Source organism: Mesocricetus auratus, unplaced genomic scaffold, assembly GCF_017639785.1.
Source record: "Mesocricetus auratus isolate SY011 unplaced genomic scaffold, BCM_Maur_2.0 Super-Scaffold_100676, whole genome shotgun sequence".
NCBI classification, from domain to species: domain Eukaryota; kingdom Metazoa; phylum Chordata; class Mammalia; order Rodentia; family Cricetidae; genus Mesocricetus; species Mesocricetus auratus.
This window is the reverse complement of record NW_024429266.1, coordinates 96853003-96997181: the sequence shown is the minus strand read 5'-3', so window position 1 is coordinate 96997181 and position 144179 is coordinate 96853003. Positions and strand designations below refer to the sequence as shown.

General features: G+C 39.6%; 3 protein-coding genes and 1 pseudogene across 4 annotated transcripts; 3 read left to right on the top strand and 1 right to left on the bottom strand.

Annotated features, from left to right (window-relative positions):
* The first annotated feature begins 4841 nt into the window (after nt 1–4841).
* LOC101840753 (vomeronasal type-2 receptor 116-like) lies at nt 4842–29340 on the top strand. The gene is made up of 7 exons (XM_040737046.1): nt 4842–4887; nt 5142–5271; nt 11614–11905; nt 13090–13896; nt 21799–22026; nt 22427–22550; nt 28433–29340. Exons 1-7 carry the CDS (start codon nt 4842–4844, stop codon nt 29338–29340), a joined length of 2535 nt encoding a protein of 844 aa, XP_040592980.1.
* A 3804-nt stretch (nt 29341–33144) lies between these two features.
* On the top strand, nt 33145–34001 carry LOC101840484 (annotated as a pseudogene).
* A 31751-nt stretch (nt 34002–65752) lies between these two features.
* On the top strand, nt 65753–84857 carry LOC121136936 (vomeronasal type-2 receptor 116-like). The gene is made up of 6 exons (XM_040738492.1): nt 65753–65952; nt 73350–73641; nt 74704–75510; nt 76565–76792; nt 77201–77330; nt 83950–84857. The coding sequence occupies exons 1-6, from the start codon at nt 65753–65755 to the stop codon at nt 84855–84857; spliced, it is 2565 nt and encodes an 854-aa protein (XP_040594426.1).
* Nucleotides 84858–89195: 4338 nt separating this feature from the next.
* Nucleotides 89196–140906, bottom strand: Adgre3 (adhesion G protein-coupled receptor E3). 2 transcript variants are annotated; one of them, XM_005081404.4, is made up of 18 exons: nt 140827–140906; nt 127765–127855; nt 124650–124700; nt 123964–124086; nt 120477–120629; nt 114713–114931; nt 113590–113630; nt 112968–113103; nt 111865–111966; nt 110048–110229; nt 106643–106810; nt 104284–104487; nt 101073–101308; nt 100535–100601; nt 99409–99500; nt 97465–97645; nt 94475–94570; nt 89196–90108 (listed from the first exon to the last, which is right to left on the bottom strand). In XM_005081404.4, the coding sequence occupies exons 2-18, from the start codon at nt 127811–127813 to the stop codon at nt 90082–90084; spliced, it is 2127 nt and encodes a 708-aa protein (XP_005081461.2). In that variant the 5' UTR covers nt 127814–127855; nt 140827–140906; the 3' UTR covers nt 89196–90081. The 2 variants fall into 2 exon arrangements, with proteins under 2 accessions (XP_005081461.2, XP_021089385.2); XM_021233726.2 differs by lacking the exon at nt 114713–114931.
* Nucleotides 140907–144179: the final 3273 nt, after the last annotated feature.

The window sequence follows — 144179 nt, the reverse complement described above, 5'->3', positions numbered from 1 at the left end:
ATTAAGTCAAGAACTGATAAGCAATTTAAGCAGACCTATAACACCTAAGAAAATTGAAGAAGTCATCCAAATTCTCCCAACTGAAAAAAAGCCCAGGTTTAGAAGACTTTAGCGCAGAATTCTACCAGAAATTCAAAGAACAGCTAATACCAACACTCCTCAAATTGTTTCACACAATTTAAGCAGAAGGTGCAATGTCAAACTCTTTTTACAAGGATACAATTACCTTGGTAGCCAAGCCACACAAAGACACAACTAAGAAAGAGAACTACAGAGCAATCTCCCTCATGAACATTAATGCAAGAATACTCAATAAAATACTGGCAAATTGATTCCATGAACAGATCAGAAAAAGCATTCATCATGATCAATTAGGTTTCATCCCAGGGATGATTCAACATATGAAAATCTATCAATATAATACACCATATAATCAATTTGCAAAAGAAACCTCACATGATCATCTCAGTAGATGCTGAAAAAGCCTTTGTCAAAATCCAACATGCCCTCATGGTAAAGGTCCTCGAGAGATCAGGGATAACAGGAACATACCTGATCAAAATGGAAGCAATATACAGTAAACCAACAGCTAACATCAAACTAAATGGAGAGAAACTCAAGACAATTCCTCTAAAATCAGGAACAAGATAAGGCTGTTCACTCTCTCACTATCTCTTCATTATTATATTTGAAGCTCTAGCTAGAGCAATATGACAACAAAAGGAGATCAAGGGGATGCAAATTGGAAGGGAATAAGTCAAATTTTCGCTATTTTCAGATGATATGATAGTTTACATAAATAACCCAAAAAACTACACGGGAACTCCTATAACTGCTAAACTCCTTCAGCAAAGAGGCAGGATACAAGATTAACTCAAAAAATCAGTAGTCCTATTATATACAGATGATAAATGGGCTAAGAAAGAAATCAGAGAAACATCACCCTTTACAATAGCCCCAAACAATATAAACTATCTGGGGATAATGCTAACCAAATACGTGAAAGACCTGTATAGCAAGAACTTTGGGTTTTTAAAGAAAGAAATTGAAGAAGATACCAGAAAACAGAAAGACCTCCCATGCTCTTGGATAGGTAGGATCAACATAGTAAAATATGATAATCTTGCCAAAAGCAATCTACAGATTCAACGCAATTCCCTGGCATGTAGAAGTCTGCAGATAGATCCATCTCTATCGCCATGCACAAAACTTAATCCAAATGGATCAAAGACCTCAATATAAATCCAGTCACACTGAACCTCTTAGAAGTGAAAGTGGGAGAAACCCTTGAAAGAAATGGCATAGGAGACCTCTCCCTGAACATAACACCAGTTGCATAAACACTGAGATCGATAATTAATAAATGGGACCTCCTGAAACTGAGAAGCTTCTATAAGGCAAAGGACACAGTCAACCAGACAAAAGGCAGCCCACAGAATGGGAAAAGATAGTCACTATCCCCACATCTGACAGAGGCCTGACCCCCAAAATTGATAAAGAACTCAAGAAGCTAGCGTCAAAAACACCAAATAATCAAATTAAAAAGTGGGACACATGTAATGTTTAGTCTTCCTGCCCACCACCTGGTTCCTGTTGCAGCTTTAAGCCCCCAAATAACACACAAGACATATTAATTATGATGCTCTTTCCCCTTTGTTTGGTTTCTTATCAGCTAGCTAATTTGATTATTAACCCATAATTGCTAATCTATATTTTACAAAAACTTATTTTATGAGGACGTACACCTAAGTGCCTCTTGCACCCGGGAGATCACATGGTGAGAGCTCTCCTCACTACAATTCCCAGAATCCTCCTAGACTCCTAGTCTCACCTATCTTGCTTCCCTATTGGCCAACAGTGATTTATTCAAACCAATCAGACACATATTTACAGAATGACTTCTCCCAGTAGGTATAGAAATAAATAGAAAACCCTCAATAGAGGAGTCTAAAATGGCTGATAGACACTTAAGAAAGTGCTATCAGGGAAATACTAATCAAAACAACTCTGAGATTCATCTCACTCCTGTCAGAATGGCTATAATAAAAACACCAATGACAGTTTATGTTGGAGACGATGTGGAGAGGGGAACACTCCTCCACTGCTGGTGGGAGTGCCACCTAGTACAGCCACTTTGGAAATTAGTTTACAGATTCCTTAGGAAAATGGGAATCAGTCTACCTCTAGGCATATACCCAAAAATGCACATTCATATGACAAGGACATCTGATCTACTATGTTCATAGCAGCATTATTTGTAATAGCCAGAATGTGGAAGCAGCCTAGATAACTGTCAACTGAAGACTGGATAAAGAAAATGTGGTACATTTACACAATGGGGTAAAACTCCATGGAATAAAAAGAATGGAATCCTGAATTTTCAGGCAAATGAATGACACTAGAAGAAACCATCTTGAGTGAGGTAACCTAGTCACAAAAAGAGAAACATGCTATGTACTCATTCATACATGGATTTCAGACATGGAACAGGAGATTGCCAGCCTACAATCACACCACCAGAGAGTCTGGGATACAGGGAGGATCCTAAGAGAAATATGCATGGTTCCCCGGAGAAGGGGAATGAGACAGGATCCCCTGAGTTGATTGGGAGCATGGAGAAGGGAAGAGGAAGTTGAAAGAAAGAGAGGGGAAGAAGAGGAGGGAAGAGCAGGACAAGGGGGAACAGGAAGTTTGAGTCTGGGGAAGAATAGAGGAGAGCAGGATGAGAGATACTGTAATAAAGAGAGCCATTATAGGTCTGAGGAGAGATCTGGCACTAGGGAGATATCCAGAGATCTAAAAGGATGATACTAACTGGCAATATAAATAATAGTGGAATGGCTACCTTAAATGCCCTTGCCTTATAATGAGATTGATAACTACCTTATATGGCACCCTAGAGCCTTCCTTCAGAGGCCAATGGAAGCAGAGACAGACACTCACAGCTAAACAATGAACTGAACTCCTGGAAACCAGTTACAGAGAGTGAGGAGTAAAAACTGTAGGGGTAAAATATGGACTGGCGAAACCCACAGAAACAGATGGCCTGAAAAAGGATGAGCTCATGGTCCCCAGACTGAATACTTAAAGACCAACATGGGATTTATCCAGACCACCTAAATCTGGGTGTCAGTGAGGAGGCTTCTGCCATCTGTGGGACCTGGCATAGGAATGGACTTTGGGAGACTACTCCACTTGGAGGGATGCTCTCTCAGCCTGGACCCATGGGGGTAGTGTTGCTAGGCCCTGCCCTGGATGATATGACAGATTTTGGAGATCCTCCATAGAGGGCCTCACTCTCCCTGGGGAGTTCAGTGGGGATTGGTTGGGGTATTGTGGGGAATTGGTGAGGAGCATGTTAGGCGAGGAGGAAGAGGGAGCAGGGATTGACAGGTGAAGCAAACTTGTTACTAATTTAAATAAAAAAGAGATAAAAGTCCCAATTAGTGAGAAAGCCTATGGTTGAAGCTAAGAATAAATATCTTAGCTATTTCAAATTGACATACTCAAGCAAGGCAGGTCTCTTCTTAATCACTACTAATTTCTAAGTTACAACTGACAAGCATCAATATCCCAGCAAAGCACAGTTTTCATATCAGAAGTTCTGGTTCTTTCTAATCATAGCTGGTTTGTTCAGCTCCAGATAAACAAATCTATAGATTTTTCACACAGAAGCATTTTCTTCCCTCTGCAACTTCACAGGTCAGGCCTACATTGGTTACACTGCTCTTAACATTTCTTATCTTCCATACTTCTGTAGAAGAGCTCACTGAGATCTCAACACTCAATTACTTTTCTGTCACATAGTTCCAAAGGTCTTGGACAATCCTCCCCAAAACAACCTTGCCATGTCTTTCAAGTCCCCACTATACTGATGCCAGTTTGACTTAGGGTTTCAATTGTGATGAAACACTGTGAACAAAAATCAAGTTATAGAGAAACGGTTTTATTTGGCTTACACTTCCATATCACTGTTCATCATTGAAGAAAGTCAGGACAGAAAACCAACCATGGCAGTACCATAGAGGCCAGGGCTGCAGAGGCCTTGGAGGGGTTCTTCTTACTGGCCTTCTCCCCATGTCATCATACTGATTTCTTATGCATTGCAAGACCAACAGTCCAGTGATGGCACCACCATTACTGGGCCTTCCTCAATCAATTGCCAACTAAGAAAATGCCTTGCGTGTCTAGCTACAACCCAATCATATAGAGGCATTTACATGAATGGGCTTGTATGCAGTCAAAAGACTTTAGCTTGTTTCAAGTTGACATAAGAGCATGCAGCCTCATATCTATCAAAACTCAATAATGGAATCCACTACTGGATCTATAACCTTGCTCACCACAAGCATTTGATGTGGAACACAGTTGGAGAATACCCTCCTTACTGTAGGCTGAGACAAATTCAATTGAAAGGAGGTTAATTACCATCACAAGAGTCTTGACACTATTACATACTCTTTTTTTCATAGTACAATGGGAATCTGCACCCATGAGGTACATGCAGATACTGGACATCATAGAGCATGCTGCAAGGCCCCAGATGATTCTGTGTATATAAGCTGACCCTCAGTATCTTGGAAAGTGTCACGTAAGGTTCTCTATCTATGTAGAGGATGCCTTCCAGGGTTCCTTCTTTCTTCACACATTTAACTTGGAATCATCAGGGACAAACTGCTTACATCATATCAGATGACCTTTGTAACAACGGTTATGGATGCAAGTTTCACAGCAAGGCTTCCCCATTTGGGTTGGTCCCTGTGGCTTTGCTATTCTTAGACTTTGATGGCATAATGATACCAGGGACTTGAGAAGATGATCCTCAGACATATTTTTCCAACATGTGTTTGTCACTGGGACAGAAGACCTCAGATGTGAAGCCTGAAGGTAAAAAGTTTGAAGACTTCTCTAGGGAATTGCAGCAAGCTCATCTGGAACAAATAGGTGGTTGAATGGTCTCTTCTGTCTATAAAACTTATAAACTCACAGAGAGGAACACACAGGTTCACCTGTTGCAGGTATGCACATGGCATTGTTGCAGATTCCATCTGTGGTCAGGAAAACACTGACAATGCTCACCTTGATATCTTTATTCTTGACCCTGAAGCGTCCTATGTGCCTGTGCAATTTGATTAACTCAGGATGTCCTGCCTCTTTGAAAGACAATGTATACCAGGATGGAGACATGGTGATCACCGCATTCTTACCCCTTTATACCTATCAAACCGCCCCACACTCTGAAGGGCCAGAAAGCACAGACATTTATCCACGGTAAGTGTCTCTTGCCTTCTCTTCCTGGCTCCAATCTCCAGGAAACACCCTTAATCCATTTAATGCTTGTCTTCTCAACATTGCTTCCATTCCACAGTGGTAAGAGTTTTTCATGTTAACCTATAGTCTTCTATTTTTATACCTGAAAGCTGAGTGCACAATCCTTCTCCAGCTGGTTCAAACACATCTATTTTGCTGACAGCTGTTGTGCAGAGGCCAAGTGATGTAACTGGGAACCTTAAATTAAGGAAGGTGTGCATTTTAGTACTGAAAGTTGACCACACAATGGCACTTCTACAAAACAAGGTTCACTGCAGGTTTTTATGCGAATTTCTTAATGTCTGTACCAAAAGTTTGCTACTGTGTGTTCCATTTTCCTGGGGTAGTTAGGTATTTAAAACTTTTTGAAGATCACTATTTGCTTCCAGATGTGCTCCTGCACCCTGGTGTCAGAAGCCAGGCCAGGACTAAAATCAGGCAGCTGTGATGTTTACATTCCCTCCAGTTAATGACCAACGCTGGTGCAGGAACGTCACTACAATCAAAGAACTGTTTAACTAAAGGCAGAGACAGACTTGTACAGAATTTGAACAGTTGTCTTCTGCTCTTGTGTGCAGAGAAGATGCCAATGATACAAGAGCTTGCCCCTCCTGTCAGAAATTGATGTGACAGGTGTTGCCTGTGGCTGCTGTGCACACTTAGGAAGACAGATGGCAGGAAGGAAAAGCAGCTAACAGTTCCTGCTTAAAAGCAATCTCATTTCTCCCTACATCTAACTGTTGGATGCTGTCTTTGCATTCTCCATCATTTTGTCCTGTTTGTCTCCTTTCACTTTCAGTAACTCTGCCAGTCATGTGTGCTGTTGTCACTGTGGCCCCCCTGTGGCTATGACTCCCACAGATCCTGCTCTTTGTGAGTACTTAGAGAGATGCAACCCATTAGAATTATTAGAGAGATTTTGGAACTTTATGACCTGGATCTGTCTGGTATCTAAATACAGCAATCATCAGCGATATGTGGTAAATTTAGTAATAATATGTTTCCAATATGTAAGGCAAACATCAAGCCTATTAGCTCCCGAGTACTGAAAATTAGATGCAAGAAAACTCAGCGCAAATTTGTCAGCATGTTCTCTAATTTTGTGCATGGCCCAAGTACATTGTATATTTTCTGGAGTGCTGAGTGATGTGTTCCGTGATGATGTCAACCTGCAGGAATCCTCCACCTTTAGTAATAAACCCTTTGCAAAGTCTACACTTGCAAATTACATCAATCATACTCTGTCTAATCTCATAACATATCTTTGGGACACCATTACTAACCATGCAGGGCACTGTGCCTTGAGTTCGTATCTACATTTGAATTGGTTTCACTGGCAAAATATTTGCCTACTAAGCTATCTCCGAGCGAAATTTTTTTTGAATATTGTTCACAAATTTTTTGAGCTTGATAAATACTACATATTTTTCCTTATATTTCATTTCCTTTATCAATTAACTTTAATTTTGACAATATGATTTTTGCTCCAATGTTCTGTGATCACATTCACCCCCATGACACACTCATCTTCCACAACACCCACACCTTCATCTTTCAGATTCATAACCATCCCTTTGTCATCCCACTCCCCTCTCTTTCATCTCCAGAGTCATTTCTCTCTCAACCCAGTTTAAATCGCACTTTTCATCTTCAAGAGTCATTTTCATCCTCCTCTCATGACTCTTATTAGTCTGTATAAATATTCTTCATCTTCAGAAATAAGATATACACAGGCTCACTCAGTTCTGCTTGAAATTTGACCTTTTATTTCTTAAGACCCATGTAAAATCTACACTGCTATATTTTCCATTTTGGGTACTTGTATTTTTACTGTAAAATTTTCTCCCTGAAATCAAAGGAAAAAATAAGTTTACATGTGGAAGAACATTGAATATGGCTTTTAAAAACACAGTAACATCAATTATTGATTTCCTAAAATACATTTCTTAGTTATTTCCCTCTGAATAATGTGTTTTAACCTCTTTCCAAAAAAACCTGAATTTATCGTTCATATTTCAAAAGTACTTCACGTTTTTCTCTCCTTCAATTGCCACAATTATTTTGAAAAACTGTGTGCATGTGTGTTTGTGTAACCATGTGAGCATGTTTGTGAGTGCAGGTAAGAGTGTGTGTGTATACATGTGTGTGCTACAAATATGTTTATTAATATAATTGTGTGGGAATGTGCATGGGAATATGTATATGTAAGAGTACATGTGGCAGTGTGTGTTTCAGAATGCGTATGAGTGTGTGTGTGTATGTGTGTGTTGCCTGTGTGAATACGTGTGCATTTGAGTGTGAGTGTGTGGTTTTGAATATGAATGTGTTTGTTGGCAGTTCAGAGGACAGTCTTGGGTTCTGTTCTTCACTTCCCACCTTGTTTGAGAGAGAGCATCTTTGTTGTTCATTGCTGCACACACCAACACGACAGGCTCATGGCCTTTTGGAATTCTCCTCTACTTCTCATGTGTCATTCTATAAGACCACTGGGATAGGAAACATTTGCTACCATGTCCTGGGGAGGACACGCACTCAGGTCCTCACACATGTGCATGGCCAGTATGTGTCCTTTCATTCACCTCCCAAGCTCCTATCTATAGTTACTAGGTTGACTTGGTTCAGGATTACTTTGTAATCATTTAAATTTTAACTTGGAATGTATAGTTCCAGGATTGTATTCTTCCTGCCATTCATATTCAAGACTTCAGTGTGGGCCACATTCCTCTCTCGTAGGATGATCGTCCCATTACCACTTCCCTCTTACAGTTTCTCTTCTTGTATACTTGAAACTACATTTAACCACTGATATGATTTCCATTTTAATCTATTTAATATTATTTACGTGGATTCTTATGAGTTTATACATAGCTTGATTTATGTAAGTCATTTAACACTTGAGATTGTTTTTTTGCTTGTTACTTCAAACACATTTGCACACCTGATGAGCTAGTTGTTCAGAATGTCTGTGACTGACATCAGAGCTCTTTTCTACATTTGAAGTTTGTGAGCACTGTCTCACCATCTCATTTGCTGACTGCATAACCTCCCCAATTTTGTTTCTCTTCACAACCAGTTTATCTTGGTTTAACTTGTACACAGTGACCAGAAGAAAATGTTAGGTTCTTGGAAAGTAGATTTACAGTCATGTACCATGAGGCTGCTGGAAATTAAACTCAGATCCTCTGCAAGAGCAGCCAGAAATATTCAACATCACATAACCACACAGGAATGGGATTCAGAATCCCATGAAGTTCTCCTATGAAGTAAAAAATAATAAACCTCACCTTAATGTTTCCCAATGAGTAAATATTGCAAGGGGAAACTCTCAAAGATAATCAGACAACAGGGAAACACAGCATTGTTCAATGTAGTTAAGCAAAACACACTGAATATAAAAAGAATTAAACACCTAAGCCCTCAGCTATGCAACGCATCATATTCAGAACACGACCATGTAGTGGATATTCCTAGAAAAGTGAAATAACTGCCAGGACTAACATGGCACAAACATTCTAAAACAATTACAAGCTTTTATATAATATCATTTTCAGGAATGACCATTTGGTATTGGAAAACCAACTTATATCCTCCCTCCTTGGGAATGCTATTCCTCCAACTCTCAGAATTTCTCATTTACTTCTGTTTTGGTGGAGTGTTTTTATATAATGTTGAGGCACCTTGGGCATCTGTCCATATTAACATATCTATTGTTGTCCTTGTCTTGAAAACATGCATGTAAGGAACATGATACAGACTGAACAGCTTGCATTTATGTATTCAAGAATATATATGTATAAGCATACATATTTAAAAATGATTGATAAATATGAGGTCATGAATTGAAAGAGCATTGAGGAGCTTTCAGTAAAGGTTGTTGGAAAAGGAAGGGGGGTAAATAATGTAATTATATTGCAATTCAAAATTAAAATAACAGATAAAAATATTTCTGGGAAGTATAATATCAAAAATGTGAATGTCAATGCCTAATGTTTAACAAAAAAGAAAACAGAGATCTAGGAAGTTAAGATTAGGGCCTCACTAAAGTGAAGCTATATAAAAAGGCAAGAAGAAGAAATATAAAATGATGTATGGGACAAGAAAGCTAAGTAATTCATTCAAGGAGAGATAAAAGATTAAAACAACCACACACTGTGCAGCAGATGGTGCCAGTTATCCAGACTGGCAGTGTGGTCCCATGCTCATGGCGGAATGTGAGTTGAAGCTACCATAGAAGTGATTTGGTTAGCTGTCTGCAGGCAGAAGAATGTGTACCTGAATTCAGATAGCCAAAACCTATGTAAAAGTTTGTTGTGACTGGGTATGTACCTGTAACTCCAGAATTTTGAGGCATGGAGACAGGATAGCTGACACATCCTGGCTGCCAGAGGAGTTCCAGGTTCAGTGAGAGATCAAGATAAATCATATTGAGAGTGAGAAAGCAGGACCCCAGACCTTCCCTAGCATCCTCATCTACATATACAAATGCATATCCAGTATATACATGGTCTTACATTACACCACCTATGTACACATATAATAACAATTAAGTTAAATACATAATAGAAAATACATGCAAAATCTAAACATAAAATATGATTAATGAAAATTAAACAAGGATATTCAAAATCACAATTAATGCAGAAAAAATCAATTGGCTACCTATAGACTGTAGAATCACATAGAAATGTCATATCTGGTATGTTCTAATCATTAGAGATGTTAAATTACATGAAGAATCAAAAAATATATGGTAGATACCAATGAAGCAATTGTGGGTGGAAGCATACAGGAAGTTCACATGCAAATAAAATTCACAATTATGAATCAAATGACCCACCTATTATAAAACAGATATCTAATTATTTTTATCCTAAATTATATGTCATTATGTAACTTAAAGACAAAAACGTGAGGTTAGACAAAAAGCAAAAGAGGCATATAAATGAAGGATGTGTGACCCAGATATCACAAGTAGAGTGACTTGAATTTTAGTTCATCATTAACAAGCATCTTGTCTTCAAGCTGGAGAGACTGATCAGTGGGAAACAGCACCCTGGTGCAAGCATCAGGGTCTCAGTTAGATTCTCTACTGATCATATGGAAGCAAGGTATGGCTGCACGTGCCTCTAATCCCAGCATTTGAAGACAGGGACAGAGGAGCCTCCTGAACAGCGTAGCTGGAAGTACAAGCTTCAAGTTCACTGAGTGATCTTGTCTTAAAGGAAGAAGTCATCTGGTATCCTCCTCTATCCTTTGCTTGTGCACACATCTGGATACATCACACACACACACACACACACACACACACACCCCAAATACATTCACATATGCATTATATACACATATATACAACAGATACATATGTACACAACACATATGTACATGTAAAATGCACACACATATATACACACACAACATGCTTATACCAACACCCATATACACACTATATCTTGTCCTGAACCTGCAGGAATAATGGTGGCAAATGGCAAGGTGTCAAGTGGGAAGAATGAAGATGAGGAATACAGATGACAAAAAAAACTGGGATCAGAAAGTCTCGCATAAAGTGATGCCTTAAGCCAAACAAGTTTGTGAAGCAGTGCAGCGTCCTATATACTCGCTGCAGTGGGAAAATGGCAACAGTCAACTGAGAGCTAAGTCAGACAATATTGTCAAGTAGAACACAGAGTATTTCAGATCCTAGTGCCTTAGGACTGATAACAGCTGCCCAGGGAGAACGGTCATGTCAGAAACGTCAAGTTTGACTCCTCTCTTTATCTGGCTCCATCCCTAGATAGGCTGTGCTAATTACAACCTAAGACAAGAATGTAGAACAACATTTCTCTTTGTCTTTAATCAGGCACTCTTAGAAAGTCTCCATTCAGTCTGGCTCCCCACAACATACATGCTTCCACCACGCAGAAGCACACAATATCTATTTTTCACTTTTATGAAGGATAGGCATTCCAAGATAAAGGTACGTGATGATCATGTAGTGACTTCCTGCTTCATGAATGGCAGATAGTCTTCTTGTTCTATCCTCACACATAAAATAGATGAAGGAAATGGTCTATCATTTTAAAAACCACATAAATAATATTTAACAGCTCCCTGTATGTGCTGTTAAACACAACCTCAAGACCTACTGATCTCTGAATAAGCTCATGTCATAGCTTCATCAAATAACAAGGTATATCTTCAACATGGAAACTCTGAGGGGAAGTTTTTCTTTAGTGCATGGCAGTTACTGTATTGATTTTGAAGACAATGGTGATAGAAGATTGTTCTGTCCTGTCCTCTGCACAGTATCCATCCCACCAACTACCAATTTGCAATGGCTTTGATTTTTGCTGTAGAAGAGATCAACAGAAACCCCCTACTTTTACCTAACACATCTCTGGGTTATGGGTTCTACACTGTTGGGCTAAGTCAAGACGAAACAGTGCTGACTTTTCTCATTTGGCTCACTGGTCAAACCTCATTCATCCCAAACTACACCTGCAGAAGAGAGGAAAACTCTATTGCTGTAATCACAGGAACAACATGGGAAATTTCTTCCTTAATTGGCACATTTCTGGGACTTTATAAATATCCACAGGTAAGATTACATAAATGGGAATATTATCCTTTGATGCCAACAATGGGTACCAAGGAAACAGCACAAATAGGAAAGACTTCATCTGTGCTGGTGGTACATGCCTTTAATGCCAGCACTCAGGAGACAGAGACAGGCAGATCTTTGTGAGTTCCAGGCCAGCCTTGATTACATAGCTAGTTCCAGGGCAGCTAAGGCTAGAAAAAACAAAACCTGTGTTAAAAAGCTAAGAGAGAGACAGAGACAGTGACAGAGACAGAGACATAGAAAACTTCATTTGTGTGATTCAACATACCAAGTCTTAGAATAAATGATATGCCAGGAATCAAGATGTTGTATGTGCAATCGTTTCTCATTTGTTTTTGGTTTTGTTGTTGTTGTTGTTGGTTTGTTTTTTGTTCTTCGAAACAGAGTTTTTCTGTGGCTTTGGAGAATGTCCTGGAACTAGCTCTTGTAGACCAGGCTGATCTCAAACTCACAGAGATCCACCTGCCTCTGCCTCCCAAGTGCTGGGATTAAAGGCAGTGCTGTCTGTGCAATCTGAGGACAGGAATTTACATGTAGGTACCACCAATTTCCTCATGATAGCACAGCAGAGACAGGATAATCCCTGTGGATTCCTGTCTTCTAGTAAGGCAATAAAAACATGAATCTCAGTGTTAAAGAGAGATCATACCTTAAGAACACTATGTGGTGAAAGTATAGGAAACTCAAAGCCCTCTTATAACCTTCACATGCAATGTACTCATACATGCATCTCTCTCTCTCTCTCTCTGTCTCTGTCTCTCTCTGTCTCTGTCTCTCTGTCTCTGTCTCTGTCTCTCTCTCTCTCTCTGTCTCTCTCTCTCTCTCTCTCTCTCTCTCTCTCTCTCTCTCTCTCTCTCTCTCAGATACACACACACACACACACAAAATCCCAACCGACTAACTGATCTTTTGAAATACAAGAAATGCTTTAAGGCTGTATAATTGAGATTTGTTGATATAGCGACATTTCTTTTGTTTGAAATATACCTGCAGGGTATGAGATAAACATAAACACATGTTATAGAATGATCTCCAGATGTTAGAGTTGATTTAAATGTAAATTTAACTTTTTACAACTTTAAGCTACTGTTTCATTCTCACTGAGTTTATAATTTTTAGAGACTCCTACTTCATGCCACTCCTTGTTCTCTTTTCCTTAGCTTTCCTTCGGACCTTTTGAAACAAATTTGAATGACTCCATGAAGTTTCCTTCTTTGTATCAGATGACCACCAAGGACTCTTCTCTGGCCTTAGGCATGGTCTCATTGATGGTCTACTTCAGATGGAACTGGGTGGGACTGGTGATCTCAGATGATGAAAAGGGTGTTCACTTTGTCTCAGAACTGATAGGAGAGATGGAAAAAAACAGTGTCTGTGTTGCCTTCTTAGAAATGATCCCAATCAGCCATGTATTCTCTATGACGTATGATGACGTATACCACAGCCCTGTTGTGGTGAACTCAGTAAAAGTCATCATCATCTATGGTGACACTGACTCTTCTTTAGGTGTGCTTTTTAGAAGATGGGAATATGTATCTCCGTGGAGAATCTGGATCACCACTTCACAATGGGAAGTGACTACTGCTATGAGACATTTCATTCTTGACTCATTCCATGGGACTCTCATCTTTTCACAACACCATGGTGAGATTTCTGCTTTTAAGGACTTTGTAAAGACAGTTACCCCTTCCAAATACCCAGAAGACTTTTTCCTTGCAAAACTGTGGGAGAATTATTTTGATTGTGCACTCTCTGACACTTCCTGTAAAGCATTAGAAAATTGTTCATTTAGAGGTTCCTTGGAATGGTTACCTTGGTACCACTTTGACACTGCCATGAGTGATGGCAGCTATCATGTATACAATGCTGTGTATGCTGTAGCACACACCCTCCACAAGATGCTTATGCAGCAAGTAGACATGCAAACAGTGAAAAATGGAGAAAGAATGAAATTTCCTCCGTGGAAGGTAATGATTTTTCATTTGGATGATGTTGACTGTCACCACAGGAACTTAGTTAAATGGCCCCAGAGGTGCTCCAAATAAGTACCTTGGGATTTTTTCCATAAAGAAATCTTATAGGCTGTTTTTCCTGCTTAACAGGAAAATGTAGATTTGGGTGTAAATCATAATCAAAATTCCAATATCATATAAGGAAATATTGAAGTGCTGAGGACCAAAGTTTATGCTAAAGATGAAGGGCTAAAAGTATTTTGGGCTACTAATGTTTTCAACAGAACATCCGTAATTTCTTCCCATTATATTCTTTAATATGAATAAGAAATTTAGGAACATATCAGGTTCCTAAATAGTGTACAGTGCCAACTAACCAAGTAATCTTTTTTTATTATTTTAATTTTAAATAGCTTGCTTCACATGTCAATTCCAGTTCCATACCCCTCCATCCCTCCCCCAGCCTCCCACCCTATCGTCACTTCCTTCCACATAGGGGATATCTAGAGTCTGTCATTTCACTCAGGGCATGGTCCAGTCACTCCCCTTAAGAATCCAGGCTGAAAGAGCATCCCTCTTTGTGTTATGAAAACAGGAAGTCTGTTTGTATGCCAGGGATAGACACTGATCCACTGCTCAGGGCCCCTTAGGTTGCCCAGGCCTCCTCACTGACTCTCACACTCAGGGGGTCTGTATCAGTCCCATGCTGACCTCCCAGCTGTCGGTCTGGGGTCCAAGAGCTCTCCCCTGTTCAGATCAGCTGTCTCTTCTGGTTTTGCCAGCCCATTCTTTGCCAATTTGCTCATCACTCCTCTCTCTGTCACTGGTTCCATGGGTTCAGTTCAGTGTTTAACTGTGGGTGTTTGCCTTTGCTTACATCAGTCACTGGATGAAGGCTCCAGGATGTTTATAGACATGAAGTTCATTATCAGGAATAGGCATTCAAGGTGGTCTCTCCACTACTGTTTAGCTTGCCAGTTGGTGTCATCTCTTTAGATCACTAGAGGCCTCACTGGTGCCAGATCTCTCTTCTAACCTATGATTCCCTCTTCCCCCTATTCTACCCCCCACTCAACCTTCCTGTTCCCCAATGACCTACTCTCTCTTCCTCTTCTCCCCCTCTTTTCTTTCCAGCTCCCCCCACCCCTTGCCGTGTTGCCAATCTGTCCAGAAGATCTTGCCTCATTCCTCTTCTCTGGGGTACCATGCATCTCTCTTAGGGTCCTTCCTGTTTCCCAGACTCTCTGGCAGTGGGATTGTATGCTGGCACTCCCCTGATCCATATCTAAAGTACATATACCAGTGAATATATACCATGTTTGTATTTTTGTTACTGGGTTACCTCACGCAGGATGGTTTCTTCCAGTGCCATCCATATACTGAGAATTTCAAGATTCCATTGTTTTTTTCTGCTGAGTAATACTCCATTGTGTAAATGTACCACATTTTCACTATCCACTCTTCAGTTGAGGGGCATCTAGGTTGCTTCCATGTTCTGTCTATTACAAATAATGCTGCTATGAACATAGTGGAGCAGATGTCCTTGTTGTATGAATTTGCATCTTTTGGATATATACCAAAGAGTGGAATTGCTGGGTCTTGTGGTAGACTGATTCCCATTCTCCTGAGGAATCTCCATACTGATTTCCAAAGTGGCTGTACGAGTTGGCACTCCCACCAGCAGTGGAGGAGTGTTCCCCTCTCTCCACATCCTCTCCAGCATAAATTGTATTCCGTGTTTTTGATTTTAGCCATTCTGACAGGAATAAGATGGTATCTCAAAGTTGTTTTGATTTGCATTTCCCTGATGGCTAAGGATGTTGAGCACTTTCTTAAGAGTCTCTTGGACATTTTAGCCTCCTCTATTGAGAATTCTCTATTTAGTTCTGTACCCCACCTTTTTTTTTCTTCTTTTCTTTTATTTTAAATAGCTTGTTTTACATGTCAATCCCAGTTCCCTCTCCTTCCCCTCCTCTGGCAGCCCTCCACCATCCCCCCATCCTCCCACCCTATTGCCAATTCCTTCCACATAGGTGATATCTAGAGTCTATCATTTCATTCATCATAGGGTCCAGGCACTTCCCCAAGAGTCCAGGCAGAGTGCGCAACCCTCTTTGTGTTATGGACACACGATGTCTGTTAGTATTTGAGGGATAAACACTGATCCACTGCTCAGGGCCCCATAGGTAGCCCAGGCCTCCTCATTGACTCTCAAATTCAGGGGGTCTGGATCGGTCCCATGCTGGCCTCCCAGCTGTCGGTCTGGGGTCCAAGAGCTCTCCCCTGTTCGGATCAGCTGTCTCTGCTGGTTTTGCCAGCTCATTCTTTGCCAATTTGCTCTTTGCTCCTCTCTCTCTGTCGCTAGGTTCCTTGGGTTCTGTTCAGTATTTAACTGTGGGTGTTTGCCTCTGCTTCCATCAGTCACTGGCTGGGAAATAGAGAGGGGGGAGAAGTGGAAGAGAGAGTAGGACATGGAGGAACAGGAAGTACCCCACCTTTTAATTGGATCTTTTGGTGTTTTGGAGACTTGCTTCTTGAGTTCTTTGTAAATTTTGGAGATTAGGCCTCTGTCAGATGCTGGGCTAGTGAATATCTTTTCTCATTCTGTCGACTGCCTTTTTGTTTTGTTGACTGTGTCCTTTGCCTTACAGAAGCTTCTTAGTTTCAGGAGGTCCCATTTGTTAATTGTCAATCTCAGTGTCTGTGCCACTGGTGTTATGTTCAGGAAGTGGTCTCCTGTACCAACTCGTTGAAAAGTATCTCCCACTTTCTCTTCTAAGAGTTTCAGTGTGATTGGATTTATGATGAGATCTTTGATCCATTTGGACTTAAGTTTTGTACAAGGCGATAGACATGGATCTATCTGCAGTCTTCTTCATGCCAGCCTCCAGTTATGCCAGCACCATTTGTCGAAGATGCTTTCTTTTTTCCATTGTATAGTTTTAGTTTCTTCGTCAAAAACAAGTGTTCATAGGTGTGTTGGTTAAAATTAGGGTTTTCAGTTTGGTTTCATTAGTCTACCTGTCTATTTTTGTGCCAATACTAAGCTGTTTTCAGTATTATAGCTCTATAATAGAGCTTGAAGACAGGTATGGTGATGCTTTCTGAAGTTCTTTTATTGTATAGGATTGTTTTGGCTATCCTGGGCCTTTTGTTTTTCCAAATAAAGTTGATTATTATTCTTTCAAGGTCTGTGAAGAATTGTGCCGGAATTTTGATAGGATTTCATTGAATCTGTAGACTGCTTTTGGCAAAATTGCCATTTTTATTATGTTGATCCTACCAATCCAAGAGCATGGGGGATCTTTCCATTTTCTGGTATCCTTTTGATTTCTTTCTTTAAAGACTCAAAGTTCTTGATATGCAGGTCTTTCACTTCCTTGGTTCACATTATCCCTAGATATTTGATTCTGTTTATGGCTATTGTAAAGGGTGATGTTTCTCTGATTTCTTTCTCAGCCACTTCATCATCTGTATATAATAGGGCCACTGATTTTTTTGAGTTAACCTTGTATCCTGCCACTTTGCTGAAGGTGTTTATCAGCTCTAGGAGTTCCCTTGTGGACTTTTTTGGGTCACTTATGTAAACAATCATATCATCTGCAAGTAGTGAAAGCTTGACTTCTTTTCCTATTTGTATCTGCTTGATCTCCTTTTGTTGTCTTATTGCTCTAGCTAGAACTTCAAGTACAATATTGAAGAGATATGGAGAGAGTGGACAGCCTTGCCTTGTTCCTGATTTTAGAGGAATTGTGTTGAGTTTCTCTCCATTAATTTGATGTTGGCTGTTGGTTTACTGTATATTGTTTTTATTATGTTCAGGTATGTTCCTGTTATCCCTGATCTCTCCAGGACCTTTATCATGAAGGGGTGCTGGATTTTCTCAAAGGCTTTTCAGCATCTAGTGAGATGATCATGTGGCTTTTCTTTCACAGTTTGTCTGTATGGTGGATTACATTGATAGATTTTTCTAATGCTGAACCATCCCTGCATTCCTGGGATAAAATCTACTTGATCATGGTGGATGAGTTTTCTGATGTGTTCTTGAATTCGATTTGCTAGTATTTTATTGAGTATTTTTGCATCGATGTTCATGAGGGAAATTGGTCTATAGTTCTCTTTCTTAGTTGTGTCTTTGTGTGGCTTGGGTATCAAAGTAATTACAGCCTCATAAAAAGAGTTTGGCAGTGAGCATTCTGCGTCTATTGTGTGGAATACTTAGAGGAGTATTGGAATTAGCTCTTCTTTGAATTTCTGGTAGAATTCTCTGCTGAAGTTATCTGGGCCTGGGCTTTTTTTGTTTGGGAGACTCTTGATGACTGCTTCTATTTCATTAAGGTTATAGGTCTGTTTAGATTGTTTATCTGTTCTTGATTTAGTTCTGGCAAGTGGTATCTATCCAGGAAATTGTCCATTTCCTTTAAATTTTTGAATTTTGTGGAGTACAGATTTTCAAAGTATGCCCTGATGATTCTCTAGATTTCCTCAGTGTCCGTTGTTATGTCCCCCTTTTCATTTCTGATTTTGTTAATTAGCATGCTCTCTCTCTGTCTTTTGGTTAGTTTGGACAAAGGTTTTTCTATCTTGTTGATTTTGTCAAAAAACCAACTCTTTTTTTATTGATCCTTCTCAGTGTTTTCCTGGTTTCTACTTGATTGATTTCAGCTCTTAATTTGATTATTTCCTGGTGTCTGCTCCTCCTGGGTGAGTTTACTTCTTTTTGTTCTAGAGCATTCAGCTGTGCTATTAGTTCTCTTGTGTGACTGTTCTCCAGTTTCTTCATGTGGGCACTTAGTGCTATGAACTTTCCTCACAGCACTGCTTTCAGAGTATCCCATAAGTTTGGGTATGTTGTGTCTTCATTCTCATTGAATTGCAGGAAGTCTTTAATTTTTTTTATTTCTTCCTTTACCCATGGATGGTGCAATTGTGCATTGTTCAATTTCCATGATTTTGTAGGGTTTCTGTGATTTCTGTTATTGTTGATTTCTAATTTTAATGCATGGTGGACTGATAAGATACAGGGGGTTATTCCAATTTTTTGTATCTGTGGAGATTTGCTATGTTTCCTATTATGTGTTCAATTTTAGAGAAGGTTCCATGTGGCTCCAAGAAGAAGGTATATCCCTTTGTGTTTGGGTGGAATCTTGTATATATATCTGTTAAACCCAGTTTGGTCATAACTTCTATTAGTTCTTCTGTTTCTTTGTTAAATTTCTGTGTGGAGGTCCTGCCTAGCAGTGAGAGCAGAGTGTTGAAGTCTCTTACTACTAGTGTGTGAGATTTTATGTGCGATTTGAGTTTTAGTAATATTTCTTTCACGAATGTGGGTTCCTTTGTATTTGGGGCATAGATGTTCAAAATTGAGACTTCATCTTGGTGGACTTTTCCTTTGAGGAATATGAAATGTCCTTCATCTCTTTTGATTGATTTTAATTTGAAGTCTAGTTTGTTAGATATTAGGATTGCTATATCTGTTTGTTTCTTGGGTCCGTTTGATTAGAAGATCTTTTCCCAACCCTTAACTCTGAGGTAATGTCTGTCTTTGATGTTGCGATGTGTTTCTTGTATGCACCAGAAGGATGGGTTCTGTCTTCATATCCATTCTGCTAGTCTGTGTCTTTTTTATAGGCTAGTTGACACCGTTGACTTTGAGGGATATTAATGACCATTGATTGATGATTCTTGCTTGTGGTAGTGTAGTTATTGTGTGTAGGTTCTCCCTTTTTCTTGTGGTGTTTGGTAAAGTGGGATTATATATTGCCTGTGTCTTTTTGAGTTTAGTTATCTTTGTTGCGTCTAGGTTTTCCTTCCAGCACTTTCTGTAGAGCTGGATTCATGGATACGTATTATTTAAATCTGGCTTTGTCATGGAATATTTTGTTTTCTCCATCTATGGTAATTGAAAGTTTTGCTGGATATAGTAGTCTGGGCTGGCATCCTTGTTCCCTTATCATTTGTAGGACATCTGTCCAGGATCTTCTGGCTTTCATAGTTTCCATTGAGAATTCAGGTGTAATTCGGATAAGTTACTTGGCCTTTTTCTTTAGCTGCTCTTAATATTTTTTATTTATTCTGTAGGTTTGATATTTTGATTATTATATGGTGAGGTGACTTCTTTTTCTGGTGGAGCCTATTTGGTGTTCTGTAAGATTCTTGTATTTTCATAGGCATATCCTTCTTTAGGTTACACAAGTACTCTTCTATGATTTTGTTATGTATGTTTTCTGTACCTTTGAGCTGTATTTCTTTGCCATCTTCTATACCAATTATTTACAGGTTTGGCTTCTTCATGGTGTCCCATATTTCCTGGATATTTTGTGTTAGGGATTGTTGGTTTTGAGATTTTCTTTGGTTGATGACTGTATATCTTCTAATGAGTCTTCAGCACTTGAGATTCTCTCTTTTATGTCTTGTATTCTATTGGTGATACGTGCATCTGTAGTTCCTGATCGTTTGCCCAGCTTTTCTATTTCCAGCATCCTCTTGTTCTGTGTTCATTATTGTTTCTATTTCAGCTTTCAATCCTTCAACTGATTGAGTCATTTCCTCCATTTGTTTGGTTGTTTTTTCTTGGTACTCTTTAGATTCTTTGAGATATTTGTTTATTTCTTGAAAATTTTCCCCATTTCATGTATTTTTTTGTTTTTTTCTTCTATTTCTTTAAGGGATTTCCTCATTTCCTCTTTGAGGGTCTCTATCATCTTCATAAAATAATTTTTAAGGTCTGTCTCATCTGCCTCATCTACGTAGTGCTTTTCAGCTCTTGCTGGCATTGCTGGCATTGGTTCTCTAGATTCTGGTGGAGTCATGATGGTCTTTCTATTGCTGAGTGAGCTCTTATTCTGTCTTCTTCTGATATCTTCTTCCAGTGGGTGCAGGTGGGGTCTTTTTGTCTCCACTGGTGTCCTTCTTTCTTGAAGCTGAAGATAGGGATGCTGACGCTGAAGCTGAAGCTGGGGTCATCGGAGGTTTTGGCCTGGAAGGGCTGATGCCTTTCCTGAAGCGGTGGTCGCCGGAGGTTGGCGCCCGAAGGGCTGATGCCTTTCCTATCTGGGCGGGTCTTCTGGATGCCAGGAGTGGGCCCCCAGAAGATTGAGGGTATGTGAGTTGGGCGGGGGTTGGAGAGTGGTCCCATGGAGACCCAAGCTCACCTGAAGCTGGGGTCCCTGAAAGGGCTGATGCCCTTCCTGAAGCTGGGGTCACTGGAGGTTGGCGCCTGGAAGGGCTGATGCCTTTCCTGTGTGGGCGGGTCTTAAAACATCTCTTCAAACTGCATCTGGTAGAGAAACTGTCTTAGGTGTGTTTCCTTTGGCTCTGATAAAATGTAGACAAAAGCCATCTAAATGAGAAAGGGCTTGTTTGACTCATAATTCCAATTTATAGTCCATGATCCTAAAGAAGTCAAGGAAGCAAAGATTTAAAGCAGTCTGGCACATCAACATCAACAGTCAAGAGCAGAGGGCAATTACTTACAGCATGAATGCTATTACTCAGTCGCTCACTCCGCAATGATCCTGCTCAAACTCAAGGGAAGTCTTTGTAACCCAAGTTACACAATCCCTCATAGATATACTCAGAGGCCAAATTAACCTAGAAAATTCTTCTCTGAGTCCTAACTCTCAGGTGTTTCTAGATTGTATCAGGTTCATAGTTAGAACTAACCATCACAAACATGAATGATTAGTGTTGAAAACCACAGCATTTCATAAGCAAACCTGAGATGTATCTGAATATTCTGTCCACATAGTTATATGATAGTTTTGTTAAGTCACTGTAATCATTCATTATTTTCTGTTATATACTTGTAATGGTGCTTCATTTTTTAGGACTAATTAATTAAACATGAACATGACATATTTCTGGTTTTTATCTTAACAATGAATATTGCTATTCTAAATCTTGCATGTACCTTAGCTGAACCACGTCCTGAAGAACATTCAATTCAAGAATCCCACTGGAGACTCAGTAACTTTGAATCCTTCAAAAAACATTCATATAGATTATGACATTCTGAACTTCTGGAATTTTCCACAAGGTCTCGGATATAAAGTAAAAATAGGAACATTTTCCCCATATTTTCCACCTGGTCAACAGTTGTCACTCTATGAGGACAGGATAGAGTGGAGCACAGGAGTTACAGAGGTGGGTGGAATCTCACAACATGCTTTACAGAAGATAGAAAAGTATGAAAAAATGGAAAAAGTGCTTTGCTGAGTCTCATACCTCCATACAAAATAAAGATGACTGCACTTGGCTCTGTTTGCAAACTCACTCCTTACATTCAAATGTTTTCTTGCTAAGTTCATTATTGCCAGATATTATCACATTCTTCCCCATGTATATTTCTAGATATTATATATGTTTGTTTACATGCATATTCATATGTGCATTATCCATATATCCTGTTACAGGGTGTATGTACACATTCATTAATTAACTGAATGTAGGTTTATAATATTAAATTTGTCAACAATCAAGTACTCGCATGAAATTCAGTTGCCAGATCAATCCTTATGTGTCCTCATATCTCTGATTTCCTCAGACTCCCATCTCAGTTTGCAGTGAAAGTTGTGGCCCTGGATTCAGAAAATCTCTTCAGGAAGGCAAGGCTGTCTGTTGTTTTGACTGCAGCCTCTGCCCAGAAAATGAAATTTCCAATGGTACAGGCAAGTGCGTGTTTTTAACCAATGGTTGGAATTAGAAATCATGCAAAATATAATCACATAGACTATATTCTAAAAGTTTTTGGTTCATAGTGAATATTCATAATCATCAACAACATACCCCCTTGTAATAGCCCACATTTGGCAGCTTCACAGAATTAACATCCATGTTTTATTCAGTTTCTAATTTTTGATAACAGAAAAAGAGTCTGATATTTGTTTCTCTCTGATAAATTTACATGTAGAATCTACATACATGTATCCATGCCCAATCTTTTTGCCACTGTATTAACCTGACATTAATACCATTACTGTGGTACAGGATAACCCTTCCAATGCCCAAAACTGTTCTTGAAATAGATCAAATATTAATAGACAGTACATTTGTCTTAAGAAATTCAGGGACTGTAGCAGAGGCTAAGAAGTGAAGAACACTGACTGTCCTTTTAGAGTACCTGGAGTTGATTCCCAGCATTAAAATGATGGCTTCCACCTGTCTGTTACTCCAGTCCCAGGAGTTATTGTGGGAAATATAATATACACATGTGGTGTACAGATCAACATTCAGGCAAAATACTGAAGCCAAACATACAGAGTAAGTAATGCATATGTCTCACATAAAAATAAGTGGAACATATTGATTTAAATGAGAAAATTATGTTTTCTGCTCTCTGTAATGCACAGATGAGCAGGAAAGAAAATCTGTGAAGATGTACATTTAGGGTTTAGCCATAAAGCTAAACCATTGTATGTAAAAAGTCTTGCAGAATGATGTAATATATATACATTTTAAGAGTAAATCATACATGTTTAGGTGGAGTTTTACCTGAATATAAGATGATCGAAGGATAGGGCATATGGTTTTTATTACCATATGGAATGGATAAGTATAGGAAATTGCCAGATCATGTAATATTCAGTACATCATTAATTTCTTGAACAAAACTGGATAATCTGACCACCCAAAAATAATAGAACAATCAACATGATTAACATCAATGTAACACTCCCCTATGAAATGCTTTCAAAATAAATTTAACAACAAATAACACATCCAACAAGTTAATGTTGGTTTCATTCTTGTGATGTAATGATGTTTCAACATAAACAAGTTATTATTTGAAATCCACCACATAAATAGATTCAAGAACAGAAAACACATGATGATCATGCAATTACGTAAGGAAGTTTCTTGGAAAAAAAGTCTAAAATTTCATCATGATAAAATTTTTTAGAGAATTTAGGCAAAGAAGGGACATATTGAGTCATAATAAATGCAACGTATAACCCACAGCCAGCATCACATTAAAAAAAGAGATTCAAAGTATTTCTACTATCTCAGGAACAAGAGAAGGTTATATGCTCTGTAGAGTTTAGTGCTTGAAGTCTTAGCTAGAGAAGTAAGGCACCCAGTAGAAAAGGGGAATGCAGATTATAAAGGACGAAGTCAAAGTGTCTTTGTACCAGAAGACAGGATTCTATTTCTAAAAGATAATAAAGATCTCTCAAGAAACAGCTACAGCTGAGAAACACCTTCAGCTAGGCAACAGTACAAAAAGTAACTCAGAAAAAAGTTTTCTTAATAATAAAGTTCTTCCTAAGTTGTTATCTTTATACTCATTGGTTAGTGTAGTTCTCAACCCTCATCAGAGATGCTTCTTTCCATAGATGACAGTTAACAGAGACATCTATCTCAGGTCAGAAAGAGGAGAAGAAAAATATGTGGAGACACCTGTCACAAAGCCCCTAATCTGATAGCTCAGAGATGATCACTGAAGTATGGGGAATAGATCATAGGAGCCATGGGTAGGGGATGGCTGCGGCAAAAATATTTTATAGATGTGCACTATTTTTGTCACTGTTGCATGCATGGACTCAATTGAGCTGTGACTGCATGCACAAGACCCACACTAGGTCAAAATAGGCAAGCTCACAGAATTGTTGGTGTCTGAGATCATAAATACCCATTCCTACATGAGGAACATTTGATGGTGAAGTGGGAATCAGTTTTCTCTGAGCATGAGGCATCTGAGAGGCTACCAAAGCTCCAGTGAATCAAGGTGTAGTAGTCATCGGTAAGTAGACTCAGTGGACTTCAAATAACTGCATATGAGGTAGGGAAAGAAAAGTATTGGGGAGGATAGGAAAAGTATTAGGTGAGGGAAAATGGGTTGTAATGCTGATCTGAACATATTGTTTGGGTTTATGAAGTTCATGGTCAAAATGATCAAAAACTGAATTATTTTGGGCATGAGGAAGTAGCTTGTTGTGGAAAAGCTTTCTCATACAAGTTTTTAGCCTGGGATTGTTTTCACATCACCTTTACTAAAAGTGAGGAATTACTAGAAATGATTTAACAAAAAAGAATTGAAATACACACACACAGATACATGCACATACTTTTGTGCCAGGTTTGTGGAATCCCAGAGACTAAGCCAAGGAGTCCACACTTCTGATGCAAAAGCCAAAGGTTTCTTTAATCAAGTTGCCAGCTTGGATCTCACCCCATGGTGGGGAGATGAGATGAGATGCCCACCAGCCAAAAAGAGAAGCATTTAAAGGGAAAAAAAAAGTGGAGGGGCAGTCCTGAGTTTCAGTTTCCCAGGTTACAGAGATTACTTAGCATACCAAAGTTTATCATGAGACTTGAAAGCCTTGAGAAGAGAAGAGGAGGAGTCCTGAGGCTGTAAGTCTCAGTAGGGTTCCAATAGTTACTGAGATTGCTTATCACAGTAAGTTTGTTATACAAAGTGATCATAAGAAGAAGGGCCTTGAGAAGACAATGACTGCATTTGATTAGGTAGAAATATAATTGGCACATCTGTGGTCTGGGATTCAACAGCTGAAGGCACATCCTACCATTGTGGGCTAATGGAATAGCTGCTGATGCGGTTGCAGCTGCTCTTGGGTCTGAGCTTCTAATCACGTAACCCCCCTTCACTTAGTTAGGTATTTTAATTCTCCTTATTACGTTTCATCTGTACAAAATCTATCCTTTTTTATGAATTTTATTTAAATTCGAAACAATCTCATTTTACATATCAATCCCAGTTCCCTCTCCCTCCTATCCTCCATGGCCCCAACAACTCCCCATCCCATCCCCCATCTAGTCCCAAGGAAGGGTGAGGGCTTCCATGAGGGATCATCAAAATCATTTGGGGTGGGGTCTAAGCACTCCCCTGTGTATCTAGGCTAAGAGAGTATCCCTCCGTGGGATTTTGTATACTAGGGATACATCCTGACAAAACCTATTCTTGATTGAAGTAGCTTGACTTGTTTGATTTCTTGCTTAATTTTCTGAGTTCCTTGTGTATTCCAGGTAATAACATCTGTCAGATATACAGCAAGAAATGGTTTCCATACATTCTTGGGGATGTCTCTTCATTCAATTCATTGTTTCTTTCCTGTTAACGAGCTTTATAATTTCATGATATTATGTATGCTAGCCTTTGGTATTACTTCATAAGTGGTTACAGGACTGTTCAGAAAGTCTTATGCTTACGTCTTAGATTTTTTGTTGTTGTTTCTATGATAGAACACTATGACCAAAATCAATTCCAAAAGGAAGGGTGCATATGGCTTACATATGTAGTCCATCATATGTTGAGAATTCATGAATGAATACAGAAGCAATGAAGGCTCTCCACTTACTGCTTTGCTCCTTATACCATGCTCTGACTGCCTTGATATAGCACTAAGGACCACTACCCAAGAGAGCTAACCATCCCAGGGGGCTGGGCATACCACAAAGGCATTAGTCAAGAAAATGCATTAAAGGTGTATCGATAGGAAAATCTAATGAGGACTTTGTCTCATTTGAGATTCCTTTTCACCAAATGATCCAGGCTTATGTCAAGTTGAACCTAACCAACAAAGGTAATAACCTGAAGTATTTTCAATACTTTCTTCTATGTAACGGACGTAGTTTAATTTAACATGCAGTCATTTATCAAGAGATGGAATAGAAAGACTGATGAACAATAAAAAATATTCAGCTTCACTATATGTCAGATAACTGGAGATAACAGCTTTATTCAGATTCCATCTTTTAACAGTTAAAATAACACTCATTTAATAATAAATAGCAACACATCATGGGGGAATTTGTTCAAAAGGGAATGTTTACTTACTGCTAACAGGAGAGTAAACTAAATCAGGCACTGAAATCAGTGTCAATTTGTGAGCAGCAAACAAAACCATTATTTTCATGAAGAAACAACCCTCAAAATGGTAAAAATAAACCTTATGTTGATACATCAGAAAACCAGTTAGTATCTGGAATACATGAAGACCAGACAAAAGTGAGCATCAATGAATCAAACATCCCCAATAAAAACTCGAGCAAGGACACACACACACAGTTCTCAAAAGTCCAAACACACATACCTGGGGAGCATTAAAATATGTTCAAATTACTTTAGACATCACAAGAATACATATTAAAATTTATTTCCAAATTCATCACATCAAGTCATAACAACCAAGATCAAACAACAATAGCAAAACACTAAAAGTGACAGCAAATTCCCGTGTGAGTGAGGGGAATGGATAACATATTTTCACTGATGGTGGAAATTCATACTGGTACAAACATTATGACACCAAGAGAAATACTGAAGTAGATGAGAGACAGACCGTGAAGCCTCAGCCTTACACAAAGAACTATTGGCAACTCTCGAAACCTGAGACTGGGAAAACTGGAAAGCTGAGCAAGAGTTATCTACTGTTTCTGTGTAGCAAAATGAAATATTTAACATTTTCTGTTGTGGAAATTAAGACTTATGCATAGGGAGGTATTGTTCCCCAAGTAACAGTACTCTATATCATCTGTATTTCCTTGGTAATTTGCACATTACCTAGTTTTGATGACTACCTACTACTTCAGCGAAAAAGCCAGGGTATAATTTTCAGATGACCAACTTAGTACAATATAAATACATTGTAGTCCCCTTAATTTATTGTTACATTTTTAATAAACAAAAGGTGATGCAATTGTTAGCGTTCCATTGCTTTTGTAGAGACCTGACCAAAAGCACTTTCAGAGGGAAAGAGTTAGTTTTACAGTGTATCATGAATAAAAAGCATGGAGGAACTCAGTTCATAAACCTGGATGAAGGAACTGAGGTGGAGAGCATTGAGTTGGTTAATAACTTTCTCCCCATGACCCATCTAGGGTACTTTGTTAGTACAAACTAGGACCAATTTCTCAGGTTAGATCTTGCTACAAAAAATGCCCCATAGATATGTCAACTGGTCAGTAATGGGGACCCTTTCTCATTTGATATTCCATTTTCAAAAATGACCTATAATTTTTTGTTTTAAAAAAACAATGCAAGGCATGATGTTCTTAAAACACAAACTTGGATGATTGTTAATTGATGATGTATTCATACCCATCAGTGGGATTTACATAATTCTCAGCTAGTTTTGAGGGCTTTAATTTTTTCTGCCATGGGAAGAGAGAGTATTAGTATCCAACAGACACCTAGACTTCTAGTTCTCAGAGATCATGATGTCCAATGTCATAGATACAAGGGAAATAAGTGCTTGCTCTTGTGAAAATGCAAGCCTAAATTACCATAACATACCAAATGTATAATGAAAATAGTTATTTTGTCTTAATTTGGAGACAAGAAGAGAAGTTTCATGAATACAATCTACACATTAAAAAGACATTTGTTTACTTGATAGTAAAGAAGATATGTACTATTAGCCAGGAAGATTCTTCAAAGCAATGGTCTATTGTTCCTTCCTATCATTGGCCAGAAGAATAATTGGACTATCTTTCAGAATGCACTACTTTCAAAAGTATGTGTGTGGGGGAGGGGTTCAACTGGGAGAAACTCACTGAAGTTGTATTGATGACACCTTACATTTCTTGCCAGATGTTGATCAGTGTGTGTCATGTCCAGATGATCAGTATGCCAACACAGAGCGAACCCATTGCTTCCAAAAAGCTGTGACATTCCTGACTTATGAAAACCCCTTGGGGATGACACTGGCTGGCATGGCCCTGTGCTTCTCGACACTCTCAGCATCTGTCCTTGGGGTTTTTATAAAGCACCAAAAGTCTCCTGTGGTGAAAGCCAATAACAGGACTCTCAGCTACATCCTTCTTGTTTCTCTCACCTTCTGTTTTCTTTGCTGCTTGCTATTCATTGGTCAGCCCAACACAGCCACCTGCATCCTGCAACAGATCACATTTGGTGTTGTGTTCACAGTGGCGGTGTCTACTGTCTTGGCCAAAACCATTACTGTGGTGCTGGCCTTCAAGATCACTGCTCCCGGAAGAAGGATGAGGGGGTTGCTTAAATCAGGGACACCCAGATTCATCATTCCCATCTGCACAATTATACAAATTATCATCTGTGGAATCTGGCTTGGAACCTCCCCTCCCTTTGTGGAAATAGATACACATTCTGAACATAGTCAAATTATCATTGTGTGCAATAAGGGCTCAGTCACAGCCTTCTACTGTGTCCTGGGATACTTGTGGGCTCTGTCCATAGGGAGTTTCACTGTAGCTTTTCTGGCCAGGAAGCTGCCAGACACCTTCAATGAAGCTAAGTTCCTGACATTCAGCATGCTGGTGTTCTGCAGTGTCTGGGTCACCTTCCTCCCTGTTTACCACAGCACTAAGGGGGAGGTCATGGTGGCTGTGGAGGTCTTCTCCATATTGGCTTCTAGTACAGGGCTCCTAGGCTGTATCTTTTTCCCGAAGTGCTACATAATAATCATGAGACCTGTTAAGCTCTCATTGAAAGCCACAAGAGACAGAGTGCCGTGGAAATAATCAGTCTTTAGAATAACTCATGTTACATTTAAAAATTCTTAAGCGGTGTCAAAAGAATTTCACAGATTAAGTACCTATCTACAGTGTACATCCCTCAAAGATTAATGACTTGCTAAATATTATGTGTTTGTAGAACTTTGGACAGCTGTATGTCAAGAGTTAAATTATTTTGGGTTGTTTAGACTTCTACTTAGCCAGCTATCACTTGTCTCTGCATGTGACTTTTGGATAAATACTTTTTCAATGTACAAAATTATCTTAGCTTCCATCAAACAAAGGGTGAAGGATACTATAGGATTACATCAGACACTTATTACATCATTGAATTTCCAGGTTTGCTGTGACTTTGCTACAAGATTTATTCAGAATTTTAAAATGTCTTGATTTACAGATTAAATTTTTCATTACTATTTTTGCTTGCTTTTTGTTTTGACAATTTTTATTTAAGTTAGAAACAAGCTTGCTTGACATGTCATTCCCAGTTCCCTTTCCCTCCCCTCCTCACCCCGCTCTCACCCACCCCTCCAATCCCTCAATCCATCCCTCCTCTGCTCCCCAGGGAGGATGAGGCCTTCCATGGGGGTTCTTCAAAGTCTGTCATTTCATCCAGTTCATGGCCCAGGCCATTCCCAAAGTGTCCAGGCTGAGAGAGCATCCCTCCATGTGGAATGGGCTCCCAAAGTCTCTTCATTCCTATTAAAAACTACATGAAAGCATCATTACATTGGAACATAGCATTTGAGATAGCCTGTTTTCTCAGTCCATGGGCACTCATATTTGGCCCCAGTATAGACTCTTCTCACAATAAACTTTGAAGTAAAAGGTGTTTGGTTGTAACATCAACTAAGGGAAAACTGATTTGCTTTCCATTCCAATCTTCTGAAGTAACTCATATCACAGGTGACAACTACTTCAGATTGTTAATTTGACAGGAAGGTAGCATCACCATGAATTCACAGCTCTGGCGGGTCTGTGATGGTGATGCCAGACAAGATTAACTAAAACAGGAAGAATTTATCATATCCCGTGGACAGGAGTTATGAGGAGAATATAAAGAGAAATTAACCTAGGCACTAAAATGCAGGAATCTCTGTTTCCTAAATTAGATGCAGTATGAATGACCAGCTGATCACACCTGTGATACAATGACTTCCCCCTGTGATAAACTACTCTCTCTATGATGATATAAAGTAAATCTGTTCTTTAAATAATGCCTTTCATTTTTTGAGATTACAGTATAATACTTCATTTCAAATCCTTGTTATACTTCAAAGCCTTGCCATGTTTTTTATTATACGATGTAGCATACTACACACACACACACATACACACTCAAATACACATATGTGTGTGTGTATATATATGTATGTATATAAATTTATGACTCTGAACACCTAACATCTATATTATGTTACTTTTGTATGTATTATCACTACATAAAATTACAACCAATCATAATGCAGAATTGTGGACCTCTAACAAACAATTAGTTTACATAAAGTGTTGGGGAATATATGGAAGGTGATTTAGAAAAATTGGTAGATCCACAGAACAGGGAATTTTGTGGTAAGGTGATCTCCTCATAAAGTCAAAGTTAGACCAAAAGCTAGTCAAAATTTTACAATATGATATCCTAAACAAGAGCTGTACAAGAACAACAACAGTACACATTTCACTATCTGACTTTTAATTCATCAATAAATTGTGCCTTCCACATTCTACCTGTTTGTTTTGCAATGGGTACATAACTGAACATTTACATTAACATTCCAACTAAGCATGTTAGATAGAATAGGGTTAGATGATGCCCAGTTGTCAAAAAGGATGATCCGGGGTCCATATTTGAGCAAGAATGAAAGTTGTTACGATTTTGATCCTTGAAATTTGCCTATCTGAGATGAGATACCTTATTTGATACATCAACATACTGTTGATAGTGGCAAATTCCTGGATCTGGTCTGCAAATGTATCTCTTATATTTCCTAAAAGAAGAATGTTGGTGGGACTATTATGCCATTCTGTTTTTACAGACATGGAAAATATAATAAAGGGTATTCCAGAACACTTCTTTTTATAATTCATTTTCATTTTTGTCCTATGGATGTGTGTCTATTTGAATGAATGTAAGCATTAATACTGTGTGTTCCTTCTGAAGAATTTTGGATTCTGTCATATTTAGGGATTCAAGAGACACCATGACCACAGACAGGGAGTTTAATAAAGGAAGACATTATTTTTGATGGTAGCTTACAATTTCAGTGGCTTAGTCCATTGTCACCATGGTGAGAACATGGTGGCATGTAGGCAGGCATAGTGATGGAAAAGGATCTGAGAATTCTATGTCTTTTCCCCCAGGAAACAGGAAGTGAACTGAGTCACTCTCATCATAGCTTGAACATAGGAGACCTCAAAGTCCACAGCCCTAGTCACACAGTTGTGGGATAATCCTAATACACACTGTGAATTTGTATTTCACTCATTGGTTAACATAAAAGCTGCTTTGGTCTGTAGCAAGCAGAATAAGGCCAGGTGGGAAAGCAAACTGAATATACAAGAGGAGAAGGGTAGAGTCAGGGAGATAGAGCCACCTGTTGGGGAAGACATGAAGCCACAAAGCTATGTAGCAAAATGTAGATTTAGAGAAATGGGTTGGGTGTCCCCAGCTTCAAGTTAGCTTGGGTCCCCCTGGGATCACTCCCACACACACACATCACCCATTCCCTCAATCTTCCGGGGCCTGCTCTTGGCATCCAGAGTACCCGCCCATACAGGAAAGTCCTCAGTTCTTCCAGACCCCACCCTCTAGCATACCCAGCTTCAGATGAGTTTGGGTCCCCCTGGGGCCACTCCCCTGCCCATCACCCATTCCCTCAATCTTCCAGGGGCCCGCTCCTGGCATCCACAGGATCAACCACACAAGAAAGGCTTCAGTCCTTCCAAATCCCACCATCCAGCCTCCATAGCTTAAGGTGTGCTTGAGTCCCCCTGGGACCCTCCTTGCCCATCAAACACTCCCTCAATCATCCAGGGGCCCTCTCCCTGCATCCAGAGGACTTGCCCAGTCAGTTCTTCCACACCCCACCCTCCTGCGTCCCTAGCTTCAGGTGACCTTCGGCATTCCTGGGACCACCCCCCCCCGCCATTCACCCACTCCCCCAATCTTCAGGCGGGATGCTCCTGGCATCCATAGGACCTGCCCACCCAGGAAATGCACCAATCCTTCAGACACCACCCTCCGGTGTCCCCAGCTTCAGCTTCAGTAAAGAAGGAGGTTAGTGGAGACAGAAAGACCCCACCTGCATCCACTGGAAGAAGAGATCAGAAGAAGACAGAAAAATAGCTCATTCAGTAATAGAAAGACCAATATGACTCCACCAGAATCTAGAGACCCAACGCCACCAAGACCTGAAAAGCACAACATAGATGAAGCAGAAGAGACAGACCTTAAAAATTATTTTATGAATATGATAGAGACCCTCAAATAGGAAACGAGGAAATCCCTTAAAGAAATAGAAGGAAAAACAAACCAAAAAATGCATGAAATGGAGGAAAAGATGAACCAAAAATTTAAGAAACAAATATCATCAAGAATCTAAAGAGTGGAGCCCGAGGCGGGCCCCCACAGGAGGACGCGTGTGGACCGTCTTGGGCGCCATCGCCTGCTGCTGTCGCTGCTGCTGCTGAAGCTGGGAAGACACCTGGGGAAAATGCACCGGAAAAAATCCGGTGCCTTCACGATCAACACCGGTGGTTCAGGTGTTCAAAGAAGACCAGGGAGTCTTCAGCAGAGTTGAAGCACCTGCCATGGCATCCTTGCAAAGGAAGGGACTGCAAGGGAGGAAGCTTAGCTCTGAGGAAGAGGAGAGACTGCACAGAGACCAAGCCTTGGTGTCTGATTTTAAACAGCAAAAACTGGAAAAAGAGGCCCAGAAGAACTGGGAACTTTTTTTTTTTTTTTACAAAAGAAACAGTACCAATTTCTTCAAGGACAGACACTGGACCACCAGAGAGATTGAGGAGCTAAGATCATGTAGGGAGTATGAAGACCAAAAATTGACTTTGTTGGAAGCTGGATGTGGGTTTGGGAACTGTTTATTCCCACTTTTAGAAGAGGATTTGAATATCTTTGCCTATGCTTGTGATTTTTCTCCGAGGGTAGTTGACTATGCTAAGCAAAATCCTTTATATAATACGGAGAGATGCAAAGTATTCCAGTGTGACCTCACTAGAGATGACCTCCTTGACCATATCCCACCAGAGTTTGTGGACGCCGTCACACTGATCTTTGTGCTCTCAGCTGTTCACCCTGAGAAGATGCACCCATCTTACAAAATGTGTACAAGGTATTAAAACCAGGCAGAAGTGTCTTGTTCCGTGACTATGGTCTGCATGATCATGCCATGCTTAGATTTAAAGCTGGGAGCAAACTTGGAGAAAAGTTTTATGTCAGACAAGATGGAACCAGATCCTATTTTTTCACTGATGAATTCCTGGCAAAGCTCTTTGTGGATGTGGGCTATGAAGAAGTGTCGAACGAATATGTGTTTCGAGAAACAGTGAACAAAAAAGAAGTCCTTTGTGTGCCATGAATTTTCCTTCAGGGCAAGTTCCAGAAGCCTCCAAAGGACACAAACCCTACCATTGACTCTGCTTCACTTTGAAGAAAGGAGTGTTAAACTACTTCATATATTTTTATATTCTGAAATTTTTAAATTACATTTGTAAGTTTTGTATTGAGAAGTGAGGAGACTGCTCAGCAGGTAAAGTGTTAGCTGTGCAATCCTGAACACTCAAGTGTGACCCCAGGAGTCTGTGTCTAGGAAAAAAGACAGGGTGCTGGAGAGATGGCTCAGGGGTCCAGAATGTTGGCTACTCCTGTGGAGGACCTGGGTTCCATTGCCAGCACCCATATGGCAGCTCACAGCCATCTGTAACTCTAGTCCCAGGGGATCAGTGGGGATGGAATACCCTTTCTGGCCGTTTCAGGTGGTACATAGACACACATGCAGGCAAAACACCCAAATTAAAAAAGAAAGCATCCAGGTTTGGCAATTTGAATCTGTAATCCCATCACTCCTACCTCAAGAGAAGCAGAGGTAAGAATCATCTGGAAGCTCCAGGACCAGCCAGCCTGGAGTACACAGTGTGGCAGAAAAAAAAAGCAAGAGACCTGGCCTCACAAAGGTGGAGGGTGAGAACCAATGCCTCAGAATTGTTCTCTGACTGCTACCTGTGCATAAATGAGTCAACAGTGAGTGTATTTGCACACATAGAAAAAACAAGATTGTAGGTCAGTCCTGAAAGTCAAGTTTTGTGGTTTAGCTGCATTGTTCAAATCTCAGTCTCCACAAAGGAAAGCAGGGAACCAAGCATGTAGATACAAAAATTAGATGTGCAAATCAAGCATTTGATAATACATAAATCAAGACAATTAAAAAAGAATCTAAAGAGTACCAAGAAAAAACAACCAAAAATATGAAGGAAACAAAAACAGTTGAAGGATAGAAAGCTGCAATAGAAAAAAAATAAAGAAGACACAGAATGAGGGGATGCAGGAAATAGAAAAGCTGGGTAAATGATCAGGAACTACAGATGCAAGTATCACCAATAGAATACAAGACATAAAAGAGAGAATCTCAGGTGTTGAAGACTCATTAGAGGATATACAGTCATCAACCAAAAAAAATCTCAAAACCAACAAAACCCTAACACAAATAAATATCCAGGACACCGTGAAGAAGCCAAACCTGAGAATAATAGGTATAAAAGAAGTTGAAGAAATACAACTCAAAGGTACAGAAAATATATTCAACAAAATCATAGAAGAAAACATCCCTAACCTAAAGAAGGATATGCCTATAAAAATACAAGAATCTTACAGAACACCAAATAGGCTCAACCAGAATAAGAAGTCCACATGCCACATAATAATCAAAATATGAAACCTACAGAATAAAGAGAAAATATTAAGAGCAGCTAAAGAAAAATGCCAAGTAACTTATAAAGGCAGACCTATCCAAATTATACCCGACTTATCAATGGAAACTTTGAAAGACAGAAGATCCTGGACAGATGTCCTACAAATGCTATGGGAACAAGGATGTCAGCCAAGACTACTATATCCAGCAAAACTTTCAATTACCATAGATAGAGTAAACAATATATTCCATGACAAAGCCAAACTTTTTTTTTTGGTTTTACGAGACAGGGTTTCTCTGTATTGTTTTGGGGGCTGTTGGTCCAGCCCGGCCTCGAACTCACAGAGATCCACCTGCCTCTGCCTCCCGAGTGCTGGGATTAAAGGCGTGAGCCACTACCGCCCGGCGACAAAGCCAAACTTAAACTATATGTAACCATGAATCCAGCTCTACAGAAAGTGCTGGAAGGAAAACCTAGACCCAATGAAGATAACTACACTCTCAAAGATGTAGGCAATAGATAATCCCACTTTACCAAACACCAAAAGAAAAAGGGAGGAGAACCTACACACAACAACATCACTACCAATAAATCAAGCACAAACAAGAATCATCAATCAATAGTCATTAATATCCCTCAATGTCAACGGTCTCAATTTGCCTATAAAAAGACACAGGCTAGCAGAATGGATACGAAGGCAGAACATATCCTTCTGCTGCATACAAGAAACACATCTCAACGTCGAAGACAGATGTTACCTCTGAGTAAAAAAAGCCGGGCGGTGGTGGCACGTGCCTTTAATCCCAGCACTAGGGAGGCAGAGGCAGGAGGATCTCTGTGATTTCAAGGCCAGCCTGGTCTAAAGAGCGAGTTCCAGGACAGCCTCCAAAACAATACAGAGAAACCCTGTCTTGAAAAATAAAAAGAAAGAGATGAAGAAGGACATTTCATATTCATTCAATAAAAAGTCCATCTAGATGAAGTCTCATTAATGAACATCTATGCTCCAAATACAAAGGCACCCACATTCATGAAAGAAACATTACTAAAGCTCCACTCACACATAAAATCTCACATATTAGTACTAGGAGACTTCAACACTCTGCTCTCACCGCTAGACAGGAACTCCAGACAGAAACTTAACAAAGAAACAAAAGAACGAATAGAAATTATGACCAAACTGGGTTTAACAGACATCTATATAACATTCAACCCAAACACAAAGGAATATACCTTCTTCTTGGCATCACAGGAACCTTATTTAAAATCTAACACATAATAGTAAACAGCAAACTTCCACAGATACAAAAAAAATTTGAATAAACTCCTGTATCTTATCAGACCAATGGTGGTCTGAATGCTCTAGAACAAAAAGATGCACACTCACCTAGTAGGAGTAGACACCAGGAATTAATCAAATTGAGTGCTGAAATCAATCAAGAATCCACGAAAACATTCCAATGTATCAATGAAACAAAGAGTTGGTTCTTTGAGAAAATCAACAAGATAGACAAACCTTTGTCCAAACTAACCAAAAGACAGAGAGAGAACATGCTAATTATCAAAATAAGCAATAAATAGGGACACTGAGGATATCCATAGAATCATCAGGACATACTCTGAAAAACTGTGTTCCACAAAATTCAAAAATTTAAAGGAAATGCACAATTTCCAGGATAGATATAACTTGCCAAATCTAAGTCAAGAACAGAAAAACAATCTAAACAGACCTATAACCCATAATGTAATAGAAGCAGTCATCAAAAGTCTCACAACCAAAAAAAGCCCAGGCCCAGATGGCTTCAGTGCAGAATTCTACCAGAAATTCAAAGAAGAGCTAAATCCAATATTCCTCAAAGTGTTCCATAAATTGGATTGGGAGGCTCACTGCCAAACTCTTTTTACCAGGCTACAATTTCCTTGTTACCCAAGCCACAGAATGACACAACTAAGAAAGAGAACTATAGACCAATTTCCCTCATGAACATTGATGCAAAAATACTCAATAAAATCCTAGCAAAGGTCCTAGTACAATATTGAGGACATATGGAGAGAGTGGACAGCCTTGTCTTGTTCCTGATTTTAGAGGAACTGCGTTGAGTTTCTCTCCATTTAGTTTGATGTTAGCTGTTGGTTTACTGTGTATGGCTTTTATTATGTTCAGGTATGTTCCTATTATCCCTGATCTCTCTTTTATCATGAAGGGGTACTGGATTTTGTCAAAGGCTTTTTCAGCATCTAGTGAGATGATCATGTGGTTTTTGTTTCACAGTTTATGTGGTGGATTACATTGATAAACTTTCTATTTTTTTCAGTTGCTTTTTTTTTTTGCTTCACAAGTCAGTTCCAGGTCCCTCTCAATTTCCCACCCCGCCTCCCTTGCCCTCCTCCCAACACCCCATATCATCTCATTTCCCCAGGGAGGGTGAGGACCTCCTTGGGGGTGTCCATAGTCTGTCATTTCATCCAGGGCAGGGCCTAGACTATCCCCCAAGAGTTCATCCAGGGTGAGAGTGCACCTCACATTCTTGGATGGGAGTCCAATGTCCATGTGTATACTCGGGATAAATACTGATCTACTGGCCAAGGCTCAATAGATTACTTACGCCTCCTCACTGGCACCCACATTCAGGGGGTCTTGATCAGTCCCATGCTGGACTCCCAGGCATCAGCCTAGGGCTCAATCGTTAACCCTTCTCAGGTAAGCTATTTCTGGGGGTTAAAACAGCCCAGTCTTAGTCCCTTTGGCCATCAGTCCTCCCTCTCTGTTACTGGCTTTCTTGAGTTCAGCTCAGTGCTTAGCCGTGGGAGTCTGCCTCTTCTTCCATCAGCCACTGAATGAAGGTTCTGTTTCCCAGACTCTCTGGCCATGGGATTGTGGGCTGGCACTCCTCAGATCTATGTCTAAAATCCATATATGAGAGAGTACACACCATGTTTCTCTTTTTGTGACTGCTTTACCTCACTCAGGATGGTTTCTTCTAGTGTCATCCATTTGCCTGCAAACCTCAGGATTCCATTGCTTTTTTCTGCTGAATAGTACTCCATTGTGTAAATGTACCACATTTTCTCTATCCACTCTTCAGTTGAGGGGTGCCTAGGTTGCTTCCAAGTTCTGGCTATTACAAATAAAGCTGCTATGAACATAGTGGAACATACATCTTTGTTGTATGAATGGGCATCTTTTGGATATATGCCTAAGAGTTGCAGGGTCTTGTGGTAGGTTTATTCCCATTTTTTGAGGAATCTCCATACTGATTTACAAAGTGGCTGAACAAGTTGGCACTCCCACCAGCAATGGAGGAGTGGTCCCCTTTTTACCACATCCTCTCCAGCATAAATTGTCATTGGTGTTTTTGATTTTAGCCATTCTGACAGGAGTAAGATGGTATCTCAGAGTTGTCTTGATTTGCATTTCCCAGATGGCTAAGGAAGTTGAGAACTTTCTCAAGTGCCTCTCAGCAATTTTAGACTCCTCTATTGAAAATTCTCTATTTAGTTCTGTAGCCCACTTTTTAATTAGATTCTTTGGTGTTTTGCAGACTTGTTTCTTGACTTCTTTGTATATTTTGGAGATCGACCCACTGTCAGATGTGGGGTTAGTGAATATTTTTTCCCATTCTGTGGGCTGCCTTTATGGCTTGCTGACTGTGTCCTTTGCCTTAAAGAAGCTTCTCAGTTTCAGGAGGTCACATTTATTAATTGTTGATCTCACTGTCTGTGCTATTGATATTATGTTCAGGAAGCTCTCGCCTGTAACAATTTGTTCAAGGGTACCCCCAACTTTCTCTTCTAAGAGGTTAAGCGTGGCTGGATTTATAATGAGGTCTTTGATCCATTTGGACTTAAGTTTTGTGCATGGCGATAAACATGGATCGATCCGCATTCTTCTACTTACCAGCCTCCAGTTATGCCAGCACCATTTGTTGAAGATGCTTCTGCTTCTATTGTGTGGAATACTTTGAGAATAATTGGTATAAGCTGTTCTTTGAATTTCTGGAAGAATTCTGCACTGAGGCCTTTTTTGGTTGGGAGACTTTTTATGACTGCTTCTATTTCCATAGGGGTTATAGGTCTATTTAAATTGCTTTTCTGTTCTTGATTTAATTTTGGCAAGTGATAGCTATGCAGGAAGTCATTCATTTCCTTTAAATTTGCGAATTTTGTGGAGTACAAGTTTTCAAAGTATGACCTGATGATTCTCTGAATTCCCTCAGAGTCCGTGTTTATGTCCCCCTTTTCATTTCTGATTTTGTTAATTTGCAAGTTCACACTCTGCTGTTTGGTAAGTTTGGACAAAGGTTTGTCTATCTTGTTGATTTTCTCAAAAAACCAACTCTTCATTGCATTGATTCTTTGTATTGTTTTCCTAGTTTCTACTTTATTTATTTCACCCCTCAATTTGATTATTTCCTGGAGTCTACTCCTCCTGGAGGAGTTTGCTTCTTTGTGTTCTAGAGCTTTCAGCTGTGCTGTTAATTCTCTAGTATAACTATTCTCCAGTTTCTTCATGTGGGCACTTAGTGTTATGAACTTCCCCGGTAGCACTGCTTTCAAAGTGTCCCATAGGTTTGGGTACATTGTGTCTTCATTCTCATAGAATTCTAGGAAGTCTTTAATTTCTTTTTTTATTTCTTTTTTGACCCAGGAATGGTACAGTTGAGCATTATTCAATTTCCATGAGTTTGTAGGTTTTCTGTAATTTGTGTTGTTGTTGAATTCTAATTTTAAACCATATTGGTCTGATAAGATGCATGGAGTTATTCCAAGTTTTTTTTGAAGCTGATGAGGTTTCATATGTTTCCAAGTATGTGGTGGATTTTTGCGAAGGTTACAGGTGGTGGTGAGAAGAAGGTATATTCTTTTTCATGTGGATGAAATGTTCTATAGATGTCTGTTCATCCCAGTTGGGTCATTACTTCTATTAGACCCTTTGCTTCTTTGTTGAGTTTCTGTCTGGTATTCCTGTCTAGTGGTGAGAGTGGTGTGTTGAAATCTCCCACTCTAACTGTGTGGGGCTTATATGTGATTTAAGTTTTAGTAATGTTTCTTTTATGAATGTGGTTGCCTTTGTATTTGGGGCATAGATGTTCAGGATAGACACTTCATCTTGGTGGATTTCACCTGTGATGAGTATGTAATAATCTCCTTCATCTCTTTTGATTGATTTTATTTTAAAGTCTAGTTTGTTAGATATTAGGATTGCTACCCCTGCTTGTTTCTTGGGTCCATTTGATTGGAAAATTTTTCCCAACATTTAACTCTCAGGTACTGTCTGTCTTTGAGGGTGAGGTGTGTTTCTTGTATGCAGCAGAAAGATGGGTTCTGTCTTTGAATCATTCTGCTAGCCTGTGTCATTTTATGGGTGAGTTAAGGCCATTAATGTTGAGGGATATTAATGACCATTGATTGCTCATTCTTCTTTTATTTGGAATGCTTGTTGGTGGTGGAATTATGTGTGGAAATTCACCCCTTTGTTCTGTTGGCTATTGGTAGAGAGGGATTCTCTAATGCCTATGTTTTTCTGGTTGTAGTTAACTTCCTTGAATTGGAGTTTTCCTTCCAAAACTTTCTGTAGGGCTGGGTTAGTGGATACATATTGCTTGAATCTAGTTTTGTCATGGAATATCTTGGTTTTTCCATCTAAAGTGATTGAGAGCTTTGCCGGGTATAGTAGTCTGGGCTGGCATCTATGGTCTCTTAGTGTTTGTAGAATATCTTTCCAGGACCTTCTGGCTTTCAGAAGTAAGTTGTAATTCTGATAGGTTTGCCTTTATATGTTACTTGGCCTTTTTCCATAGCTGCTCTTAAGATACTTTCTTTATTCTGTATATTTGGGGTCTTGATTATTATGTGGCAAGGGGACTTTTTTTGTGATCCACTCTATTTGGTCTTCTATATGCTTCTTGTACCTTCATTGGCATGTCTTTCTTAAAGTTGGGAAAGTTTTCTTCTATGATTTTGTTGAATATGTTTTCTGCCCCTTTGAGGTGGTTTTCTTCTCCTTTTTCTATACCTATTATTCTTAGGTTTGGTCTTTTCATGGTGTCCCATATTTCCTGGATGTTTTGTGTTTAGGATTTGTTGGACTTAAGATTTTCTTTGGTTGATGAATCCATTTCTCCTAGTGTATCTTCAACACCTTAAATTCTCTCTTCCATCTCTTGTATTCTGTTAGTAATGCTTGTATCTGTAGTTCCTGACCATTTGCCCAGCTTTTCTATTTCCAGCCTTTCTTCAGATTGTGTTTTTTTTAATTGTCTCTATTTCAGTTTTCACCCCTTACACTGTTTGCATTGTTTCTTGCAATTTCCAGATTATCTTTTCGTCCATTTGTTGCATTTTATGAATTTTTTGTTTTGTTCTTTCTTCCATTCCTTGCATTTTTTGGTTTGCTTTTTCTTCCATATTTTGCATTTTTTGATTTGCTTTTTCTTCCAGTTCTAGTTTTTTTTTGCTTTGTTTCTTCTTTCATTTCCTGCCTTTGTTGGTTTGTTTTTTCTTCCATTTCTTTCATTTTATGGTTTGTTTTTTCTTTCATTTCCTGAATTTTTTCTTTGTTTCTTCTTCCATTTCCTGCCTGTTTTGGTTTGTTTTTTCTTCCATTTCTTTCATTTTATGGTTTGTTTTTTCTTTCATTTCTTGAATTTTTTCTTTGTTTCTTCTTCCATTTCCTGCCTGTTTTGGTTTGTTTTTTCTTCCATTTCTTGAATTTTTTGGTTTGTTTTTTCTTCCATTTGTTTGAGGGATTTTCCTATATCCGCGTTTAGGGCCTATATCATTTTCATCAAGGTGGTTTTAAAGTCATTCTCTTCTGTTTCATTTGCATTGGAATGTTGGAGTCTTGCTGGTGTGGAGTCTCTACAATCTGGCAGTGTCATATTTGTTTTTCTGTCATTGAGTGTGTTTTTGTATTGTCTATTTCCCATCTCTTCTTCTAGTGGGTGCAGAAAGAGCCCCTTACTAGTCTGGTGGTTAGGGGACCAGAGTTCCCTTTTGGTGGGTGCTAGCAAGTCCAGTAATCTGATAGTTCTTCTATTCCTCATCCTCATTCTGGTTCCATGGGTGGAGAAGAAGACCAGGAATCTGGGGTGCTTAGCCTCCCACCTGGTCCCCTGGTCCTTTTGCTGGATCTGCTGGTTTCTTGGTTTTGCTGGTGGGAGAAAAGACCTGGAATCTGGGGCACCTGGCTCGTGCTGGGATTTGAAGCTCAGTGCAGTTCCCAGGCAATCCCCAACCACTGGACCACAGGCCTGGATGCAGGGCCTGTTTTATCTGGTACCTCCCAAACAGCTGGTCCATTGATAAACTTTCTAATGTTGACCCCATTCCTGCATTCCTGGGATGAAGCCTACTTGATCATGGTGGATGAGTTTTCTGATGTGTCCTTGAATCCAGTTTGCTAGTACTTTATTGATTATTTTTGCATCGATATTCATGAGGGAAATTGGTCTATAGTTCTCTGTCTTACTTGTGTCTTTGTGTGGCTTGGGTAACAAGGTAATTGTAGCCTGGTAAAAAGAGTTTGGAAGTGAGCCTCCTGCTTCTATTGTGTGGAATATTTTGAGGAATATTGGAATCAGCTCTTCTTTGAATTTCTGGTAGAATTCTGCACTGAAGCCATCTGGGCCTGGGCTTTTTTTTGTTTGGGAGACTTTTGATGACTGCTTCTATTTCACTAGGGGTTATAGGTTTTTTTCGATTGGTTTTCTGTTCTTGACTTAGATTTGGCAAGTGATATCTATCCAGGAAATTATGCATTTCCTTTAAATTTTTGAATTGAGTGGAGTAGAGTTTTTCAAAGTATGCCCTGATGATTCTCTGGATTTCCTCAGTGTCCGTTGTTATGTCGCCCTTTTCATTTCTGATTTTGTTAATTAACATGCTCTCTTTCTGTCATCTGTTTAGTTTGGTCAGAGGCTTGTCTATTTTGTTGATTTTCTCAAAGAAGCAACTCTGTGTTTCATTGATTCTTCTCAATGTGTTCCAGGTTTCTACTTGATTGATTTCAACCCTCAATTTGATTATTTCCTGGAGTCTGCTCATCCTGGGTGCATTTGCTCCTTTTTTTCTAGAACATTCAGCTGTGCTATTAATTCTCTAGTGTGACTGTTCTCCAGCTTATTCATGTGGGCACTTAGTGCTATGAACTTTCCTCTCAGCACTGCTTTCAGTGTGTCCCATAAGTTTGGGTATGCTGTATCTTCATTCTCATTGAATTCCAGGAAGTCTTTAATTTCTTTTTTTATTTCATCATTTACCCAGGTATGGTGCAATTGTGCATTGTTCAATTTCCATGAGTTTGTAGGAACAACAGACATTTTTATTCTTTTTCCTTATTTTATATTATTTGTAACTTTCTACATGTCTAAATATACATATTAAGTTGAGAACAAATTATCTGTAAACTCAGTCATGCTGCCCTGCATCTGGACTTATAATTTTTAATGTTTAATTATATGTACAGTTTTGTTTTACCTTAAGTTTGAATGAGTTTGGGATATTATATATGTATATATTCAACACTATCATTTGCAAACAGAAGGTTCAGTTTAAAAAATAGACATGTGGACCAGTGGAACAAAATTAAACAAACATGCAGAGGAGTATATAAATTAAACCCTATACTATTGAGCAAAGATTGCAAAAAAAAAAGAATGCATCATTATGAAACATTACTAGAATAAACCTCTCTATCTTCATGAATGCAATCAGAATAATAATTATCAGCCATCACAAAATTAGGTCCAATTTACACAGGAACTCAATTTGAATTCCCCCAAACTAAAACTGATAAAAGATAGCATTGGTAGCACCCTTTAAGATGCTGATATAAAATCGACCTTCAGAGCAGGACTGCACCTGCCCAGAGAATGAGGACAATAATTGTCAGTCATGAAGTCAAACTCAAAACACTTCTGTATGGGTAAGGAAGCAGTCAATTCATTTATGAACAAATTAAAAGAATGCAAGCAAATATTTCCAGGTATGCATGTGAAAAAAGATTAATATCCTGAATATATAGTAAGGTCAAAAATGAAAAAGTCAAGGAAACAAGTAACTCACTTGAAATAAGGATAAAATGAGTTCTCAATAAAAGAAAAATACTATGAAAATTTAAAAAGTGCTCCTCATCCTTAGTAATTATAGAAATTAAAATTTAAACAACTTGGTGACTTCATCTTCAGTTAAATAAAACCAAGAAGAGAATTGAAATCCAATGCTGATGAAAGGGGGATTCTCATGTTATTCACTGATAGTGAACAAGCAACATGCCGAATGCTCCCTGGAGATTAGTATTGAGAATTATAAAATAAATGTAGCATACTAACCATTTTACACAACTCCCTGATATATTCCCAAGTGAGTCGATGCAATGCTCCATAGATACATAAAGCTATTTCGTGCTAAAGAATATTGGATTAATAAAACATGCAGGTTAACTGAGGGAGGCGCATCATGTCATACTACGTGGGTTACCCAGTTTTGACATTCCAACGTTTTTAGCTCTGACATACACAGCACATACCATTTATTCCTTAGGCTCAGGTTTTCCATTCCACAGTGCTCCTATTCATGGTTGACACAAACTACCATCTTCAAAATGATGAGGCTTCTGTTACAAATGTTATGTTCCTTCATCTACACCATCTCCTGCGTTCTCATCAAGGACTGTGAACCTGCTGCATCATCCAAAGCCTCAAATTCTCCCAACCACTCAGTATTTTCATGTTTACTGCAACCAAGTCTTTACTTTGATTAATGTCCTCCCCACACCTATTATGTTGGCAGGGCTTAACTATAAATAACCCATTATTTTTGTCAAAATCAGCAAGAACTCAGAAACTGACACATTACTTGGCTGTACTTTCACCAATATCCTCTGGACATTCTTCATGGTGTTAAGTCTCAACTTTGTGTATGACCTGTTTCATCCTGGCATATACAAGGCTATTGAGCCTTCAACTTCACCAAGCATCTCTTCTGATCTCTGTCAACACTAAGTCTCAGCTCTTGTCCCTAATCCCCTTTATGCCTTAAAAACCATTACTACATGGGAGACTGTAAAACAAGACCAAACTCAGATGACACCATATGATACAACCTCCGCCAGCTCTGGAACTCACCTGTGTTGACCCTGAGGAATCTCTTCCTAGAAGCTGTCTCTTGAGTGAAGCTGGTCTGTTTTTAATCAGTGTCGATTCACAGCTCCAGCTGACCGGCATCAATTGTTCCAACAAAATGGTGTTGTCATTTCAGTAAATCTTGTTTCTTGTTAGGCATGACTTAACTCTTCAGAAACAGCTGACCAGCACCACAGATTTATAATTTGAAATAGAAAATGATGCCTATACAGTCTTACTATTAAGTCTGAGTTTAATCAGTCAAACGTAAATCTTCTACACAATGGTCAGTTTTGTATTCCAAGCTCTAACAAAATATCACATGGAACATTCAGGAGATTTTCTAGCTCATTGTGGCAAATTATTTACCCAATACACAACAAGAAAGAAAGGAATCGTTAGTCAGGAGCTGATTGCTTAACACATATATGAGTGTTGCTTATTGGCTTTCTCCTACTTTTCTCACCCAGCTCTTATATCATTTAGGACTAGCTTATTTATATGGGAACCATTCATAATGTGATGGGACCTCCTCATCTCATTAACTAAGAAAATGCCCTAAAAGCTTGTGTACCACCATCAGATCTATCTAATGGATTCTTTGTCAATTGAAGTAAAACTTGGTTTACATCTCTGCCTGAAAGGCTTCCCTAAAAGGAATATGATTCTGGATAAAGTAAAATTGCTTTCCTCCTTAAATTACTTTTGATCATGTTGTTCCATTACAACAATTGTAACTCTAAGAGACATCTTACCCTAGTTGAATTGGTGAAGATATTCAAGTTTTGACATAATTTATAAACATCATTGATAAAATTGAATAAAACCACTTTTATTCATCAAACCATAACCCAATTCTTGAGACTCTAGAAACATATGACAGCCTGTTCTCAGGCTATTAGCTTTTGTGGCTACATGGACACTAGAACAAAACAGAATCTTCAAACCAGCCTCGGCATATAGCCACACCCAAGTAGTACATTATTAACTCTTAATGACCCAATAAAAATCCTCAAGCCAAAACTGATGATTCCACATCTCACATTCCATGCACACTATTCCAGTGACATGTGCACTCAGAAATCCATAGAAGACCAATTGCTTATGGGGAAACTGTTACAAGAAGTCTTCAGATCTGGAGCACTGGCTGATTACTGGTTCATCCCTGTTCCAATAGTGAGTGATACAGAAACTTGCGTTTTACATGGAGAAATGGGTTACAAGCAGATCTTAATCTGTGAGGACCAAAGATCAGGAAGCTAGCCCATATTTCTGTAGTTGAAATATGCATCTTATTTCATATATGAAAATGAAGAACTGTCTTGAAAATTTGACTCAGTAGATTTAAATTTCATGCTAGTGCACTCTGTGATCATACTCACGCTATATTATCCTCTTACACCCCTAACAAAATCTCATCTTCTCTAATGCCCCATTTTATGGCATTCTGTGTGTGGGTATGTGTGTCTCTGTATGCCTGTGTTTGTATGTGCTTGTGGTTATCTTGATATTTGCAAGTTAGGTGTGTGTGTGTGTGTGTGTGTGTGTGTGTGTGTGCGTGTGTGTCTGTGTGTGTGTATCTGTATCTGTATCTTTGTTGGTGTTTTCTCTATGTCTGTGTTGCCTTCTTGTGGTGGTTCATGACTGCCACAGCCACATCACATCCAGAAGACAACATTCCATTTAATCCTCCATATCCTACACCCCATCTTCTTAGGGGTCTTAGGCTCTAGGGGCTTTTTAGACATCTTGTTGGGACTGAGTACTTAACATTCAGTCATTATTATCACTTTGTCAAATATACATTTCTGTTTGACTAGTTCCCATGGATGAAAGAGGTTTCTGTGACTTTGGCAGCAATTATACTACTATATAGGTACAAATTTCAATATTTAACTTTTAATGACACATCTGCTTAGTTGGAGTTGCTATTGCTGCAATGAAACACCATGACCAATGAGCAAGTTTGGGAGGAACGGGTTTATTTATGTAACAATTCCATCTCACTTTTCATCATCTAACTAAGTCAGGACAGCAACTCTAACAGGGAAAGGGCTTTGAGGCAGGAGCTGATGTAGAGGTCATGGGGGGAGGGTTACTGCTTTCTATCTTGTTACTGGTGGTTTTCTCATTCTGCTTTCTTATAGAACCCATGACCACAAGCCCAGGGATGGCAGCTGCACAATGTGCTGAGCCATCCCAATGAAATCACTAATTAGGAAAACACCTTACACGCTTACCTATAACCTGCTGGTGGCTGTGTCAGGGGAGTATAAAGTAGCAACTGAGCTTAAGGAGTTGGGCACACCTGGATCATGGATCTGATAGGTGAATCTTGAATAAGCAATGCCCCAAGGGCTTCAGATCCAGAATACCTCTTGCTACTGCTTGACTTTACATGTTTGACACCGCCCATTTTCTCTGGTATCTGGCATGGTGTGAATGGGTGTGGGTGAATTGTCACTGCCTTTATGGTAGTTGATTATCTCATGAAATGTCCCATTCTACTGTGAATTCTTATCTGGGGATTATTACAGAGATGATTTCTACTTAAGCTGTACTGTTAACTGAAGCAATGATTTTATACAATAATAGTGTTAGTTGAATAGGGTTTTTTAAATATCATTTTTTATTCTAATTTTAAATAGCTTGTTTAACATGTCAATCCCAGTTCCCTCTCCCTCCCCTCCTCCCGCACTCCCCTTCCCCCCCAGCCTCCCACCCTGTTGCCAATTCCTTCCACATAGGGGATATCTAGAGTCTGTCATTTCACTCAGGGTAGGGTCCAGGCACTCCCCTTAGAGTCCAGGCTGAGAGAGCATCCCTCTTTGTGCTATGGGCACACAATGACTGTTTGTATTCCAGGGATAGACACTGATCCACTGCTCAAGGCCCCATAGGTTGCCCAGGCCTTCTCACTGACACTCACATTTGGGGGGGTTCAGATCAGTCCCTTGCTGGCCTCCCCGCTGTCAGTCTGGGGTCCAAGAGCTCTCCCCTGTTCAGATCAGCTGTCTCTCCTGGTTTTGCCAGCCCATTCTTTGCCAATTTTCTCATCACTCCTCTCTCTCTGCCACTGGGTTCCTTGGGTTCAGTTCAGTGTTTAACTGTGTGTTTGCCTCTGCTTCCATCAGCCACTGGATGAAGGCTCTCAGATGGTTATAGGCATCAAGTTCACTATCAGGAATGGGCATTCGAGGTGGTCTCTCCACTATTTCTTAGCTTGCCAATTGGTGTTATCCCTTTAGATCACTAGAGGTCACTCTGTTGCCCGATCCGTCTTCTAACCTATGATTCCCTCTTCCCCCTATCCTACCCCCACCCACTCAACTTCCAGAATTTTTAACAAATGTAGTAAGGGATTATGGCAGAAGTTATTTAGGGGGAAATTAATATAGGTAAAATTAGGATAAAATATTGCCCCTGCCCTTGATAAAACAGGTGTTTCAGAGAGTAGGAAATAGGAACAAGGAAATATAAAACAGCTATGTGATGGGGGTTGTCTTTCTGTATATATGTTTCTCTTATTGGTTGATGAATAAAATACTGTTTGGACAATAGAGGTAGGAAGATAGGTGGGTCTAGGAGATGAGGAAAAATCTGAGAAAGGTAGGCAGATAAGCGCCAGAGGGACACCATGCGGAGACCAAGAAGATAGAATGCATCAACTCAGCTGTTCTCCAGCAAGATTCGGCCATATAGAAATACACAGAGTAGTAGTAATGGGTTGATAATTAAGACAGAGCTAGCCAATAAGAAGACCTACCTGTCAGCCAACAACTTAGTAAATAGTATAATATGTGTGTGTTTATCTGGGGCTGAAGCAGCAGCAATACCTCACAGGACAAGAAACCACAACAGCTAGAACTTACAATCTTCACTTTTCGAGTCATATGGACTGTGGCTTAAGTTAATGATGAAGAAATCAATCGAGTCCCTGGAGTCAGGATAGTTCAAATTCTTTTAATCTGAAATTTGGAAAATGTGTTCATAGGTTTTGGCATACCTGAAAGCTAAAACAAATCTTTATATAATGATTTCATGTAACTAGAAAACAAAGAATTGAATTGTTAGTTAAGACAATTGGACAGGTCTCTAAAATATGAAAAGTAAAATAAGTAACCTGTTTCTCTGGAAATTATAAAACCTGTTGCTTCTATAAAAGGTTATGGCTGAAAATTCCTGATCTGCAAAAAATCTATAACAATATTTAACTGAGTGTGGGTTTCTGAGAAATCTTTAAGGATATGATTAAGAAATATAATGGCGTTGACCTGTTCCAAAAATGTTTTTATGGTGATTTTGTGTAACTTTTGGTTATGAGAAAAATCCTTCATCTTTTTTTTAGTGAACTTGATATGGGGAATATAAAAAGGGTGTCTGAAAAATAAAGAAAAAAGAAGAGGCCTATATCCCCTATAATAGAAATCTGTGTGCTTTTCTTCACCGAATCTGCATCCTGTTCCCAGTCTATGAACTGAAGAAGACTGGACTTTCTCTAACAACTCATCTTATGGAGACGTTTTCTTAGCTGAGGCTCTCTCCTCTCAGATGACTTTTGGTGAGTTAGGTAGACAGGAAACTATCCAGCACATGTGATGTCATATCAGATTGACACTCAAACACATCACTGTTAAGCCGCAGCCTTTCCTTCCCATTCTTCCCTTCAATCTCACATTAAAAATACAGGGAACTTTAAAACTCCCAGATTTTACAAATTCATTCACATAAATAATTCAGACTCTTTAAAATAGCCAAGATCTTTTGAAATCAAAAGTCTTTTACAAGTCAAAACCTCTAAAATGTGGCCTCCTGGAAAGTAAAAATTATATTAATTGCTTTCCTACTTCAAGAGAGAAGAACCAGGACACAGTGACAATATGAACAGAGAAAACTCAAGCTCTCACAGTCTAAAAAACACTATGGAGAAGTGTCTGAGACTTTTGAAGAACTTCTGGACTTCTTCAAGGTATTTGGCTCACTTCACCAGCTCTGCCTTTGTCTACTAGGCTCCAGCTGGCTTCTCTCTCTGCTGCTACTATTCTGGTTACTCATCCCTCGGTACTATAATCACCATAACTGCTGGGAACTCCTGTTGCATTTGGGCTACATGTTCACCAATAATTTCTCTTAGGTGTTCTTCAGAGACTCAAGCACTGACACACAGTTCCAAGACTCAGCCACTCTCCATGACCCCTAAAACAAATACCACCTAGGTGACTCTTAAATTGTGAAGTTTGACTGCCACCCCGGGTACAACCTTAGTCATGTCTAAAATAAAAGTCTGTGTACTTACACTCAACAAACATTTTCCAGAATATTTCACCTCTTCCTTTCTTTCTTTCTTTTTCTTTCTTTCTTTCTTTCTGTCACTCATTTTCAACAGTTTACTAAGATTTATTGTCAGATTTGCATTTGAGAGACTAGATTACCGAAATACCAAAGAATCCCAAGCAGAATAGACAGACAGAATTTAATATACACTGTTGTATATATAATGCAGCATCATACCATGACTTGTTTTATACCTTCAGATAATTTGAAACACTTGTTCTGGCTACAAAACAGAACATTGAAAAATAAACAGCAGTATACTCACTTCTTGCAAAAATGGTATGATAAAGAATGTAAAGTACTCTTCTTTTCAACACATCAAAAGATATTTGTTTGTGTATGTGTGTGTACACACACACACATATATATATATATATATATATAGTTTTTACAAGTAACATCACACACGATCACATCTTCACATGTTTGTGACTTTTATTGTATTCAGTGAAAGGTTAGTATCACTTTTTTCATACATAAATTTTTCTAGTTTTGCAATAATGAAATTTTAATTTTTAAATCATTCAGGTAAATTCTACCCCAAAGCTATTGTTTCTCAGTATCAAGACAGGCACCCAGCCCTCTCACAGAGTTTTCTATAGGTTGCAATTTTAGGGAAAGGGGAACCTTTTAAAACGTCCCTATTAGACCCATTCTGGGATCTCTTAGTCTGGGGACTGCAGGCAGATTGACTCCTCCACCCTTGCCCCCATCAGCAAGCCTGATGATATTGCTGGACCATTCCCACCTGCCCCACTCAGGGCAGAGGGGAGCTCCGGCCTCCACCTAAGGCCCAATATCCTTTCTCTTGACCACTCTGAGATCTCCTGGCCTAGAGACTGCAGGCAGTTCACCAACCAACTATGAGTCCTCTGACAGCACTGTCCTAATTCAGCTCCCACCCACCAGGACAGGGAGTGCCTCAGACCCACCCTGAGACGCAATAGAGTATTGGACCTGGTTGCACCCACCGAAAGAGAACCTTGAACCTGTACCCAACCAGGAGAGGAAGAGACCCCACCTGTACCCATTGAAAGAAGGGATGGGAAGATGCCAATATAACAACACATTCAACAACAGAAAAACCAATATGACACCACCAGAGTCTAGGGCCTGTACGCCAGTAAGACCTGAACATCCAAACACAGATGAAGCAGAAGAAAACTACACAAAAACAACTTCATGAAGATAATAGACACCCTGAAAGAGGAAATGTGAAAATCCTTTAAAGAAACAGAAGAAAAGACAATCCAAATATTACAAGAAACAATTCAAACAGTGCAAGGTTTGAAAGCTGAAATGGAGACAATAAAAAAAAACACAGTCTGAAGGAATGCTGGAATTACAAAAGGTAAGTAAATGATCAGGAACTACAGATGCAAGCATGATCAACAAAATATAAGTAATGAAATACAGAGTCTCAGGCATTGAAGATAAACTAGGTGAAATAGATTCATCGACCAAAGAAAATCTTAAGTCCAGCAAATCCCCATGGGATACTCTGAAAATGCCAAACCAAAGAATAATAGGTATAGAAGAATGTGAAGAAACCCATCTCAAAGGGGCAGTAATAGCTCTCTTGGATCCCCTGGCTTGGGGACTGCAGTCAAGTCAACTCACCCCTGGAATGATAACCAAGAGAAGAGGAACCTGCAGAGAGAGCTGTTCTACTTCCAACCATACTCAGGGCAGAGGGCAGAGGTGACCATTGGGTCCCCATATTAGACCCAATTTCCCCTTGATTGCCCTCTCTCAGATCCCCTGGCTTGGGGACTGCAGCCAGGTCAACTGGCCCACGGACTGACAACCAAGCAGAGAGAGCTGGTCCACTTCTGCCCATACTCAGGGCAGAGGTGAGCACTGAGTCCCCATCTTAGACCCAACTTCCTCCTGCTTGCCCTCTTTTAGATCTCCTGGCTTGGGGACTGTAGACAGGTCAACTTGCCTGACAACCAAACAAGCAGGAATCTGCAGAGAGAAGCTGGTCCACTTCTGCCCACACTCAGGGCAGAGGGCAGAAGACAGAGAGCAGAAAGGACAGGGAGTATTGGATTTGCCTGCACACACCAAAAGGGAACCTTGGTCGCCTATCCACCAGGAGAGAAATAGACTCTTTCTACACCCACTGGAAGAAATGATGGGGAAGAGGCAATATAAGAACACACTCAGCAACAACAACAACAACAACAAAAACAAATATGACACCACCAGAGTCAAGGGATTCTACACCAGTAAGACATGAACACCCTAATGCAGATGAAGCAGAAGGGAGTGACCTTAAAAACACCTTCATGAAAATGATAGAGGCCCTCAAAGACGATATGAGAAAATCCTGTGAAGAAATGGAAGAAAAAACAAACCAAAAAATGCAAGAAATTGAAGTGAAAGCAAACCAAAAAATGCAACAAATACAAGAAAGGGAGGAAAACACTAGCAAAAATTACAAGCAACAATTCAAATAGCACAAGGATTGAAAGCTGACATGGAGACAATAAAAAACATAGTCTGAAGGAATGCTGGAAATAGAAAAACTGGGGAAATGGTCAGGAACTACAGATGCAAGCATAGCCAACAGAATACAAGAGATGGGAGAGAGAATCTCAGGTGTTGAAGCCACACTAGGAGAAATAGATTCATCAATCAAAGAAAATCTTAAGTCCAACAAATCCCTAACACAAAATATCCAGGAAATATAGGACACCATGAAAAGACCAAACCCAAGAATAATAGGTATAGAAGAAGGTGAAGAAATCCAACTCAAAGGGACAGAATACATATTCAGCAAAATCATAGAAGAAAACATTCCCAACCTAAAGAAAGACATGGCAATGAAGGTACAAGAAGCTTACAGAACACCAAATAGAGTAAAGTGGACCACAAAAAAGTCTGCTTGCCACATAATAATCAAGACTCCAAGCATACAGAATAAAGAAAGAATACTTAGAGCAGCTAAGGAAAAGGGTCAAATAATATATAAAGGCAAACCTATAAGAATTACACCTGATTTCTCCATGAAAACTCTGAGAGCCAGAAGGTCCTGGATAGATATTCTATCAACACTAAGCGAGCATGGATGCCAGCCCAGAATACTATACCCACCAAAGCTTTCAATCACTATAGATTGAGGAAACAAGATATTCCATGACAAAACCAGATTTAAACAATACATATCAACTAACCTAACCCTACAGTAAATTCTGGAAGGAAAACTCCAACCCAAGGAAGTTAATTGCAACCAGAAAAATATAGGAAATAGATAAGCCCAGTTTACTAACACCCAAAAGAGAAAAGGCGTGGAAATCCACATACAATACCACCAAGAACAACCATTCCAAAGCAAACGAGAACAAGCAATCAAAGGTCATTGATATCCCTCATTATTAATGGTATTATCTCACCCATAAAAAGGCACAGGCTAACAGAATGGATTCAAAGACAGAATCCATCCTTTGCTGCATACAAGAAACAGACCTCAGCTTCAAAGGCAGATGTAACCTCAGAGTTAAGGGTTGGGAAAAGACTTTCTAATCAAATGGTCCAAAGAAACTAGCAGGGGTAGCAATCCTAATATCTAACAAACTAGATTTTAAACTGAAATCCATCAAAAGAGAATAAGGAGGTAAGTTCATATTTATTATAGGAAAAATAAACCAAGATGAAGTCTCTATTCTGAACATCTATGCCCCAAATACAAAGGCATCCACATTCATAAAAGAAACATTATTGAAACTCAAACCACACACACACACAAAAAACTCACACACTTATAGTGAGGACATCAACACCACACTGTCACCACTAGACAGGACTACCAGACAGAAACTTAACAAAGAAACAAAGGAAATAATAGAAGTTATGACCCAATTGGGTTTGACAGACATCTATAGAACATTTCATCCAAACATAAAAGAATATACCTTCTTCTCAGTGCCATATGGAACCTTCTCAAAAACTGACCACATACTTGGCAACATAGCAAACCTCAGCAGGTACAAAAAATTGGAATAACTCCATGTATCTTATCAGACCACCGTGCTTTAAAGTTAGAGTTCACCAACAACACAAATTGCAGAAAGACTGCAAAATCATGGAAATTGAACAATGCGCAATTGCTCCACACCTGGGTCAAAGAAGAAATAAAAAAAGGAATTAAAGACTTTATAGAATTCAGTGAGAATGAAGACGCAACATACCCAAACTTATTGGGACACTTTGAAAGCAGTGCTAAGAGGAAAGATCATACCACTAAGTGCCCACATGAAGAAACTGGAGAATAGTTACATTAGATAATTAACAGCACAGCTGAAAGCTCTAAAACACAAGGAAGCAAACTCACCCAGGAGGAGTAGACACCCGTAATTAATCAAATAGACGGCTGAAATCAATAAAGCAGAAACTAGGAAAACAATACAAAGAATCAATATAACAAAGAGTTGGTTCTTTGAGAAAATCAACAAGATTGACAAACGTTTACCCAAACTCACCAAACAGCAGAATGAGAACATGCAAACTAACAAAATCAGAAATGAAAATGGGGACATAACAATGGACACTGAGGAAATCCAGAGAAACATCAGGTCATAGTTTGAAAACCTGTACTCCGCAAAATTCGAAAATTTAAAGGAAATTGACAACTTTCTGGATAGATATCACCTGCCAAAATTAAATCAAGACCAGATAAGCAATTTAAATAGATCTATAACACCCAAGGAAATAGAAGCAGTCATCAAAAGTCTCCCAACCAAAAAAAGCCCAGGGCCAGATGGCTTAAATGCAGAATTTTACCAGAAATTCAAAGAACAACTTGCAACAATTCTCCTCAAAGTATTCCATGCAATAGAAGCAGAAGGGTATTTGCTTCAATAACATTGATATCCAAGCCACACAAAGACACAATTAAGAAAGAGAACTTCAGTGCAAGTTCCCTCATAAATATTGATGCAAAAATACTCAATAAAATACTGGCAAATCGGATCCAAGAAAACTCATTCACCATGATCAAGTAAGCTTCATTACAGAGATGCAGAGATGGTTCAACATACAAAAATCTGTCGATGTAATCCACCATATAAACTAGCTGAGATACAAAAATCACATGATCATCTCACTAGATGCTGAAAACGTCTATGACAAAATTCAACACCCATTCATGATAAATGTCTTGGAGAGATCTGGGATAACAGAAACATACCTAAATGTAATAAAGGCTATATACAGCAAACCAACAACCAACATCAAACTGAGTGGAGAGAAACTCAAGGCAATTTCTCCTCCTCTCCCTATACTTCTTCAATATTGTACTCCAATTTCTAGCTAGAACAATAAGACAACAAAAGGATATCAAGGGAATTCAAATTCGAAAGGAAGAGGTAAACTTTCACTATTTGCAGATGATATGATAGTTTATATAAGTGACCCAAAGAACTCTACCGGGGAACTCTTACAGCTGATTAAAACCTTCAGCAAAGTGTCAGCTTACAAGATCAACTCAAGTAAATCAGTAGCCTTACTATACACAGACTATAAGATGGCTGAGAAACAAATCAGAGAAACATCACACTTTACAATTGCCACACACAACATAAAACACCTTGGGGTAATGCTAAACAAACAAGTAAAAGACATGTATGGCAAGAACTTTGAGTCATTAAAGAAAGAAATTAAAGAGGACACCAGAACATGGAAAGATCTCCCATCCTCTTGGATAGGCAGGATCAATGCAGTAAAAATGGCAATCCTGCCAAAAGCAGTCTACATACTCAATGCAATTCCCATCAAAATTCCAGCACAATTCTTCATAGACGTTGAAAGAACAATTCTCAACTTTATATGGGAAAAAAACCAAGATAGCCAGGATAACCCTGCTCAATAAAGCAACATCCAGAGGCATCAGGATTCATGACTTTGAGCTCTATTATAGAGCTATAGTCCTGAAAACAGCTTGATAGTGGCACAAAAATAGACAGGTAGATGAATGGAATCGAATTGAAGACTCTGATATTAATTCACAAACCTATGAACAGCTGATTTTCGACAAAGAAGCTAAAACTATACAACGGAAAAAAGATTGCATCTTCAACAAATGGTACTGGCATAACTGGATAGTGGCATGTAGAAGACTGCAGATAGATCCATGTATATCACCATGCACAAAACTTAAGTCCAAATGGATCAAAGACCTCAACATAAATACAGCCACACTGAACCTGTTAGAGGAGAAAGTGGGAGGTACCCTTGAATGAATTGGTACAGGAGACTGCTTCCTGAACATAACAACAGTAACACAAACACTGAGATCAACAATTAATAAATGGGACCTCCTGAAACTGAGTACCTTCTGTAAGGCAAAGGAAACAGTAGCAAGACACAATGGCAACCCACAGATTGAAAAAAGATATTAACTAGCCAACTAACCCCACATCTGACAGAGGACTGCTCTCCAAAATTTACAAAGAACTCAAGAAGCTACTCTCCAAAATACCAAAGGACCCAATTGAGAATTGGGAGACTTAACTAAATAGAGAATTCTCAACAGAGGAGTCTAAAATGTCTGAGAGACACTTAAGAAAGTGCTCAACATCCTTGGCCATTAGCGGAAACACAAATCAAAATAACCCTGAGATATCATCTTACTCCTGTAAGAATGGCTTAAATCAAAAACACCAATGACAGCTTATGCTGAAGAGGATGTGGAGAAAGAGCAACACTCATCCATTTATGTTGGGAGTGCAAACTTGCACAGCCACTTTGGAAATCAGTATGGAGATTCCTCAGGAAAATGGGAATCAGTCTACCACAAGTCCCAGCAATTCCACTCTTAGTTATATATCCAAAAGATGCCCATTCTTACAACAAGGATGTCTATTACACTATGTTCATAGCAGCATTATTTGTAATACTAGATCCTGGAAGCAACTTAGGTGCCCCACAACTGAAGAGTGAATAGAGAAAATGTGGTACATTTACACAATGGAGTACTATTCAGTGGAAAAAAACAATGGAATCTTGAAATTTGCAGGCAAATGGACAGCACTAGAAGAAACCATCCTGAGTGAGGTAACCCAGTCACAAAAAGACAAGCATAGTATGTACTCACTCATATATGGATTTTAGACATGGATCAGGGTAGTGTCAGCCTATAATCCCAGGGCCAGTGATTCTAGGAAACAGGGAGGTTCTGAAGAGAAACGCATTATACCCCAGAGAAGTGGAATGAGGCAAGATCTCCTGAGCAGACTGGGAACATGGGGGGGGAGGGAACCAGGAAAAAGAGAAGGGGATAAGAGGAGGGTAGAAGAAGACATGGGGGAGCAGGAAGGCTGATTCGAGGTAAGAACAGAGGAGACCAGGACGAGAGATACCATAATAGTTGGAGTCATTATAGCTCTGAGGAGAGAGCTGACACTAGTGAGATTTCCAGAGATCTACAAGGATAACACCAACTAGAAATCTAAGTAATAGCAGAGACACTACATGAATAGCTCCTACCTGATGATAAGGTTGATGACTACCTTATATGACATCCTAGAACCTCCATCCAGTGACTGATGAAAGAAGAGACAGATACAGCTAAACACTGAATGGACTCCCTGGAACCCAGTGACAGAGATGGAGGAGAAATGAGCAAAGGAATCAAGACCATGCTGGTTGAAACCCACAAAGACAGATGACTGGACAAGGGGAAGCTCTTGAACCCAGACTAATACCTAAGAATCCAACAGGGGACTGATCCAGACTCCATGAATGTAGTGTCAGTGAGGAGGCCTCAGACATCTCTGGGGCCTTGGGTAGTAGATCAGTGTTCACCATAGCATACAAATGAACTCTGGGAGTTCATTCAACATGGAGGTATGCTCTCTCAGCCTGGATACATGGGGAAGGTCCTAGGTCCTGTCCTGGATGAAATGACAGATTCTGGATATTCCCCCAAGGAGGGCCTCACACTCCCTGGGGAACTATGTGGGGATTGTACTGGGGGCGGGGAGGGGAGTGCTGGTGGAGGGACAAGGAAGGGGGAGCTGGCATTGACACTTGAAGCATGCATGTTTCTAATTTAAATAAAAACATAAAAAGGGGGCAGAAAACATATTCAACAAAATCATAGAAGAAATCTTTCCCAACCTAAAGAAAGGCATGGCAATGAAGGTACAGGAAGCTTACAGAACACCAAATAGAGTGGACTACAAAAAAGTCCCCTTGCTACATAATAATCAAGACCAAAACATACAGAATAAAGAAAGAAAAGAGCATCAAAGGAAAAAGGCCAAGTAACATTCAAAGGCAAACCTATCAGAATCACACTTGACTTCCCCATGGAAACTCTGAAAGCCAAAAGGTCCTGGATAGATATTCTACCAATACTAAGAGACCACGGATGCCAGCCCGGACTACTATAGCCAGCAAAGTTTTTAATCACTGTAGATGGAGAAAACAAGATATTACATGACAAAACCAGATTCAAACAATACATATCCATTAATCCAGCACTAAAGAAAGTTCTGGGAGAAAAACTCCAACCCAGGGACGTTTTTTTAAAATGTTTTTTTGTAAATTAGAAACTTGAATGCTTCATATGTCAATCCCAGCTCCTTCTCCCACCCCTCCACCCTGGTCCCTCCGTCAGCCCACCAGCCACCCACCCAATTCCCACACTGAGGCTGTAAGAGCATCCCTCTATTTGGAATGGGCTCCAAAAGATCATTCATAAACAATGGTAAATCAAGGTCCCAGTGATGTCTGTGGCCACCCAGCATACCACCCTATTGCCACTTCCTTCCACATAGGGGATATCCAGTGTCTGTCATTTCACTCAAGGCATGGTCCAGGCAATCCCCTAAGTGTCCAGGCTGACAGAGTATACCTCTCTGTTATGGACACACGAAGTCCATTTGTATGCCAGGGATGAACACTGATCCACTGCCCAGGGCCCCTTAGGTTGCCCAGGCCTCCTCACTGACTCTCACACTCAGGGGGTCTGGATGAGTACCATGCTGGCCTCCCCGCTGTCGGTCTGGGGTCCAAGAGCTCTCCCTTGTTAAGATCAGCTGTCTCTGCTGGTTTTGCCAGCCCATTCTCTGCTAATTTGCTCATTGCTCCTCTCTCTCTGTCACTGGGTTCCATGGGTTCAGTTCAGTGTTTAAATGTGGGTGTTTGCCTCTGCTTCCATTAGTCACTGGATGAAAGCTCCAGGATGTTTATAGACATGAAGTTCATTATCAGGAATGGGGATTCAAGGTGGTCTCTCCACTATTGCTTAGCTTGCGAGTTGGTGTCATCCCTTTAGATCACTAGAGGTCACACTGGTGCCTGATCTGTCTTCTAACCTATGATTCCCTCTTCCCCCTATTCTACCCTTAACTCAACCTTCCTATTCCCCCATGACCTACTCTCTCTTCCTCTTCTCCCCCTCTCATCTTCCCAGCTCCCACTCCCCCCCCACCCCTCGCTGTGTTCCCAATCTGTTCAGAAGAACTTGCCTCATTCCTCTTCTCTGAGGTACCATGTATATCTCTCTTAGGTTCTTTCCTGTTTCCCAGACTCTCTGTCAGTGGAGGTGCAGACTGGCACTATCCTGATCCATGTATAAAATCCATATATGAGTGAGTGCATACCATATTTGTGACTGGGTTACCTCACTCAGGATGGTTTCTTCTAGTGCCATCCATTTAACTGTGAATTTCAAGATTCCATTGTTTTTTCTGCTGAGTAATACTCCATTGTGTAAATGTACCACATTTTCTCTATCCACTCTTCAGTTGAGGGGCATCTAGGTTGCTTCCTGGTTCTGGCTATTACAAATAATTCTGCTATGAACATAGTGGAGCAGATGTCCTTGTTGTATGAATTTGCCTATTTTGGATATATGCCTAAGAGTGGAATTGCTGGGTCTTGTGGTAGACTGATTCCAATGTTCCTGAGGAATCTCCATACTGATTTCCAAAGTGGCTGTACGAGTTGGCACTCCCACCAGCAGTGGAGGAGTGTTCCCCTCTCTCCACATCCTCTCCAGCATAAATTGTCTTCGGTGTTTTTGATTTTAGCCATTCTGACAGGAGTAAAATGGTATCTCAAAGTTGTTTTGATTTGCATTTCCCTGATGTCTAAGGGTGTTGAGCACTTTCTTAAGTGTCTCTTGGCCATTTTAGGTCCCTCTGTTGAGAATTCTCTATTTAGTTCTGTACCCCCACCTTTTAATTGGATCCTTTGGTGTTTTGGAGACTTGCTTCTTGAGTTCTTTGTAAATTTAGGAGATTATCCCTCTGTCAGATGTGGGGTCAGTGAATATCTTTTCCCATTCTGTGAACTGCTTTTTTGTCTTGTTGACTTGTGTCCTTTGCCTTAAAGAAGCTTCTTAATTTCAGGAGGTCCCATTTGTTAATTGTCGATCTCAGTGTCTGTGCCACTGGTGTTATGTTCAGGGTTTTCTATTCGGTTCCATTGGTCTACCTGTCTATTTTTGTGCCAATACCAAGCTGTTTTCAGGACTAGCTCTATAATCAAGCTTAAAGTCAAGTATGGGATACTTTGAAAGCAATACTAAAAGGAAAAGTCCAAAGCACTAAGTACTCACATGAAGACACTGAAGAACAGTCACACTAGAGAATTAGCAGCAAAATTGAAAGCTCTAGAACAAAAAGAAGCAAACTCAATCAGGAGGAGTAGATGCCAGGAAATAATAAAATTGAGGGCTGAAATCAATAAGTCGAAACAAAGAAAACAATACAAAGAATCAATGTAACAAATAGTTGATTCTTCCAGAAAATCAGTAAGATAGACAAACCTGTATCCAAACTAACGAAAAGGCAGAGAGAACATGCAAATTAAAAAAATCAGGAATGGAAACGGGGACAGAACAGACACTGAGGAAATTCAGAGAATGTTCAGGTCATACTTTGAAAACGTGTACCTCAGAAAATTTGAAACTTTAAAGGAAATGGACAAATTTCTGCATAGATATCACTTACCAAAATTAAATCAAGAACAGGTAAGCAATTTAAGCAGACCTATAACCCCCAAGGAAATAGAAGTCTTCCAACCAAAAAAAAGCCCAGGTTCAGAATGCTTTAGCATAGAATTCTACCAGAAATTCAAAGAACTGCTAATACCAATACTCTTCAAAGTGTTCCACACAATAGAAACAGAAGGTGCAATGTCAAACTCTTTTTACAAGAATACAATTACCTTGGTAGCCAAGCCACACAAAGACACAACTAAGAAAGAGAACTACAGAGCAATCTACCTCATGAACATTGTTGCAAATATACTCAAAAAATACTAGCAAAACCATTCCAAGAACACATCAGAAAAATCATCCACCATGATCAAGTACGTTTCATCCCAGGGATGCAGGGATGGTTCAACATTAGAAAATCTATCAATGTAATCCACCATATAAAATAACTGCAAAAGAAACATCAAATGATCATCTCACTAGATGCTGAAAAAGCCTTCGACAAAATCCAACACCACTTCATGTTAAAGGTCCTGGAGAGATCAAGGATAATAGGAACATACCTGAACATAATAAAAGCAATATACAGTAAACCAACAGCTAACATCAAACTAAATGGAGAGAAACACAAGGCGATTCCTATAAAATCAGGAACAAGATAAGGCTGTCCACTTTCTCAGTATCTCTTCAATATTATATTTGAAGTTCTAGCTAGAGCAAGAAGACAACAAAAGGAGATCAAAGGATACAAATTGGAAAGGAAGAAGTCAAACTTTCACTATTTGTAGATGATATGATAGTTTACAGAAGTGACCCAAAAAACTCACATGGGAACTCCTAAAGCTAATAAACTCCATCAGCAAAGAGGCAGGATACAAGATTAACTAAAAAAAATCAGTAGCCATATTATATACAGATGATAAATGGGCTGAAAAAGAAATCAGAGAAATATCACCCTTTACAATAGCCCCAAACAACATAAAATATCTGGAGATAATGTTAGCCAAACAAGTGAAAGACCTGTATAGGAAGAACTTTGAAACTTTAAAGAAAGAAATTGAGGAAGATATCAGAAAATGGAAAGATCTCCCATGATCTTGGGTTGGTAGGATCAATATAGTAAAAAATAGCAATCTTGCCAAAAGCAATCTACATATTCAATGCAATTTCCATCAAAATACTGGCACAGTTCATCACTAACCTTAAAAGAACAATAATCAACTTTAAATGGAAAAAAAAGACCCAGGATAGCCTGTACCATAAAGGAACTTCTGGAGGCATCACCATCCTCTGACTTCAAGCTCTAGTATAGAGCTATAGTCCTGAAAACTGCTTGGTACTGGCACAAAAATAAACAGGTAGACCAATGGAATTAAATTGAAAATCCTGTTATAAACTCAAATACCTTATTTTTGACAAAGAAGGTAAAATTATGCAATGGAAAAAAGATAGCATCTTCAACAAATGGTGCTCGCATAACTGGATACTGGCATGTAGAAGTCTGCAGATAGATCCATGTCAATCGCTATGCACAAAACTTAAGTGCAAATGGATCAAAGACCTCAACATAAATCCAGCCACATTGATCCTCTTAAAAGAGAAAGTGGGAGGCGCCCTTGAATGAATTGGTACAGGAGACTGCTTCCTGAACATAACACAAGTAGCACAGACACTGCGATCGACACTTAATAAATGGGACCTCAGCCTGAAACTGAGAAGTTTCTGTAAGGCAATTGAAACAGTCAACAAGACAAAAAGTCAGCCAACAGAATGGGAAAAGATAGTCACTAACCCTACATATGACAGAAGGCTGCCCTCCAAAATTTATAAATAACTCAAGAAGCTAGAGTTCAAAACACCAAATAAACCAATTAAAAACTTGTATACATGAAATGTTCAGTCTTTCTGCCTAGTGCCTGGTTCCTGTTTCTGATTTAAGTGTCAGCAAGGAGGCCTCAACAATCTGTGGGGTCTTGGCTAGTAGATCAGCATTTATCCTCGGTGTATGAATTGACTTTGGGAGCCTATTCTACATGGAGGGACATTCTCTGAGCCTGGCCGTATGGGGAGTTGCTGTTAGGCACTGCCCGGGATGATATGACAGACTTTTGTAAATCTCCATGGAGGGCCTCACTCTCCCTGGGCCGTGTAGTGGGGATTGGTTAGAGGGTTGTGGGGAGTTGGTGAGGGGCATGGTAGGCATGGAGGAAGAAGGAGCTGGGATTGACATATGAAGCAAACTTGTTTCTAATTTAAATAAAAAAGAGAGATAGTAAAAAGTCCCAATTAGTGGCCGGGCATTGGTGGCACACGCCTTTAATCCCAGCACTCAGGAGGCAGAGGCAGGCGGATCTCTGTAAGTTCGAGACCAGCCTGGACTACCAAGCGAGTTCCAGGATAGCCTCCAAAGCCACAGAGAAACCCTGTCTAGAAAAACCAAAAAAAGTCCCAATTAGTGAGAAAGCCTATGGTTGAAGCTAAGAATAAAAATCTCAACTATTTCAAATTGACATACTCAAGCAAGGCAGGCCTATTCTTAATCACTACTAATTTCTAAGTTACAACTGGCAAGCATCAATATTCCAACAAAGCACAGCTTTCATATCAGAAGTTTTGGGTCTTGCTAATCATAGCTGTTTTTTCAGCTCCAGATAAACAACTCTATAGATTTTTTACACAGAAGCATTTTCTTCCCTCTGCAACTTCACAGGTCAGGTCTACATTGTTTACACTGCTCTCAACATTTCTTATCTTCCATAATTCTATAGAAGATCCCATTGAGATCTCAACACTCAATTACTTTTCTGTCACATAGTTCCAAAGGTCTTGGACAATCCTCCCCAAAACAACCTTGTCATGTCTTTCAATACCCCACTATACTGATGCCAGTTTGACTTAGGGTTTCAATTGCTGTGATGAAACACCGTGAACAAAAATCGAGTTATGGAGAAAAGGTTTTATTTGGCTTACACTTCCATATCACTGTTCATCATTGAAGAAAGTCAGGACAGAAACCCAACCATGGCAGTACCATAGAGGCCAGGGCTGCAGAGGCCTTGGAGGGGTTTTTCTTACTGGCCTTCTCCCCATGTCATCATACTGATTTCTTGTGCATTGCAAGACCAACAGTCCAGTGATGGCACCACCATTACTGGGCCTTCCTCAATCAATTGCCAACTAAGAAAATGCCTTGCGTGTCTAGCTACAACCCAATCATATAGAGGCATTCACATGAATGGGCTTGTATGCAGTCAAAAGACTTTAGCTTGTTTCAAGTTGACATAAGAGCATGCAGCCTCATATCTATTCAAAACTCAATAATGGAATCCACTACTGGATCTATAACCTTGCTCACCACAAGCATTTGATGTGGAACACAGTTGGAGAATACCCTCCTTACTGTAGGCTGAGACAAATTCAATTGAAAGGAGGTTAATTACCATCACAAGAGTCTTGACACTATTACATGTTCTTTTTTTTCATAGTACAATGGGAATCTGCACCCATGAGGTACATGCAGATACTGGACATCATGGAGCATGCTGCAAGGCCCTAGATGATTCTGTGTATATAAGCTGACCCTCAGTATCTTGGAAAGTGTCACGTAAGGTTCTCTATCTATGTAGAGGATGCCTTCCAGGGTTCCTTCTTTCTTCACACATTTAACTTGGAATCATCAGGGACAAACTGCTTACATCATATCAGATGACCTTTGAAACAACGGTTATGGATGCAAGTTTCACAGCAAGGCTTCCCCATTTGGGTTGGTCCCTGTGGCTTTGATATTCTTAGACTTTGATGGCATAATGTTACCAGGGACTTGAGAAGATGATCCTCAGACATATTTTTCCAACATGTGTTTGTCACTGGGACAGAAGACCTCAGATGTGAAGCCTGAAGGTAAAAAGTTTGAAGATTTCTCTAGGGCATTGTGGAAAGCTGATCTGGAAGAAATAGGTGGTTGAGTGGCCGCTTCTGTCTATAAAACTTATAAACTCACAGAGAGGGACACACAGGTTCACCTGTTGCAGGTATGCACATGGCATTGTTGCAGATTCCATGTGTGGTCAGGAAAACACTGACAATGCTCACTTTGATACCTTTATTCTTGACCCTGAAGCGTCCTATGTGCCTGTGCAAATTGATTAACTCAGGATGTCCTGCCTCTTTGAAAGACAATGTATACCAGGATGGAGACATGGTGATCACCGCATTCTTACCCCTTTATACCTATCAAACCGCCCCACACTCTGAAGGGCCAGAAAGCACAGACATTTATCCACGGTAAGTGTCTCTTGCCTTCTCTTCCTGGCTCCAATCTCCAGGAAACACCCTTAATCCATTTAATGCTTGTCTTCTCAACATTGCTTCCATTCCACAGTGGTAAGAGTTTTTCATGTTAACCTATTGTCTTCTATTTTTATACCTGAAAGCTGAGTGCACAATCCTTCTCCAGCTGGTTCAAACACATCTATTTTGCTGACAGCTCTTGTGCCGAGGCCAAGTGATGTAACTGGGAACCTTAAATTAAGGAAGGCGTGCATTTTAGTACTGAAAGTTGACCACACAATGGCACTTCTACAAAACAAGGTTCACTGCAGGTTTTTATGCGAATTTCTTAATGTCTGTACCAAAAGTTTGCTACTGTGTGTTCCTTTTTCCTGGGGTAGTTAGGTAGTTAAAACGTTTTGAAGATCACTATTTGCTTCCAGATGTGCTCCTGCACCCTGGTGTCAGAAGCCAGGCCAGGACTAAAATCAGGCAGCTGTGATGTTTACATTCCCTCCAGTTAATGACCAACGCTGGTGCAGGAACGTCACTACAATCAAAGAACTCGTTAACTAAAGGCAGAGACAGACTTGTACAGAATTTGAACAGTTGTCTTCTGCTCTTGTGTGCAGAGAAGATGCCAATGATACAAGAGCTTGCCCCTCCTGTCAGAAGCTGATGTGACAGGTGTTGCCTGTGGCACACTTAGGAAGACAGATGGCAGGAAGGAAAAGCAGCTAACTGTTCCTGCTTAAAAGCAATCTCATTTCTCCCTACATCTAACTGTTGGATGCTGTCTTTGCATTCTCCATCATTTTGTCCTGTTTGTCTCCTTTCACTTTCAGTAACTCTGCCAGTCATGTGTGCTGTTGTCACTGTGGCCCCCCTGTGGCTATGACTCCCACAGATCCTGCTCTTTGTGAGTACTTAGAGAGATGCAACCCATTAGAATTATTAGAGAGATTTTTGGAAGTTTATGACCTGGATCTGTCTGGTATCTAAATACAGCAATCATTAGTGATACACGTTAAATTTAGTAATATTGTATGTTTCCCATATGTAAGGCAAACATCAAGCCTAATAGCTTCCGAGTACTGAAAATTAGATGCAAGAAAACTCAGCGCAAATTTGTCAGCATGTTCTCTAATTTTGTGCATGACCCAAGCACAGTGTATATTTTCTGGAGTGGTGACTGATGTGTTCCGTGATGATGTCAAACTGCAGGAATCCTCCACCTTTAGTAATAAACCCTTTGCAAAGTCTACACTTGCAAATTACATCAATCATACTCTGTCTAATCTCATGACATACCTTTGGGACACCATTACTAACCATGCAGGGCCCCGTGCCTTGAGTTCCTATCTACAACATTTGAATTGGTTTCATCGGCAAGAAATTTGCCTATTAAGCTATCTCCCACCTAATTTTTAAAATATTGGTCACAACCTTTTGTGAGCTTGATAAATACTACATATTTTTCCTTATATTTCTTTTCATTTATCGATGAACTTTAATTTTGACAATATGATTTTTGCTCCAATGTTCTGTGATCACATTCACCCCCATGACACACTCATCTTCCACAACACCCACACCTTCATCTTTCAGATTCATAACCATCCCTTTGTCATCCCACTCCCCTCTCTTTCATCTCCAGAGTCATTTCTCTCTCAGCCCTGTTTAAATCGCACTTTTCATCTTCCGGAGTCATTTTTCTCTTCCCCTCATGACTCTGAATGGTCTGAATAAATATTCTCTCTCTTCAGAAATAAGATATACCCAGGCCCACTCAGTTCTGCTTGAAATTTGACCTTTCATCTTTTAAGACCTGTGTGAAAACTACACTGCAATATACACTGTAATATAGCCAATTCATTTTCCACTTTGGGTACTTGTATTTTTACTGTAAAATTTTCTCCCTGAAATCAAAGTAAAAAATTAAGTTTGCGTGTGGAACAACATTGAATCTGTCCTTTAAAAACATAGTAACATCAATCACTGATTTCCTAAAATACATTTCTTATTTATTTCCCTTTGAATAATGTGTGTTTTAACCTCTGTCCAAAAAAACCCTGAAATTATCTTTCATCTTTCAAAAGTACTTCATGTTTTTCTCTCCTTTAATTGCCACTATTATTTTGAAAACCTGTGTGCATGTACGTTTGTGGAACCGTATGTACAGATGTGAGCATGTTTGTAAATGCAGTTAAGAGTGTGTGTGTATTCATGTGTGTGTGCAACAAATATTTTTGTGCTTGTTAATATGATTTGTGGTAATGTGCATGGGAATGTGTATTGTAAGAGTACATGGGGCAGGATGTGTTTGAGATTGCATGTGAGTTTGTGTGTGTGTGTGTGTATGTGTGTGTGTGTTTGCATGTGTGAGTACGTGTGCATTTGAGTGTGAGTGTGTGGTTTTGAATATGAATGTGTTTGTTGGCAGTTCAGAGGACAGTCTTGGGTTCTGTTCTTCACTTCCCACCTTGTTTGAGAGAGAGCATCTTTGTTGTTCACTGCTGCACACACCAACACGACAGGCTCATGGCGTTTTGGAATTCTCCTCTACTTCTCATGAGTCATTCTATAAGACCACTGGGATAGGAAACATTTGCTACCATGTCCTGGGGAGGACACGCACTCAGGTCCTCACACATGTGCATGGCCAGTATGTGTCCTTTCATTCACCTCCCAAGCTCCTATCTATAGTTACTAGGTTGACTTGGTTCAGGATTACTTTGTAATCATTTAAATTTTAACTTGGAATGTATAGTTCCAGGATTGTATTCTCCCTGCCATTCATATTCAAGACTTCAGTGTGGGCCACATTCCTCTCTCGTAGGATGATCGTCCCATTACCACTTCCCTCTTACAGTTTCTCTTCTTGTATACTTGAAACCACATTTAACCACTGATATGATTTCCATTTTAATCTATTTAATATAATTTATGTGGATTCTTATGAGTTTACACATAGCTTGACTTATGTAAGTCATTTAACACTTAAGGAGATTGTTTTTTGCTTGTGACTTCAAACACATTTGCACACCTGATGAGCTAATTGGTCAGAATCTCTGTGACTGACATCAGAGCTCTATTCTATGGTAACCCATGAGCTCTCTGTCATGTACAAGTTGTTCAACAGAAGACGACACACTTCTTGACTCATGAATGATTCCATGAATTTAAGTCTTTGTTGTGTTCTGTGTGTGTCCTCTTCTCCCAAGGCCTCACTACACGGTGCTGGATGCTTGGTTTTGGCACTAGAAGTTGGTGAGAATCGATAAAGTCTACTTGACAATTTTAGGACATCCAGGGCACACCCTGAAAGGGATGTTTGGGAGACACTTGCCTTTTTCCCTTTGCTTTTTCTCATTCCACACATGGGGTAAAAACCTTTGTCACCTTTCAAATCTCCATGATACTGGGCTTAACAGTCATGGACTGAGTCTTCAGTCCTGTAATATGAAAGAATATTTTTTACTTTTCAAACAAATTATATATATATATAATATATATAAAACAATAGTGAGAAGTTGCTGATGTGGGTTTAAGCTTGATGTTTAATAAATTTATAAGGTCACTGTTCTACATGGTTCCTCTGTTAACTTGTCCAAAAACTTGAAACGGTGCATATCACACTTACCAAAGTGGAGTCTGGTCCTTTTAAATACATTGCTAACATCTTTATTTTACATGTGGGTCTATATTAATTCTGTTTAACTTCTTCAGTTTGATTTCCAATTATGCTTGGCTTTCCATCCTCTCTTCCACAGTCTTTCTCTCTTCCTTAGGGTCTTCACTGCTGTGAAAAGACACCATGTCCATAGCAATTCTTATAAAGGAAAACATTTAATTAGGGATAGCTTACACTTTCAGAGGTTAATCATTATCATCCTAGTGGGAAGCAAGTGAGCATGCTTGTAGACTTGGTGCTGAAGATGTAGTTGAGAAGGCTATAGCTTGATCCTCAGGTAACAGGAAGTGAACTGTCCTTACGCTGGGGTGCATTTTCAGCATATATGAGACCTCAAAGCCTATACCCAGGATACAACTTCCCCCAACAAAGCTACCCTACTCCACCAAAGCCACACCTTCTAATAGTGCCAAACTCCAGGCCAAGTAATCAAACACTGACGAATATATTAAAACCACCACAGTTCCTACACACATGTGATTTGCTTGTTTGAGAAAATGTCACATTTGACTTTGTGAGGATTGTCTTACCATATCATTTGCTGATATGCAGATTAAACTTCATGTACTCCCCAATTTTTGTTTTTCTTCACAACCAGTTTATCTTGGTTTAATTTATACACAGTGACCAAAAGAAGATGATAGGTTCTTGGAAAGTAGATTATAATCAAGCTAAAAATTAAACTTAGATCCTCTGCAAGAGAAGCCAGAAAATACTCAGAATCACATCACTACCAAAGAATGGGATTCAGAATCCCATGAAGTTCTCCTATGAAGTAAAAGATAATAAACCTAACCTTAATGTTTCCCAATGAGTAACTATTGCAAGGAGAAACTCTCAGTCAAAGATAATCAGACAAATAGGGAACACATCATTGTTTAATGTAGTGAAGCAAAACACACTGAATATAAAATGATAGAATTAAACACCTAAGCACTCAGCTATACAACGAATCATATTCAGAACACAGATTGTCCATTTAGTGGATAGTTCTAAAAAAGTGAAATCGCTACCAGGGCTACCAAGTAACAAACTTTCTAAAACAATTACAGGCTTTAATATATTAACATTTTCAGGAATGACCATTTGGTATTGGATAAGCAACTTATATCCTCCCTCCTGGGGAATACTACTCCCCAACTCTCAGAATTTCTCATTTACTTCTGCTTTGGGGGAGTGTTTTTATAGAATGTTGAGGCACCTTAGGCATCTGTCCATATTAGCATGTCTATTGTTGTCTTGAAAACATGCATGTAAGAAACATGATACAGACTGAGCAGCTTGCATTTATGTATTCAAGAATATATGTATACAAACATACATATTTAAAAATGATTGATAAACATGAGGTCATGAATTGAAAGAGCATTGAGGAGTTCAGTAGAGTTTGTTTTAAAAGGAAGGGGGTAAATAATGTAATTATATTGTAATTCAAGATTAAAATAACAGATAAAAATATTTCTGTGATGTATAATATCAAAAATGTGAATGTCAATAACTAAAGTTTAACAGAAAAGAAAACAGAGATCTAGGAAGTTAAGATTAGGAACTCACTAAAATTAAGCTATATAAAAATGGAAAAAGAAGAAAGACAAAATGATGTATGGGACAAGAAAGCTAAGTAATTCATTCAAGGAGAGATAAAAGATTAAAACAACCACACACTGTGCAGCAGATGGTGCCAGTTATCCAGACTGGCAGTGTGGTCCCATGCTCATGGCAGAATGTGAGTTGAAGCTACCATAGAAGGGACTTGGGGAGCTGTCTCCAAGCCTAACAACGTTTCTCCAGAAGAATGTGTACCTGAATTCAGATAGCCAGAACCTATGTAAAAGTTTGTTGTGACTGGGTATGTGCTTGCAACTCCAGAACTTTGAGGCATGGAGACAGGATAGCTGACACATCCTGGCTGCCAGAGGAGTTCCAAGTTCAGTGAGAGATCCAGAAAAATCATATTGAGAGTGAGAAAGCAGGACCCCAGACCTTCTCTAGCATCCTTATCAACAAACACAAATGCATATCCAGTATATACATGGCCTTACATTACACCACCTATGTACACATATAATAACAATTAAGTTAAATACATAATAGAAAATACATGTAAAATCTAAACATAAAATATGATTAATGAAAATTAAACAAGGATATTCAAAATCACAATTAATGCAAATAAATCAATTGGCTACCTATAGACTGTAGAATCATATAGAAATGTCATATCTGAGGATGTCCTTACGTTTAGAGATGATAAATTACATGAAGAATCAGAAAATATATGGTAGATACCAATGAAGCAAATGTGGGTGAAAGCATACAGGAAATTCACATGCAAATAAAATATACAATTATGAATCAAATGATCCACTTATTATAAAACAGATGCCTAGTAATTTTTATCTTAAATGATATGTTATCATGTAACCTAAAGACAAAGTGAGGTTGGACAAGAAACAAAATAGGCAGAAAAGTTGCCTTGTTTTTCCTTACATATAAATGAAGGATGTGTGACCCAGATATCACAAGTAGAGTGACTTGAATTTTAGTTCATCATTAACAAGCATCTTGTCTTCAAGCTGGGGAGACTGATCAGTGGGAAACAGCACCCTGGTGCAAGCATCAGGGTCTCAGTTAGATTCTCTACTGATCATATGGAAGCAAGGTATGGCTGCACGTGCCTCTAATCCCAGAATTTGAAGACAGGGACAGAGGAGCCTCCTGAACAGCGTAGCTGGAAGTACAAGCTTCAAGTTCACTGAGTGATCTTGTCTTAAAGGAAGAAGTCATCTGGTATCCTCCTCTATCCTTTGCTTGTGTACACATCTGGATACATCACACACACACACACACACCAAATACATTCACATATACTTTATACACACATATATGCTACAAATACATATGTACACAACACATATATACATGCACAATGCACACACACATATATATATACACACACCACCTACCTATACAAACACCCATACGCACACCATATCTTGTCCTGAACCTGCAGGAATAATGGTGGCAAATGGCAAGGTGTCAAGTGGGAAGAATGAAGATGAGGAATACAGATGACAAAAACAACTAGGATCAGAAAGTCTCGCATAAAGTGATGCCTTAAGCCAAACAAGTTTGTGAAGCAGTGCAGCGTCCTATATACTCGCTGCAGTGGGAAAATGGCAAAGGTCAGCTGAGAGCTAAGTCAGACAATATTGTCAAGTAGAACACAGAGTATTTCAGATCCTAGTGCCTTGGGACTGATATCAGAAGCCCAGGGAGAACAGTCATGTAAGAAACATCAAGTTTGACTCCTCTCTTTAACTGGCTACATCCCTAGATAGGCGCTAATTACAACCTAAGACAAGAATGTAGAACCACATTTCTCTTTGTCTTTCATCAGGCGTTCTTAGAAAGTCTCCCCACAACATACAAACTCACACTCCACAGAAGGATACAAGATCTATTTTTCACTTTTATGAAGGATAGACATTCCAAGATAAAGGTACGTGATGATCATGTAGTGATTTCCTGCTTCATGAATGGCAGATAGTCTTCTTGTTCTATCCTCACACATAAAATAGATGAAGGAAGTGGTCTGGTCTACCATTTAAAAAATCACATAAATAATATTTAACAGCTCCTTTAGTGCATGGCAGTTACTGTATTGATTTTGAAGACAATGGTGATAGAAGATTGTTCTGTCCTGTCCTCTGCACAGTATCCATCCCACCAACTACCAATTTGCAATGGCCTTGATTTTTGCTGTAGAAGAGATCAACAGAAACCCCCTACTTTTACCTAACACATCTCTGGGTTATGGTTTCTACACTGCTGGGCTAAGTCAAGAAGAAACAGTGCTGACTTTTCTCATTTGGCTCACTGGTCAAACCTCATTCATCCCAAACTACACCTGCAGAAGAGAGGAAAACTCTATCGCTGTAATCACAGGAACAACATGGGAAATTTCTTCCTTAATTGGCACATTTCTGGGACTTTATAAATATCCACAGGTAAGATTACATAAATGGGAAGAAATGGCGGCATTATCCTTTGATTCCAACAATGGGTACCAAGGGAACAGCATAAATAGGAAACACTTCATCTGGGTGATGGTGGTACATACCTTTAATGCCAGACTCAGGAGACAGAGGCAGGTGAATCTTTGTGAGTTCCAGGCCAGCCTTGTTTACATAGCTTGTTCCAGGGCAGCTAAGGCTAGAAAAAAGAAAACCTTTGTTAAATAACTAAGAGATAGGCAGAGACAGAGACAAAGAGGACTTTATTTGTGTGTGATTCAACATACAAAGTCTTAGTATAAATGATATACCAGTAATCTGTGCTTTTTTTTCTTTTCTTTCTTTTTTTCCCCGGTTTTTCAAAACGGAGATTCTCTGTGGCTTTGGGAGCTCTCCTGGAACTTGCTCTTGTAGATCAGGCTGATCTCAAACTCAGAGATCCACCTGCCTCTGCTTCCCAAATGCTGGGATTAAAGACATGTGCCACCACCACCCAGTGCTGTCTGTGCAATCTTGAGGACAGGAATTTGGACGCCAGTACCACCAACTTCCTCATGATAGCACAGCAGAGACAGGATTATCCCCGTGGATTCCTGTCTTCTAGTAAGCAATAAAAACATGAATCTCAGGGTTAAAGAGAGACCATACCTTAAGAACACTATGTGGGGAAAGTGTAGGGCATTCAAAGCCCTCATCTAACCTTCACATGCATATGTACTGACACATACATCTCTCTCTCTCTCTCTCTCATACACACACACACACACACACACACACACACACACACACAATCCTAACTAACTAATGGATCTTTTGAAATACAAGAAATTCTTTAAGGCTATATAGTTGAGATTTGTTGATATAGCAACATTACTTTTGTTTGAAATATACTGGAAGTGCTTCAGACACACACATGTTATAGAATGGTCTCCAAAATGGTAGAATTGATTTAAATGTAAATTTGACTTTTTACAACTTTAAGTTACTGTTTCATACTCATTGAGTCCATGATTTCTGGAGACTTCTTCATGCCACTCCTTGTTCACTTTTCTTCAGCTTTCCTTCGGACCTTTCGAGTCAAGTATGAATGACCCCGATAAGTTTCCTTCTTTGTATCAGATGACCACCAAGGACTCTTCTCTGGCCTTAGGCATGGTCTCATTGATGGTCTACTTCAGATGGAACTGGGTGGGACTGGTGATCTCAGATGATGAAAAGGGTGTTCACTTTGTCTCAGAACTGATAGCAGAGATGGAAAGAAACGGAGTCTGTGTTGCCTTCTTAGAAATGATCCCAATCAGCCATATGTTCTCTATGACATTTGCTACCATATACCAAAGCCCAGTTGTGATGAACTCAGTAAAAGTCATCATCATCTATGGTGACACTGACTCTTCTTTAGGTGTGCTTTTTAGAAGATGGGAATATGTATCTCCGTGGAGAATCTGGATCACCACTTCACAATGGGAAGTGACTACTGCTATGAGACATTTCATTCTTGACTCATTCCATGGGACTCTCATCTTTTCACAACACCATGGTGAGATTTCTGCTTTTAAGGACTTTGTAAAGACAGTTACCCCTTCCAAATACCCAGAAGACATTTTCCTTGCAAAACTGTGGGAGAATTATTTTGATTGTTCACTCTCTGACACTTCCTGTAAAGCATTAGAAAATTGTTCATCTAGAGGTTCCTTGGAATGGTTACCTTGGTACCACTTTGACACTGCCATGAGTGATGGCAGCTATCATGTATACAATGCTGTGTATGCTGTAGCACACACCCTCCACAAGATGCTTATGCAGCAAGTAGACATGCAAACAGTGAAAAATGGAGAAAGAATGAAATTTCCTCCGTGGAAGGTAATGATTTTTCATTTGGATGATGTTGACTGTCACCACAGGAACTTAGTTAAATGGCCCCAGAGGTGCTCCAAATAAGTTCCTTGGGATTTTTTCCATAAAGAAATCTTATAGGCTGTTTTAACTGCTTAACAGGAAAATGATTTGGATGTAAATCATAACCAAAATTCCAGTATCATATAAATAAATATTGATGTGCTGAGAGCCAAAGTTTATGTTAAAGATGAAGGGCCAACAGTATTTTGGGCTTCTAAGATTCTCAATAGAAAATCCATAATTTCTTCCCATTATATTCTTTAATATAAATAAGAAATTTAGGAACATATCAGGTTCCTAAGTAGTGTACAATGCCAACTAACAAAAAATCTTAAAACATCTATTCAAACTACATCTGGTAGAGAGACTGTCTTAGGTGTGTTTCCTTTGGCTATGATAAATGTGGACAAAAGCCACTTAAATGAGAAAGGGCTAAATTGACTCATAATTCCAATTTATAGTCCATGATCCCAAAGAAGTCAAGGTAGCAAAGATGTAAAGCAGTCTAGCACATCAACATCAACAGTCAAGAACAGAAAGCAATTAGTTATAGCATGAATGCTATTATTCCTGTCATTCACTCCAATATATTCAGTTCAGTCTCAACTCATGAAATGTTCCTGCTCAAACTCAAGGTGAGTCTTTGTAACCCAAGTTACACAATCCCTCATAGATATACTCAGAGGCCAAATAATCTAGAAAATTCTTCACTGAGTCCTAACTCTCATGTGTTTCTAGATTGTGTCTGGTTCATAGTTAGAACTAACCATCACAAACATGAATGATTAGTGTTGAAAACCACGATATTTCATAGCAAACCTGAGATGTATTTGAATACTCTGTCCACATAGTTATATGATAGTTTTGTTAAGTCACTGTAGTCATTCATTATTTTCTGCTATATACTTGTAATAATGCTTCATTTCGAAGGACTGATTAATTAAATGTGAATATGACATAATTCTGGTTTTTATCTTAACAATGAATATTGCTATTCTAAATCATGCATGTACATTAGCTGAACCACGTCCTGAAGAACATTCAATTCAAGAATCCCACTGGAGACTCAGTAACTTTGAATCCTTCAAAAAACATTCATATAACTTATGACATTCTGAACTTCTGGAATTTTCCACAAGGTCTTGGATATAAAGTAAAAATAGGAACATTTTCCCCATATTTTCCACCTGGTCAACAGTTGTCACTCTATGAGGACAGGATAGAGTGGAGCACAGGAGTTACAGAGGTGGGTTCGAATCTCACAACATGCTTTACAGAAGATAGAAAAGTATGAAAAAAATGGAAAAAGTGCTTTGCTGAGTCTCATACCTCCATACAAAATAAAGATGACTGCCCTGGCCTGTTTGCAAACTCACTCCTTACATTCAAATGTTTTCCTCCTAAGTTTATTATTGCCAAATATTATCACATTCTTCCCTATGTATATACCTGTTTCTAAATATTATATATATATCTCTTTACATGAATATTCATGTGTGCATTATCCATATATCCTGTTACAGGGTGTATGTACACATTCATTAATTAACTGAATGTAGGTTTATAATATTAAATTTGTCAACAATCAAGTACTCGCATAAAATTCAGTTGCCAGATCAATCCTTATGTGTCCTCATATCTCTGATTTCCTCAGACTCCCATCTCAGTTTGCAGTGAAAGTTGTGGCCCTGGATTCAGAAAATCTCTTCAGGAAGGCAAGGCTGTCTGTTGTTTTGACTGCAGCCTCTGCCCAGAAAATGAAATTTCCAATGGTACAGGCAAGTGTGTGTTTTTAACCCACCGTTTGAAGTAGTAATAATGCAAAAGATAATCACATAGACTATATTCTAAAATTTTTTGGTTCATATTGAATAGTAATAATCATCAATAACATACCCCCTTGCAATAGCCCACATTTGGTAGCTTTACAGGATTAACAGCCATATGTTATTTAGTTACTTTTTGATAACCCAAAAAGAGTTTAATATTTGCTTCTCTCAGATAAATTTACATGTGGAATATACAGACATGTATCCATGTCCAATCTTTTTGCAACTGTATTTACCTAACATTATTACCATTACTGTTGCACAGGATAACTCTTCCGGTGCCCTAAACTGTTCTTGAAATAGATCAAATATTAATAGACAGTAGATTTGTCTTAAGAAATTCAGGGACTGTAGCAGAGGTTTAGAAGTGAAGAACATTGACTGTCCTTTTAGAGTACCTGGATTTGATTCCCAGCATTAAAATGATGGCTTCCAACTGTCTGTAACTCCAGTCCCAGGAGTTATTGTGAGAAATATAATAAACATATGTAGTGCACAGATCAACATTCAGGTAAAATACTCAAGCCAAACATACAGAGTTAGTAATGCATATGTCTCATATAAAAATAAGCGGCATAGATTGATTCCAATGAGAAAATTATATTTTCTGCTCTCTGTAATTCACAGATGAGCAGCAAAGAAAATCTGTGAAGATATACATTTATGGTTTAGCCATAAAACTAAATAAATGTATGTAAAAATTCTTGCAGAATGAAGTAATTCTATATGCATATTAAGTATAAACCATGCATGTTTATGTGGGTTTTTACCTGAACATAAGATTATCAAAGAATAGAGCATATGGAAGTTATTACTGTTTGGAATGGATGAGTATAGGAAATTACCATATCATGCAATATTCAGTACATAATGAATTACTTGAAGAAAACCTGATATCTGACCACCCAAAAAATAATAGAACAATCAACGTGAATAACATCAATGCAATACTCCACCATGAAATGCTTAAAAATAAATTGAACAACAAATAACACATTCAACAAGTTAATATGATGCAATGATGTTTCAACACACACAACTTATTATTTGAAATTCACCACATAAATAGATTCAAGTACAGAAAATACGTTATCATGTAATTTTGTAAGGACATTTCTTGGAAAAAAATCTAAAATGTCATCATGATAAATTTTTTTGGAGAATTTAGGGATAGAAGGGACATATGGAATCATAATAAATGAACGTATAAGCCCACAGGCAGCATCACATTAAAAAAGGAGATTCAAAGTATTTCCACTATCTCAGGAACAAGAGAATGTTATATGCTCTGTAGAATTTTATTCTTTAGTGCTTTAAGTCTTACCCAGAGAAGTAAGGCACCCAGTAGAAAAGGGGATTGCAGATTGGAAAGGAAGAAGTCAAAGTGTCTTTATACCAGAAGACAGGATTCTATTTCTAAAAGATAATAAAGATCCCTCAAGAAACAACTACAGCTGAGAAACACCTTCAGCTAGGCAACAGTACACAAAATTAACTCACAAAAAAGTTTTCTTAATAATAATGTTCTTCCTAAGTTGTTATCTTTATACTCATTGGTTAGTGTAGTTCTCAACCCTCATCAGAGATGACAGTTAGTAGAGACATTTATCACAGTTCAGAAAGAAGAGAATAAAAGTAAGTGGAGACACCTGTCAAACAGCCCCTAACCTGACAGTTCAGAGATCATCACTGAAGTATGGGGAATAGATCATAGGAGCCATGGGTAGGGGATGGCTGCGGCAAAAATATTTTATAGATGTGCACTATTTTTGTCACTGTTGCAAGCATGGACTCAAATGAGCTGTGACTGCATGCACAAGACCCACACTAGGTCAAAACAGGCAAGCTCACAGAATTGTTGGTGTCTGAGATCATAAATACCCATTCCTACATGAGGAACATTTGATGGTGAAGTGGGAATCAGTTTTCTTTGAGCATGAGGCATCAGAGAGGCTACCAAAGCTCCAGTGAATCAAGGTGTAGTAGTCATCGGTAAGTAGATGCAATGGACTTCAAATAACTGCAGATGAGGTAGGGAAAGAAAAGTATTGGGGATGATAGAAAAAGTATTGGATGAGGGAAAATGGGATGTAAGACTGTTCTAAATAAACACTTTGTGTAGGTTTATGAAGCTCCTGAACAAAATGATGAAAAACTGAATTATTTTGGGCTAGGAGAAGATGCTTTGTTGTGGAAAGGCTTTCTCATGCGAATTTTTAGCCTGGAATTGTTCTCACATCACCTTTATCAAAAATGATGAACTACTAGAAATATTTTAACAAAAAAATTGAAACACACACACACACACACACACACACACACACACGCACGCACACACAGATACTTACAGGTACCTTTGTGCCAGGTTAGCAGAATCCCAGAGACTAACCCAAGGAGTTGACACTTCTGATGCAAAAACAAAAGGTTTCTTTATCAAGCTGCCAGCTCTGATCTCACCCCTTGGCGGGGAGATGACATGAGATGCCCACCAGCTAAATAAAAAAAAGCTTTTTTTTTTTTTTTTTTTTTTAATCATTTTTTATTTTAATTTTAAATAGCTTGTTTCACATGTCAATCCCAGTTCCCTCTCCCTCCCCTCCTCCCGCACTCCCCTTCCACCCTCCCTCCCACCCTATTTCCAAATCCCTCCACATAGGGGATGTCTAAAGTCTATCATTTCACTCTTGGTAGGGTCAAGGCACTCCCCTAAGAGTCCAGGCTGAGAGAGCATCTCTCTTTGTGCCATAGGCACATGAAGACAGATTGTATACCAGGGATAGACACTGATCCACAGCTCAGAGCCCCATAGGTTGCCCAGGCCTTCTCACTGACACTCACATTTGGGGGGTCCAGATCAGTCCCATTCTGGCCTCCCCACTGTCGGTCTGGGGTCCAAGAGCACTCCCCTGTTCAGATCAGCTGTCTCTGCTGGTTTTGCCAGCCCATTCCTTGCCAATTTGCTCATCACTCCTCTCTCTCTGTCACTGGGTTCCTTGGGTTCAGTTCAGTGCTTAGTTGTGTGTTTGCCTCTGCTTCCATCAGTCCCAGGATGAAGGCTCCCGGATAGTTATAGACATCAAGTTCATTATCAGGAATGGGCATTCGAGGTGGTCCTTCCACTATTGCTTAGCTTGCCAATTGATGTTATACCTTTAGATCACTCGAGGTCACTCTGGTGCCTGATCTGTCTTCGATCCTATGATTCCCTCTTCCCCCTATTTTACCCCCACCCCCTCAACTAAAGGGAAAAGGAGGAGGGGGAAGGAGTCCTGAGTTTCAGTTTCCCAGGTTACAAGGGATTACTTAATATACCAAAGGTTATCATGAGACTTGAAGCCTTGAGAAGAGAGGAGAAGGAGTCCAGAAGCTGTAAGTCTCAGTAGGGTTCCCATAGTTACAGAGATTACTTAGCACAGTAAGTTTTTTATACAAAGTTATCATAAGACGAAGGACCTTGAGAAGACAATGACTGCATTTGGTTAGGTAGAATTAACTGGCACATCTGTGGTCTGGGATTCCATGGCCGGAGCACATCCTGCGATTGTGGGCTAATGGAGTAGCTGCCGCTGCTGTTACAGCTGCTTGTGGGTCTGAGCTTCTGATCACGTAACCCTCTCACTTAGTTGGGGACTTTTATTCTCCTTATTATGTTTCATCAGTACAAAGTCTATTCTTTTTTATAAATTTTATTTAAATTAGACACAATCTCATTTTATATATCAATCCCAGTTCCCTCTCCCTTCCATTCTTCCATGTCCCTTGCAACCCCCCATCTCATCCCCCATCCACTCCCCATCCATGAGGGATCATCAAAATCTGCCAAGTCATTTGGGGCAGGGCCTAGGCACTCCCCTGTGTATCTAGGCTAATAGAGTATCCCTCTATGGGAAATGGGCTCCTGAAGTCCTTTCATGCACTAGGGATACATCCTGACAAAACCTATTCTTGATTGAAGTAGCTTGACTTGTTTGATTTCTTGCTTAATTTCCTGAGCTCCTTGTGTATTCCAGGTAATAACCTCTGTCAGATATACAGCAAGAAATGGTTTCCATACATTCTCAGGGATGTCTCTTCATTCAATTCATTGTTTCTTTCCTGTTAACGAGCTTTATAATTTCATGATATTATGTTTGTTGGCAGTTGGGATTGCTTCATAAGTGGTTACAGGACTGTTAAGAAAGTCTTATACTTATGACCAAAATCATTTCCAAAGGAAAGGGTGCATATGGCTTACATATGTAGTCCATCATAAGTTGAGAACTCATGAATGAATACAGAAGCAATGAAGGCTCTCCACTTACTGCTTTGCTCCTTATACCATGCTCTGACTGCCTTGATATACCACTAAGGACCACTACCCAAGAGAGCTAACCATCCCAGGGGGCTGGGCATACCACAAAGGCATTAGTCAAGAAAATGCATTAAAGGTGTATCGATAGGAAAATCTAATGGGGACTTTGTCTCATTTGAGATTCCTTTTCACCAAATGATCCAGGCTTATGTCAAGTTGAACCTAACCAACAAAGGTAATAACCTGAAGTGTCTTCAATACTTTCTTCTATGTAACTGACGTAGTTTAATTTAAGATGCAGTCATTTATCAAGAGATGGAATAGAAATGACTGATGAACAATAAAAAGTATTCAGTTTCACTATGTGTCAGATTACTGGAGATAACAGCTTTATTCAGATTCCATCTTACAGCAGCTAAAATAACACTCGTTTAATAATAAATAACAGCACTATGGTGGAATTTGCACAAAAGGAAATGCTTACTTACTGCTAATAGGAGAGCACATTAAATCAGGAACAGAGTCAGTTTTAATTTATGAGCAGCAAACAAAACCATCATTTTCATGAAAAAACAACCCACAGAATGGTAAAAATAAAGCCTATGTTGATATATCAGAAAACCAGTCAGTATGTAGAATACACAAAAACCAGACAAATGTCAGCATCACCAAATCAAACATTCCCATTAAAAACTGTAGCAAGGAGACACACACACAGTTCTCAAAAGTCAAAACACACATACCTCGGGAGCATTAAAATATGTTCAAATTACTTTAGACATCACAAGGATACACATTAAAATTTGAAATTTCATCACACAAAGTCATAATAACCAAGATCAAACAACAGCAAAAACTAAAAGTGACAGCAAATTCCGGTGTGAGTGAGGGGAATGGATAACATATTTTTACTGATGTGGTAATTCATACTGGTACAAACATTATGACACCAAGAGATATGCTGAAGTGGATGAGAGACAGACCGTGAAGCCTCAGCCTTACACAAAGAACTATTGGCAACTGTGGAAACCTGAGACTGGGAAAACTGGAAAGCTGAGCAAGAGTTATCTACTGTTTCTGTGTAACAAAATGAAATATTTAACATTTTCTGTTGTGGAAATTAAAAATTATGCATAGGGAGGTCATGTTCGCCCAAGTAACCATCATGTATATCATCTGTATTTCCTTGGTAATTTGCACATTACCTAGTTTTCGTGACTACATACTACTTCAGTGAAAAAACATGGTATAATTTGCAGTGGACCTATTTAGTGCAATATAAATATCTATTTTAGTCCCCCAAATTTGATGTTACATTTTAATAAACCAAATGTGATGCAATTGATAGTGTTCTGTTGCTTTTGTAGAGACCTTCACCAAAAGCACCTTCAGAGGGAAAGAGCTAGTTTTAGCCTGCAGCTTACAGTGTATCATGAATGAGAAGCATGGAAGGAACTCAGTTCAGAAACCTGGATGAAGGAACTGAGGTGGAGAGCATGGAGTTGCTTAGTATCTTTCTCCCCATGACTCATCCACGTTACTTTGTTAGTATAAACTAGGACCAATTTCTCAGTTTAGATCTTTCTACAAAAATTATTAATTAATATAATATTAACATAATGCCCCATAGATTTGTCAACTGGTCAGTAATGGGGACCCTTCCTTTCTCATTTGACATTCCATTTTCAAAAATGATCTAAGATTTGTTGCTTAAAAAAACAATGCAAGGCATGATGTTCTTAAAACACAAACTTGGATGATTGTTAATTGATGATGTATTCATACCCATCGGTGGAATTTATATAATTCTCAGCATGTTTTGAGGGCTTTAATTTTTCTCTGCCGTGGGAAGAGATAGTATTAGTGCCCAAGAGATACCCAGAATTCTAGTTATTGGAGACCATGAATCCAATGTCATAGACACAAGGGAAATAAGTGCTTGCTCTTGTGAAACTGCAAGCCTAAATTACTATATTTTCATTATACCAAATATATAATGAAAATAGTTATTTTGTCTTAATTTGGAGACAAGAAGAGAAGAAACATGAATACATATTAAACATTAAAAAGACATTTGTTTACTTGATAGTAAAGAAGATATGTACTATTAGCTGGGAAGATTCTTCAAAGCAATAGTCTATTGTTCCTTCCCTTCAGTTACCAGAAGAATAATTGGACTATCTTTCAGAATGCACTACTTTCAAAAGTATGTGTGTGGGGGAGGGGTTCAACTGTGAGAAACTCACTGAAGTTGTATTGATGACACCTTACATTTCTTGCCAGATGTTGATCAGTGTGTGTCATGTCCAGATGATCAGTATGCCAACACAGAGCGAACCCATTGCTTCCAAAAAGCTGTGACATTCCTGACTTATGAAAACCCCTTGGGGATGACACTGGCTGGCATGGCCCTGTGCTTCTCGACACTCTCAGCATCTGTCCTTGGGGTTTTTATAAAGCACCAAAAGTCTCCTGTGGTGAAAGCCAATAACAGGACTCTCAGCTACATCCTTCTTGTTTCTCTCACCTTCTGTTTTCTTTGCTCATTGCTATTCATTGGTCAGCCCAACATAGCCACCTGCATCCTGCAACAGATCACATTTGGTGTTGTGTTCACAGTAGCTGTGTCTACTGTCTTGGCCAAAACCATTACTGTGGTGCTGGCCTTCAAGATCACTGCTCCAGGAAGAAGGATGAGGGGGTTGCTTAAATCAGGGACACCCAGATTCATCATTCCCATCTGCACAATTATACAAATTATCATCTGTGGAATCTGGCTTGGAACCTCCCCTCCCTTTGTGGAAATAGATACACATTCTGAACATGGTCAAATTATCATTGTGTGCAATAAGGGCTCAGTCACAGCCTTCTACTGTGTCCTGGGATACTTGTGGGCTCTGTCCATAGGGAGTTTCACTGTAGCTTTTCTGGCCAGGAAGCTACCTGACACCTTCAATGAAGCCAAATATCTGACATTCAGCATGCTGGTGTTCTGCAGTGTCTGGGTCACCTTCCTCCCTGTTTACCACAGCACTAAGGGGAAGGTCATGGTGGCTGTGGAGGTGTTCTCCATATTGGCTTCTAGTACAGGGCTCCTAGGCTGTATCTTTTTCCCGAAGTGCTACATAATAATCATGAGACCTGTTAAGATCTCACTGAAAGCCACAAGAGACAGAGTGCAGGGGAAATGATCAGTCTTTAGAATAACTCGTGTTACATTTTTAAAAATTTGAGTGGTGTCAACAGAATTTCACATGTTAAGTACCTACTTACAGTGTACATCCCTCAAAGATTATTGACTTGCTAAACATTTTGTGTTTGTAGAATATTGGAAATCTGTATGTCAAGAGTTAAATTATTACGGGTTGTTTAGATTTCTACTCAGCCAGCTATGTCTTTTGCATGCGAATTTTGGATAAATACTTTTTCAATGTACAAAATGATCTTAGTTTCCATCAAACAAAAGGTTAAGGATAGTATAGGATTGCATCAGACCATAATTATAGCATGGAATTTCCAGATTTGCTGTGACTTTGCCACAAGATTTACAGAATTGTATTTTTAAAGTGTCTTTATTTATAAATTAATTTGTTCATTACTATTTTTGTTTGTTTTTATTTTGACATTTTTATTTAAGTTAGAAACAAGCTTGCTTGACATGTCAATCCCAACTCCCTCTCCCTCTCCTGTTCCCCTGGCTCCCACCAACCCCTCCAACCCCCTATTCTGCCTCCACTGAGGAATCAAAAAACCAAATCATCTAATTACATACAGTAAAGGTTTTGAACAAAATACAGTATCTATTTGTGACAAAACATTTGGAGAATCTATGAGGATGGGAGAAATATCTCAACATAATAAAGGAAACACACAAGCACATGGTCAACATCCCACTCACAGGAAATAGACTTGTCGTATTTCCTCTTAGTCAGGAAGAGGTTTAATATATCCACTCTCCTCATTTCTACTCCATAGTGCTTGAAGGTTCAGCTAAGAAATAATGCAACAGAAGTAGATAAGGAGATGGAGATCAAAAAAAAGAGGAAGTCAAAGTATCTTTACCTACAGGTGATATGATGGGTTGCATAAAAGACCCTATCAATGCCATGAGGAAATTCTCAAAGACGATAAATACACCCAGAGAAGTAACAGGACGCAAAATCAAAAGTCTTTTTTTATATCAACCATAAACATACAAAGAAAGAATCTGGATAAGAAAACTATTCAGAATAAATTTAAAACAATCTTAGAATAATATGAGACATGGGTGAGAAGCACAATGAAATCCCAATGGCTCTCAAGAAAGAAACTGAAAAACACATCAGGAGACAGAAAGAATTCCCGCACACTGCGGGGAAGTGGTGCTTGTCTTGTTTGGGGTTCTCATGACTGTGATAATACATCAAAATATCAACTAAAAGGGGAAAGGGTTCATTTCTGATTATAGCTCTGAGGTTGCACTTAATCACTGAGGGAAGTCTGGGCAGGAATTGGAAGCGGGAACCTGGAGGCAAGCCTTAGTGAAGAATCCATGAAAGGATGCTGCTTGCAGGTTTGCTCCACATGGCTTTCCCAGCATGCTTTCTTATACAGCTTAGGATCACCTGCCCAGATGTGGCACCACAGTTAGTATTTCCTACCATATCAGTCGTTAATCAAGAATATGCACCACAGGCTTGTATACTAGGCAATCTTGTGGACTCTTAATTAAGTTTTCCTCTTCTCAGAAAAATGTAGATTTTTGTCAACTTGGAAAAAACAAAACAAACAGAACAACTATCCCACCAAGATGGACCCAATCCATATGAATCTATATTCTACTACAAGTTACTTGCTAATCCATGTTGATTTCTGTTTTAGTTACAATATTCAGGCAGAGGAAATAGCCTGCATATCCATCCACCAACAAATGGATAATGAAAATTTTATACATATACACAAATAGAGTATTATCCACCTGCCAAAAGCATAATTATGAAATTCTCAGGTAAATGGATGATCCAGACACAATCATTTTGAATGAGATAATGCAAATCCCAAAAGACAGATGCCACAGATTTTCTCTTATATGTAGTTACTGTCTTTGAAACTTTAAATGTTTTAAAAATGGAGTACCCATAAAAATGAAGAAACTAGAAAGAGTTCATAAGGAGGGGAGGCTTCAACAAACAGGTGATAAAATACAGATTTTATGAAGGTGAGAAAGGAACTAATGGAGGACTCAGGGTGGTCAGGAACTGATGGGCAGAATAAAGGAGGGAGTATGGGGAGGAATAACTAATACTAAATTCTTTTGGCAATTTTGTAAGGAAATCTACTCCTATAGAAGTTTCATAAACAGAGCTTTACAGATTGGGGAAAGCTCCAATGGAATTATCCCATTGTATAGAGGGAAAACACCTCACAAATTTACTACAGGGTATCAAATAAAAAGCCCTATGCCAGGAATGGGTTCGTTTGAAGATGTTGATCTGAGGTGTTTCATAGAACACTCCAGCCATTATAGGTTATGTCATTTGCTCTTGGTCACTCTCCAGAACTTGATAGTAAGACCCTAATATTGAGGACATCATATACTTGCATCATAAGACATGGAGAAAATATATATATCTGACCAGCAAGCTTCCTTCCACTGGCCAGTTGACACAATTTGTAAGTTTTCTCCATACAATACTGGAGAGAAAAGTTTTCAGCAGTCTTACTGTTGTGTGGCAGTTTCTTCTAAGTTGAAAACTCTTTAACATACAGGTATTCTGATCAAGGCACAGGAAGGATGTTCTAAAGGAGGTGAAACCTTCTATTCCGTAGGAAATACCTTAAGTTCTGGAAGTAAAGTATTAAAAGGCTACAGGAAATCTCTGAAACTGACCAGATACACTAGAACTCTCCATCTCCAAGTACATATGAGCAGGAAGGGCAACTGAGAGACACTCTAAGACAAGCAAAGCTGCTTTTAAGAAGAAGAGATAAATCAAGATTCCTCAGACATGTAACCTGTGAGGTTGCCTGCAAGTTGTGTTCCAAGTTGCCAGGTTTTGTGAATCACACCCATATTTGACACAGACTTGTCTCTGAGTCACGTCTTAGTCACTTTTTTTTAGTGCTGTAACAAAATACCATTTCCAAAGGAAGTTGTAAAATATTTGATTGAAATTTGAGTGAATAGTTCCACAGGGCAGTAGAGTCCATGAACTTCATGATAGGAAGTGCTGCGGCATTTCATTTGGTACAGTGCTGGAGCCATTGCTGAGACCTGCCATCTGATCCAAAAGCATGAGGGAAACAGAAAAATAGATGCAGAGGGACGGAGAGATGAGTGGGAATGGTGCAGTCTTTTGAAAATGCAAAGACCACCCCTAGTAACACACCTCCTCCACCAGTGTACCACCTCCTAAATTCAAATAATTTCACCAGCTGCAGAAGGAGCATTCCAATATATGAGCCTATGGAGGCCATTCTCATTCAAACCACCGTTAAATCCTGTATTCTCCTATAAGTAATCATTCCTGTGAGTAACCTCAGCAAAACTCATTGGTTCAACCACTTAGATTTTAGTGGCTTACTTTGGTCTGCTCTTAGTTCCCTATCTAGAGTGGGTAGACATTTGTTCTTATCTCCCTAGGATCAGTGTCGCTAACACCTGTTGTTAAGAGAAGCTTTTTCTTTGCTAGCTGCTTTGGTTTATCTCCCGCCAGTTGCCTGGGCTCTGCCACTTTGTAGTCCCCAAATAAACACACAGGAGGCTATATTCATTATGAAGCTGTTGGCCTTGCTTGTTTCTTACTGGCTAGCTCTGACTTAAGTAATTACCCCATAATTGTTAATCTAAGTATGTCTCTTACCGGAGAATAGTTCCGGGCTCCTACCCCATGGCATTACATCTCGAACTCTCCTGTGTTTCTCCTTCCCAGAATCCTCCTGGACTCCTAGTCCCTCCTATCTAGATTCCCTATTGGCCAGACAGTGCTTTATTGACAAAGGACTTCCCCAACAACCTGTCTTTGAACACTTTGAGCTAAAATAATGACTGGCCTGGGAAGATAATGCTCACTGGTAACCAAATGCTATAGGTGTATCAAACCACTTTCTTATTGCATTTAAAACCCACTCTCTAAGAGGCAAATTATGTCTGGTATCATTAAAGGTCCCCAAAACATGTACCTGGCTAGGTTCTAGGTCCTAGCGGAGAATGCAATAGCATCACTTTGTTACATGGACATAGTAATAATGTTCTTGTTAAGTTGTTATCTTTATACCCACAGATTAGTATAGTTCTTAGCCCTCATCATAGATGACCCAGTAAAGACTGATAACACAAAATGCTGACAAAGATGGGGAGGGAATTCACAATCAGCACTGTTAGCAGAGGTATGTATTCATATAGTAACTGAGAGGTTCAGAGTCTCCACAAACTGAAAGTGTGCTTACCTTGTCACAGAACAAGTGATTTCCTTTTTTTAGGAGACATAACAGTCTACCCCCTCCACACAAGGTAGCAATACCAAACCAAAGTAAGACTTCACCCAATGTCACCATGGGAGCCAGTGAGTTTATTGAGTGAAGGTTGTTTACAAACACGTAGGTGACCTCAGAACAGCAGCACTGGAGAGACTTCCCAGACTTGCACCAATGAGTCTCTGTCAATAAACTTTATGCAGACTATATACTATAGCACCTCTGGAGACACCAAGGTCAGAATATTAGGGCAGAACTTCAAACAAATGCTTGGGAATCATGGCATGTTTCTCAGGTGAGTGTCCAGTGACATGCCCCAACCCTCCTCTGTGAAAATCAACAAGCCTGTAAGCAGTCATAGCTGATCTTATGAATATGACAGCTGTTTTTCTCAGAGGACTGTGTCCTACAACAGCACAGTCATATTTATTGAGGTACTATTCACTACAGCCAAACTGTAGAGTCCGCTTCAGTGTCCCTCAAAGGATAAAGAAAATGTGGCTTATATAATCCATGGCATATTTTTTCTATTTTGAAATAGCATAAAAACCTATTGTTTGCAGAAACATAGATGGAATTCAAAGAAAATATGTTAGAGTAATTAAGTGAGATGTAGCAAGAGAAATATTAGAATTTTCCATTGCATTGAAAACTAAAAGGAAGAGGAGTTATCGAGTACAGGAATAGTGATTAAGTACAGTGGGTCAGGTGAGGATAAGGGAAGGGAGATGGACATGGTCAAAGCTGTATGTATGTATAGTATGTTTCAATGTATGAAAATTTCCCAGTGAAATGCATTCACAGGTAGAGTTGCATTATCAGTCACAGAAAACTTCTTTTCAAAAGGCAAATTCACATGGAAGAATGGTGACATGAACCTAATCCATGAGTGGCCACGTGGGGTTGACAATGGTCCTTCGTTACAAAGCAGGAGCTCAAGTTGTGAGCGCTCTCAGTGAGTCAGTTCTGCCGATTTCCAACTTCCTCCTATAACAAATTGATATTTAGAGATGAACAGAAATTTACACCTCAGAAACTATAATTCTAGATCATGTCGGGGTGACAAGCTAAGGCTTTTGGTAAGATCTAAAGCTTAGAAAGCACATCCTAGTAGCTGACTGTAGAATCCCTCATCACTTCCACATCTGAAATACTTATCTTGCTTTATCTTTTCACATGACAGTAGGTTTATTGTGGTCCCTCACATCTTCCTAGGTATTATCATACAAATCGTTATTTAATCTTTGTGATGAGATTGATATTATCTTTGTTTTACAGACAGAGCTCTGAAGCAAAGAGACATTAAATGCCTTGCCCAGACCACATATCCTAGAAGTGGGTGTTTGAACTTATGTGTTTTGACTCCAATTAAATATAACAATGGCAGGCCATTTAGATGCCACAGAAAATCTACTACCATTATAAGGATTATATGGAGTTTTTATACTGAAACATGACATCTAAACATGGATTTCTGACTAGTGTTTGGATCATTTTTATGTAGTTGGTTCTTGAAAATTGATATTAAAATATGTAGCAGTGACAGTATACTACAATAGAGCACAATGTTCTCAGGGATGTCATTCTGATTCTTATTCAATTACATTTGATCAGCATTCAGACTAACCAGTGTGATGGTCTGAATGAGAATGGCTCCCATATGTTCATATATTTGAGTTCTTGGGCCCCATTTGGCAGAAGCATTTGGGAAGGATTAGGAAGTGTGGCCTCGCTAAAGGAGGTTTTTCATTGGAGGGAGGCCTGTGAGGTTTCAAAAGCCAATGGCATTCTCAGTGTCTCACTTTTGCTACCTTGTGTTTGTGGATCAGGATGTAATTTCTCAGCCACTTCTCCTGTGCTATGCCTGCCTGCCTGCCTATGACCATGCTCAATTCCATGATTAGAATGGACCTCCCTTCTTAAACTGCAAGCTTCTAATAAACTCTTTCTTCTATGAATTATCTTGGTCATAATGTCTTATAACAATAATAGAAAACTAACTAGGACACCTGGTAACCACAGCATCACAAATGTTATCTCATCATATTTACCATTGAAACATCACAGAGATACCTGTCTGAGCATGCAGAATCTACAGAAATACTTACTGTCAGATAAATAATGAAAATATGCTTTACATACACATGGAGTATTATAGAACCACAAAAATTTCTCCCATATTTATAAAAAAAAGGAGAGGCTGAAGAACTGGTTCAGCAGTTATGAGTAAAAGATACTCTCCAGAGAACTGGAATTTGATTTCTTATACCACGTTGTGTTTCATAATGGCCTGTAACTACGATTACAATTTATCTGATGCCCTCTCCTGACTTTTGTGGTCACCAGGTACATAGACAAAAACTGTCAATTTACATAAAATAAATTAATGATTTTTTTCTTTTTTGAGACAGGGTTTCCCTGTGTAAATCCTGGATGTTCTAGAACCCACTCTGTAGAACAGACTGGCCTTGAACTCATAGAGATCCACCTGCTTCTGCCTCCTGGGATTAAAGGCATGTACCACCACTGCCTGGTTATAAATGGTTTGTTTAGTAATAAAACATGGATGGAGATGGAGGACATTAATTTCAGTGAAATGCATTATATACACAGAGATTAACACAAGGTAAAGAAAAATATGTATTTGAATGTGGAATGCCAGTTAACAACTAATATAGAATAGAAACAACTGGGGCAAGAGGCACTCTATTAAATAAATGTAGTATTTGACTTAAAAATGCTACCCACATGACCACAGTGAACACTCCCTTTATTAACAACTGATCTGCTCATTAAGAAGAAAATAAAGTGAAAGTTGGGAAAGTAGCTGAGAAGTAACACGAGAGAAGAGTTTGTTTGGGCTCAGGGCTCAGAGCATAGTGCTCTGCGGGAATGGTGGTAGGACCAGTTCCATGTATGGCAGTGTGAAGTTGATTCTCACATCTGGGAAGATCAGGAGCCAGAGAAAGGGGATTGTCCACTCTCAGATATTTCTCTTTTTCTACTTTAATTCATGCTAATACCCCATCCCAACAGAAGGTGTCACCTATGTGCAATTGGTCATCCCTACCCAATTACAGTTCTTTAGAAATCCTCACGCACAGAATAACCACATGTAAATCACTTGGGTGATCTTAAATCCAGGTGAGTTGACAAGGATTACTAACCAGAAAATGGGAAAGGAAATAAAGGCATGGAGATGTGTGAAGAGAAGGAAGGGTAAGGGAGGCAAGAAAAGGGAGGGTGGGGAAAGAAAGGGCAGAGGAGAGGAGGGCAAGGGACGTACAGTCTCCTTGCAGAACAGTGCGTGTTTCCCTGGCCTGTCTGTCATTATGGATCTCACTAGCCCTTCGAATCAGTTTGGCACCTTTTACAGACTTTCTTTAATAGAGGAATGAAACCACACCCACTGGTTTTTATTTTCATTTGCTAGTGATGCACATTTTCCTTCCCCTTCAAGAACCATTATACTTACTTGTCTTTTGTGCGTGCTGAATGGATTGTGTGTGTGTGTGTGTGTGTGTGTGTGTGTGTTCATTTGTGTGAGTACAACTGACCACATCCCTGTCTTCCACATGGATGTCAGTGAACAGCCTCAGGTGTCACTTGTGGCCTCCTACCTTGTTTGAAAGAGGGTCTCTTGTTTGCTACTGTGTTTATCAAATAGTGGCCCTGAATGTCTGGGCGTACTCTTGTCTCTGTCTCGCATCTTGATGCATTAGCACTGGGATTAAAGATTGAGCTACAACATCAGCTTTACATGGATTCTTGAGATGTGAACACAGGCTCCCATTTGTGCATAACAAGTACTTTATTTACTCACTAAGCCATCTCCCCAGCCCTCTCCCCTCAAATAAATCATTATTTGTATTAACAGATACATGGGCACAGCATACCACCATGGTCACAATGACAGATGAGATCAGCAACAAGATTTTCAGCACTCAAGAGTCTATGGTTTCCGAATAAATTCCTCAGTCTAATAAGTTCTCTGAATATAGACAATAGCAATGGATAATTTTATCATGCAGCACCTTGAAGTCAATGTATATATTTTCTCTCATGAAGATGCATTATGGTACTTTGAAAGTAAATTATATGAAATTTATATGGTACAAGCATAAGACAAGCTAGAGAAGGTGGTAAAAACTGATAAATAACTACATAGTAGTAGCTAGAGTGATTAAATTTCATGTGTGTGCATTTAAACACTCAAGTGTTTGTGTAGGTACATGTGTACATGGATATACACACAAATGGAGACCACAGGACATATGCAACCGTCATTTTTCAGATGCCTTCATTTTTGACAGGATCTGTAACTGGTCAAGGGCTCACCTATTCATCTAGATCAGATGTTCAAAGAACTCAAGGAATCCTTTGATTCTATCTGCTCAATGCACATCATGCCTTGCTTTATTTTCTGTAGATGCCAGGGATAGAAACTTGTCCTCATGTTGCCAGGGCAAACACTATATTGAATGTACTATCCCCCAAACCCCCAATTGCACAGTTCTCAGTGCTTTTGCGCATGGTAGAGAGGTGGGTCTGAGTGTGACTCTTCCTGCACAGCAAGTTAGCACAAAATAAGAACTCAATTCTATGGCTCATAAGAGGACCAATGATCTAGAAACAAGAACCATCTTGAGAAATGTCCTGTTTTTACTGGCCTGATTTCTCAGAGGATCATAATTCTTGGGAAAATCTTGATTCATTCACAGAGTCTGTAGACAAATTCCCACATAGCAGGGACTGAGACGATCATATAATAAACCAATATATAGGGAGGCATGTGAATATATTAAAGTCCATTTCTCCTGTGGAGTGAAGGGCATAGCAGAAGGTGATCAGGGTCTCAGCAAGGAGAAGAAAGATGGGTCATGTGTCTTTTCTCAAAGGAAACAGGTTAGAAAGTGCAAAGGCAAAGGGTAGCAAATCTCTCAGTTCTCAACTGCACTATGAAACTCAGTGGTATCACTCATCTAACCAGAGACTGCAGCATCCTGTGCTGTTTGCAGATTCTTCATTAGTAATGTCTAATGAGTGTCGACTTGTGTCTTCTTATGTGAATATTCAGGAGAGATGGGGAGAAGGATGAGAAATAAAGGAAGGAATATTGGAGGTTAAAGAGATGTTAGAGAGAGAAGACATGGTCAAGAAAAGAAGCAATGGAGGAGGAAGGCAAGAAGAAATTAGAGAATGAAGGAAAGAATTTGGGTGCCAAATTTAGAAACTGTGACTGTATACTGTAGGCCATATTTTAAAATTCTGTTTTGGAGGAACAGAGAGGAAACTTGTTTGCTTGAGAAATCATATCAGGTCAGGTAAAGCCTTTCTTGGAAGCTGAGCTTACCGTTTTGGTGTTTGTAGTGGAATAAGACATTGCAGTGCTTTCAATTTCAACACCTTTCTGCATCTTATTAAACCACTTCTTATATTCCATTCGCACCTGGAAGTTTGAAAGAATAATTAGAAGCATGGTTCACACCCAAAACTTGGTTCAAGGAAATGGAATCTATCTAATATGAGATACAAAAGAAACACCAAATCACACTCTCTAATAGGTATTTGACTACATCTGAGCTTGTTAATTTTATTTAAATTCAGTTTCTTCTATTATAAAAAGGAATCTATGTTAAATTCCAGAAGGACTTGATGATGTTGCTAGTGGTGATAGTAATGTTGGTGATTATAATAAAAATGTTGGTAATTAGTATAACTGTATAATCGTGATTCTGTTGGATGTGATGGTGATAATGAAGATAAGGAAAGTCATGATGCTCATAATGATAATGCTGATGATAATAAAGATAATGCTAATGATCAGAGTAGTCCCATTAGGACTGATAATGATTAATATGATGGTTATGTGATATAGTCACAGTGACCAAAATGGTAGTGATGATGATGATGACGATGACAGTGATACTGATGACGGCAGTAAATATAATGGGGATCATCATGGTAATTATGGTGGTATTAATGCTGAAGTATGATGACTGGTGAGAACGGTCATAAGAATGGCATGATACATACGATGATTATGATAACTATTGTAGTGCTAATAAGTATGATGAAGGATGTATTAGTGATATGGTAGTGACAAGTTGATGGTAATGACGGTAGTGATGGTGGTAAGAATGATGACAGTAACGAAGAAGATGATTATGATGATATGAAGACAACTATGATGATGAACATGATAGTGATGATAGTGAGCAGGACAACGATAGGATGATGGTGGTGAAGACGAAAAGATAAAGGAAGATGAGAGTGTGATGATGGTGGCCAAAATTTACCAAACAATAGGTGTATGTGAGGCACTTAATAGAAAGTTAATAACATTTAACTTTCACATGAACTCAATAGAAAAAATCCAATTTTAATCTCTAATTCAGGTTATAGAATCTAAATCCTATGAAAGTAACATTTAACAGTGTTCATGAAAGAGCAGCATACGATTCCATGGTCTGCCTTTTTAAAAATCATTGTTGTATTAAAAATATAATTTGAGAACCTGCATAAGACCAAACTAGACTCCCTTAATATAGGTGACAATGGTGGGTCTGTGACAATATATGAGGCCACTGGTAGTGGGTCCAAGATCTAACTCTAATGCACAAAGTGACTTACTGGAGCCCATTATGTATGGAGAGACACCCTGCTCAGTCTACACCCGGGAGTCAGGGGTGCAGGAGGAGAGTGCCTTTGTCCTGCCTCAATGAGATGATGGGACAGACTTAGTAAACTTTCTATGGGAGGCCTTACCCTCTCCAAGGAGCAGATGGGAGGTTGGGGGGGTAGGGAGAGCAGGAGGAGAGGAGGGAGGGGGAAACTGGAATTGGAATGTAAAAAATAAATTGATAAAGAGCAAAAAAATATAATTTGAATTTTTTACCCCTCAACATGATTTCACAAAGACACCCATGTTACATTTTACTTCTGCTGAAATACTTAACTCAAAAAAGTTACAGATCACCATGTATACTATTCCCATTAAGAATATAGCGAGTCCTTTATAATTAGCAAGCTTACCAAGAGCAGACTAGCCCTTCAGGAAAAAACAAACTCTTGGAAGAGAATCAAGGCAAGGTAAGGATTTTCAGAGTTAAAAGGCTATAATCCTATCACACCAGTTGCAGGCCAAGGGGCTGTTTTACAACAGAAAAGAGAGTCCCTTGATCTGTAAAACATCACACATATATCCAGAGAAAACTTTTATTTGCCCATGATCCTCTCCCATTAGGGAAGGAGAAACCATTTGATCTGTAAAACACCTTATAAGAATCTTTTATCAGAAGGGAGAAGCTGTTTAAGAACAAGACTCCGGAGGCAGGGAGGTATGTGGTCAAAGTAACCTAACTTTTCCTAAGCCATTTCACTGTGAAGGATGAGTACCAAACATAAAGTAGGTACAGAATTATAGAAGAATAATTAATGAACTATTATAATGATGATCCATTTGTATTAGAACTTTAACTGTTGGTATTAGCATCCAAATGCAAAGAAACAAACAAACAAAAAGTTCACCAAAGATTCTTGTAAATAGAGATTACAGTGTGACTACAGTGACATTCACGATAAACAACTTGTGTTTCTGGATTATATTGTATTGTATCATATAATCCTAACCCTTCAAAGTAAGACATTGTAACACTTCCAGGTGATAAGGTCCATTTAGAATGGGCATCCTCCTTGAGGTCACAAAACAAACTACTAAATGGAAGACTGAGGGGGAGGTAGATTGTCCCAAATACCCTAGTGTCATTCTGTACAATACTAATCACAACAGGGGAACCACCCATCACCTCCTTAGTGAATTCAAATTTCATCATGAAGTTTGCTTGGGATGATTAAAGAGAGGGCAGAAATGACGACATTTGTAAGAGCTGTGTATAAGCTTTAAGATCTAAGGTGTGATTTACATATAATCTCCTTCCCGTTTGATATGAGACAAATAATATCCCACATTGTGACCATAATGCCAGACTAAATCACTGTCAAGTGAAGACTTTTCCATTTCAAAAACACTAATTCAACCAAGTGACAACTATATACCAGGTACAAGAAAGAAATCTTAAGTTTTTAAGTCACCAAGGTTGAAAAATTGGTAAGAAGGTGCTATTTGTTAATGTAGCATAGTCCACCTCATCTTGACATGCCTTTAAGACATATGCTTAGATGCTGACTAGATACAAAATGCCATGTGTGGGATGTCTAGGCAAAACTTAAAACTATATTAAATAAATGAATTTTTGAAATCAAAATATGAAACTCCAAAAATGTGAGTACTGGTCTAATAAAATTTTGCTGCTAGGTTGGTAAGAAATGAGACAGCCTTACCTGGCGATTAAGAAGACAGTGCACCACAAATATCAAAACCCCCTGCAGGACATTGATGATGGTAAATAGATAGGCAATGATCAATCTAACTGTCTTTCCGAATTCAAAGACCATAAATAAGCCAATGCCCCAAGAACATCCCAGTACAAATAGCTGAACAATGGCTTTAAATGTCATGATCCTGGAAGAAAACAAAAACAAGGTTAAACATTGTTCATCAGGCTTTCACTATATGTTAAAAGTGAGCATTGGTGGAAACCATATTTTTATGTGTTATGTTATGATATTTGGGAAATTTTTGCTTACTAAAAATGTATCTATCCTTATGCAAGATGTGCTGGGGTAATGGTAGTGCAGAACTTGTGAAAGTGACCAACCAATGACTAGCCCAACTTGGGCGTCACACCACTAGAGTGAGTGCACACCTGACATTGTCTGGGTGGTCAGAAACCAGAGGCAGGATAGCCCACAGACCCCTGATAGAAACAAGTACGACTGGCAAAAAAAAAGTAAATGAAATAATTCTTAGTGATATTCTGCTATACTCATAGACTGGTGCCTATCCCAATTGTCATCAGTGGGGCCACCATGCAGCAACTGATGGGAGCAGATACAAAGGTCCACAGGCAAACACCAGGTGGAGCCAGGGATACCCTGCAGAAATGGGGGAGGGAGAAATGTAGGAGCCAGAAGTGTAGAAGATACCATGAGAACATTGCCCACAGAATCAACTATGTGGAGCTCATAGGGACTCTCAGAGATTGAAGCAACACAGACCATGTATGGGTCTAAGCTAGGTCCTCTGCATATACCTTATGGCTGTATAGCTTGTTGTTCTTCTATGAGTCCCCAAAGTGGGAGTGGAGTGTCTCTAACACTTTCACTTGCTCTTGGACCCTTTTCCTCCTAGTGGGTTGCCTCACCCAGCTTTGATATGAGGGTTTGTGCCTAGTCTTCTTGTAGCATGCTAAGCCATGCTCAGTGTAAAACACTGGAAGCCCTGCTCTTTTATTATGGACAAGAAATGGAAGAGGAATGAATCTGGGGAACAAGAGAGGTGGGGAGGGACTGGGAGGAGTGGCAGGCCCAGCTGAATTTGATGTCTTTTAAGATGTTGAAACTGTTAGTGTCTACGGGGGCTTTTGACTTAGACTGCATGGATTTTCAATTAAGAGATGGCTGTGTGCCTGTGAGGACAAGGAATAGGATATAATGGTTTAAAAACGAAGTGTTTGGGTATCAAATTAATAAGGGGTGAAGTGTGATACATCAATTGTCTACTCAGTAGGAACTAAAATCACCTGAATGGCCTGCTTCTGAACACACCTGTGAAGGAGTCTTTCAATTAAGGTTGACTTCTGGGAATACCTTGGTTATGGTAATTTGAGGAAGGAAGTCCTTCCCAATGTGGGCAGCATAATTTCACTGTGCTGGGATGGTGCACTGTATAAAAGGTAGAAAGGGATCTGTGTATGTGGATGCATTCATTACCATCTTCTTTCCATTTGTGGATGAAGTAGTGCCGGGTACTTCAAGACCTACTTGCCTTGACCTTCCTATGGTTGTGGACTATACACAGTTCAAGACTGAGAGATAAAACATATGCTTTCTCCCTTAATATGGATTGGCCAAAATTTAAATAATAAAAATGTCTTAGTATACAATAGAAGGAATACACTAGTTTGTCTGAAATACAGAATTTTCTAACTTCTTCTATTCAGTGTTCATGATTATGACCAGGGGAGTGTACATGGAGTTTTTTCCTACATTTGTGTGTTTTTTGTGGTTTTGCTTATTGGTCTGGGTGTGGGAGCCAGGGCTCCATACATACTAACCAAGAATTCTATCTATGAACCAGAGCCAGACCCAATACCATATTTTCCATCAAGGGTTTCTCCCTAGAAAATGTTGCAATGGGAAGAGCTGATTCTGGTACATTCATACTTGGTATCCTGAAGAGTAGAAACTTCTTTATTGAGGGAAGAAAGCTTGCTTCTCAAAATCCATATAGTTTGAAAGTAGAACACCAGGTTTATCTGTGGGAATGGCATGAGAAAATGCATTGGAGTTTTCCTTTAGGGTTCCTTCTTCATATAATACAACTTTGGCTGGAGCTGAGATTCATTCTCCAAACAATTCAGGATCCATAAGAATTCCATGGACATTCTCTGATTTATTGTTTACAGCAAATGATATATGTCCTGTAGCCCTAATTTCTTGTTTAGTTTCCTGTATAATTTTTGGTCCAAATAGGATATTTTGGAAGTAGAAAGCTACTATTCCTGACCTAGGCAAAAAGTACTAATTAATGTTTCTCAAAAATAGAAAGACATCTTGTGCAGAGTAGATGGATATTCACTTAATGTTTTCTGAAAGTACAAATCAACTAATGAATGTAGAACGTTAAAAACAATCCATGGTGGACTGCTATGTTATATATTTTAAATTGTAATAGAGTAACCAGAAATAATATAAGAGATGAAGGATGAGGGGAAGTCCTGGGGAGTGCTTTCTGTGTATGGCATACTTAGTGTACTCATGAACTCACAGCCATTGTGGCAATCCACGTAAGATCCACTCAAAACCAAGCCAGTAAAAATTTCAGCATGGGAGAAGAAGAAACTCTTGAGGTTTCACCCCAACTAAGAAATGAGAGGTCTTGATAGCTGGAATAGGACAGAGACTCAATAATCCTTTTTGTCTACAGTCTTTGATATGCTAGGCTCCACGCCCATGCACATACAGGCTATATTATTTTGACTTATTTGTATGTATTTAAAAAAGAAGAGGATGTGAAATTGGGAGGAAAACTGGAGTGAAGAAATAGGGGGTAATTAAAACCATAGTTCCTTGTATACTTCAGTAAAAATCTCAAAAACAAATTTGAAAAATCAGCTAAAGGGAGATGAGCAAATGAGGGGTAGCTGAATGATGACAATATATTCAGGAACAAGTACCTTTCAGACTGAGCTCTGGTTCCACATCTTCACCTTAGTTCCACTTTAACAAAAAAAGTACATTCTATTGTTGGCCAACTGAGTGTAGACACACCCACCAATAATACACCTACCAAGATAATGGCTGCCACTGGCCCCAAGAAGCTCCAGATGAATGCTCTGTGAAGGCTGAGCCAACAGCTGTGGATAGGAGATAAGAATTAGCTATCTCTTTCACTATAGATGTTAAACAGAGGCCCCCAATGTACGATCTGACACTGTGCAGAACCATTCTTTCCAAGCTGGATTTCAGATGGAGTTATTATCTGACACAAGATGGGTGCAAAGGAGCATCAGATTTCCCAAGTCTGAAAGTAGAAAGTGATCAAATAATGGGAACGATTAAATGACTGGAGAAGCAATGAGGATTTTAAAAAGTAGTAGCTATGAATGAACAACTTTCATGTTATAGCTAAAATAAATGCTAACTCAACAAATAGCGGCAAAACAAGAAACTGAGAACCAACACGATTGGGGTTTGCAAAAGACAGTAATATGCAGACAGGCTGGTTTGAGGAACAATATAAAAAATGGAAGGATAGTTGTCCAATGAAAAGTTTGACGTTGAACTTACATTTATACATTTCTACCCTGCATACACTCTATACTTACTGGGTGTGTGTTCCATAATTTTCGTGGCCAGCTATTGCAGACACAGCGACAATAAAAGCAGGGATTCCATAGCCTACAGGATACATGAACCTCTTCTTGAATCGTCCTGAGCTGCTGTAGTTGGCCACTTTGAGATTCCTCACAGTGAGGAAAAGGTGTAGTCCTTCCAGAAACATCCACATGAAGGAAGCCAAATAGAGGTAGTGCAACATTCCTGCAATGAGGGAGCACAGCACCTAGGAGGGAGAAAAGAGAGTGTGGGGCCGAAGCAGGGTGTACCTGATCCGATTCTCAGTACGTACTACTCACTGTATGTTCTTGGCCTGCAATCTCTACAGAATTATATAGCAACTTTCTTGGAGAGAATGGACATTGAGGGAGCCCCTCCATGTCATTGAAATTCACTTTCCACATCAATCAATAATCAGGTCAGAAAATGCCAAATAGTAGATACTGTAGAGCATGCCTCAAATTGGTAATGCTCAAGGGTTTGTAGACCATGCTCCATTGTCCTTGAACTTCAGACTTCAATGACATGTGCTCTTGCTGCCTCCTAGAGGTTTTCAGGGAAATCTACCTGCAACTGTTTATGCTGGACACTTTCTTGAAAACCCATTCATTGTCTTTCTTTCCATCTTGGTTTTATTTTCCTTCCTAGCTGAATGTGTCTTATATAAAAGGAAAAAAATAAATAAAATATGGTCCTCAATTCTTTGTTGCAGGATCTGTATTCAGAGAAAATGATAATGAACCCCCAGAAAACAATATTCACTATTTATTAGTACTACATAATATGATGTTCTCTCAAGATGAGATTTGGTCACTTTCAGTAGATGGACACCCAAGCTTACACATCGAAATAAGGTGATAACAGAAATAAATATTAGGATATTGAATTTTAAATATATGTGTGCTTGTAGTCTGTAAGCATTACAAATATTTTGCAACTGGTACTGTAACATTACTTCCCTGATTGCTCTATGAAGTCAGATCCTAATATCGAAACCCGGAAAATATCATTTACAAAAGGAAACATGAAAACATACTTCTCTTTATGGGAAAATATTAACAAAATACATAAGAATAATAAATTAAACTGAATAATATATAAGAAACAAAACTCTTCTTTAACAATGACATTGTATGATTACCATGCAAGCTGAGACAGAGTTTTTACTTATTTGTTTTATTTTATCTCGTATTTTGCTTTCTTGGTTTTCCCATTGTTTGTGTATGCTTGCTTTGGGGTTTGGTTGTTTTTGCAGAGTCTAAAACAGGTGAGACAACTTCTCTATCATTTTGCATCATACCCAGCATCGAGAAACTGCTAAGGGTAGGTGTCAAGTATTTTCAACACAGAAGATGACAATCTTTAGATAGAATGCATGTGCTCATTAGTTTGATCTGGTCTTTGTTTATTGGGTGATCCAAAGCACCTTACCAAAGATCAGAGTTTTTCCTAATAGCTAAATGTTCCTAGCTTCCTCTAGCTGCTAGGAAATCAAAGCTCAAAGTGCCACTTCTGGGAAGACTCCTTTGTTACATTAGAGTATGACAGAAGAGCTGAGACAGTGGGAAGGAAACCCTTGTCCTTTTTTATAGAAATCACTCACAATAGCAACAATGAACTGTTGATGAGTCTTAATCCCTGAGTAGCAATCCCTTCTTAATGAGCCCACCACTTTCCTGTATTTTTTACTTATTTATTTTGGGCTAGAGTCTATGTTGCGAAAGCTGGCCTCTGATTCACAATCCTCTTATAGCTTCCCAAGTGGCTGACTACAGGAACAAGCCCTTGTATTATTATTTTAATGGATGCCTATTAACAGAACATAGTCCTCTGAAATGTTGTCCCATTTCAATATGTGTACACAGCATGAAATGATCAAGTCAGTGCCATTGACATATTTATCATCCGGACATATACCATTTATTTGTGCAGGTGCTAGAAATACTAAAATGCATTGTTTCTGGCTAATTCGAAGTATTCACTTAATTATTGCCAATGTCCTGCTATATTATTGGGATCCACCCTTATCATGACTATATTTGAGGTTAAGTCATCAACAAGTGGGTTTTCTGGTGCACGTTGAAACCCATGACATATAACCTAACTATCATAAAGTGAATATTTTATGTTACCAAAAGTTCTAAAAAACACATTGTATGCCCAATCAATATGGACAAATTTGTCCATGAAAATGACTCAATATTATTTTTCTGAGTTATTATGTGAGAAGTCACTTGAATGAATCCAAGCAGCAACAAGGATGAAAAGTTAAAAACCACCTACAAAGCATTGTGGCAAATTGACTGTCAATCACTTCAAGCCTCTAATCATACCTCTGATTCTGGCGTCTGGTAGATAGTCAAAGAACTTCCCAGCCAAGGGCTACATCACCCAGCAGGCCTAGTAGTTTGATGGGGTCAAGTGGCAGGAGTCTAGCAAGTAGATTATGAAAGGAAGTTGTATGCACTCCTGGTTTCTTTCATATAAACTTCCCCGTTTACAGTATATTGTATTTTGGCCATTTTTCCATTGGCCCTAAAGGATGACTTTGAAGCTGTGTGTAGTTGTTAACAGAGGTGTCTTTAGCATGTAGGTAAAGAATGGGCACACCTCAAATATACTTATTTACCTCTATTAACAGATGTTGTGAAACTTACGTGATGACTCGGTAAGAGCACTTGATTTGCAAACATGAGGACATGAGCTCAAATCCCCAACAACCACATAAAAGTTGGACATGCCTGTAAGTGCCTACAACCTCAGCACTATGGGCTTAGGGAGGCAGTTACATCTGAAAAGCTCTCTTGTCATTCACCCTAGCCAAAATGGCAAGCTCTTGATTCAGTAAGAGACTGTGTCTCAAGGCAATAAGGAGGACAGAATAGACACCTGAAACCTTTTGCTGGCTTCTACAATCATACACATAACTTCTCATACCTGTACAGTGGTGTCCATGCACTACACACAGATACCACATACACCAAGAACATTGTCAGGTAACATTACTGTTAGGAATGCTCTCAGCTCCAAAATGTTCAAATACACAAACTCCTTCAATTCTACACAGAAAAGGAGCTAAAAATTTCATCCTGCATTTCCTCCCAACATCTCTACAGATGTACTTCTCTCTCTTTATACTTACTCAGGGTAAGATGACTATGACTGATTAGGTCAATGAAGTAACCTGACTTAGTCACCAACCTTAGGCTCAGTTCTGTTGATGCCTGTGAGGAAGAGAAGATCGGCCAGGAAGAGGCAAATGGAGAGCTGCAGGTGGAGTGTGGTGCTGGTGTTCTGGATGGGCCGGCACAGGAGAAAGGTGACAGCCGCCAGGAATAGGCACAAGAGAGAAAGACTCAGTCCCACGTAGGTGATCACAGAGAGTGCAGAAAGCACAGAGTCCTCCTACAAGCCACAGAAGAATATTTCAGAGTCTCCATGTCTATACAACAGTTATCATGAACATCAACACTAGGAAGCCTGGGAACTTGCCATGTCTTGTTATCTGTTGTTCCATCAATGTTGAGATTAGTGCTTAGCACACACTATTCACTTAATAAATATTAACTGAATGAAACAAGTATGTGAAAGTACACAGCATGATGGACATTGAATAGTAAGATATTAATAAATGGGATAAAGCGAAATGGGGGAATGCAAATTTAAATTACAGACTAAAAGCCACAAGTGTTAAACATTCCACAAGGCTGACTTACTGACTGAAACCTGTGACTGTGGAGAGTTGGAGCATTGCAGAATGTCAATGACATTATTATAGATGTCTTTAGCCCTGTGGTATCATCTACTACCACCTCTGTGTTACCTAGTATCCTTATATATATATTCTGTAGATCCTTTTGAAATACATAAGGAAACCCCTAGCTTCCACTAACTCAAAGGCTCAAAATGTCATCAGCATTGAGGCTGTACTAGATTTCCCAACTTCCTGTGATCCACTTATCTGATGTTCCACAATTGCGTTTGGATTGACTTTATCCATTATTTTCTTTGTTCTCTACAATAGAAACATGGTATTTAGCGTAATCAGGACCTATTTCCCTGGGTCATTGTCATTGATATTTGTCCCTTGAATAAGTATTCTTTATTTTCTGTGAAAAGGCAGTTTTGGTGATTTTGTTATTTGATGTAGATAGGAGGCTATTAGGTAAGTTTCCTTCAACTTAAATAACCTGAGACCTAGTTGACCTCTGGAAATTCTAGGGAGCCATGCTGAATGCTTGATAATAGCCAGTTGACTTAGTTTGGGTCAACCAGGGAAAGTTTCAGTATAACTATCTTGCAAGTGCAGTAATGCATCCAATTCCAGATCCCCTTGGCCCTACCACTTTGGGGTCTGCTAACCCCACTTCCCAACATTTAAGGGTTTTCCTTGATATGTCCTGTTTACTCTAGACACACTTAACAGAAGATTCAGAATTTCCTCAGCTTCACTTAACCCATCTAGCTGATGTTTCCAACATTGTGTTTTTAAAAATGACTTGAGTCATGATTTTGTTTTTCTGTTACTATAAAACCTTCATGAAATGGTACCACTGGATACAGCTGAAATAAAATTACTGAAGAAAGATCATACCCAAGCTCCACCATCCTTCAGTTATAATAACCCTGAACTGTGTGTTCTGTACTGATTCGGAGCATTTTCCAGGAATGCTATAAGTCATGTATACCCAAAGTGGTAATTAACTCATAAATACTGTTTGCATTGTCACCCAAACTGTTCCCATTTTATCTCCACAATCCACTACTATTATTTCTTGAGAGTTTATTTAGCAATTCTATCAGGGGAGTGAAGCTACCCATGTACCTTTGTGGGGTTTCAGAAGGAAAATATCCCCATCAGTTTGGGTATTTCAACATTGCTTCCCCAGTTGGTGATGCACTTTGGGGAAGTTACAGAGCCTCTAGGAGGTACAGTCTCTCCAGAGGGTATATGTCTCTCTAGGAAGGTAATGACTGTTTATAACTGTGCCTCATTGCCCCTCCTCTTTTTCTTTCTCTGCTTCCGGTTTGTGGACAAAATGTGATTGTTCATCTTCCTGCTACTGCTGGGATGTCACACTTTCTGTGCCATGATGGATGCCATGCTTTGGAATCTGACAGAAAAACGAACCTTCTTCTTTAGATTGACTTCAGTCACAGCATTTTATTCCAGTAACAGTAAAGAAACTAACAAAAAACAAACAACAACAACAAAAGAAACTATCAAAACTTTTGAGAAAAAAACGTGGCCCTCCTCTTTCATGGATGGTCACCTTCTAAGACCAAGCATGTAGCTCCAAAATGGGATGTACATGGAAGAGTTAGGGTGGAGAAGCAAGGAGGACACATTCCTAGCCAATCAGTTCAGTTGATTAAACCCTGGCAATCAGTCTTTCAACAGGACATCAGTGAGATGACAGAGGTGACAACAAGACTACACTCATATTTTTATGGGTGTTTCTTGGGATCATCCCTTAACAAACCTACAGTCAATTAGCTTTTATAGACATATACTAAAGTGAAAATCCCTTTCATAGTCGAGACCTGCAAGACTTGATACCTCGAGGGATAGAGCCATGAGCACAGCAAAGCTGGACAGGTGGAAACACTTGCAGGTGGTGTAGGAGTCATTGGTGTGCATGTGAGAGCAGCCCTTAGTGGACCAGCTGCCCCCTTCCTCTGATCCTTCCCAATGGACACAGAGATGCTCTGCTCTTGGGTCAATAGGCTGCAAAGAAAATAGTATAGTGGGACATTTTTTCATAATTACAACTTTTGTTTATCTTTAATTAGGATATGTGACAATGGAGCTGGACGTTAGTGGCGCACGCCTTTAATCCCAGCACTCGGGAGGCAGAGGCAGGCGGATCTCTGTGAGTTTTAGATCCTGGTCTATAGAGCAGGACAGCCTTCAAAACAATGCAGAGAAGCCCTGTCTTGAAAAAAAAGATATGTGACAATGGTTTGCATATATGATCTAATAATTTCCATTCTAATTTTTCCCTCTAATCTTTCTCAGTTCTTACCTTTCCTGATCCCCCTGTCTTTTCTGCACTTCTACATGGTAACGTCTCCACTTAGGTTAATATGACACACATCGGGTTGAGAAAACACACGTGGGGACATTTCACATCCTCTCCTCTCACATAGATTTTGTTTCATCATTTATTCTCTCTCCGCATATTTCAGTGCCCTATGCATTGACTTAGAACTGATTTGCCAGTTTCTTGTCACTGATGAAATGAATCATGGGTACTTGTGAGACACCAGTGCTTGAAGAGAGATGTCAAGTGTCTTTTTACAGTCTGCCTTTCTGCTCCATGCTCCCCCTGGAAAAGACCAGTCCATCTTTCCTACCTCTGACTCTCAGTATGCTCAATAGTTCCCAGGGCCCCATTGCCTACTTAGGTTTCAGAATGATGATAGCTTCCCTTTGTGTAAGCATACAGATGACTTAGCACTTCACCCCCAGCTTTCTGGAGGTGTCAGTCACAAAGAAAAATGTATATGTTTAAGGAATACTAGAGCTGTACTGACTGATTTTGCATATTAACTTGACACAGCTGGAGTCATCTGAGAGCAAGGATCTTCAGTTGAGTAAATACCGCTGTGGTAGGCAGCTGTAATGCATTTTCTCAATTAGTGATCAATGGGAGAGGGTCTAGCCCATAATGGGTAGTGCCATCCCTGGGCTTGTAGTCCTGGGTTCTGTAATAAAGCAGGCCAAACAAGCCAAGTGGAAGAAAACCAGTATTCATCATTAATCCATGGCTTCTGCATCAGCTCCTGCCTCTAGGATCTTGTCCTGTTTGAGTTCCTATTCTGACTTCCTTCAATGATGAATAGGGCTGTGTAATTGTAAGTCAACTTTGCCACAGCAATTAAAACCCCAAGATAAGAACCAAGTTAATAAGTATATCCATCACCTCCCAATTTAATTTTAGTGATTATCTTGGAGATCTACTCTACTTGAAATATATGTATGCAACAGTAGCAATTAAGGAAAAAGAGACCAGGAATATGAGAAAAGAGAAAAGATGGAAATATGAGGGGGTGTTGGAGGGAGGAAAGAGAAGGGGGGAAATGAGGTAATTATATTTTAGTGGAAAAAAATGACGAAGAGTATGTGTTACACTAATTTCTACTGGGTTGAAGCATTCCATCCTTGAGATTCAGGAAGTGTTCAATTCAGCTATGCTCGCCACTATACCACCAATGCCCACTAAGTGTGCAATTCAGAAGTCTTGGGCAATTCCTGATTCACAAAGTCCCATTCTTTGTTAAGGTTATAAAAGCCGTGAGAAAAGTTGAGGAAGGGAAACTCTAGCCTTTAAAGTCCTCACCCATGCTGGGCTGGTCCTTTTCGTGATCCACCCTAAGTCCAGTTCATTTGAGGTCAGAAGAAGGAAGGTACTGTTTACCCTCACTCTCTCTGGCAAGTTCACCTATCCTGAGGCTGAAACATTACTTCACTGGTGTTAGAATATAACTTCTCTGGGACCACAACATAGACTGAAGAATAGCAGCTCTCTAGGACATCCCTTGGACTTCATCACCGAACTGAGATTGCTCAGATATCTGGTCTCATGAACTGAACAACTAATTGAACAACTACTGGATCCTTAGTCTTTCTGTTGTCCTACTGTTTCTGTTCTTTTTAAAGAACACTGACTAATATGTCCTCTTTCCCTTTCCTCCCTCCAAAGTATGCTTGCTTGCTCTCTTTCAAATTCACGGCCTTCTTTTATCATTAATCATTGTTGTATCACATATATATGTATATATATGCATATATATGTATATATATATTCCTAAACACAACTTGCTCAGTCTATATAATGTTACTTGCATGATTATTTTCAGACCTGACCATTTGACATCATATAACCCAAGGCAACATGATATTTTATTATATTGTCCTATTCTATTTACATACCCTGCCATGAATGGATGTAAGAATCCCCTCACCCAAATCTTGGCTACGGGCTACGGTGACTGATGTTATTGGAATTATTGAAATACAGTCTCTTTCCAAAATCTTGGTTTTCATTCTTTGGATGTACACCATAGCATGATTGATGAATTCCACTGCAGTTTCTTTTCTCATTTTTTGATAGGTTCTATATTGTTTTCCTTAATGTCTATATATTTCCTACATTGTGCAATGATTTCCTATTTTCTACATTCTCATCAATACACACAATTTTAAAATTTAAAATCAATACACAATACAGTTTAAAAACCTGGGTAACTTAAATCGAATGTCCTCTTCACAGTTCTACATGTGTGTAAAGTGTATTCTTATTAGTTGTCCCCTCTGCCTCTTTGATCTCACTCACAGGCCCCACTGTCCCTAGTTTTCCATAATTCCTTTTCCAACATTCATATCTTTTGTTTTGTTTCAATTGTCACTGAATTTAAATGGGACCATCTGTGTGATTAAAGGCTTTGAAGTACCCATTTGAACCTAGGGGCAAGTGAAAACCTTGTCTTCTTTCATCGAATCCTTCCACAGTTGAAAATGGTGGCCTGTGGCCCCTTTTCTGAACCCTGGTTGATTGACTGTTGATATGAAAATACAGATAGTAATAGCAATGAAGTTACACAGGATTGAAGTTTTTCAACATTTTGTAATTTCTATTACTTTTCAATGATCACAGTTAGATCTCATCCCTTCTGGAAATTTGATTAGACCATCTGCCCCTTCAAACATTTCACAGAAGGGATGATATCTCAGCACTTAATAGAACTTGCTGCTCTTACAGAGGACCCAAATTCCATACCCAGCATCAACACTGTGTCCCATAACTGTCTGGAAGTCTAGATATAAGAGATCTGATATTCTGTCTACTATGGGCACTATTTGCTCTTGTGCACAGGTGTCCATGCAGGCAAAACACTCATGTGCATGCAATAAATCTAAACTTCAAAATTGTTTTTAAAGGGATTTTGAGAGTAACCTCACCTCAGTATTTTGTAAAGTTAGGAGTACAGGTTCAGACAGGACAGGTTTGACTTCTGAATGAATGGCGCCACTCACAATAAGAGAGTTCAATTTTACTTCCTTAATCCCTTTGTTGTTAAAAAAGGATTCATTTAGATACTTTCCAAGGGACTGATACGCAATAAGAGCGACTGCAGTCTCATCTGAGGGGAAAAAAAGGAAATCATACTAGAGATTTGATACACAAATATCTTACGTGTGGACTCTGAAGTAACCATAATGTATTATCTAATTATTCATTCCCAAACCCTCTCAACTCTTCTATCAATATATACAATACATTCCTTTCCTCTATATATCTCCCCCTTTCCTCACCTTTCCTCTCTTTTATCCAACCTTTCTTGTCCCTCCTATTTTCCTCTCTCTTCTTCCTCCCATTTTCATGGAATTAGAAGTTAATTTCTAAACTCCAATTATTCATGTGCTGTTGTTACTTTACAGTGTGTAGGGTGTACTATATTATAGAAATCTTGTTTGTTGATTCCATGTAAAATTAAAGAAAGTTATACAGGTTTATTGTAAAGACATTCTAGATAGTGAATTGCCTTTTAACCCCAGAATAAAACCGATTAATACTGTAAATATTAAACTAGTTGCTCTTGACGCTCACATGTTTATGGCAAAAAAAGTGCCTAAAACCATTTATCTAGTCAAACACTAACTCCCCTCTTGGTGTAGAAAAGAAAAGGTGGGGTCTATCTATTGAATGATGTTGGGAGGCTCAACTCAGAACAGCATTCCATCACTGAGATAGATGAGTCTGCGTGTGGCACACCCATTCTAGGATATGAATCTCAGTGCAGGCAAATTACAATGGCTAGTGGATGTCTTTCCATGTGTGAAAAAACAAAGCAGTAGGAGACCATCCCAGTCATGCCAAAGCACAGAACAATACTCTCTGGGGAGCCTCTGACCCATACTTCCCATTTGAAGCTACAGTCAGTAACTGCCTCTGTTTTCATTTACTACACTTTTAAAAATCAACTTATTTTGATTGAGCAATGACTCAGCAGTTAAGAGCACCAGCTGCTCTATCATAGGTCCTGAGTTCAAGTCCCAGCAACCACATGGACCTTACAACCATCTATAATGGTATCTAATGGCCTCTTCTGGCATGAAGACATACATACAAATAGACAGCACTCATACCTAAAAATACATAAATAAATAAAATTAATACAAAACATTTAGAAATCAGCTCATTATTACAACTTTATCATTCTTAGATTTGAAAGATTTCAATTAGTAGTGATGGTATGGGGAGTATTAGAAGTTTGTCAAGTACATACAGCAAGAATGCCCTCTCCAGAGGCCTCAAAAATCTCTGGGGCCTTGGGTAGTAGATCAGTGTTCACCATGGCATACGAATGAACTTTGGAAGCCCATTTCACATGGAGGGATGCTCTCTCAGCCTGGACACATGGGGAAGGGCCTTTGTCCTGCCCTAGATGAAATGACAGACTCTGGAGATCCCCCCAAGGAGGGCCTCACCCTCCCTGGGGAGCAGAGGGGGACTGGGGTAGGTAGTGGTTGGTGGGGGGCAAGGGAAGAGAGGAGGGAGAGGGACATGTGAAGCAGGCTTGTTACTAATTTAAATAACAATAAATTTTAAAAATATGCTGTCCTTGTAAGTGTTCCTTAACTTTGTCTCTGATGTGCCTAATCAGTAGTCAAGGAAGATCTTTTCTACCTACTCTTAGAGTCCCTCTGTGACTGTGAGTGTGTGGCCCTTGACCCAGTCACTTAGTAGGAGAAAATGCTAATCTTAAAAATATCACCTCCATTCTTGATTCCTTTGAGAGCACTAGCACAGTCAATCTCCATCGTGTTGTTTCCAGCTTCCAGAAGAATCATACTGCTGCACCTCTTGGTTTCATACACTGAAAGTAATGACAAAGTGAGTTCTTCCACACTTGTAGCAATAATAATAATGATGATGATGACAATGATATTTTCTGGGGAGTTCCTATATTTGGAATTCTGATTTTATATGCTTTTCACCAATCTGGGAAGGTTGGAATCACTAAGAGGATGACTCATACACTAGTTATTAATCCTTAGGTTATGAAATGTCTCCTGGTAAAGCCCACATGCTGAAGGCTTTGTCCTCAGTTGGTAGTTATTGAGAGGTGATTGACTGGATATTGATATTTAACTTAATCAGGTCCTTTATGTGACAGAAGAATAGGGGCTAGAGGGAGCTAAATAAATATTAGCATATATAAGAAGCTGCATTGCAAAGAGGATTGAACACTCTTCCCCTTCTGAGCATTAAAAAAATATACACTATACATACCTGGGACAAATATGGGTTGTTTAAACACCCTATCATATATCATGGGCCTCATTACTTAGGGCTTTGGGTGTCCTTTTTGAGGCCTCTAGCACCATCAGTTTATCTATCTATAACTGAATTCACAGATTAATGGTATTTTTGTAAAGTTCTAGATACTAGTGGGTAAGTTGGAAGAGATAAGCCACTGAGAGTTTGCATTTGATATGTATGACTTGTCCCTTGTTCTTTCTGCCTTCTGCTCAGCATTCTGTAGATCCATGATCTCTGTTTCAGTGCACATTGACCCATGCCATGTGCACTTTGCCAACAGCGCCAGTGAAAATCTGTGACCCAATCACATCCAAACCCTGTCAGGTAAATCTTTCATGATTGAAGTGGATTTCCTCACGTATTCTGTGATAGTTATGAAATGTGATTAACTCATCCTTAATTCTCACATGTGTGTAGAGAGTGCTACTCATGTGGTAGTTTCATACATTATGTCTTCAATTCCAGGAAATAACAGATTATATTCTTCATAGGCTGTGAGTATATCTAGAACCCAATTATTTTTATTGTGCTATAAGTCAATTTGATATTTCTTACCTATACCCAATGAAGAATTTTCACCCTTTGTTGGCACCGCTGAGTTTTCATTCAATATATGGAGTTCCACTTTGTGAAGTATGTCAGTAGCTATTTTTGCAAAGTTCTTTTTGGATTCTTGTCCACTCAATTGTCCCTTTCAAAAAATATAGTCAATCAAATGGATTCTTATCAAAACTTAAAGAAGAAGAAATGTGACTAAGTTTTGCTGGCTGGTTCCAGCTATGGGAGGAGTGATGTATTTTTTGACACTTGATACAATCTTTGACTGAAAGCTGAAATACTCTAAATCCACCCCAAAGTTTCTCAGTTTCCATCTACATCTTATTGCAGTAAATTCTTAGTGGTAGAAGGTCATCTTGGGCATGTTAGAAGGGTGAGGCACACCACAATCACACATCTTTCATGAGTTAATTTTAGGTATAACGCCTCCCCCAGATCATGACAACAAAATTTACTATGTATATATTTCCACCTTTACCTGGGACAGAGGACACAATAGACTGTGGATGACAAGTACTCTATATTATTAACCAGAATGAGTGAATGTGGTGCTTAAGCAAGAGAATGACCCAGCAAAACAGACTAGATGATTTCCAAACCCAGACATTGCTCCACTCACCCAAATATCTGCTTGTGGTCCTATTTTCTTCCCGCTGTTCACTGAAAAAAATTCACATTTAAACAAATATAGGAAACACCACATTTTGTTCACATTCATTCTCCAATCACCCTCAAGTTGGATTTTTCCTGGTTGCTCTGCAGCCCATCCATCTTCTTATTGTTTTTGTTGCTGTTTATTTGGTTGGCTTTTGCATTTTTAAGAGAGGAAGAACATGTAGTTGAATGGGTAAGGAGAGGCAAGGATTTAAGAGAAGTTCTAGGAGGGGAAAGAATATGACAAAATAAATTTTCAAAATAAATTCTTAAAAATAAATAAAAACATGTTAAAAAGTAGAAAATATATTGTAAAGTCAAAATTTAAGTTATTTCTTCCTTCTTAATATGTAAGTAAATTGTCTTTGTTCATGTTCCATGCTGTTTTCCTTTCATATTGTTTCCTACCTCCCACCAAATCCTTTATTCTTCCCAAGCCCTTGCTACTATTGTGGTATATTTTTATGTTTGGCCTTAGACATGCTTTTACTAATTAGGATTTTAGAAGGGAAATAGTACCTTTATTGTTTAGCTATCTCCTCTGAACTGAAACATTCTCTTCTGGAGAAGGCCGATTAAAACTCAGTAAATAAACAAACTTCAAAAGCCTCAAGGAAGTTTATGAAACTTAAAAGATCCACAAGACTCCCCTCCCATCCCTTGGTTATTTAAGCTGTAATAATTGCTGAGGAGAGAAGATTTTCCAATTAGATCTGATGAACTACTTTTTAAAATGTGTTAAGAGAACTCCATGTCTGTAGTGAGCTGCAGTCCCTGTTCTGTGGGCTTGTAGATACAGCTCCTATTCATAACCACTCAACAACACTCTTGTAAGTAACTCTAATAAACTCACTGGCTCAGTAAGTTAGATGTAGTAGAATCATTTCTTTGATTAATCAATGGTGTGCGATATGGGGCGAATAGATAACTTGTTTGTATCATCCAAGAAAAGTCATATGGCACCAACAAAACCAGAGACTTTTAGGAAAGCAACATCCGTGTGGCACCTGTGTTGGATTGTAGGGCATTTAACAGTGTCTGGTGTTTGTGAGGATGGATGTCTGCAGAGGCAATCCCAATATGGCTACCTTTCCTCATATAGTAAGGTATGTTGTGCCTTCTTGCTGTAGTGGTGGTAGTGTGCTCCCTGTGATGGAAGGTAGGATAAACAACTGAGGGTAAACTGTCTGAGAGTAGAGTGTCCGTGGGAGGAATCACAGTGTGGCCATCTTCTATTTGGTATATGGTGGCAGGCATCATTGATGACTGGAGTCCATTAAGCCACTGTAGGAATGTCCACCAATCTCCTGATGGAGTAGAAAATACATTATAATCCTTGAAATTAGCATATATGGGAGGAGCCGTAAGCAAGCTATGGCATCCATTGCTTGGCCTTTGCTGTGTGCAACTAAATTCAGGTTTCTTCCCAGAACGAGCTTAGCAGATAGGAGAGGAATCACACTGAGAAAGACATTACATTAGTCTCTTGATTTGGCAGGGAAAGCAGAAAAGGGAGAGCACAAGATGCAGGCATTGGCTGGCTATTTCCTAGACCTGGCTGGATTAAAACATAAGAGAATGTAAATTAAATCCGTGGTAAAGAGCCCTTCGTGGGATTTGCTTGCAACCACCGAAAGGGAACCCTGGTCACCTACCCACCAGGAGAGGAAGAGGCTCTTTCTGCACCCACTGTAAGAAGTGATGAGAAAGAGACAATAAAAGAACACACTCATCATCAACAACAACAAAAAAAAACAAATATGACACCACCAGAGTCTAGAGATTCTACACCAAAACCTGAAAACCCCAATGCAGATGAAGCAGAAGGCAATACCTTAAAAACACCTTCAAAGAGGATATGAGAAAATCCCTGAAAGAAATGGAAGAAAAAACAAACCAAAAATGCAAGAAATGGAAGAAAAAACAAACCAAAAAATCCAACAACTGCAATAAAGGGAGGAAAACACAAAGCAAAAATTACAAGAAATAATTCAAACCATGCAAGGACTGAAAGCTGAAATAGAGACAATAAAAAAAACACAGTCTGAAGGAATGCTGGAAATAGAAAAACTGGGGAAACGGTCAGGTACTACAGATGAAAGCATAACCAACAGAATACGAAAGATGGAAGAAAGAATCTCAGGTGTTGAAGGCACACTAGGAGAAATAGGCTGTCAGAATGGCTAAAATCAAAAACACATATGACAGTTTATGCTGGAGGGGATGTGGAGACAGGGGAACACTCCTACACTGCTGGTGGGAGTGCCAACTTGTACAGCCACTATGGAAATCAGTATGATGATTCCTCAGGAAAATGGGAATCAGCCTACCTCAAGACCCAGCAATACCACTCCTAGGCATATATCCAAAAGATGCAAATTCATACAACAAGGACTTCTGTTCCACTATGTTCATAGCAGCACTATTTGTAATAGCCAGAACCTGGAAGCAGCCTAGATGCCCTTCAACTGAAGAGTGGATAGAGAAAATGTGGTACATTTACACAATGGAGTACTACTCAGCAGAAAAAAAAAAACAATGGAATCTTGAAATTCCCAGGCAAATGGATGGCACTAGCAGACAACACCCAGTCACAAAAAGAGAAACATGGTATGTACTCTCTCATATGTGGATTTTAGACATGAATCAGGGGAGTGTCAGCCTACAATCCCACTGCCAGAGAGTCTGGGAAACAGAAAGGACCCTAAGAGAGATATGCGTGATACCCCAGAGAAGGTGGGATGAGGAAAGATCTCCTGAACAGATTGGGAGCATGGTGGGGGAGGGGAGAGGGAGCCAGGAAACATAGAGGGGAGTAGAGGAGGGGAGAAGAGGACATGGGGGAACAGGAAGGTTGAGTTGGGGGAAGAATAGAGGAGAGCAGGATGAGAAATATAATAATACAGGAAGTCATTCTAGGTTTGAGGGGAGATCTGTCACTAGTGAGATTTCCAGAGATCTACAAAGATGACACTAACTGGCAAACTAATCAATAATGGAGAGACTACCTTAAATTTCCTTCCCTGATAATGATTTTGACGACTATCTTATATACCATCCTAGAACCTCCATCCAGTGACAGACAGAAGCAGAGGCAGACACCCACAGCTAAACACTGAATTGAACTCGTGGAACCCAGTGACAGAGAGGAAGGAGTGATGAGCAAGGGGTCAAGACTGGGCTGGTAAAACCCAGAGAAACAGCTGACATAAACAAAGGGGAGATCTTCAACCCCAGACTGATGGCTGAGAAGCCAGCATGGGACTGATCCAGACCCCTTGAATGTAGGTGTCAGTGAGGAGGCCTAGGCAATCTATGGGGCTTTGGGTAGTAGATCAGTATATATCCCTGGCACACAAATGGACTTTGGGTGCCCATCCCACAATGAGGGATGTTCTCTCAATCTGGACACTTGGGGGAGAGCCTGGGACCTCTCTGGAATGAATTGACAGACTCTAGAGATTCCCCCATGGAGGGCCTTACCCTCCCTGGGGAATGGAGTGGGGTTTAGATGGGGAGGCTGAGGGAGGAGCAGGCATTGAGGGGAGGGAGAGGGAGCTGGGACTGACTTGGTAAGCGAGCTTGTTTCCAATTTAAATATATAATAAGAAAAGGTGTTGTAAAAAAAAAAGATACACAGCATTGTAGCAGTTGACTGATGAGGACCAGGAACTCATAGAAGAAGTCTATGAGTAATGGAGGACAACAGAGAGTTAAGTGTTCTTCCATGCTGCTGTACTGATGTTGCCTTTTTGATTAAATAACTTATAGAAGTAATGAAATCACTTCATATTTTGCTGGTTCTTGTTAATGGTTCATTTTTAGTGAACAACTGGTATTTACTTGGAGATAATGGTGGGGGATGTCTGAGGTCCTGTGCACCCTCATTTAAAAAGTTTCATTATGTAACTGTAACCCTTAAGTGTCTTACAAGTTTGTAAAGCATCTAGAAGAACAAATAGAGCTATTGTGAGTAGGAAATGTCACTCCAGAGGACATAACATTAAGGGAAAATCTTTCTGTCAGAGATGGCTTGACTCCCTATGTATTGTTGACTAAAAGGCACACAAAGTCCCACAAACAATAAAGACTATTACCAATACTTGAGTGTTGCATGGCAGAACTTTATGGCAAAACCTATTGCTAAAGACACCAAAATAGTTGGCTGAAGAACACAGATAAATAAGTTTGTGTCATATTGGATGCCCTTCCCCTTTGTAGACTGGCTTTCAAAATGGTGGAAAGTACTATGTGAACTTTGGCAATGGAAGTGTCACTAATAATTGTATTTGACTATAAATCCTGCATGCTATTCAACTACATGCTGGACAAGTTATGCCCACTGGTGCAATCATGGCATGGGTGTTACGAGTATAACTGACTGCTTTCTATTAAGGTCTCATTCACAACTCACATCTGATACTGTAAGCCACTGATAGAAGTCAAAGGCCCCAAAGATAGCACAGTGCTTGTTCTGTTTAATAAATGTATAATTTCAGCAAATTGTCTCCCAAACGTTAGTTATTGAGAGAAACGTCTTTATTGTGGGTAGAAATATAGTGCAGAGACTCACAACTGTACCATATCCACAGAGTAAGTCTTTCTGTGACACAGTTACCTGATTCTCAGACACGGAAGAAGGAGCAAAGATGATCAATACCAATGTGTCCACAGCCTAGGCTTAGAGGACATTGTGGAAGAGCTGGCAGAAAGAATGTGAGAGCTGGAGAAAGGGGGAGTGGAGCGTTTATGGCTGTTTCCTCAGAACTGAAATGTTCCATTTTGGAAGAGGGCTTCCTAAAACTCAGGAGTAAACAATTCCAGTCTCAGGAAGCACACGGAACTTAGAAGATTCACAAGGCCCCTACCATGGGCTACATAAGCAGTAGTAACATATAGAAAGAGGACACTCTCCAGTCATCCTAGTGCTTAAATCTCAGGAAAGATCTCTCTAGGGACAAAGTTTGTGTGAGTTGTCATCCATGTTGGAATGGGGTTTTTAGTGCCATCACTGCCTTTTTGTAATCACTTACCTAGAAGATAACTTCAGTAAACTTATCCATTCACTAAGCTACATGGGTGATGTCATTTCTCTCACCTGCCATTGGTACCATATCTCAGGCAAACAGATGATTGCTCATTTTCACAGTGAAAGTCACACTATAGAGAATCTGTCAGTTAATTCAGTCTAAATTATCCTTTGAGTAACTGCTCAAAACTAAGCGTAACATAGAGAGACCTGGGTAGATGCTAGTGAAAAACCAAGCATGCTAGTTTACTATATTCCTATCCTGGAAGGAAAGCCTTATGAAAATAATTTGAAAGTCCAGGCATGTTTGAATTTCAATTCCAGGGTGGTGGTTGAGGAGAGACGTAAATTCTAGGGACTACTGGACTACCTATCAATAGCATGCCTAAACACAAAGCAAACATGAAACCATCTTGTCAGAACCCATGTGAGTAAGTGTAGTAGTAGGTACTGCCTCAATTCAGGGCCCAAATAAAACTGTACCTTTGAGAATCACCTTGACTGAATCCAAGAGACATATATAGATAGCTCAGCTAACTCATGCCTCGATCTCTAATCATAGAAAGTGTTCAAAAGTAGGATTATTTCTTGTTTATTGTACAAATTTTAGGGTAATTTGTTATTTCCAATGTGTAGGCAGCATAGTTGACTCTGTTGTTATTCTTATTTATACATAACTCATTTCAGTTTATACTCTGACCTAAATTCAATTGCTAATGAGAAGATACCAGCTCTAAGAAGGGGAAGTACACATAATGTCCCAACCCTAACCAAGAAGCTGTATGCAACTGATACTTGTCAGAAAAGGGAAGATCAGGTTTTTTGTTTTCTCCAGTGGAGTGTCAGTGAATATATCAGCCACATTCTAGTGCAAGACCCATATGTAAATATAGTTGGACAACACAAAACAGACTACATGATTTGTGTGTGTGTGTGTGTGTGTGTGTGAGAGAGAGAGAGAGAGACAGACAGACAGACAGACAGACAGACAGACAGACAGACAGACAGACAGACAGAGAGACTAGGGAAGGAAGGAGGGAAGGACGGAGGAAGGCAGGGAAGAAGGGAGGAAGGAACGGAGGGAGAAAGGGAAAAGACAGAGAATGTAGTGGTATTTTGCCTTCGTTTTTGTTGTTTTGTTATTGTTTTGGGATGGAAAAATGGTGGTGGGGGTGAGGAGACCTGAAATTAGGTAAGTAGGAAAGACAGAAGGACCTGAGAGGAATAGGAAAGAAAAGAGGACCTGAGAGGAGTTGGGGGAGGGGAAAACCTCAAAATTTATCATGTGAAAAAAATGTAATAAAAATTTTTACATTGTATACTAAATTCAATTTGTAAATGGAATCCTACCTCCTCATGCAGCATTATTTAAAGCATGATGTTCTATGTGACCTGAGCAGTAAAATGTATTGTAAATCTTGAGAGGCCAATTTGTCATTGCTGTAGAAAGGAGTTGCACATGAAGGAAGGCTTGGGAGTATTAGCATGAACTCAAGGGGTATACTGTGAATACAGATTGGCATGTGAACTGAATTTGGTATTAGTGCAAGATAAAGAAGCTGTGAAGTTCTGCAGAAAATCAGAGCTGCCCATTTGTAGAACATGGGAAGAGACCTGCATTGTAGACAGATTTGGAAGGTTCCTATTTGGAAATGATTATTTGATCCCGTTGGCATTGCATTGCTAAAGATCAAATACAGAAAAGGATGAGGGATGAAGATACAAAAATAACTCTAGTATTCCAATCAATGGTGTCATAGCTGTCACAAGCTCTACCCACCCACCTCCCTTTGCATAATGGAAAAATGTATGTATAGACTTACCATAACAATCAGGATTATCAATATCAACAATGCCAGCTACCCAGTTGAAGATACGATATTTTACTACACAGCTGCATATGTAATCTCCAATTTTATTTTTACAATATGACACATCCTTGCACACTGGTATCCCCAATTGACACTCATCAATATCTGCAAATGAAGAAAATGACTTGCTTTTATTTTCATATGGCTGTATCTATTTCTCTTGCCATTAGCATCTCTACTGCTAGATTTCACTTGTAAATTTACCAAACAATATCTTTTGTTTTTTGTTAGGATAAATCAGTAAGATAAAGATGACAGTTCTCCTTGTGTAAACTTAACACAATTCTCCTCCAGAAATTTGTGTGTGTGTGTTCATCTGTGCATGTGTGGGTACAGGCGCACAATTGTAGAAATTTTTTAATTATGTCTCCAAACATATAACAAAAGCAATTTAAGGAAGAAATGGCTTATTTTGACTTGTGTGTAAGTGTGGGAAGCAGTCACTGATAACAGGAAGACATAACTATGGGTATGTGAGGTAGTTGGTCACATTGCGTAAGCAACCAGGCTGCAGATAGAAATGAACACTGGTACTAAGTTGGTTTTCCCTTTGTTGCCCTTTTATTTCATCTGAAATTCAAGTCTATGGAGTCCTGTCATTCACATTCAGGATACATAGCATTGATTCTATAGGTTACAGGAAATATATAACGTGCAGCTTTGCTGGAAGAAACAGACCACTGAGTGAGGACACAGAGTGTTTATAGCCTTGGCCCACTTCTTGTTCACCTGCTCTGTTTCCTATTTGTGGATGATATGTGAATTCTCAGGTTCTGGGTACAGCTAGGTCCAAAGGAAACTCCAATTTCTCAAACTCCAAAACAAAATCTAATCATCTCAACCTAGACTGTAGGAGGATTTCTGGCAGTTAGATAAAAACTAACATTCTTCAGGAACTTGTGAAGCTGGTTGCCATCTACTGAAATGAGTCATTTACCTTACCTCTGGCAAACGGGACGTATGGCTGCCTACTTGTGGTACCTTTCAGCATATCAAAACTCATGCTGTCTTCTAGGCCCTCTCAGCATCACTAATACCTGTTACACATTTCTAAGTTCATGCTAGCATCCAAGCCTTTCTCACCTCCTCCCCTACCCTAAACACCATCCAGCTTATAGGCTATGCCCCCCCAGTTACACATTCCTTACAGCCCTGCCCCCCTCTTTTGTTCCTACTTCTCTCACTATGTTTTCTTTATTCTCCATCCCCTGATGTTCTCCTTTCTTCAGCCCTGGCTATGTCCAGTCTTCTGGCCATGTTAAATCTACTTTCTGTCTCTGCGCTGGACTCTTCCAGACGTCGCTGGCTATTATCTATCTCATATCTACAATATGATTTCCCCCTTAATCATACAATGAAGCAGTCATGTTGTCTGTTTATATAGATTCCTGATGCTATGCCTATCTCCATCATTGCAGACTCCTTTTCTGGAACCATAAATCAAAACAAACTGTTTCTTCTATAACTTACTTTTGGTCGTGGTGTTTATCACATTAACAAAATGTACCTAGTAGAAGAATAAAGTTAGGATAAATGAGGTCATTATTAGAAATCATTATTAGAAATGGTTAAAAGTGAGGTTGAAAGAGAATACTACTTAAAGCCTTCCTGATTTGTCTCAAGAGATAGGCGGGAGGAGAGAAGGGCATCAGTATTTATATATTAAAGAATACATTTCACTTAAGGACTGGAATTCTCTTTCTAGCAGGGATCCATTTAATAAAATAAGGTGGGGGCCAGGCTTAAGGAATTCACAGAGGAAGGAGGTGTTATGTAAATGATCCATAAAGGACCAGAACTAATGCTTAAAAAGTGTGAACTTCTGTCTTTTCTAAGTTTACCAGTCTACTTCAAACTTAAGAAGTACTGTTGGTTTCCTTCTTTATTTATTTTTTTTCTGAGACAGGGTTTCTTCTCTGTATTGTTTGGAGGCTGTCCTGGAACTCACTCTGTAGACCAGGCTGGCCTCGAACTCACAGAGATCTGCATGCCTCTGCCTCCGGAATGCTGGGATTAAAGGCGTGTGCCACCAATGCCCGGCTTGTTTTAGTTTTTTTCTCTTTATAAACTAACTTTCTTGCTCCCACTGCCCATATGTCGCTGGTCCAATTTCACTGTTCCAGGACATACGATCTTAGAAATCACAGTAGGTTCTTCCAGGATTCTGATTTCTTCTCATAATAACACTGCCAGTCCTTCTGAACATCCACTTTCACTACTGGCAGAGCATAGTTGAAGTTTAAGTGAGCGGAGTGAACAATGATTCGTTTTAGTTGTCAGACTGATGCACTTTAGAACTAGAGTCGCGGTTGTCAGTTTTAATTGTGAACATGACAGAAGGAAGAATGGCCTGGAAAGGAGTCTCGGTGAGAGAGATTGTGGGTTCTGTTGGCTTGGGGGCATGCCTGTGAAGGATTCCTTCTACTGAGGTGGGAAGACCTCCCACCCTGAATGTGAACAGAACCACTTCTTAAGCGGGGGCCCAAGACTGAGTGAAAAGGAAATGGCTGCCTCATATCTGGCATGCGGTCATTCATTCTGTCTCTGTTCATGACTGTGGCTGGGAATAGATGTTTAACGTCCCTCCCACCTTGATTTTTCTGCAGTGATGGACTATACTCTGATACAATGAGCTAAGACAAACTATTCCTCCTCAAAGTTACTTATTTCAGGGTACATTGTCACAAAGAGGCCTACAGATCAAAGATTCCTTGATCCAAAGAGCCACATAGCCCCAGTCTGTCCAAAGAATATAATATTAATACACTTGGTTAATACATTTACTTTGTCAATGATTCTTCTAAAAAGCTCTGAAATCTGCATAATCTATCAATGTTTGGTCAAGGAGCATAAGACCTTTTAATAACAAGTAAACTAACAGTTTGTGCTCTTTAGTTTTCTTTTTTTTTAAACATGGCACAACAAAGATTTTTTTTGAAAATGGGACTTCCATAGGTTGTTCTATTGTTTTGAAGTAACATTATGACAAAAGCAATCATAATTGGGGCTTATCATGACATGAAGCATGGCAGCAGATAAGCACACATGGTGCTGGAACAGTAGCTGGGAGATTACATCTCATTTGATTCACAGGCAGGAGGCAAAGAGAGACCTAACTGGGAGGGTCATGAGCTTTTAAAACCTCAAAGCCCACCCCCAGCGACACACTGCCTTCAACAAGCCACACCTCCTAATCCTTCCCAAACAGTTATACCAACTGAGAACCAAGCAGTTAAATATACGAGCCCATGGAGACCATTCAAATCACCATACTGAGCAAGCCATGAAGAACAATTCAGTAAGCAGCACTCCTCCATGGTTTCTGCTTCGGGTTCCATCTCCAGTTTCTCACCCTGAATTCCCTCTGTAATGCAAGGAACCCTTTCCTCCTCTTGAGACTTAAACACAATAGAAAGCAAATGAAGACAGATTTCTTTACCTTCACATTTCACATGTGGCTCAATAATTATTCTACTATCAGGTCCTGTCCAGAATCCATCTTTACAAATGCAGTGGGTGCTGTTGTAGCAGGCAGCATTTTCATTGCACTGAGGGCAGGACGCTGCAGGAAACACAGAGCATATTTATGCATTATCTCATGTCCTTTGGTATCTATCTTCATATAGATACCCACAATGCCTCCTCACACCCATCTTCTTACAAAAATAACTATTTTCCGAGCTGTCAAATTTCAATTAGGGGACCGTATTGATGTGTAGGTGTGATGACAGGAGTTCAAAACATGCATCACAGTGCCAGCAATGACACAAGGTCATTGACACAAGGTCAAGAACATTGGTTAGTGTCTTACAGTTCTGTGACTTAGAGCCAGCTCCTTATCTAGGGAACCAAATATCATGTGTGGATTTTGTTTTCTTCATAACTATGGTATCTTATCATAGTGATATCATGAACATCAAATGAAATTACATGTGTAATTGCTCAGCTAAGTGGTGGAAACAATGATGGTGAAGATGAAGATGTTAGATGTATGACAATGGTGCTCAATATAATGGTCATTAAAAAGTTCCACACTTAACAGTGAGCACTTTGCTTCTAAGGAATAACATTCTATACCCCATTATACTTCCCCAGGCTTTATCCTTTATCCATGGATAGACTCACCTGAAGCATTCTGCAGTTTTATCATTGGCCAGACCAACAGGACACCAAGAGCTGAAATAGAAAGAGGAGGGAATGTTCTAATTGGGTTGCTTTGGGGTTCTGTCTCTGCTTGCCAGAATTATTGCCTCTGTCTTCCCTACAGAGAAGACTCTTATACTCATACACTTTAGCCACTACAGTGGTAATAGTGAATTGTGACAAGCATGAAAATTCTGAAGAGAGAACAGTGCATCCTATTGTAGCTGTGAACCCACCAGTGAACTCAGATGTTTCTTCCAGACTAGCACACAGATGCCACGCCCGCAGTCTTCGTTCTATATTTGGGCATCCCTCTTTCCCGTGCAGGCCTCTAAACCCACATTGTATATAAATCTAAAGATAATCGCCATATGAAGAAGAGCGCAATGCAAAAAGAATGCATATGTTGGGTGACATTTCTGGTTGAATCTGTTTTTATTGTTCTCCGAAAGAGAAGTGCACTGCTTGATTTTTGTCAACTCAATACAAACCTGGCATAACTTGGAAGAGGGAATCTTTACTGAAGTAGTTTTTTAATCTGTGGTTGTTTTCTTGATTAGTAATTGATAGGGGAGGGCCCAGGGTACTGGCGGCAGTGCCAGCCCTGGGCAGGTGGTCCAGGGTTGTATAAGAAAGCTGGCTGACAAAGCCATGGGAAGCAAGTCAATAGGCAGTGTTCCTCTTTGGTCTCTTCATCATTTAATTCTTTGTGTTCTTATCTTGAATTCTCTTTATAAGAATTGTAATTGTAAGCTAACATAATTTTTTCCTCCCTAAGTTGCTTATTTTTACCATAGCATCATAAAGCAAACTAGGACAAAAATCTAAAAGAAATCCAAAGGGAAGGCTCTACTTATGTCTAACTTGGTGATCCAATTAGTTTAACAGAGGTTACTTCCAGGAGCATGTGTAAGGTCTTATTTCCATCAACATGGTCAACTGAGGGACAGGTGTGCTGCCAAGGAGTTTCTTTCCCAACACAGCAACCATTACTGCTTATTTGGATTTTGGGAGACAGGCAACAAATATCCCCATCTCCAAAAGGAATGCCAGTAAATTTAATGTTATGAAAGTATTTTATGGGCATCCACATGTGCTCTGATTCAAATGTTCCAGACATGTATGTCATGAAAAGATTACATAGTTCCACAAAAACGTGAAGTTGATTTCAACACTATATTTTATGTCATTTAAGAGGGTTGAGGCATTCATCTTCTACCATGTAATCATGTGTAAATATATATATATGTATATATGTATACATATTATTAAAGATGCTGTGCATTTTGTATGTACTGAGTCACTGATCCAGTACATGTTTCAGAAATGTGGTACATCTTTACTGACATTGAACATACTTCTTGTGCTCAAGTGATACACATGGCTGATGGGAATAGTGTTTATAAGGGGCATTTAAGCTGAAGGAATGCTGATATTCTCAGGAAGAAGAGTGAAAAATAGAAAAGCACAGACTATGTGTGTTGGGCCTCATAACTTCTAGCTGATACAAAAGCCTCCTATACCATTTCATAGATGTCATGAGAGCTAAGTCTCCCCCTTCCAGGTCACAGACCTCCAAGTAGAGAATGGCTAAAGCCAGAAACATTCCACTATGCACTAAGCCCAAGCTGTTTCACATGCCCCTTCCTTATCCAGGAGTATCTTCTGTGCCTTTCCTTCACCTGCACAAGCAAAAATACAAGACAAAAAAACTATGCCTCTAAATCTAACTGAAGTGTGGCTGCCCCTGGGCCTAATTCTCTGAACACAATAGTTTTCTTCTCCCTACTCTCACATAAGGTACCTTAAGATAATTATGTGTTCTCTGAAGTGGGTGAAACTCCCTAAGAAACCCTTTGCCTGAAGGTTGATTTTTCTCTGCCTCTCTCAAACCCCACTTCCTCTCCTTCCCCAAATTCTACCGAGGAGGACCCTGAAAATCCAAGGAAAGTGGTATAAAATCCAAGGAGAGTAGCATATTCTGCTGACATGTTTTTGGACAGACATTTGCACTGTTCAAGGAAAGCAAATGTTAGAGTTAAATGGAAAGTTAGGGTTAAGACTATGATGTTGGAAACGCTGAAGAAGATAAATAAGAGGGATTGCAGCTAAGTGTGAGATAACCAAGCAGACCAGATAAGAGGAAGTAGAGTGCTCTTGGAAACAAACAAACAAAAAAAACAGCCCTGTAGGATCCAACTGACTCTGATGGAATCCTCCTGTCTCACCACCTTTCTGAGGTGATCTAATCTATGCTTGCACTTAATTACAACATACTAAGTTCTAGATAAGGACAGCTTCTAAAATGTTTCCAGCTATTCTAAGAAGACCACTCCAGCCAACCTTGCAGAGAAGGAACTAAACCTTGGGTAAACATGAGAACCCACAACTACTCTTGGAAGCTCTGATGACCTACCCTTCCCACTGACCTTTGCTCCACCAGGCTCACTGAAGCTACCGTTAACACCCCCAATCCTTCCCCTCCTCACTTCCCCTATGTAAATCCCTTTGGGATGAATAAAGGTTGTCAACTTGATCAGAATCCTGTCTTGTCATCTGTTTCTCATTTCTGTCTTGTGCCCCATCTCTCTCCTAGGTGTCCCCAGTCCCACATTGATTGTCCCATGGGTCGGGGCAGGAAGTGGACTGAATTAAGTAGACAAGGGAGATACAAACAAAATACAAAACAATTTCTTAAACTGTGATGCACAATTAATCAATTTTAATTTCATTTTTATATGTCAGGTTCAAGAACACTTTGCACAGTTTTGAACACTGAAGGTTCATGATGATGATGATGACGACGATGATGAAAATTTTATGAATGTGTATTTTCATTTAAATCTTTGAGGTTAGCTGATAGTTTGCTTTTCTGTGAAAATATCAGCTTTTACTGAAAGTTTGGTTTGGTTTTATTCAGCATGTGTTTTCATTTTCCCTGGTACCTGTAGGCACTGCATGAGAACTCTCAAAAGAAGGAAAGATTTAATAGCACAGTCACATGATACTGTTATTGGAGAAACTAACAATTATGGGTAAGTAAGAAATGCTAAAACAGCAAAGCCACAAGGAGATTAGAGAAGTCTTTTCCACATACCTGTGGCATGCAGCAGGCACCTGATTCCCATATCTCCAGTTGCCACCATCAAAGATCTCAGAATCTATCCAACAGGACTAAATGAGAGTTCCTGGAATGAATGAATCTATGAACAATCATCTCTTGGTGGTCAGAAAAGTTAGAAAACAGATAAACAATTCACATCAAACCCATTGACTTATTATGTCTCTTTCCATCAGGACCTACATCTGACAACCCATCTTGAGGAAATTACATGTTAAAGATGACTAGAGTATCATTGATTAGAACCGGCATGCCCACTCCTCAATCAACATCTATGAATCAGCATTCAATGTAGCTCAGTTCTGCTGGGATTTAAAACTCAGTGAACACATTGATGAATACACAGTAAGGTTTTTCTTACACTCACTGTTGCTGTTGCATTTCAAGTTTTCACTAACAGTTACATTCATTTTGTGGTGGGCAATGCTGCATTTACATATGACACTGCATGGTGAAATAATGTGAAACAAAGAGCATTTATTACTTCACAGGTGCATCATTTTCTATGATCTCACTTAGGGTCTATTTTTAATAGCTGGGACTATACTACATTATAATTAACTGTAGTCAGCTTATCATTCTATAAAACCCTACAACTTCATTTTTAATGTCTGAAATTAAAGATTTTTGAATATCATCTCATTCCTGGATTTGCACCACCTGAGCCTTCATAGTCAACATCCTATTTTTTTAATTATGAATTTCACACTTTCTTTATTAGAAAAAGTATACAGCCTGGACTTGAGGACATGGCACTGTGTGCAAGTATAAGGAGCTAAGCTGGAATTACTAACATCTGTGTAAAAATATGGAGACAGCTACACATGCTTGTAACTCCAGCAGTGGAGGGTGGAGAAAGTTGAATCTTTCTGGCCAGTCACCCTAGACAAAGTGGCAATTTTCCAGTTTTGCAAGTTATCCTGTCACAAAGGAATAAAAAGGAGAATGAGAGAAGTCAGTTGACTACCTCTTCAGATTTCTGTGTGGGCATGCACAAGTAAACACATTTGTGCACTCAAAAGCATGTAACACACACATATGTACCTACACACATGCACACACTGGCACACAGACACAAGTGAAAGGAAGGAATAAAAGCAAATAATAGACCATGGGGTCCCAAGGGCTCCCAGAGTAGTGCACTCTTTTTGATAGTTGGGGAGTTTCTTGCAGTTCATCGCTGCTGGGTGAAGGAGAGTCACTTTTCTTTAGGAACGTTGCCATCGGTAGATTGCCCATGCTTCAGTAGATGGCTTTAGGTGCCACATAGGTGTAAATGTGTGTGCAATGAAGCTTAGTTTCTCCAACTTTTGCTCTTTACCGCTGTTAGAACTGGAGAGGTGGCAATAAACAGAAGAGAGGGTGGAGGCGGCAGCGAAGACAATGAAAGGACAGCTGAAGAGTTGGGGCAGAAAGCAGCGGCAACAATGAAGATGGGTGTTGTGAAGAGATAAAGATAAGCAACTGCAGTTTCTATCCGCTATATGAGCTTCAGAGACTTGCCAAACTCTGGGTGTCCAGAGACCCTAGACTTGAGGGCTATAACACTATCCCCCGTTGACATTATTAGAAGGTCTGCAGCATAACACTGAAACATCAGCAGGTGTTGTGTGACTCGCAGATGTTGTCAGCTTCTGTCTGTTGCTATAGTTCATGCATGCTGGAAGCAGTGGGATGCCTATCAGTGATGTGTTCAAGCCACTCTTGGGGGTTAAAGTTCAGAACAGTGACCCACCATCTGAGTGACAGGGCCATACTTCCCTGTGTTCTCAACCCTGAAGCAATGTAGTAATAGCTCACAGGGCCTGATGCTGTGAGCCTTCATCTCTCCCAGTCCAGCATATAGGCCTGACGTATTCTTACATCTCTAGTTTATCAATGCTGGAAGAGTTTTCTTAGTCTAATCGTGATTTCTTTGTGGATACAGCAAAGGATGCTAGAACACGATGACTAGCATGAAGTCATCCATGAAAGAGTCTCTCCTAGGTCAGATGGCAGGAAACACATTATGAGTCTGCATTTTCATAAAATACCCCTGGAAATCACCTATAAAACTTACAGTATCAACTGCTTTTGAAAATATGTATCTGGGAATCTGATGTAACTAAAACTCCCATGGCACTAGCTGTTTTACATTTTAAGCCAAATATAGGTTCTTTATGTAAACAAAAATCCATTTCTGAAGAAGAAAATACAGGAAGAGCTTAATGCCATTGTAAATGAGTCATTGCAGCAATGCTTTGCATTATTAACACAATCACTAAAAATTGAGAAAAGAATCTGAAGGAAAATGACAGTGGGTGTCTGGTAGCTAAGATAAGAACATCAAGTACATTGCATCATTAAAAACATTGTTCTTTGCAAATCTGTGAAATAATAAAACTTCCCTGTGAGACCCCATGAGCCTGTTTATTTGAATCCGTGGGTCCTGTTCTCTTAGTGTCCTCAACACCTTTGGCTCCTACAACACTTCCTTCTCTTCTTCTGCAGGTTACCTGAGCTCTGCCTAATGATGGGCTGTGAGACTTTGTATTCACTCCTATCAGAAGCTGGAGGAAGCCTCTCTGATTACACTTGGGCTAAGGACTGATCCTATGAGTACAACGGAATATAATTAGGATTCATTTCATTAACATTTTGTTTATGCCTGCTCATGGGATGTTTTCCTCCCTCAGGGTTGCTTCACCTAGAGTGGACACAAGGGTTTATGCCTCATCTTTTTGCATCTTGTTACGCCATGTCCAATTGATATCACTGGGAGACCTGCTCTTTTCTGAAGGGAAATGGATGACTGAGAGTAGGGGAGCAAGAGGAGGCTACAGCCAGGATTACTGTTTGAGAGAAGAATAAATTTAATAGTAATTTAAGAATAATATATTTAGTAATAATTTTAAAAACTATGATTGCCTCCTAGAAAACTATACCCAGCAAAATCTTTTAACGTAGTTGGAAGAAAAAGAAAAACTTTTCATAAGCAGGCAAATGTAAAACAAAAAAATACAGGAAACACTATTTTGGGCTGGAGAGACTGTGGAAAGAAATACAAAACCATATTATTAAAATACCATTGAGAACACAAACAACACTACCAAAAATTAACAACACAATGACCACAGCTAACTTGTACATTCCAACAATATCTTTTAACATCAATGGCCACAATTCTTTGATCAAAAAACACAGGGTGACTGAATGGATCAATGAAAAACAAAATTCATGTATCTGTTGTCTATAAGAAACACAGATTTAAAGATTAAAGGGATGAACAAAAGCACTCTAATCAGGTGGAACCAATAAGTAAGCAGGCCCTAATACATGCTAAAATAAAGTTTAAACTAAAACTAATTATAAGAGACAAAGAGAGACATTTCCATCTAATGAAGAAAACATTAAACCAAAAATATGTTACAATCTTAAACATATATGTACCAAATACTGAGGTACCCGATTTCATGACAAATCTACCTGTTAGCATCAATACTGACAATTAATAAATGGGACCTCCTGAAACTGAGAAGCCTCCATAAGGCAAAAGACACAGCCAACAAGACAAAACGGCATCCCACAGAATGGGCAAAGTTATTCACTAATCCCACATCTGATAGAGGGCTGATCTTCAAAATTTACAAAGAACTCAAGAAGCAAGTCTCCAAAACACCAAAGGATCCAATTAAAAAGTGGGCTACTAAACTGAATAGAGAATTCTCAATAAAGGAGTCTAAAATGGCTGATAAACACTTAAGAAAGTGCTCAATATCCCTAGCCACCAGGTAAATACAAATCAAAACAACTCTGAGATAACATCTCACTCCTGTTAAAAACACCAATGACAGTTTGTGCTGGAGAGGATGTGGAGAAAGGGGAACACTCCTCCACTACAGGTGGGAGTGCCAACTCATACAGCCACTATGGAAATCAGTATGGAGATTCCTCAGGAAAATGGGAATCAGTCTACCACAAGACCCAGCAATTCCACTCTTAAGCACAGACCCAAAAGATGCACATACATACATCAAGTATATCTGTTCCATTATATTCATAGCAGCATTATTTGAAATATCCAGAACCTAGAAGCAACTTAGATGCCCCTCAACTGAAGAGTGGATAGAGAAAATGTGGTACATTTACACAATGGAGCAAAACTCATTGGGAAAAAAAAAACAATGGAATCTTGAAATTCGCAGGCAAATGGATGGCAATAGAAGAAACCATTTTGAGTGAGGTAACCCAGTCACAGAAAAACAAACATGGTATGTTCTCACTTATATATGGATTTTAGACATGGATCAGGGAAGTGCCAGTCTACAATCCCACTGCCAGAGTGTCTGGAAAACAGGAAGGACCCTAAGAGAGTTATATATGATACCAGAGAGAAGGTGGAATGAGGCAAGATCTCCTGAGCAGATTGGGAGCATGGGGGGAGGGGAGAAGGAGCTGGGAAAATGAGATGGGGAAAAGAGGAGGAGAGAGGAGGACATTGGGGAGCAGGAAAGTTGAGTCAGGGAAGAATAGAGGAGAGCAGGATGAGAGATACCATAATAGAGGAAGTCATTGTAGGTTTGAGGAGAGATCTGACACTAGTGAGATTTCCAGAGATCCACAAGGATGACACCAACTGGCAAACTAAGAAATAGTGAAGAGACTACCTTAAAAGCCCCTCCCTGATAATGACTTTGATGACTACCTTATAAACCATCCTAGAACCTCCATCCAGTGACTTATGGAAGCAGAGGCAGACACCCACAGTTAAACACTGAACTGAACTCCTGGAACCCAGTGACAGAGAGGGAAGAGTAATGAGCAAAGGGGTCAACACTGGGCTGGTGAAACACAGAGAAACAGCTGACCTGAACAAGGGGGAGCTCTGGGACCCCAGACTGATGGCTGAGCAGGCAGCATGGGACTGATTCAGAATCCATGAATGCAGGTGTCTTTGAGGAGGCCTAGGAAATATATAGGGCCTTGGGTAGTAGATCAGTAATTTTCCCTGTCATATAAATGGTGCCCATCCCACAATGAGGGATGCTCTCTCATCCTGGACTCTTGGGAGATGGCCTAGGTCCTGCCCTGGATGAAATGACAGACTCTGGAGATCCCCCACAGAGAGCCTCACAGTCCCTGGGAAACAGAGTGGGGGTTGGGTAGGAGGCTGAGGGGGCTGGAGAGAGCAGAGGATGAGGAGAGGAAGAGGGAGCTGGGATTGACATGTGAAGCAAGTTTGTTTCTAATTTAAATAAAAATAATTTTTAAAAATGAATATCCACAATTACAAAGTTGACTTCATCCCTAACATGCAGGGATCAGTAAACTCAAGCAAGTCAATACAAATAGAATTAGAGACAAAAATCATATAATTATCTCAAAAGATCCAGAGTAAAAAGCATTTGAAAAAATTCAATATGCCTTCTCGATAAATGTACTAGAAAGTAGAGGACTAGAGGGAACAGAGTTCAATATATTAAAAGCTATTTATGAGAAATTAACAGCTAACATCATTCTAAGTGAAGAATAGCTTGAAACAATCACACTGAAATCAGGAATGATATGGGGTGACTATCCCTATTCATTTACAATATTGTGCTTGAAGTACTAGCTGGTGCATGAAGGCAAGAGAAGGAAATTGAAAGGATACAAATTGGGAAAGAGATCAAACTATCCGTGTTTGCAGATGAGATAATATTATATATTAGGGATCCCAAAAATTTCACCAGGAAATTTCTATGAACAATAAACAAATTTAGCAATGTAGTAGAATAGAAAACCAACTTGCACATATCAATAGCTTTTCTATACACCATCAACAAACATAGAGAAGGAGAGCATGATCACACTCCTAGTTACAATAACCTCAAAGTAAATAAAAATATTTAGGAACAAATCTAATAAAGAACTAAAAGACCACACAATTAAAATTTTAAGCCTTTGGGGGGAAAAAGAAACTAGAAAATGTGAAGATATCTCATGCTTATGTGTTTATAGGATTAACATCATAAAAAGACCATTTTTCAGAAGCTATTTACAGATTCAAATTCAATCCCAATTTTAAAAAGATCCCCATTTCATTCTCCATAGCTTTACCAAAACCTACCCTAAAATTCATATGGAATCATAAAAGATTCACTATAGCCAAAATAATCCTGAAGAAGAAGAATCAATCCTAGATGGATTATCTCCCAGATCTTAATCCATAGTAATTATAATAAAAGTACTAGCTCCAAGAATCAATATGTGGGCCAGTGGGGGGGGGACAAGGATTCAAACATAAGGACAACTAACTTCATCTTCATCTTGTTAATGACCGACAAACATGCCAAAACACAAAAAACAAAACAACAAAAAAATTAAAACAAGCTGGAGAAAAGGAAGAATCTTCAACAAATGGTTCTGGGAAACTGGATATCCACATGCAAAAATAATTTATCACCTTTTATGAAAACTAATTCCAAATAAATTAAGGTCCTAAACATTAATCATTAAATGGCTAAGATAAAACATAGGTAATAGCCAACATGATAAAGGTTCAGGAAAGGGACTATCTGTGTAGGACTCCATTTGCCCAAGAATTAAGGCCAGCAATTGCCAAGTGATGAAGGACCCAGACCCTCAACCTGCCCCCTGCTTTGGCAGCTATGACAGGCTGCAGAAAAAGACCCAGCAAGATGTAGGCCCCTGATTCAGCAGGATGTGCTGAACCATCCTACCACCACCACCTCCTTGCCCGACCTCACCCTGATTACTGGGAAGAAGCTGCCAGATATCCTCCATGTGGTAAGGAACCAGTCAGAAATTAGTAGGCGGGCTTTGGATGTGCTTTACTGATAATAATAGAATGCAGTAGGTAGCAATGGCCCTTGGATGGCCTCCAGGCATAGCAACTTTTCTGTAGCTGCAACTAACCAATCAACTCTGGACAGGTTCCCCATCCCAGAGTTGTGCTAATCCTGAGACTGTTACTATGAAACTACCAGATCCCCAAATATCCCACTTTCTCTACCCCCAATATATGCTCTGCCCCACTGCTGTTCAGGATCCCTCCTACTTTACCTGCTCTGTCGGACAAATGGAGTACCCGAGTTAACTCGTATACTAAAAAGACTCTTTGCTTTTGTATCAGATCTGGGGATCTGGTCTCTTGTTGGTTTGGTGACACAACAGTGGGACTTCACAAATCTCAAAAGCTGCACAGGTAGAGAAACATTCACCTGAGTGAAGAAGAAGGCCACAGTTTTGGAGAAAGTAAGTGCCAGCTATTCACCTAGTAAAGGATTAATATCCACATATACAAAGAATTCAATACACAAGAAACAACCAAAAAGAAATGACCCACTCAGAAACTTGGCCAGGAACCTGAACAGAGAATTCTTAAAAGTAGGAGGAAACACAGCTAAGCAGTGAACTGAACTCCTGGAACCCAGTTGCAGAGAGGGAGGAGTAGTGAGCAAAGGGGTCAATACCAGGTTGGTGAAACCCACAGAAACAGCTGACCTGAACAAGAGTGAGCTCATAGACCCCAGACTAATGGTTGAGAGGCCAGCAAGGGACTTATCCAGACCCCCTAAATTTGGGTGTCATTGAAGAGGCCTCAGCAATCTACGGGGCCTCAGGTAGTAGATTAGTATGTATCCCTGGCGTACAAATGGACTTTGGGAGCCCATTCCACATGGAGGGATGCTCTCTCAGCCTGGATACATGGGGGAGGGCCTAGGCCTTAGGCCCTGCTCTGGATGAAATGGCAGGCTATGGAGAATACCCATGGAGGGCCGCACCCTCCCTGGTGAGTGAAGTGGGGATTGGGTGGAGGACTGGAGGGATTGGAGGGGAATGGGAGAGGAGGGGAGGAAGAGGATATTTGAAACAAACTTGTTTCTAATGTAAATAGAAAAAAGTAGGGGAAAACCGCTAGGAAGTGCCTTTTAAAAATATTCATTGTCCTCAACAATTAGAAAAATGTAAATCTAAGCAACTGTGCTGTTTCCTGTTATAGCAGCCTGAGTGACAATGATAACAAAGGGGACTTGGGGAAAATGGAACCCTTATTCACTGTTGGTGGCATTCTGTCTTAGACTAAAGTTTTCTCTTGCTGTGCAAAGCACCATGACCATAATGCCAATTGGGGAGGAAAGGGTTCATTAGGCTTACACCTCAGCATTGCTATTCCTTGCTGAAGGAAGTCAAACAGGAACCCAAAGAGGGTGGGATCCCAGAGGCAGGAACTGGTGCAGAGGCTATGGGGGACAGGGGAGGAGCTGCGCACAGGTTTGCTCCCCATGGCTTGCTCAGCCTGCCTTCTTAAAGAACCCAGGACCACCAGCTCAGGGATGGCACCACCCACCACAGACTGGGCCCTCCCGCATTGATCACTAATTGAAAAAATGCCTTGCAGCTGGATCTCATGGAGGCATTTCCTTAACTGAGGCCCATTTCTCTCTGATGAGTCTAGCTTGTGTCAAGTTGACACACAAAACCAGCCAATGCCTGTTCTAAACTGGTACAAACATTAAGGAAATCAGTATCAAGAACTCTCAAAAGGATAAAAATAACTCTACTGTACAACCCAGCTATACTACATTTTCCCAGAGGACTTGACATCTGACTACAAAGATACGTGCTCAGCTCCATTCATTGTTTCTTTATTCACAATAACTAGGAAATAGTTATTGTGTGAAATAACCCACACCTGAAAAGAGAATCCTCCCATGTTCAGTATCATTGAAGGCTCCTATCTCCAAATCTTCAGAGTACACACCCTGGAGTAATTGCAGGAATCAAGAAATTCAAAAGCAACTATTGCTAGAGAGTGATGGAGAAGGGAATAGCAGGGTGCGAATCACCTTACTAGAAAAGTGGCAAAATGGGGGTTGGTTTCTAATTGGGAAGAGAATGGTTATAAAAACACAAGGAGGGACAAGGAAAAAATTACAGTAGGGAAGTCTGAAAATTTCATAATAAATCATACTGTTAAATTCTTACCTAAAAATTCCTCACTAAATAAGTTTGTATATAATTATACATATCTAGTTTCAATGAAAATTTCCAATCTGTGCTAATTATGATCCAAAAGCTAGAGGAAATCCAGGATCTCCCAAACACCTGTAAAAAGCAAAGAACCTTGTGCACATAAATGACCACTGGAGAAGCCAGGAAAGTTAAACACACAGCCCACCTCTTCAAAAGAATGAGGTACTAGGCTGCTCTTCCTGGAATGCCAGGAACGATGTCCTCTTTACAACCTAGCGATCCTTTGCTGTCTGATGAGACAGAATCTGCCATATCTCTTGGAATTTGTTTTTGCTTGTCTAAGATATTTTCCCCCAAATCTTGAGCATTGCTTTTAGACCATAAAGCCCACCCTTATGAATGGGGTCACTTGTCCTTCATAATAGCCTAAGTGGCTTCTATGTTATCTCAGGGCCAGGCCAATCCTGACTGCTTACCTCAGTCAAACTCCCTAGACCCTAAATCTTGGGCACTATCTCTGAGTTGGCAGTACCCATGCTTATGAAAGAAGCCAGGTGAACTTTTTAAAGGAATCTCAGTGTAATCATGTGCATTTGGGAATGAGTTATTTGTTATATGAATACTTTTTCAAAATTGTGCTATGTTAGCATTATTTGTAATAACCAGAACTTGGAAGCAACCTAGATGCCCCTCAACTGAAGAGTGGATAAAGAAAATGTGGTACATTTACACAATGGAGTTCTACTCAGCAGGGAAAAAAAAAGTGGAATCTTGAAATTCCCAGGCAAATGGATGGCACTAGAAGAAACCATCTTGAGTGAGGTAACCCAGTCACAAAAAGACAAACATGGTATGTACTCACTCATATATGGATTTTAGACATGGATCAGGGAAGTGCCAGCCTACAATTCCACCACCAGAGAGTCTGGTAAAGAGGGAAGACCCTAAGAGAGATATGCATGGTACCCCAGAGAAGGGGAATGGGACAGGATCTCCTGAGTGGACTGGGAGCATGAGGGAAGGGACAGGGAGATGGGGAAAAGTGAGGGGGAGAAGAGGAGGGGAGAAGAGGACATGGGGAAGCAGGAAAGTTGAGTTGGGGGAAGAACAGAGGAGAGCAAGATGAGAGATACCATAATAGAGGGAGTCATTATAGATTTGAGGAGAGATCTGGCACTAGTGAGATTTCCAGAGGCCTACAAGGATGACACCGAGTGGCAATCTAAGCAAAAGTGGAGAGGCTACCTTAAATGCCCTTCCCTGATAATGAGATTGATGACTACCTTATATGCTATCCTAGAGCCTTCATCCAGTGGCTGATGGAAGCAGAGGCAGACACCAACAGCTAAACAATGAACTGAATTCCTGGAAACCAATTGCAGAAAGGGAGGAGTGATGAGCAAAGGGGTCAAGACTGGGTGGGTGAAACCCACAGAAACAGCTCACCTGAACAAGGGGGAGATTGTGAACCCCAGACTGATGGATTAGAGGTGACTGTTCCAGACCCCCTGAACATGGGTGTTAGTGAGGAGGCATCGGCAATCTTTGGGGCCTTGGGTACTAGATCAGTATTTATCCCTAGCATCTGAATGGACTTTGGGAGCCCATTCCACATGGAGGGATGCTCTCTCAGCCTGGACACTTGGGGGAGGGCCTAGGCCCTGCCCCAAATGATATGATAGACCTTGGAGATCTCCCATGAAGGACCTCACCCTTCCTGGAGAGTGGATCAGGGATTGGGTAGGGGGTTGTGGAGGTTGGTGAGGGGCAGGGGAGGAGGGGAGGGGAGGGATCCGGGACTGGCATGTGAAGCAAGCTTGTTTCTAATTTAAATAAAAATAATTTTTAAAAAATTTTAATTGTGCTATGTTTAAATATGGTGAAATAAACTGATCTGGATCAGACTCTAGAAGTCCTGGTCCAGCAAGGATTGTTACACTAAAATCTGACTGAGCCAAGTTTCATTCCTCAATCTTCACAGAACCTTTTTTTTCTGCTTGCCTGCTATAAAACCCAAAGAAGAGTCACCACAAACATCAGTCATGAGAGCCTGTCCTTTTTGAGTATTTGGTCATGATTGTTCAGTAAGAGTTTAAAACATTCAGACTATTGCTGTTTACCTTGACTGATCCCTGGAGGTGGAAGGACCATTCCTACTGCTGAAGGTACTATGTACTTCAGAGCAAGGACCCAAGAAAATCCTGGTAGCGCTTCTTAATGTTATCTCCCTGAAGTATAGTTGCCATGGTCCAGAAGGCACTATGCAAGTTTCCGAAAGAGGAAGGCACCAACAGTCCTGCCCAGCTATGACACCCATGAACCACAGCAGTTATCAGCCTGGCATAATAACTGTTAGAGTGCAGTAATAGCAATACTTAACCCACTCAACATGAGGGAAACCATGCCGGATACCAAGCCTAGTCAACTACCTAGGGCTAGTTAAGTTATGGATCTTGGATGAGAACCAATAATCACCATTTTACTAAGCAAATATAATCACTAAATATATTGCAAATAAATGTCCTTTTAGGCACAGACAAGTGTAGTCCTCACTGCTCATGAAAGGAATGTCTTTTTGCAATAGATGAAGACCACTGCAGAAAACCACAACTAATCAAAATGCAGATGTGGGGAGTCCCAAGGGATGCATCTCCAAAACACTCCCACACCTAAGGCTGAGAAGTCATTGAGGAAGAGGGGGAAGAAAGTATTTGGTCATGATTGTTCAATAAGAGTTTAAAACATTCAGATATTGTTGTTTATTTTGACTGCTCCCTGGAGGTGGTAGGACAGCTCCTACTGCTGAAGGCACCATATACTTTAGCTCAGGGACCCAGAGGGTCAGTCAACATTCTGTGAGACTGGATCTCCTAATGATGCCTGAGGCTACACCATAAATTCTTACCAACAAGACTGTCTAAACATAAGCTGAACAAGAACACAATAGATTTGTTAAAGTCTGGAAGAAAGACCATGGGGCCTCAACCACATACAAAATACTACTGGAATCTAAGAAATGCTGAGGGTTGAACAAATTGTCTTCTACAGGGAAAAGCACACCAGTTGACTACTTAGTATCAAATTATCAGGACTGAAGACATGCATCCCAGTAACATTGTACAAACTGAGAAGGTTGAATTTATGAATATATGTGCACCAAGCGAACCTCCATAATGCATCACACCATTTTCCACAGATGACTGAGGACCAGTCAGATGGCCCGGTCACGCCCTTGCTGTTGCTGTGTCACATCTGCAGACAGGGTACCAAGTGGCTGTGTTGTTAGGTCTGACCATGTATCTTTCCCTGTCCCCATGTCTCTGTTACTCTCTGAAATCGGTGAGCCAGTTAGTTCTACGGGGCCTCATGGAACCTACCACCACCCCCGTTATCGCCTGCCATTCATGATGATCCTGCCATTCATGATGATGTTGCATGTTAGCCTTGGCAATGTATACATTGCCTCTTTTTGCTTTTATTGTACTGTAAAATTTGTTTTGAGTTTTATAACTTTGTAGCATTTTAGATAAGGTTGTGTTTGTACTTGTATAGAGTGAAAGGAATGTGTTGAATAATCTAGGATTAGAACACAAATAAAGAATATATGTGCACACAGCAATACATATACATACATACAGAAATATATACATATATATGCATTTAATAACAATTAATAGAGAAGCCATGAATTGAAAATAGAGCAAGGAAGGGTATGTCATAAGGATCAGAGAGAGGAAAGTGAAGGGAGAAATTACATAATTATACTATAATTTCAAAACTAAGAGAAAAAGATTTATCATATGGTCCATTTTAAACTTCTGCACACACAATTAGCCACATACAGTAAGTGTGCTGATCAACTCTGTTGGTCTATTCCTACCACAGAAATGCACAAATTCCTTGGTCAAGCAATGTGCAAAATGAACTTGAGATAAACGAATGCCCTTCAAAGGATAAAGTGGATGGTTAGGAGGGTCTCCTTGCAGAAGTTTGCACCTAAAACAGTTTTCCCTGACCCCAAACCACAAGGAAAACTTTTCCTATTTTCTATGGCCAGTTGTTAATCTAAAAACTACTCACCCCAGAGATGATGAATCGTTGCTTCTCGCCCAGTCTGGAACATTCTCAGCACTGTCGAAAGAGGAAGTGCATCACTTATCTTATTCTCCCCTTTGTCAAGGAATCTTGTGGTCAGATGAGGAGGCTGGACTTTTGCTGAGGAGTTTGTTTAAAATATTCTAATTAGTTCTCTTTTCACCAGTGCAAACTAGATCCTGCCTAGGATGGGTCATATTCAAGTGCATTAGGAAATGACTTTTATTTTTTTTTATTATTCTTTTTTTTTTAATTTAGATAAGAAACAAGGTTGCTTCACAAGTCAGTTCCAGGTCCCTCTCCCTTTCCCTCCCCTCCTCCCATGCCCTCCCCCATCCCCCCCCCATTATCCCCTCGTTCCCCCAGGGAGGGTGAGGCCCTCCATGGGGGTGTCCATAGTCTGTCATTTCATATAGGGCAGGGCCTAGACCCTTCCCCAAGAGTTCAGGGTGAGAGTGCACCTCACATTGTTCTATGGGAGTCCAAAGTCCGTGTGTATACTTGGGATGGGTACTGATCTGCTGCCCAAGGCTCAATAGATTCCCTAGGCCTCCTCACTGACACCCAGATTCAGGGGGGTCTTGATCAGTCCCATGCTGGATTCCCAGGCTGATGCCTGGGATTCAAGAGTTAACCTTTGTCTGGTCAGCTGTTTCTGGGGGTAAAACCAGCCACTAAATGTAGTTTCTGTTTCCCAGACTGTCTGGCCATAGGATTGTAGGCTGGCACTCCCCAGATCTATGTCTAAAATCCATATGTGAGAGAGTACATGCCATGTTTCTCTTTTTGTGACTGGGTTACCTCACTCAGGATGGTTTCTTCTAGTGTCATCCATTTGCCTGCAAATCTCAGGATTCCATTATTTTTTTTCTGCTGAATAGTACTCCATTGTGTAGATGTACCACATTTTCTCTATCCACGCTTCGGGTGAGGGACATCTAGGTTGCTTCCAAGTTCTGGCTATTACAAATAAAGCTGCTATGAACATAGTGGAACAGACATCTTTGTTGTATGAATGGGCATCTTTTGGGTATATGCCTAAGAGTGGAGTTGCTGGGTCTTGTGGTAGGTTTATTCCCATTTTTCTGAGGAATCTCCATACTGCTTTCCAAAGTGGCTGAACCAGTTGGCACTCCCACCAGCAATGGAGGAGTGTCCCCCTTTCACCACATCCTCTCCAGCATAAATTGTCATTGGTGTTTTTGATTTTAGCCATTCTGACAGGAGTGAGATGGTATCTCAGAGTTGTTTTGATTTGCATTTCCCGGATGGCTAAGGATGTTGAGCACTTTCTCAAGTGCCTCTCAGCCATTTTAGACTCCTCTATTGAAAACTCTCTATTTAGTTCTGCAGCCCACTTTTTAATTGGGTCCTTTGCTGTTTTGGAGACTTGCTTCTTGAGTTCTTTGTAAATTTTGGAGATCAACCCTCTGTAAGATGTGGGATTAGTGAATATTTTTTCCCATTCTGTGGGCTGCCTTTTTGTCTTACTGACTGTGTCCTTTGCCTTACAGAAGCTTCTCAGTTTCAGTAGGTCCCATTTATTAATTGTTGATCTCACTGTCTGTGCTACTGGTGTTATGTTCAGGAAGCTGTCTCCTGTACCAATTCGTTCAAGGGTACCACCCACTTTCTCTTCTATGAGGTTCAGTGTGGCTGGAGTTATGTTGAGGTCTTTGATCCATTTGGACTTAAGTTTTGTGCATGGCGATAAACATGGATCGATCCGAATTCTTCTACATGCCAGTCTCCAATTATGCCAGCACCATTTGTTGAAGATGCTTTCTTTATTCCATTGTATATTTTTAGCTTCTTTGTCAAAGATCAGATGTTCGTATGTGTGTGGGTTAATACCCGGATTTTCAATTCGATTCCATTGGTCTACCTGTCTATTTTTGTGCCACTACCAAGCTGTTTTCAGGACTATAGCTCTATAATAGAGCTTGAGGTCAGGGATGGTGATGCCTCCGGACGTTGCCTTGTTGAACAGGGTTGTTTTGGCTATCCTGGGTCTTTTGTTTTTCCATACAAAATTGATTATTGTTCTTTCAAGGTCTGTGAAGAATTGTACTGGGATTTTAATGGGGATAGCATTGAATCTGTAGATTGCTTTTGGCAGGATTGCCATTTTTACTACATTGATCCTACCTATCCAAGAGCATGGGAGATCTTTCCATTTTCTGAGGGCTTCTTTAATTTCTTTCTTTAGAGATTCAAAGTTCTTATGATACAGGTCTTTCACTTGTTTGGTTAGCGTTACCCCAAGGTATTTTATGTTGTTCGTGGCAATTGTAAAGGGTGATGTTTCTCTGATTTCTCTTTCAGCCCTTTTATCATCTGTATATAATAGGGCGACTGACTTTCTTGAGTTGATCTTGTAGCCTGCCACTTTGCTGAAGGTGTTAATCAGCTGTAAGAGTTCCCTGGTAGAATTCTTTGGGTCATTGATGTAAACTATCATATCGTCTGCAAACAGTGAAAGTTTGACCTCTTCCTTCCCAATTTGTATCCCCTTGATCCCCCTTTGTTGTCGTATGGCAATAGCTAGAACTTCAAGTACCATGTTGAAAAGGTATGGAGAGAGTGGACAGCCTTGTTTTGTTCCTGATTTTAGAGGAATTGCGTTGAGTTTCTGTCCATTTAGTTTGATGTTGGCTGTTGGTTTACTGTATATAGCTTTTATTATGTTTAAGTATGTCCCTGTTATCCCAGATCTCTCCAAGACCTTTATCATGAAGGGGTGTTGGATTTTGTCAAAGGCTTTTTCAGCATCTAGTGAGATGATCATGTGATTTTTGTTTTTCAGCTTGTTTATATGGTGGATTACGTTGATGGATTTTCGTATGTTGAACCATCCCTGCATCCCTGGGATGAAACCTACTTGATCGTGGTGAATGATTGTTTTGATGTGTTCTTGGATCCGATTTGCCAGTATTTTATTGAGTATTTTTGCATCAATGTTCATGAGGGATATTGGTCTGAAGTTCTCTTTCTTGGTTGTATCTTTGTGTGGCTTGGGGATCAAGGTTATTGAAGCCTCATAGAAAGAGTTTGGCAAAGACCCTTCTGCTTCTATTGTGTGGAACACTTTGAGAAGAATTGGTATAAGCTGTTCTTTGAATTTGTGGTAGAATTCTGCACTGAGGCCATCTGGACCTGGACTTTTTTTGGTTGGGAGACTTTTGATGACAGCTTCTATTTCCATAGGGGTTATAGGTCTATTTAAATTGCTTATCTGTTCTTGATTTAGTTTTGGCAATTGATAGCTGTCCAGGAAGTCATCCATTTCCTTTAAATTTTCGAATTTTGTGGAGTACAGGTTTTCAAAGTATGACCTA

Bases quoted from the DNA above. Each gene is read 5' to 3' on its own strand.
- LOC101840753 (XM_040737046.1), top strand. From the start codon at position 4,842: ATGTGTTTGTCACTGGGACAGAAGACCTCAGATGTGAAGCCTGAAG. The intron at 5,272-11,613 runs GTAAGTGTCTCT...TCCTCTGCACAG, and splicing joins AGCACAGACATTTATCCACG to TATCCATCCCACCAACTACC. The intron at 13,897-21,798 runs GTAATGATTTTT...CATGTACCTTAG, and splicing joins TGAAATTTCCTCCGTGGAAG to CTGAACCACGTCCTGAAGAA.
- LOC121136936 (XM_040738492.1), top strand. From the start codon at position 65,753: ATGCTCACTTTGATACCTTTATTCTTGACCCTGAAGCGTCCTATGTGC. The intron at 73,642-74,703 runs GTAAGATTACAT...ACTTTTCTTCAG, and splicing joins GACTTTATAAATATCCACAG to CTTTCCTTCGGACCTTTCGA. The intron at 75,511-76,564 runs GTAATGATTTTT...CATGTACATTAG, and splicing joins TGAAATTTCCTCCGTGGAAG to CTGAACCACGTCCTGAAGAA.
- Adgre3 (XM_005081404.4), bottom strand. From the start codon at position 127,813: ATGGTGGCAACTGGAGATATGGGAATCAGGTGCCTGCTGCATGCCACA. The intron at 124,087-124,649 runs GTGAGTCTATCC...TGTTTCCTGCAG, and splicing joins AAAACTGCAGAATGCTTCAG to CGTCCTGCCCTCAGTGCAAT. The intron at 120,630-123,963 runs GTAAAGAAATCT...CTTCATTTGCAG, and splicing joins GCCACATGTGAAATGTGAAG to ATATTGATGAGTGTCAATTG.